General features: G+C 40.4%; 2 protein-coding genes across 2 annotated transcripts; one reads left to right on the plus strand and one right to left on the minus strand.

Annotated features, from left to right (window-relative positions):
• The first annotated feature begins 17,933 nt into the window (after window positions 1-17,933).
• On the plus strand, window positions 17,934-31,820 carry ush (Zinc finger protein ush). Its single transcript, XM_071596298.1, has 9 exons — window positions 17,934-18,270; window positions 19,022-19,225; window positions 19,904-20,101; window positions 22,326-22,694; window positions 24,076-24,281; window positions 24,507-25,124; window positions 26,370-27,047; window positions 28,985-29,653; window positions 30,360-31,820. The coding sequence occupies exons 1-9, from the start codon at window positions 17,934-17,936 to the stop codon at window positions 31,818-31,820; spliced, it is 4,740 nt and encodes a 1,579-aa protein (XP_071452399.1).
• Window positions 31,821-41,457: 9,637 nt separating this feature from the next.
• Phlpp (PH domain leucine-rich repeat protein phosphatase) lies at window positions 41,458-108,802 on the minus strand. The gene is made up of 20 exons (XM_071596311.1): window positions 108,515-108,802; window positions 106,743-106,955; window positions 105,111-105,264; window positions 99,581-99,727; window positions 98,263-98,441; window positions 83,533-84,377; window positions 69,643-69,658; window positions 68,075-68,287; window positions 59,835-59,988; window positions 58,526-58,586; window positions 58,189-58,374; window positions 57,809-58,024; window positions 56,483-56,648; window positions 55,994-56,124; window positions 54,387-54,566; window positions 53,729-53,941; window positions 48,040-48,304; window positions 44,013-44,164; window positions 43,153-43,327; window positions 41,458-43,039 (listed from the first exon to the last, which is right to left on the minus strand). The coding sequence occupies exons 1-20, from the start codon at window positions 108,800-108,802 to the stop codon at window positions 41,639-41,641; spliced, it is 5,355 nt and encodes a 1,784-aa protein (XP_071452412.1). The 3' UTR covers window positions 41,458-41,638.
• Window positions 108,803-144,179: the final 35,377 nt, after the last annotated feature.

Genomic DNA, 144,179 nt, shown 5'->3' on the forward strand with positions numbered 1-144,179 from the left:
ATCGGGAAATTTCATAAAGCATGCATATGTCAGACCCAGGTGCATATTATTTTCAACAAATTTTCTGCTTAATCAAATAAATGCTATAATTTTCATCGTTCAGAGAGTTAAATACGAGGCTGCAAACAGAGTGCGTGTTGCCTGATGATCATGAAACAAACATGTACAGTATAACCACCGTTTCAAATTTTATTTATGTTTGTGAAACATCATTAATGTAATGCCTTGCTTAAATTTGAACTCACAAATTCCTTCTTCCTATGGAAACAGTGTTTCCTTTTTTTAGTCAAAAAGTCAATTTCTTCCGACTTTTTACCATTCAAATGTTTTTACATTCGTGTATAGTTTTTGACGTCGATGAACGAGTGACTCAGGGATCATTCCCAAAGATTCAATTTCAAGACCCCGCTTATGACACACGTAATAAAAATAACCCATTTATTAATTTTTAGTCATCTAAAATAGCCAGTGGCTCATTTTTCTCTGTCCGAAGACCGTGGCTTTGAACGTATTTCCCACCGCTCGGGAGGTTCATAATTCCCAAGTGAATATCATAAACCAGCATCTCAGTTCTCTAAGATAAAATTTAACCTTTAGTTAAAAGCCTCTAAAAGTCGCCAGTATACTACCCCACTTGCGATCAGTGTTATAGAATATTGCCTTATTATGGTACATTGCTGACTGTGTCTTTCCATTTGCCGCGTCTCCTTTTTTTGTGCCTTGTAATCGTGATGGTCTTTGACATTAGCGACTTCTTTTGCCGACACTCCTGTGTTCCTCCACAAATCTACATCGTTTTCCCTCATCATTTTTCCGCGCATAGTTATTGTTTAGGTCCAAAGATCCGGGAAACCAGCTTCAGATCTTAACCTGGTTGGATTTCCTCCCGTCGGGAGTTCGAAATTCTGGCGGCAAACGGGAAAAATATATTCGCCAAAGTGGGCATGAATGGGACGAGAATGAAATAGAATCAAACCGGCTCGGCGCCTCCAAACGGCCAAGGCCTCACCTCATAACCCAAGCGGAATGTCCCCTTCATCACCCTCGCCTTCTCTCTCATCTCCCTCCCACCCCTTCCTCTCCTTCCCTTTCCACTCATCCTCCCTGTCCTCTCTCTCTTTCGTCCCTGCCCACCCCATGACATAAACTCTCCCTTGCCTTCTCTCCCGCGTCTTATCCGCCTCCACCGACCCTCGTTCGTCATCGCTCCTCCTCATTCCCTCGCGCCCTCTCTCCTTCCCTCACTCCAAGCGGTCGCGTTCTCGTCTCCTCTCCCTCCGCATCCCCGTAATCGTCCCCGGTCTTTCTCCCATGCCCACTTGCTCCCCCACCCCTACTCAATCCCCTCCCCCGAAATCTCCTCCTATTCTCGGCTCCATATCTAAATCCCTCCATCTAATTCCCCTTCCCTCCCTCTCTCTCTCTCTCATGGGCACTTTCTTTCGGTCCTCTGTCACTCTCATCATTCCTTAAAATAAAAAATGTCCCGGCTCTTTCCCTCCTAAACTTGCCGATATCTCTCCTTCCCACCCTCCCTTCCTTCCGCGAACCTTTTCCTCCCTCTCCCTCTCTCCCTTCTTATCCGAGCTCATCCTCCGTCTCCTCTCCTTCTCTCCCTCTTCCCGGAATCCCGGTGCTTCCTTATCTTTACATCCATTCCTTCCACCGAATTCCTCCTTTCTTCCTTATTGCCTCAGCGGTTTTGCGTTGTTATTTTTTATCATGATTGTTTTTTTTTTACCTCTCCCGCAAATCGATGATTTACCTCTCCCTTACGCTACCAATCCGTGGCCTTCTTGAGCATCGTATGAACCTTCAGAACGGGAATTGTTTAATGAAGGATTCGATTCAGCCGAAGAAGGAAGAGAGGAGTACGTGTGCCCTGACTCGTAAAATTGGACCTTGAATTCAACAAACACCAATCCACTTCTCTCCGCATTGTTTTTGATAATTTTTGTCGGTAAATGATGAAATGGACGATTTAATTTTAGTGCTGCATTGAAAAAATGGGCAATAAAATTATAAATGCATGACATTATATGAATGCAGATACGCTTTAGTACTTTTTTGATACATAATTCATTGCGGCTGCATTGCACATTAAAGTGAACGGTGAGCTGAGTTTGAGTGATACCAAATTCATTAACCTCCCTTTGTTCTTTCGTAGAGCGGAAAGAAACCGTGACGGTAATGTGATCTAGATATAATCAGCGGTTTCAAGTGTATTTTAAACAATATATTTATTGCGAGGAACTATATTGCCATTTATAAACATTTAGTTCCGTTTGTCGAAGCACTTCAGCGGATGCGGCGTCCTTAGAAAACAAGTTGCAGACCGCTCCATTTGGGAACATTTAATTTTAAAAGACATAAAAAAACTGCAGGTTTTTCTTAAGGCTTTCAAGATTAAATTGTGGTCGCAAACGTCTCTGCAGCAGTTGAAACCTGCGTCAGTTAATAGAAATGAATGTACAGCACTTACCGAAATTGTTCTTCATTACGCTTCACCGAACATGTGCTCCACAGGAGTCTGAGAATTCACTCTGTGTGCTTTTATCTCTTCATCTCGGTGATCGGTGTTAGGTAGATTGCTCGCAATGTTTTCCGTCCCACCGGGGAAACGAGTATGACAAGATATGGTCTAATGCTCAGTCTGCCCGAGAAACATTAATTCGCTCGGGGGAAATAAAGTCCGCGTTCGACTACTGTCTTTCCTTCCATCCTCCCAGAACCGTGGCTCTGCTCTCCGTCATTATCTCTCATCCTCTTTCCCACGTCACCTGGTTTCCTTTCCTTATCTCCTCATCATCGCTCCTCGCCGTCTCATCTCCCTCCCTCCATTCCTCTCGTCCATCGTCTCAACAGTCGCCCACCCGATCTCCTATTCGCCACACTACGCCTCTCCCCACCCTCGCTCCTTCCGTCGTCTTATTAATTGATCGCCTGTCCTCCTCCTCCTTCGCCCCCGCCTCCTCCCCGCTCCTCACGCTTTAATCGTCTCTGGCTTGTACAAAAATTGTTTGTCTTTTCCTCAGACAAAAATCCTTCCCTCCGCCCCCCCCCCCTTCCCCCCGAGTGATAAATGGCGCCTTTTCATATTTTCCTTTTTGCTGTCTCCCATCCCTTCCCTTCCCCTCCGTCCCTTCCCGCCAGCTCTATCGATTAATCTCGAGATAAAATTCTGCGCTTTTGGACGTTCCCTTACCTCCCTCTCCGCTCCCGAACCCCAACCCCTTGCCTCTCTCTCTCTATTCTTCTCAACCCCCCCACCTCTTTCTTGGGATCTCCTCCCACGGTCACGGAAGCGCATACGTCAAGGACCACTGAATTCGTTTCGCGAGGGAATACTTTCTTTCTGCTCCTTTCCATGTATGCAGGTATATGCACGGCTTTCTCATTCAACCATTTTTTTACCTCCACTTCTCTCTGCCCTCCAATTTTGTTTTCAGTTTTAGGTGTCGATCAGATTTTCCGTGCGCGCTACACTCATGCAAACGTTTGTCTGCTCGTGCGCGCTTATTTATTTGGGATAAGAATATTTACGCATGTGGGATGTGTGGACTGTGGTCAGAGGACGATAGCACTCCTTTTTACGTTCTCACGTCAGATTCTTCGCGGTCCCTTCTCAGACCGGCGCCATCTCCGCCGGCGTCGGGGGTGAAGCCCTCTCTGTCGCGGCGGATGCTGAGGGAAGGGAGGTGGGCATCGAACGTGGATGCGTCTTCTCCCCCCTATCCCACCCTTTTCCTTTCAGCTCGTCCCTCGCGGGTTTCATTTGGCTTGTGCTGGTCACAGCGTCCCCCTTGCATATCTCTCCGTTATCTAGGATCGCAATCTGGTTTCTGGGAGAGAGAACGATGGAAAGAATAAAGAACCGCTTGAACCCCATTCCTCATTTTCGGCCTGCGTGTTTACCGGACGTTTGAGTAAATTTTTGGGATATTACGCTCCAACGAGCGCGGGCGGGACGCATTTTGTGCGTTTCTCTTCCCTCCCTCTCCCGATTGAGAGGGGCCCCCCCTCCTTCCCTGCGGCGATGAATTTCTTATCGCGTCGCCTCCCGTCGTCGGATGTCTTTAATCGCTGGCAAGCGAAACGAGCCAGTAATTTCTCGTTGGATGATGCTCAGTTTTCTCGATGCCCGTAAAATTTGGGAGGGGAGTTCCATTTTTGCGGTGCTGAACGCTCAGTGGATTTCGTGTGAATGTGTAGAAGGAGACCGTTTGATTCGAAGGGCGTGTCCACGTAATTAAGCTTAAAATCCTAATGGCATGGGACACTTTTCTAAAATCTTCGAAGTTAAAACCTGAAGGGGTTCATTTCTCAAGTCACTTAGTCACTTTAGAATGTCTTTAAAATAGTGGTGATTTGGAATGCAATACAATATTTACTTGTATACTGAATCAATTGAATTACAATTACTTGTATACTGAATCACATCCTGTGAAATATAAGCGATTGCTTGGTTAAGTAACTGATGAAAGCAAATGATTCAAATAATAATGATGGTAGTAGTTCTGTTCCACTAAATTAAATATGAATAATTTGTATTTTTAAAATGAAAGAGGTAACAAAGTAATTCCACACACACTTTATAGAAATGCATGTGGAATAAGCAAGTTACTTCTTTCATTTTAAATCTGTTGTGAAAATTCCAAAAGGTTACGTCAGAGGTAACAAATTTCAAGTGATGCATACATTCAATGTAGTATGGTATCATTCGATGCAATTCAATTTAATTTTCCGGGCGATGCCCCTATTCTACACACCTTCACAAGCCCTCCTTTATATACCAGAGTTTAAAGTACATGTACGTACAATTGTTGCAGATATTATCGTAACTCCTGCACCAAGTATTACTCTTGTTTTGTAATCTGTAAAAAAGCACCATTTGTATCGATATCAATTTTATCGAAACCATTACCCCCATTCGTAAGCTCTGTCAAAGCAAACTACAGATGCTTATAACCCCGTGAACTGGAAACTGATCACATTCCGAATCTAAAACCTGGATTATCAATGAAAATGCTGGAAATGGCGGATTTGATAGTGCAAGTCAGGAGCCTATTTTAGCGTCATACTGTATATATTTTAATTCTCGTAACCCCTTGGAAACATGTCGGCGTATCCTTTGATAGACACTGTCGGAAAGTAACAAAGAGTGTTTAAAACGGCATATTGGAACAAGCAGCTCCAGGATTGAAGGTATGACAAAGACCTCCATAGATACGACGACCGGGATGAGGTAATCTAAGCCACAATAGGCAAGTCTGCACACCGTGGTAATCGCGTAGCCAATCGATACCTATCCGCATGCTATGCATTGCTTCACATTCAAGGCGCTGGAAACGAGACAAAAGATAAATCGCATGATATTTCACTCAAAGTCTGCCGCAAAAAAATACACAACTCCACTCTCCGTCGAGATTTTCCTTCACTGGGCACGTCTCCATCCAATCTGACATCGAGGTACGCTGTACCCCATCATCTGGCTCCATCAACCCTCAACAACTGACTTTATCTTCATTTTTGGCATTAATCCTCGCCCTTCAAACATGGCTCTTTTTGGGATAAATCACTGGGACTCCATACCAAATTTAGTTCTTACTCGGTTGTGTCTTCGAAATTCGGAGACGGATTAATCCATAAATATGTCTAAAGCATTGGACGGAAAATTGTTTTTACCGAGTCTAGGGTTAGGAAACTAATTTACTGTCCATGCACTCGAGAAATTTCTGACGTATTCCCTAACCACATATAAAATGTATTGCTTCCAGCTGGTGGATATCATATTTTCTACAGTTTCCAATCTTAAGTGTTGGTTTGAACGTTTGGAGAATAGATGTACCCATTTAAAATTGTATCATTAAATTATTTCAGTTCCAGTTCAGATCCTTCCACTGTATGCGGTTTCCTAGAAAGCTCTAGTTATCAGTACATTCACTCAGCTAATGATCAGTCGCATCGGAATTTATTAGAATAAAAAAGTTCAAATCTTTAAAATACATACACCAAAGTCACATAAACCAAACCACTGTAATCAACCCGAAAGTTGGTTTTGTAGGTGCGGGTAGAATCCCAGCAGCGTGTTAAATTCACAAATTAGGTAGAGGGATCATTTCATTTCTCTATGCCGGTTATATGGCTTCCCAGGACGAACGGGTACCAGAACAAAAGCCACATAAATAATAAAAAATAAGCATAAGAAATAGGTATCGTACCATACATGTCAAAAAATTGTTAAAAAGACACGTGCTCTTCTCTCATTTTGATGAAAGTTTTACAAAACGGGAAGATGGAGTCGCTGTAGACCTTGCAGAAAAGAGGGAAATCAGGAGGAAAGGAGTATTCTGGTAACGGTCGTTTGCCGTAAGTAATGCCGCCGTGGTGGTTCAAAGAAGCTTAGTGGTTGACGAAAGAAACTCGTTTGTAATGACGGAAATCCAATCACGGTATTTCAAACGCCATATAACACACAGGACATGATCATCTGTTTGAAGAGAGATAAAAAAACCTGAGAGGTAGAGGGAGTACGCTATCGTTTGTTTACAAATTGCAAGCGAATGGAAATTTAAAATTAATCATTCTTGCTAAAACAGTAATGCCTTGATTGAATCCAAGGAGATTTGAAACAATAGAGGTTTTTGACGGAATAGTTGAATAAATTGAAGAGTGGCATAAAATGTCAAAATCCTCAATGTCAATGTCTCTATTTCCTTTCCTTTTACCTACCTTAAGTAAATTGCTGGTCGGTGTCTTTAGCCGTCAGTTGGATGAAGAACATGTTGATTGGCGATGGAATGTGGGGGAAGGGATATGATGGTCGTACTGGACGGTTTGAAGAGAATTATGTGGAATTGAAGAACAGTTCAATGCGTTTGTTTTGGATGTCATTGTTTTTCGTGTAAGATGAGGTTTGGATATATGGTGGTGGTTTTCTGTGTCTACCAGACAGAAAAGTCAGGTAGCCTATCCATCACCTACCGTGATGGATAGGCTACCGTGAATAATAATATTGTTCCGTGCGCCGCGAATAGGTGCAGGTGTTCGTCACCGGGCGCTGCTCACCTTTTGATCCTCTGTGGGCTCCTGTCTCACCCCATCCCATTCCCTTTCCCCTTCCAGACCCCCGATGGCCATTATTCCGCCCCGGCGCGGCACCGCCGGTTGGCCGGGCATTTTGGCCCACGCCAGGGCCGGTTGGCTCAACGGATACGCTTGGCCTCCCCCCTGCAGAGATTCCCCTCACGGCAGCACCCCTCACTCCTCCCTCTCTCCGTCTTTCTCCCGACTCTCCTGCGGTATCGCACACTTTGAAGACCTGGGGAATTTTTATTGGCGCCGCGAAGGACGGGGCCATTACACTCTGTGCACACGGAACGAGGATTTGCGGAAATTTGAATAATGTAAGCGTAAAGAAACACTCGAGAAAAATCGGAAAAGACTTACCCTTGTGTGGGAAATGTTATAACGTGGTGAAAGGAAAGTCTGAAAGAATGTGGTGGTTTAGAGTACCTGTAGGTTAATTGAAAGAATGTCGGTTCGACTCTCGCCGTGAAATTGGACGTCCAGCTTCGGAGATATGGATGCTGGGTGAAAACAGTTCGTCGGGTGAGAATGACCTCGGCCAATGAAAATCTAAGAAGTTAAAAGTAACGGTGCATTTTATTTAATAGATACCCAAATACGTGAATGTGGAATTTTAAGTATCTTTTTACGACTGAAACAAAAGGATAAAGTTAGTGAAGGGATTTTAATGACACGAGGAGAAGAAAAATTCGAATAAAGAGTGCATTGAAGGAGATATACGCATGTATAGGACACATATACATCCAAGCATTGCAAACGGACACAAACTTGCATTATGAATAAACAAATGTAGAATTACTAAATTAATACGATTGAATATTAGATAGATCTTAAAAAGGAACACATGTCATTATTTGGTGACATAAATTGAATTCTAATACTTTGAAACTTTCCCACACAACCTCTACTTTACCCTTGCCACACTGACTTTGAAACTTTCCCACACAACCTCTACCTTACCCTTGCCACACTGATAAACAATTAATGACTGCATTAACATCCATCGCTCTAATAGAAATTATCTCACAAAGCATCAAGAAGCAACATTAATTAACAAAGAACGGCAGCACACTTAAAGAAACCTGTGAGGTTTTGATTGCACTGCGAGTATTGATACTTGAATGATTGGAATTGTATTTTGGAATTCTTTTTAAAAATAACAGGCTAAGCCCAGCTCAATACCCACTACTATTTCAAATAAATTATGATATGAAGATTGTTAGCAGTGGAGGATCGACTAGTAAGAATTCTGATGTTATCGAAGGACCTATTCCCGATAATGATGCGAATTTACCCGACATTAACGAGGCCATTTCAGCGCCTAGTGAGTCCATTTAGGCTGCAACACTACGAAATTCGGGAGAGTGAGCGAGTTTTGTGAGACGCTGGTCTACGCGCGATGGGAGGTGAGATGGAGTGAAAGAGCGACGTTTGAGGGGTTTGGTGGGAGCGCAAAACCCCATCGGTAGATGCGGACCTCGGGTGTGTGGAGTGGACGCAGAGTGGTCGCTTGGGTACCTCGCGGGTGGACGGACGTTCGGTGCCCGGGAGGAGGAAGACCTCTCCGTCGTTCGAGTGGAGAGGCCGCCGCAAAAGAGGACAACTGAGGATAAGAGGGACGAAATGTGTTCAGGGGTTTGGAGGAGGAGGAGGGATGGGAGGTTTGAATCGTCTTCGGCGGGCCCACGCGCCTCCCCTTCCATCCACACATCCCCCTCTCACCCCCCATCCCCTTTGTCGCTCAAAATCCTCCCCCGCCCCTGCGTCCGACAATCTCTCTCTCCCTTTAGCCACCTAACCAACCACCCTCCGCCACTACCCTTCCCCGCGCCGCCCAGCACACTTCTCTACCTCCTCCTCCACTCCCGTCCGGAAGAAAGGCCCCCTTCATCCTTATCTACAGCCATGCATCCGCTCTCCCGCACTCCTCTCCTTCCACACCCCACTCCCGCTTCTCTTTCCCCCCCCCTTCTCATCGCTACCTTCCCCCACTCTTTCCCTCCTCCCCTTATCTCTTCCTTTCCTCCCGACCGCCTCCCTAGTTCCAATCTAACGTGCATCTTAAGGCGTCTCCTCTTGAGTCTCTGAATTAATTTATGGCGGGTCTATATTTACGTCCTTTTGGGGTGAGGCCGGGGAGGAGGCGGTTGAGAGGTGGTCGGGTGAGGGGTGGGGCGGAACGTAGGGAGGGATGCAAGGGTGTGTGCGGGTGGGGAGGTATGGGAGAGGAGGCAAGGACGACTTAGGGAGGGGAGGGTGTTTGGTGAGGTTGCAGGGAGGAAGGTTTGCCGGATCATTTTGTGGTTGATATTGGACGATCCCTCTGGTGGCGCAGTCATTTCGTCTTTATTTCGCGGCGTGTTTAACCAATAACCAACCCCCTTTCCCCTCACACCCCCGCGTCCCGGTTCTCCCTCTCAATTTTCCCTCGCGCTACACTCTCCCCCTCCCATTCTCGTCTCCCGTGGGTCTTCGCGTCCCTGCCTTCGGTCTTTTCTCCGCGTCTTGCCCACTCCCAGTCTCTCTCCACTGCCACCTTATCTTGAGTACACTGCACTTATCACCTGAGGACATGCTTGTGGAAGTTAAATACTAGAAGTAACGCCGACGCATTGGTTTTACGCTTCCTCCTGCTTGGTAGAGTTCTATGGTAGGCGCAAGGGTATTTTTCCTGCAATTTAAAACGTATTAGCCAGTCGGAAAATTTTATGCATTGGACAATGGAGTCATCATCGTCATAGTTTTGGTGCATTCCGTAAGAAAGTAATAATCAAATGTTATTTTCAGTGTTTCGGAGAAACACTATCTCTGCAGTGCACGTTTAGCATTCGTAATTAAAATGCATCCCTGCAAGTAGGAAAGTGTTGGCGACCCTTCAGAAATCTTTGAAAAACATTGTTCTTTACAGGAATAATAATAAGAAAAGATTAATAAACTAAAATGCATAATTTCTATCGCAATAAATTTGACTTCTTTTGGAAAAATGCGCAACTCAACTCTTTGAATGTAATCCGAACATCGATCTAGATTATATGAAGTAATTTAAAGGTTTCTACTCGTCCAGTTTGTTTCTCTCATTAGTACTTAAAATAAGTTATTTTAATCAATCAATAATTTTGACGCGGCATATTATTGGCTCTATCATTTCGTCGTCATTTCGGACCCAAGAACTACGCGTAATACACCGTTCGTGAGGTCTTAATCTCAACCTCTGCGCTGTCAGAGAACTCTTCCCGCTTAAAGAGTTTGAAGTACTTGTATTTATAAATACCTTCAGATGAAATTATCCTTTCGTCGTGATAAATTGTTTTAGCTGGGGAGAGTGAGTGGTGGACATGAATCAGAACCCTATACTTAGGAGTGCTTCACCCAGTGACAGCCTCTAAATTATGTCTATTACATGGAACGTCTGCCGGAGAAGTGAAATGATATCTACACTTGAAGTTTATAAGCGGTCGAAGAGTAATTTACTGTGAATAGGCTTGGCCAAAAAGAGCAGTTTTTTTAAGTTGAAGCATGCAGATCCTTTCTACCTGTACCATGTAAAAACGTTTTATCGTTCTTTTCAATTTTATCTCTTCCTTCTGTGGGAACAAGTTGATTCCGAACGAAAATTTAGGGTTAGAGTGTTTATTTAAATATGCTAAGAGCTTTTATATTAAAGGGTCTAGAGATGGATAAGGTTCTGTGCGCATGAAATAGTGAATTTTGGGAAAGTGGAAAATCTGGTAAGAGATCAATTAAGAAAGCATTCCAAAGGTCATGAGAAATTCCCGAATGACCATCAGCTGTTACGCTTCGCTCCACTTATAAATATGACGTTGAGAGATTTAAAAAAAGGCAGAATGGCGCGTTGATTTTTTGCCTTAAGATCGAGTAATCATCTGTTTTCTATTTACAAGTTTCACTCAAATGTAATGAGGTCTATTGATCAATAAAGTCGATGAAATTACACCTATAGATTCACGAGTCAACTCTTGCTGGAAGAAGGGCTGGACTTTCCGCAATTGTGTCTTGTGAGCATCGGTGTTTTTTCATTTATGATGTTGCGAACCCTTTCCGTTTATAGATTGATATGTACCATATCGATTGAGTACCTCGGGAATGAATATCAATTGATTTTGATGTCTGATTACCTGTCGAGCGGACTCAGGGCACATTATTAGGTCATATTACTGTCGTCTAAACTCGCCAAACGTTTAACGTTTTATTTATCTGATGGATTATCCAAAATCAGCCATTCCCTCTCCATCCCCCCATCCGAGATTATGCGCTTTCTGCCAACGTCAGAAGAATCTTCAAGCTTCCCATCGGCAGATACCCTTCGTTGACCCTGCGTAGGAGAAAAAAAGAAACGTCAACCTCCCCCATGCTCCCTCACGAGAGTTGGAAAAGCCCTCCCCTCCCGACTCGCGCCCCTTCAATCTTCATAGCGATACGTCTCCAAGGAGATGTCTCAATTAGCAAGGGATTGCGTCAAAGGTCGATTGGCGCCTGCAGGATCTCTCGTATTTATATTCTGTCTTTTTTTTATTTCAATCCCCTTACAGTTGGGCCACGAGTGTTTTCCCCTCCTCTCTCCCTCATCTCCTCCACCCTCTGCCCCATCAAAACTTGCCGCGATCCGCCCGGCTCTTCCACTTCCATCCTCCTTTCCTGCTACTCCTTCGGAATCTCACCCCTCTCTCTCCGTCCGTTTTGATTCTCCCTTCACGTTTCCCTGCTCTCACCCGCTCCAAACCTTCCCAAGCGCGGGGAGCCAGGCCCCATCTTTTTGAATCTCCGTGTATATCCACCCGCTTATCCCGCGATTCGCTTTTAAGACATTGAGTCCCCTTTTGCTCCTCCAAAGAAGTTATCTCTGGTGCGAGGTGGAGGGGAGGGAGGGGTGGCGTAATGGGGGAGGGGCAGAAAAACAAATCTACTTCGATTCCCATCTCCAGACGACTCAAGAACTCCCCTCGCTCCCACTCCCCCTTTTCTCTTCCTCCACTTCGCAGTCGTCAACCTCCTGGACCCCCCTTCTCTCCCCCATCGCCTGCCTCTCCCTCCGACGCCAATGCCGAACATTTTCGTTCCCATCTCAAACATCAGGTGGGATGGGGGAGGGATGTTTGTGGTTGGGATAGGGGGTTGGAGGAGTGGGATTCCTGGGCAGAGTGAGATTTCACTCTCACTATCTCCTCTTCGTCCTCCTCTTGGTCCGACTTCAACTCGCCCACCCCCCGCCCCTCCTCGTCACTCACCTCCCTCCACCCCACCCATCACCCCGTCTTAATTCCTCGGTTCCCACCCAGTCCCCGCCGCTTAAACCCCCGGAGTGCGGGCATTTTTTCGTAAGTTCCTCACTCCATCCTCCTCAGTCCTCCTGTCTGTGTCTCCCTACCTCTCAAACGCTCTGAATATGCCACCCCCTGTCTCCTCGAAAGCCACTCTCTCATTTTATCTCTGTCTTCCCCCACTTAGCGTATTGGGAATGATGTGCGCACGTGAAATAATTCCCCCGAGGAGTACGGGGCAATTTTTATTGTAACCCATAAAACGTGATTTTTAATGCACTTTATTTCCGTGGATGATACCCCGCGCTCCGATTCCAGTGGATTTTTGTGTTTTCTTCGCATCAAATGACGATAAATTACGTGAGGGTCTCACGGTTTGCTATCGGTCGCAGGAGTTCGACTCCCATCCAGATTTTCATCGATCGGCTTTTTATTTAAATTTTAGCTGAAAATTAAGGGTGCCTTCACTCAGTTCATTCCTGTGGGTAAAATTTTTCAAAACATTTTTCCATGCTCGGTGAGCTGTTTCTCGATGGTAAATGACGGAGGGGATCGAGATGGCGTGGCGGCTATCGTACTGGATTCTCACCAAGAGGGCCCGGGTTCGAACGCCGGCGGCGTCAAATGTTTTTCAGTAGTATCTCGATCCATACTTTAGGTACTTTGTGGAGGGCACTTTGAATGAGTCGATGGGACGTCCGTTGGATGGGACGTTAAGCTGCGGACCCCTTGGCGCCTTTCGTAAAGAGCAGGCTAATGCCGACGCCGGGTTCCTCTCCACCCTTAATCCTTTCCTGTCCATCCCTAATGGCGCAAATGACCGTAGCTGTCGGTCGCCTCCCCTAAATACTACTACTACTAACAACGAACATTTTAGTGGCATTTGGCATATTTATGAGTATATGAACTAATGTTATGGCAAAATTATATATAGCATGAATCTCGGCTTCAGTCTTGCTTATGCATAAAAAAATTTGATCCGAGTTTCATTGAATTATGAGTAATGGATTTATAATCCATATAATAATAACTAAATCAATTTTGAGAGGTTTCAGTTTCTCAAATATACTCATTTCTCTCGTATCAGTTGGCATATAATTAGACTTAGGGAAAAAGCCGGAATGTTGTCCAAATTTTTTTCGTGTAAAAACTGAATTATCCGCTCATTTCTAATACCAGTTGGAATATCTAAGAAACACAGAATTTTAGTACAAATTGGCCAGATGTTGATTATAGCACCAGTCAAACAGATTTTACCTTAGCATAGATTTTACCAAAGATTCATTTAAGTCTTGGACCGGGTATGAAAGCTCATAAAAACCGGAAACGTCGCACGACCACTGACGTATCTGCAGCCTTCCTCAGGTTACTCCGTAATAATTATTCTCTCGCCCCATCTCACGTAGCCTTCTCCACGAATTCCGGCCGTTTGCCTCTTGCTCACCATTATCTCGCCCTTAACTCTCTCGTCCCCGGCTCCCGACCCCGTCGTCCCACACCCCGGCCGCACCGGCATCCCACCGGCCCCTTCCTTCATTTGAATCGCGAGACAAAGGAAGACTGCGATTTCAGATAGATTTCCGTCGCTCTATTTTTGTGGGCGCCAGACGTCTCGGGGGCCCTAAGCGCCGCGCGCGGTGTGGTGGATATATATCAGCGGTGGTGGGGAGGGGGCGAAGGGATGGGGTTGGGGGCGGGGCGAGTGAGCTAGTGAGCGTGTGTGTGTTCGTGGGTGGAACAAAAGAGAAACGATGACGAGTGGGGTATGTGGGTCGTCGCCTCCCAGCGACGCCCTTCCCTGCGCGACAGGACAACGGCGACGGTATCTGGGCACCACAACAGTTTCTTCCCCTTACTCTCCGTAGCCCTATGACCCCCCACCGAACCCTTAGTTCCTGTCACTCAATATACCTATAAACCTCTATCCGCTCTACTAGCCCCTCCCCCACTCAGTCTCAAATACTCCCGATACACGAAAATCTTGCCGAAGAGCCTCACTCTCCACTTTAAGGACTACTCTTGGGGTCGAACGCCAAGTAGGCTGACGGATGAGCGTTCTCTTGTCATTTGTATCAAATCGCGATTCCAAAATGATAGGCGGATTAATTAAGTATTACCTGGTTGTTCATACCTAAGGTTTAGCCGTACTAATGAATGAATAGCAGAAGGATCAATCAAAATAACGAATCCAATACTCACTAATCTCGAACACAAATTTACATTACTTTATTATAATTTCTCCCACAATAAATAGGTAGTATCAATAATAATGTTCGAAGGAAACTGATATTTTGCGATGTCATCCTTTTAGATTTGGTACTGTTTGATGTCATGCAAGTAATAATACTTATTCTTCCGTTCGGTTACAAAAATAGCTAGCAAAGAAGTTCTATTTCCAATATTAATGACATTTCTTTTGCAAGAGGTTCCAACAAGATTTCACCGGGTAGATTTTAAAAGATATTTATTTATTGATGATTGGCGGCTTTTATGCACGACAGCGCTATTGTTATTCATGTGAGTTCCTATAGATATTGCCTGCGCTCGAAAAGTCATCAAGTCTTAAACTCTCCCATAGGTCGAAAATATTTTTCCATGACGAATCCTTCATTTGATTTTATCCTTGTACAGTAGTAGTACAATGCAACAATTTCAGAGTGTAAAAATCATTCTCCTTGACTGGGATTCCAGTCAAAGCGAATGATTTTTACACTCTGAAATTGTTGCATTGAAATGCACGTTAGCGGATGACTCGGTTAAAAGTTGCTGTTGCGGCATCTCCCGCAGTTTCTTTGGAATTAGTAATAGTACACTTACTGTTTTTGTCTTTGGTGGGAGAGCCATATATTTTGAGCTTTGGATAGTGTTCAGCATTACCGCAGTGATGAAACTTTAGTAAATAAGTGCTCTAAAATATATATAAGCTTCTAAAACAGTCGTCCAAGGGTAAAAGGTTAATCCTGAGCATTTACTTCTTATAGTTAAGTAACCTTGCTTCATGATCAGCAGTATTAGGAGCATACGTTTGATTAGCTAAATACAGTTTTCCTTTCTGATAACGTAAATGCGTTGGCAATTTATGAATCAGTGACGAGAATCGATTTGTCTAAAAAATAATTGTACACCATGTGTTATTACCGTTTATGCTTGCCCTCAACTTCAATCGAAGGTTATGCGAATATGATGGTTCTTATTGATTATCGATTAAATCGCCTCGATGCATTCTAATGCAGTTATGGAAATAGAAATCTATTAAAGGCCCAATTTGATTTTGATAGGATAAGATCTGCCGTTGAAAATAACACATTTGTTAAAAGCATCCTAGGAATATTGTCTTCATGGTTGACAATTCCTATGATCAACCCTTGGAGTTATGCAAAAGTGAAGGTAATTGCCTACCTTATAGGAGTTGACATTTCTTTGAATGCCGTTGTCTTCTTTTGTCCACTGCTTTGCGCCAACGGAGTTAATTAATGACTCGCCTCTTTTCAAGGCATCGACTAATTTTTTCATGAATTGCTTTGGGATAAAAAGTAGCCTACCGTTGAAATAATGACTTTCTTCATCTAATTTTTCTTCCCTTACTACTCAACTTGCTATATGTTGCAATTGCTGCAATTACTCTCATTCCATTCATTTCCAACTTTCCCAAACTCTTTCCTATCCTTAATTTTAGTTCTAAACTGTGATTCTGAAATAAATAGATAAAAACCAACAGTACGGTCTTTGTTATGTGATTGTCAGACACTATAATATATATTTATATAATAATTTAGACTTTAAATCAGTGCGCAGTAATAAAACTCATTCTTTTCATTCAAAATGATCCGAATTAAGGAAGTGTCGGCGGCAATTTACCACTCCTAGGGTTGAGACTCCTGAGGAGCAATTGCATTTCTTTTCGTAACCCCACTCTTTTGAGGCACCCGCGTCCCTTTCTCTCCTCCACTTTTCCACCTGGCTTACTCGAGCGTTGAAGTCTCCTGGGCACATTCTTCTCCTCTGAACTACGGCCGCGCAATGATTATTTTATCAGTTTGATACTCGGGAGACCCGGATCGCAGAATTAATGTTGACTTTAGCATCTTTTTTCTACTTATGGCAAACTAATCCCCTACCAAGTGCAACCTGGAGGAGTCAATGCCTACACTACCACCAAACGGGTGTTGAGCCGTTTGAATTGACATATTTCATTCAGATACTTCCAAACGTAACTCCAAATCACTTCAATATGTCCTTTTTTTCCTTGTGTTTTCTATTTATTTATTTTCGGAAGTTTTCCTTCTCGTAATGTCTTATCTTGTTTCAATATAAGGAATTCACTGCTGAACTTTAAGGAATAATTGCCATTTACATCCATGTGTATACAATACGATAATCGCTGAGAGGATAATGTCCATGTTTTCCAGAGATAATAAAATATTTTGCGCTTGAAGAAATTGAGTTGGAAAGGACAATATTTAGTTGACAAAGGTACTGGTAGTATTTAGAGCTTTATTGATACATTTCTGGCCTATATTCTATTACAATTTGGTGCTCTTATTAACGTTTGACTTTTAATTTGCCGTTACTCTAGTTTAGGTATTTTTGGCGTTAAAATGGATTTTGGGGCTATCTTTATGATGTAATGTTATCTGAGAATTTCTGTATTTTTATTATGAAATGAGTTACTAGTGACTTTTATTTTCTAAGATATAAGCAAGAAGCATTCCTGTAACTACAAATTTATTTGAGCATTATGAAAGATGTTTCATTAGTCATTTCAATGTATCGAAATTCTGAATCCGCTAAAGAAGGGTTGTTTTGGAAAACGATTTCATGCAGCGAGGAGAGGTTTGATTGTAGACAGTTGTCATCATGTCATAAAAGCGGTATGTTGGCCAAAAAGTGATAAATTATAATTCCATATTATAATAATAACGATGAATTATATTAAAATTTTAAATTTTTATTTGTTCTTTATTAGTATGTTTATGACTTGGGTACGATTATGTTACATTGCCAAAAAGTTGCTCTCTGTACTTAAGCCAGTGAATGAAGTTCGATGGTTAATATGACATATGTTGGTACTACGAGATAAAATTGCATTCGAAAAATAAATAAATAGTATTGCATCATTTTCTGGTGGCATCGAGAGGCTCGTAAATTTAGCGGCCTGCTGGTACCCAGCGAATTCGACTTCCATGTAAGCGATGTCCTCCGTTCGATGAGATCACTCAATCGGTGACTTCGGACAAACGGCTAAAGCGAATTCTCTCTCCCCTCGCAGGTGAAGAGGAAGACTCTTGGGTGGACTCGGAGGGTGTCCAGGAGGTGGCGCCGGCGGCGTCGTCAGTGGAGAAGGACGCCGCCGCCCAAGCGATGTCGTCTTCCCATCCAACGGACAGGGACGGCGGGGGAGGGGTCACCGGGAGGCCGTCGCCCACCCGGCGGGGGGGTGAGGAGAAACGCAGGAGGTCGTCGTTGAAGGCAGAGGAGGAGGAGGGCGGCGAGGAGGGTGGGACCGAGGGACCTGGGGGGGAGGGACCAGAGGACGAAGGGCTACCCGAGGGGAGGCCCAGGGCGATGGGGGCGGAAGGTGACGAGGAAGCGGGCGGTGGGGAGTCACCGAGGAGGGCCCGCCGGAGGAGTTTGAGGAACAAGGCGGCGTTGGTCAAGGAGGAGGTGGAGTCGGAGAGGGAAGAGGAGTTGGCGGCCACCGAGGAGGAGGAGAAGGCGACGGAGGGATTTGTGCGGGAGGCGAAGGTAGAGGAAGAGGAGGAGTGTCGGAGGAGGGCGGCGCCGTCGAGGAGGAAGGAGGCGTCGGAAGGGGAGGAGGAGGAAGCCATCGTGGTGAAGGACGAAGATGAGGAGGAGGAGACGTCGACGCCGGGAGGTGGTGTTGTTCCAGCCGCCACCGCTGGTGAGTCCCCGGTCCCCTTTCCCCACCCGTCCCCCAACCGTATCGCATTTATTTCGCCCCTTTTTATCATCGCCGTCGTCGACTCACGCCTAAGTGATAATCGGACGGGACAAGTTTGCCCCCGGGGAGAGAGAGGAGGGGGAGTACGATAAGGGGCGTGAAAATAACGGCCTTTATGCGGTTTGAAGGGTGGAAAATTACTGGAATCCAGTCGATGGGAAAGCAGCTTTTGCTTGAAGGACTGGGTACGTGTCTCGTTTGGACTGCTGTCTTGGACGGGGATATTCGTGAAAATTTCACCCTTAAATAGAATAAAACAATATTCTATGCATCAAAATTGTATTTAATCACTTGGCGTCACTTCAGATCGATTTTTAATGACGATCTAGTCTCCGTAACAGTGAATATCTGTCCTTTTGAGGAAAATTCATTTTTATAATCTATTTCGCTGTCTCATTCGAATCGCACGTATACTATCATCTGCAGGGGAAATCGGTGGTGTCCTTTCGATTTATGCGGAGATTCATTTATTTACCCTCAGTTTTGAAACAGTTGTCTCCTCATCTCCCCTCCAAGAAGGTACTGGACAATATTTAATTTTTCGAAAACAGTGCCATTTACTGAAATTTTGACAAATGTTTTGCTCCCTTTTGGTGAATTATATGCTGCTTTTAGTTCGAGCTCCTTTCCCTCGGGAGCTCACTCCGGGCTCTCCTCCCTGAAGATCTAACCCTTCCATCTCCTCCTCTAGGTGTGTCGGAGGGCGGTGTCGCCTCCCGGGGTTCTCCGAGCAGCGGTCCCGCCATGGGTTCGCCCCCCGCCCACCCCCCGCGCCTCAGACTCAACCCCAGCCTGGCCACAGATCCCGCCAGCAGGGGACCGCTGCCCCTCACCACGCATATCCCGCTCTCGGAGTTTGAGTACATGCTGCCACCGGGACTTCAGGCGTCGACCGGTATGCAACTCTCACTTCATGCGTTCCTCAAGGAAGCTATTTTTCTTACCAGCTGTCGGATTGACGTTTCTTGGTTCGAAAATCTTCGCTTACAGTTACAGTAGAGAACAATAAGATAAAATGACCAGCGCTGTAGATAATTTACATTTATGTTCCTTCTGCGCATTGTTATAGGCCATTCTGTTAATTCTTACTAATTACCTTCTGTTTTCCGTTATTCGTCTATATATATTTGCATGCATTCTAATCAATCTACTCGAAATTTCACGTTCTGTAGACCACATTCCATGTTTTATTAATGCTTCACTCCATTAAAGGGTTAACCGTTGCTGAAAATATTTCGAGGCTTGTCCCACTAGATAAAAGGTTTGCGTAAACAATGTGTTCAAAATTTCAAAATCCAATTACCTAATTTCATGCAGTTCGATCTCGTTCGTTCATGTAATGGACGCTATTGAAAAATTACCTCCCATGCAAAATAATTCATTCACTTTTCGACAGTGATATCCTGAATATCCGTTTTTCTTAATGTTAACGTCATCGCGAATTCGATGATTCTTGTCTCGTTAAAATTGTGTTCGCTGCTCATTGTCATGACTCTGTGAAAATACGCCCTTAGTGTTTGTTGCCTCAACGTGTCTTCTTTCTCCCCCACCGACACCCTGTCGTGCGACTCAGCGGCCGCCGCAGCAGCAGCCGCGTTCGCCGCCGCCAGCCGCATCATCTGCTTTCCGCCGCCTCCGCACCCGGCCACTCCCCGGGCGCCGCCCACTACGCCCCCGCACGCCATCCCAGCGACCCTCGCCGACTCCTCGCCTGCCGCCATGGCCTCGAGGGCCAGCAACTTGAAACCCGAAGCCATGGAAGTCAGGCAAGGTGAGACATTTGCTAGCAGGAAAAGGTGCCATAACTTCCAAACTGCTTTCTATGGCCAGAGGAAGATAAAGTTGCCCATTTTTCATGGCTTTAATGCATTTTTTATCCTCACTCGTTCTCATAAATATTAACCGCTTTTTCACTTCACGTCATATCCTACTGTAACACTTTAAGTCGTTCAGTAATGTGGGTTAAGGCATGTTGGGCTTTTGCTGTATGCGTGAATGTAATGGTCGAGAAGATTCAGAAACTTTAACTTAGACCATTAGAATGTAATTTTGGGTAAAGTGAAGTATTTGAAAATAACAGGGAATAAGATTGTTTATTCATACATATTTGTGATCTCACCTAATAGACTATTATCTTTACTCAGTTAAGCATATCAAAAATATTTTAATGAATAAGAAATTAGACTAAAGAAATTAGTTTGCTTGAAATTGGGTGAAAACCAAGGTACTCAGCATAACGTTAGGGAAATGAAACAGTTCAACGTAATTTACTCACGAATGATTAATGTTAATTATTAGGAGACAAATTTGCATTTCTGCTTCTTCTTGTAGGTTTTAATCGTGTTTGTTTTCTATAACAATCACATATTTTCATTTCTTCCTCTGTATTTCTACTCTTCTTTTCCCATTTTCCCATTACCCCTGCATTTCTTTGTTTCTGTTGTTGTCCATCCTATCTCTGTCTGTTTCACTTTCTTCTCCCACGTGATGCTCACGCTCTTACTGCTTCACTTGAATGTAAATTTCTGTTTTGTTAGGCCCAAATGAGAATTTGCGTACCTACCATTAATTGAAGTTATGGAAGGACATGTAATAATTGATTTATTCTTTTCTTAATTTTGAAGAGTTATCTATTCTGGCCATTTTATAGCTTGTGTCTCGAGAGGCACTTGGGATTTGTTTGGATAATTTAGCGATTATATTGTGCCTAGAAAAACACTTCAATCCACAATGAAGATTTATTTAAGTGGCACCTATGCAATTTTCCAGCATTTTTAGTGATAAAAAAATGCTCACTTCGTTTGTTAAACACACACACACATATATATATATATATATATATATATATATATATATATATGAGACGACGGTCGTGCCGTCGAAGCGTCAAAACTACATATGTGAGTGTCCTTTCTTTGTGTTTCTATGTTTTAAAAATCTACATCTGTGTTTTTATATATTTGTGCGTCGCCGAAGAGCGTTCCATTTCGAAGATTATTATACATATACATATACATATACATATATATATATATATATATATATATATATATATATATATATATATATATATATATATATATATATATATATACATATATATCCACTCTTGATGCTGTTTTTTATCAGGTACTTGATTTTTTGTAAATGTCAGATCAGTTGCGGCAATAAATTAAATAGAAGAGGCATTGGCAAGTTATGAAGTAAAATAAATACTGTGAAGCTAAAATGTGTGGATGGATTAAACTTCCTCGGATTTAATAAGTAACTGGTCGAAGCACTTTTCTTGTGCTTCGATCGGTTATTCATTAAGTTCGACTTCCACCACATCATGCCCGAAGCTACTTAATTTGCTCTTCGGATTTGTTGACAGCATACATTGATCTCCTCAAGTGCGTTTAAATTCAGTGAGCAATGATATTTAATCTCAAAACGATGAGCCACATTTTATGAACGTGACGTGCTTGACGTCATCTAGTGGGCATTGGTTTGAAGTGAGCAACTCACATTTTCTTGTGATTAAGATTTGCATAAAAAAGATCAGGCATGGAAGGTTATGGAAAATTTTGAATGAAAGGGAACATTATGGTGCGCGCATCAATGAAATAATTCGACACGGTCCTCCGGTGAATTTTTTTATCCTTATGCTCACTATGAAATCGGGCAAGCATCTTTTTCTAGCTTAGTTTTGCCGTCCAAGTAATATGCCGAAAGGGCGCAGTAACCGAGTGTTCAAATAAGGTTTCGAAAGCCACCGTCCGGAACGTATGTTTTTCCGAGCAGATTGCGTGTTCTTGCTTCGAAAATAGTTTCGACATTGTGTAATATTCAAGTCTTCCTTGAGAGCATTATCGCGATTGAGTGGTGGAGCCGTGTTTCTCCATGAGCCGCGCTTACGCTAAGAGTCTGGCAGAAGGTCCGACCTTCGCGAGAGAGTGTGTCGCGACGACGACCCTCCGAAGTTCACCGCATCTCACGCCTTCGTCCCTTTGCAGTGCCCGTGTATGTCTGCGCGCCGTGCGGCATCAAGTTCAGCAGCGCGAGCACTCTGGAGGCCCACCAGACGTACTACTGCTCCCATCGCAACAGCGTGCTGGGCGGCGCGGTGGCGACCCCGGCGGCGGCCGCCGCGGCGGGGGGAGTAACGGGGGCTGCCGCCGCGATTCCCGGGCTGTCCCCCGCGGGGGCGGCGCCCGCGCCCGCCGCCGGCACCCCCGGACCCCCCACCACCCCGTCCTCCTCGTCCCGCCTCCCGCCCTCCTCCCCGTCCTCTTCCACCTCGTCGTCCTCCTCGCACGCAACAATGGCGCAAGCGGACGCCCAGCAGATAAGATCCGTGGCAACGCCCTCCGGACCCATCAGGGGTAAGCTCTTCGCCCTTATTCTTCTTCTTCCTCCTCATCCCCCTCTTCTCCCGCTGATATTCCTTCCCTCCCCTCAGAATGAAAAAGGAGAAAATTGAAGGGGAAAAGAGTGAAGAAACCCCCCCCCCCCTTCTCTGTTTCTTTGCTCGCGCGAGTGTGTGTGTGTGTTTTCGCGAAATAAAGATAAATGAGTGAAGGGAGGCTAAGGGGAGAGAAACAAAGAGGACTTCCTCGGCATTCCTTTCCCGATCGCCCCCGCCGCGTGGCTTGGTGTAGTGTGGATGGGGCGGTGGCGCTCCAGGGTGGAAATTCCCGTCGCCTTTAAATAGAGAGTCGCCTCAGATGTTGCTTCCTTTCTCTCCTGGAGTCACTCACAGATTCGGGCGATTATTTACATTCGTCCCTGGATCCTTCGTTCCCGCAGCTACCCCGGACTAATTCATTATTTTTTATCGTATTATGAATAAATTATTATTATTTCGATGATATATTTTCTTCGCCCATCTGGCAGTAAGTACAGGGTACGGATTTTCGGATTGAAAATTTATCAATCATTATCCTCATGTCCTTGCCTTTATCCTTTCTTGGCACCTTTGGCGAATGATTATAAGAAAGAAATTAATTTTTTTGTAAATTTTTATGAATAATGAATAAAGCAATTGCTTTATTACTAGCATTATTTGTCAAAATAGCTTAATTTATTCCTTTAAAAAGGTAGTTTATTGAGGTATGAGTCTGAGTGGAATGCTAGGAATGGGCAAAATTCATTAAAGAAAATCTTTGAATGCTGTTAATTGAAATGATTTCATTCTAATATTTGAGTGTTAATTAGTAAGTTATTTGTAAAACTCCAGACCTTAATTTTTTCTCTTGATCATATATGCCTCACAACTTCTACGTACACAGTTCAAATAAATTTCCTTTCCTTTTATTCTCCTTTCTTTACTTACGGTCTAGTCAGCGACGAGGTACAAAAATAACTATTTAATTATAATAAAGACATTTTCCAAGCCTAATATTTATAGGCTAATAAATGTGTGAATTATAATTCAAATCCAACATTGAAGTCAACGAGGATTTAAGATAATATAAGATGAACCTAAAATCTAAGATCGAAGTAAAAACGAAGTTTATATTATGTAATTTTCCACGAGCATAGCGACGCTTCTTGACGTTGTGTACGAGGTTGTTTGAAGATGTTTGTTGATTGTGGGCGTGTAATCCAGTGATGTTAATTTTTTTTATTTTGCCCTCACCTAGTCTTCATGCCATTCGCTAATTCACTGAGCTTGAAATAAAATATCCATTCAACTACAAGATGTATTACCTCAGGTGGCTTCGAAACAATGTGACAATATTTATTCTCTCATTCCCGCGGCAGGTCGTGGCGGAGGAAGCGAGTCTGAGGATGGTCGTCCCTACTCCACGGAGATGGCTGGCCCCGAAGACCGCCGATCTCCATCCTCAATCCCCGAAGACGGCTGCCCACCCACCAAAGTCCAGAGGACCAGCCGGCCTTTCTCCTGCCCCCACTGCTCCTACTCTGCGGACAAGAAGGTCAGCCTGAACCGCCATATGAGGATGCATGGGGGGGTCATAACTGTGTCCTCGTCCTCCTCCTCCTCCCCATCGCCCTCCTCCACCACACCCCCACCCCTCCACCCTCCTCCTCCCTCCTCCGCCCCCTCCCAGCCCCCGATGCCCAACGGGGGCGTCTCCACCCAGCTCCACCACCTCCTCCAGCAGGGGATAGTGGTGGTGCCTGGAGGGGGAAGTGGCGGACCCCGGGGGCCCGACACGCCCCCCGCCTCGTCCTCCTCTCCCACTGACCCATCCCTGCCCCCGCCGCCCCCGCCCCTCGCCATGGACCGCTACTGCCAAGACTGCGACATCCGCTTCTCGTCTATTAAGACGTATCGGGCGCACAAGCAGCACTACTGCAGCACGAGGCACGCCGGGGGAAAGCCCCAGGCATCCCCCGGGGGGAGCGGGGCGGATGGCGCGACCCCACCGGCCATGGTCCCACCTGCTGCCTCTACCCCGGAGGAGAGGAGACTGTCCGGGGACGTCGGCGACCTCCGCAGTCCCGGGATACCAGGTTCGGCAGCCCCCGCGCCTCCGGGCCCCTCGCCATCCAGTCATCTCCCGCAAGTCAAGCAGCACCTCCTGCAGCCGCCGTTCGTGGCTCTACCTACCAGTCCCGTCCTCCTGGTCCCGTACGCATTCCTACAAAGCGCTAGTCTCGTCGTGGCTGGGACGCCGACGCCCAAGGGTGCTTGCATCCTCTTACCCGACGGCTCCCTGAGGCCGGTGTCGCCGCCACCACCACTCCCAGGGTCCATGGTGACTCCTGCGCCGTCTCCGGCGAAGCGACGGACACCACCGGCACCTGACCCCGTGCCAACTCAGGCCCCAGTCACTCCACAGCCGGTAAGTAGGACAAAGTACTGATATTTACTGAGAGTTTGTCCCCATTCACTGTTTTCAAATTAAAATTGTATTTTTAACAAACATTCGGGAAACTGCATCTAAGAAATGTCATTTAAAAAATGGTCGTTTAAAAGTTATGTTATACTCTTACTGTGTTCATTCAAAATGACTGCCCACTGTGTAGGAATTAATTCAATTTCATCTACGGCTAGTCACTATTGGTGTCCTCAAATTCTAAATATGAATTGAAATTTGTGTACGTACTGCCAGAGAATGTTTTCAAGTTTTATCATTGGTTTCCTTACATATTTTAGTTTCTGCTAAATGTATACTCACCTACTCTAATGAGAATATTTAAAAAGGTCAAAGATTTTTCAGTTAAAAATATATACCTGACTTAACGCCTACTGGATTTCCTTGTTTGTCAACTGCGATGATTTTTTCCAACAAGAGTATGCGGAAAGTAATTGCGCTGGCAATGTGCACCAAAAGTCACAGGCTGCTGTCATTGATTGAGCAAACAATTTTGAACTGATCGCTGAACAGTTTGCTCATGAAAAAAATGTATTTCACTCTTATACCCTAGATTTTATTTACCGCAGCTATAAACATCAAATAAATAATTATTTTGATAACGTATTTTTCTTCGATGATTCTTTATTGATTTAAAAGCCATAAGATATCAATTGATTCCCTGAATTAAAAAAATGGTCATAATGAAAGTATCAGAAATCACTTATTGGTTAATAAGAACTATAGTTCGCCACCTCAGGAATTGCTGCAGCAAGTTTTTGTTATTTTGTATCGAAGGAATTTCCTCTAGTGTTTTTAAACTTAACATTGATAAAGCGTATAGACATACACTTATCATCAAATATATATATATATATCGGAAGGTCCCGGGTTCGGTTCCCGGGCAAGGCACTCTGGGCGCCTCTATATATGTGTGTGTATATATATATATATATATATATATATATATATATATATATATATATATATATATATATATATATATATATATATATATATATATATATATATATATATAATCATATATCAGAATAGATAATAATATAATATAAAATATTCAATCAGTGAGGCAAATATGAGTCTTTTTCTCGAGTTCACGTTAAGAAAGGAAAAACATTGGCACAATGGTTTACTCCCGTACTTTTCGTCTTCATGAGTCAAGCCAGCGCTTACGGCAGATTCGTGCTCATTCGGCCATTGATTTCTCCTCAGGTCACGCCGAAGCCAAAGGAGGAGAATTCTCAGGCCACAAAGCCGCCACCCGGCTCCAGCCCGGCACCCCTTGATCTTAGCTTCCGCCGCGACTCCAGTGAATCTCAGCCGTCGAGGACGGGCTCAGCGGCGTCGGCGCACAGTCAGCCTGCGAGGAGGTCATACCTCAAGCAGTCACCCCGGGAAGTGGAGGGTGTTGCGTCCTGGGAGGAGATGATGGCGGCCCAGGGAAGGAGGTCGTCGGAGTCTAAGGGCGGGCCACACTCCCCGCCGTCCCTCCAACCCGCGACGCCACACCCCACCACTCCCGTGGACCACGCCCACTCGCCTGCCTCCTCCACGTCGTCGTCGGCCGCTTCCTCCTCGCCCCCGTCTCCAGCCACGGGGACCGGAGGCCCCAAGGCGCGGCCCTCCCGCCCTAACGGCATGTCCTCCTCCAAGGGCCCCCAGGCCCCGCAGGCCCCGCCGCACCCCATGTTTCCGGCTACCCCGCCGCCGACACTCCCACCGCACATCCAGCAGCAGATCCAACAGTTGCAGCAGTTCGGGAGCGCCGCCGGCATGGAAGGCCTCGGGATGGCCAACTTCCTACTGGCGGCGTGCGCAGCCGCGGCTGCCGCGACGGCCGGCGGCGACGGAATGGCGAAGGCTGCGGCAGCGGCCAGCGCTGCGGCTCAGGTGAGACACGGCATTTGATATCCTGACCTCCCTTGGTTTCTTCCGCCTTGATTATCTCTACGAGCCCTCATATTCTAAGAGCTGACAGAGAATATGCACCCAAGCTTTTTCATATCATAATTAGCATGCTACGACTTAACGCTGTACTTTTTTCTCAGTCAGCTCCTTAAATTTTCCATGCCAAATTCTAACATCTTCAATTTTACTATCACATAATGCGTGGCCATACGTACGACGTCTCGTAATACTAAAATCAGGTTAATATTAGCATTAGTGCTGAATGCTATTGCTGTGTGAACAATCTTTTTGAAGCTATATAATAGTTATATTTCATGTTACCTCTTTATATTGGATTCGAGATATATCAATTCCAGACCATTAGGTTCGAGCAATCAAGTATTGTTTTATTGCAATTGAGAAATATCAGTAAATTATTATAGGGTATTTTCCGGTTTAGGTAGGTTTTGAATGGGCACAATGACCGGGTAAATATCTTGTCTCTCCTTACAAGACACAACCCAACATCGTACTCCTCAACAAGCTCCTCTTCATCTCCGAATACTTCCTTCCTCCCTTCATTCTGTCCAGCATCCCTATCATAATCCTTCTCGTTTGCCAAACATTCTCCCCTCTGCCAGTCTTTATCCGCCCACTGCCGATCAAAATGCTTTGCATCCATTTTTTCTGTCTCCCTATGATTTCTCCCAACAATCCCCTATTCTCCTCCACCATACCCAGTACTACCTCATTTTCTTTCCTTTCTGTTTACTTCACTTTCCCTTCTTCACACCCACATTTCAAAAGCTTCCAATCTACACCTATCATCGTGCTTCGATGGCCATGTCTCCGCGCCGTACATAACTACGCTCCGTATCCAAGTTTTAACGAGCCTTTTCTTAACATCCTTGCACCACGTCCACGTCGTCAATTCCCCTCTACTTGTGACAACTTCTGTGCCTCACGCAATTCTTCTCCTTATCTCTCTAGTACATTGATCATTTTGGCCCAAAACAATTTAGTGATGGGCAAGCACTTCTATCTGCTCCTCTTTTGGCCTTCGTATTTTAACGTTTGACTTAGCCCATATCTTTCTTGAAAACCGTATAACCTTTGTTTTATTTATATTGATCCAATATATTACGCACTGGTACATATGAGTAAAATCAAATAAAAATAAATCGAGGGTTTCCATTGGGATGAATAGCTGCTTATGCTTGGAATTGTAAAAACTGCTGTAATAAATGCTTATTTACTATTCTTCATGATGCATTTTATAATTAATGTATCCCACCGAATATTTTACTATTGTTTATTTTTCAATCCATTTTTCCTCTGATATCAGGGAAAAGCTGAAAATCCTTTGTTTCCAAATGTATTTTAATGCTTGAAAACCATTAAATCCACTCTTTGCTTTTTCTATTTCGTATATTTTACCCATCTTAATTATTTATTTGTTGGAAAGTGAGCCAGCAAAGCAGCTCACGCCCGCATGCTTAAGGGTAAATATTTTATTACTACTTCTCTTCAATTCTGTCAAACGTCTCTCAGTGCACTATTTCCATAACCATTTCATTTAAATAAAAAATGGGATTGTACCATAATAAACATGGAAGAGTTATGTATCATTTACTGCCATTCATTGACTCTTCATTAATTTCACTTAAATGCTGATTATGTTCGCCAAATTACCAGGGACTGTCGTCGTGCTTTCGTTGAATGCATTAAATAAAAAGGAATCTGGTTACAGCCGAACAGATAACTTATATTATTTGCTTTCTACATTTAATTGAAGAAATTGGTTGCCTTCAGTGGCGAGGTGCATAAATTATCTTCATAAGAGGGAAGGAAGACGAACTCAATACTTTTATGCTGGTATGATGAAACACTAGTGCTCTCTTCCCGTCCGTGTTTCACGTTTTCCGTTTCCTCATCCACAGGGAGGTCTTCCTTTCCTCCTCACCCCGGAGCTCGCCCTCCGGGTGTTCATGAGCAGCGCTGGCCTCCCGGAAGGATTGATGCCGAGGGCACCCCCGCACCTTCCGCCTCCCCAGCCTCCCATCCCGCCCCCCCAGCAGGCACCTCCACCTCCCCCCAACGCAACCCCCCAGGTCCTCGTCAAGCAGGGAGTCTCCAAGTGTATAGAATGCAACATAGTATTCTGCCGGCACGAGAACTACCTCGCCCACAAGAGACACTACTGCGCCGCTCGGTTGGTGGAAGGGAGCGAGGAAGGAACCCCCGCGTCCACCCCAGGGGGACCCGGCGGCGCGACGGGGGTCCCTGGCGCCCCGGGAGCCGAGGCGTCGGAGCACTCGACGCCCGAGCCCTCGTCGTCGGCGTCTCCGAGGGCGATGCCCTCATCTCCGTCGCTCCCGCCGCAGCAGCCGCATGGCATCGCCCCGCCGCCCCCTCCCACCAAGACCCTTCTGCAGTTCATCTGCGTGGCATGCGGCATCAAGTTTACGGCCTTCGACAACCTCCAGGCGCACCAGATGTACTACTGCCTCAAGAGGGATCAGGTGGCGGGGCCACAGAAGAACGCGATGGCGCCGGGGGACGTCCCCCCTCCCGTCGAGAGGGTGGTTAGGAAATGTCCCAAATGCAAGGTGAGGGAGAGGCGATTGGTGTCCGACCCCGGATGTTTCAACTGTTACGGTTTGCCACTGTTTGTCTCAAGAATGCTTTATCATTTATCAGCTCCAAGCTGAAGCGTAAATGAAAAAAATCGCAACTTATCTTCTCCCTGGACATGGTCATAAGGCTTTCTTGAGGCGAGTTTGGGTCTTAGAGTAAATTATAAGACGCAAAGCTTTGATAATAAACTCATATAGGAACCTGTTCAAAAGTTGTTCATTTCATTGAGTTTGTTTAATTTCAAACATGCCACGGTTTAACGGAACTCTTTTGAGTGAATCGTAATTTTAGAATTCACTAAAAAGAAATAAGTAAGTGTATACGTACGTACATGCACGTATATACGTAATTCGACCACATGCGTGCATACATGGACTCATGCCTAGGTGTAGCACTACTTAAAATAGTTAACACATTTCACATAACGCAATCGCGGAGTAACTCTGAGCTCCATAAATACTCCCGAAGAAAACTCGATTCAATATAGCAAACTTAAATAAATCCTTGCTCTTAAAGCCTTTCAATCAGTATTCACTAAAGCACTGCCTTTTAAAGGCGCTGCATTGGTTAAAGCTACGGAACACACAGTGACCGAAAGTAAAAAACTCCTTATTTTGTCCCTTCAGCACACTACCTTGTGAATGTATCATTTTAACGGAGTAATTCTGCGTTTCGCAGATCTCGGTGACGGAGGAAGCCCTCCTCTCCGGCCGGCACCAGTGCCCGGCCACCAACGGCGGCTCCTCGTCCGCCTTCCCGCCCGGTGGCACTACCGGTGGCTGGAAGTGCCCGTGCTGCGACGTCCTCAGTCCGACGGCCAGCGCCGCCCAGAGGCACGTGGAGACCCATGCCGGCGGCGCCGTTCGGGCCTTCCGCTGCACGTACTGCGGCTACCGGGGTAACACCCTCAGGGGCATGCGCACCCACATACGAGCCCACTTCGAGCAGAGGAACCGCGAGGCCCCCATGACACCTCACTCCCCAGAGCTGCAGGAGGAAAACTTTATCGCGTGCATCCTGGAGGACGATTCGGAGGTGCCGCCCATGGTGCCCGTCGGCATTGGGGTGCCACCGGTCCTCGCCGCGCCCAGGTCCGCCACGCCCGCCACCGACTCGGACGACGGACGAGTGGACCCAGGGGCCGTCGGCGGAGAGAGGATGCACTACTGCGAGGTGTGCGGCTACTCGTCCACATACAAGGGTAACGTGGTTCGACACCTTAAGCTGGTGCACAAGTGCACGCACCCCGGTGGTCCCACGGAGACCGGGGTCATGGGCCCCGGAGTGGCTATGGTGAAGAGCGAGGGCGGCGGAAACACCTCGTCGTCCTCTGCACACTCCCTCCACTCCCCCGCCGGGACGCCGTCGCCCACCGGTGACGTGATGGTGAACGGGTACGGGAGCGGTGGAGGAGGTGGCGGAGGTCACCGGACGGAGGACGACGACGAGGACATGGAGGTGAGGGCGGAGTCCCTTGTCAAGGTGGAGATCACGGAGGTGGAGGACGAGGAGGCGGTGGAAGGTGGGTTCGGGAAGCGAGAGCCCAAGGCGGAGGGCGGAAGCGAGGCGGAGGAGGAGAGGAGGGCAGAAGACGCTAACTCGAGGGACTCGTACGGCGGTCACGGGGGTAGAAGCCCACCCGCGAGGGTCATCAAGAGGGAGGTCCTGTCCTCGGGCGAGGAAGGCAGTTCCGGCGGAGGTCGGTGCTCGTCCAAGGCCCCGTCTGTCGAGGGGGACGTGAAGAAGGAAGCCGAGGATCTGACGGTGTCGAGGGGGGAAGGCGGAGAGGAGGAGGACGAAGTCAAAGTAGATGACGGGGAGGTGAGAGCGGCGGGGGATGAAGAGGCGGAGTCGGACGGGTCAATGACCGTCAACAACTCCAATAGTTACTCCCACGCCTCGACGCAGCAGGCCATTCGAAAAACGGACCCCAAGTACTGCAGATCCTGCGACATCACTTTCAACTACCTGCCCACGTTCATAGCCCATAAGAAGTTCTACTGCTCGAGTCACCACCCGCCGGCGCAGAGGGGTGGAGGTTCGCCAGGGGCGTCCATCGCGAGGGCCAGGAGCGTGGAGGGCGCGGGGCACGGGGCGTCGGGGAACGGCAGGGCGGAGGCGGCGACCCCCGTGCAGTGAGTCTGGGATTAGCGAGAGAAAGCAATGCCAATGACTCCATGACTCCTTTGGTGCGTGATAAAGAAAATGGGGAGAGTGCAAGGGGAGGCTTCGGTCAGTGATCGTGCTGAAGTGCAATAAAACGAAGGTGTAAGGCCTGGTGTGACTCGAGTCCCCCTACTCGTTCATATGAACTTTGATTGAAATGGTGCACTGCTCATTTTAGCACGCTATTAAATGATGAGGCCATAAGGACTAGATATTGACTTCCCCTGGTGGGTTAATTGCCATGTCCCATGAGGAAAAAAATTTGAAGGGACTCATCGGATTTTTTTGTTCAAATTCTACAGACACTCGAACCATTAGTGCAAATCTATGTCCTGGTGCCAACGTTAAAAGACAGCGTGATCATCTCTTTGAGTGACTGAACAAATTTCCCATGATAGGAAAAATCTTCCATTGTTATTATCATGAGTGTTCTGCTTTGCCAGGTTGTAGTCTTCAAGGAGGTATACAATTTCATTCCATGAGATGTTTATGAGTGTAATAGCCTGTGGTTACCCCTCAGTAACATTAAAAGAACATGTATTTTAGGTTTTTTTGTTTTTGATACATCTCCAGTGCAGTGGTTTTTATCAATGTGTTCACTAGTTTTCTAGGAATTTTGTTTTTTGGTTGAAGACCAAGTTATTATTTAAACATCAGGAATTGCATTTCTGTGGCTTCATGCATCACTATATTCTGTGGTCGTTTCTCAAAGAAGCTGTCATACTTTTTTAATTAGTCCACTTAACAGTGATTATGAGGACGAAATGGCAAGTTTTAACTTCGAAACTATTTTCCACTCTACGTAAAGTGGATTAATATCATGGCTATGATGGAGGTTACAAGTGCAGCAATCTCTCTTTTGTACAGTGGTTTCAAATAGTGAAAATTTTATGAAGATACATCTTATTTATGCATGTAGGTATACAAAACTCTATACTACTTTGGCTACCACAGCTAAATGGGCCAAATGAAATAATTTGTCACAACCTTCATCCTAGTAGAATTGGCCAGTGATAAAAATCTCATATTGAGGGTGCATTTATTTAAAACAGTTATCTTTCAGGCAATATTTTAACACTTTTTACTGCTAAAACATGGCTTGACTAATATAATTTTGATTTCGCAGGATTGTTTGCTGGTAGTATTGTAAAAATAATTGCAACTCCTTTCTTAATTGGATGTTCCCAAGTACCAGTTGTAATACAGTACTCATGCTACAATTTCATCACTTATAAAATAATGATGATGAACACTCGTAAGCTGAAACATACCAACAAATATGCTGGAGAAATACTAGTAACTATTTAATGTGCAATATAGAATTTAACTGGTTAGCTATCATTTGCGTCTATCTGCCTCGTATGGATCTTTTCATTTGTTTATTAGAAGTATAATTATGGCTCCAAATAAGAGTCATATAAAGTCTCCTTTTCTCCTCTTAACTATTCATTGTGGAAGCATGTCCATTCCATTTGTGAAATGGAATGTTTTAAGCAAAGAGTGGTGGAAAGGACATTTTGAAGAAGTGCAAGTAAGCATGTATAGGAATGTGAAATAGGAAGCATTTTAAGTGTTGTTCGAATTTCAGTCAAATCAGAATTTATTAATAAAAAAAGGTGGAAAAAATGAAAAAATAGTTTATTTGTACATGATCATGATCTGTTTATAGAGTCTATGTATGCTGAATGTACTGTAATATATGTATGTACCTACGCAGAGAGAGACCAATGTTATCAGTGTGATGTCTGAATATTAAACAATTAGACATTCTATTGAATATTAGATACTTTTATTGTGCCACTTACTCCAAAATCTTTTCTTTTCTATTTTTTTCTCACATATTCAATAGAAGATCTTGATTACCAGTGAAAATGAATTGTTTCAGTTTTTCCTCTTTTTAGCCCACATTTATGGTTCCCGTTATGAGACATAGTTATAAAATACAATATGTATACATGTATGTTTGTAAACTGTTGGTGCTATGAAATTTGTCTCGAGCTGATTATGCTTGAAAGGAAAACCATTATCCACTTAACCTTGAATGTCTTTTGCGGGCTATGAACTTATGACGTATAAGTGGAGACATCTTTGCTGAGGACAATAAATTATTTATTTGTATCCCAAGATTTCCTGGTAAAGATATTATTTTCAATGATTTACTTTCCTTATAATCCTTAAAATGGCAGTTATTAGAAATGGAAAGATTAAACCAGTGATATATAAATGGGGCAGTATTCAGTGAAAGCAGAACTGTAGTTTACATTAGCCCCTTTTTAATCATTTCCTGTATGGTGTTCTTGTATTAATGTCATAAGACATCTTCCAAATATATGAAATGAAACTCTAACATTGCACCATTGATCACTAAATACTGAGATTTAAAAAAAGCATTATGCACTGTTCAAAATAGCAGATACAATGACTGTAAAAAAATCTCATTCATCCCAGCTCAGTAACTTAAAAATGTTATTATATCATCCAATATCAAGTCAAAATTGTTTGCAGCCAACATTTTCATCTCTATTCCATGGTACACTTACAACATTTGAACACTTACAACTCCAATTTCTTATATCTGTGGAATTTAACAAAGATCAAGAATTAAAATGGTGAGGTCTCAGAATTGGTGTAACCATATATGAGCCACATAGTAATTAAATGTTGATTAGTGCTTCAAAACCATACTAAATCTAAGTGACATGCAAATAATTTCTCTAGGCTTGTGGTAACCTACTCTCCGCTGGCTAAATTGTAAAGACATCTCTTATGTTGAAAGAATTTGTTTGCAAGTAATGTCTACTCTAAAGTAAATAAAAATGATCGACCTGCTAGCAGAAGATCTCAGGAAGACGATTTTACAATAAGGTGAAGTTCGGCGAAATCGTAAAGAAATATTATGAAATGAAATCAGGAAAACATTATTTCCATAAGCTTGCTTGCATAATGAAATTGGAAAATTCAGCCTTCCCATCAGCCTTCATTAATTAGTAAATAATTTAGTCTCAATATAACTTATCGGCTTAAGTGGTTTCCTATAGCTTATTATATTTTTCGCAAGACATTGAATGTTTTTAATGCCCTAACGATTTGTTATTTGCAGACATATATTGTTGCGACAACTTTTCAATATAAAACATGCATTCAAAAATTAACTCATACTATATATCAATTCCTCATTAATTGGTAACAGGATATTTTTAGTATTTTGTATTCTATCCTCCAGCTTCAATGACCACGTTTTCGCGCCGTACATAGCTACGCTCCATATCAAAGTTTTTACGAGTCTTTTCTTAACATCCTTACTCAACGTCCCTGTCATCAACTCCTCCTTGTGAAAGCTTCTTTGCCTAGCGCAATTCTTCTCCTTACGTCCCTACTACTTTGACCGTGTTGGTCCAAAACACTTCCGAGATACGTAAACTGTTCTACCTGCTCTAGTTTTTGCCCTCCTATTTTAATGTTAAGCTTGCCCTTTTTCTTTCTAGAAAATCGCATAACCTTTGTTTTATTAATATTGATTCTCATCCCATACCTGTTTCACTGAATTTCCGATCCACTCAGCAATGCTTGCAACCCCTTGGCTGACTGACAAACTAAAGCTTGGTCATAAGCAAACCTAACTGATTGAATGAATTCCCCGCCCACTTTCATTCCTACCTCCAGTTCTTTCTATGCCTCTTTAATCATATCCTCTACATACAGGTTGAACAGCAACGGTGATAATGGGCAATCCTCCTTACATCTCTTCCTAACACTGCACACCCGGACTCCCCGTTCCCCACTCGCACGTGAGCAGTTAAGATATGTACAGGTTGCGAATTAGCCTCCTTTCTTCCAATCTATTCCTATTTTCTTCAATATACTCATTAGTTTTTCCCAATTCACTATCAAACGCTTTTTCAACATCTACGAAACAGGCAAATACTTCCTGGTTGTATTCTATATCCCTCTCGAATAATAATCTCATTACTGCAATGGCATCACGCGTACCTCTCCCCTTTCTAAACCCAAACTGGTCATTCCCTAAGTAATTATTTGCCTACTCTCTATCCTTTTGTTTATGATCCTGAGAACAACTTAAGCTGCGTGGGATATCAAACTTATTGTCCTGTAGTCCTCACGTGATGTAGCCTTTACCTTTTTCGGAATAGGAACTAAAACTGATCTCACAAACTCTTCCTGCCAGATTCCTTCCTCATAGATACTACGAATCAGCCCATATAGCCTCTTCCTCCCACGTTTTCCTAAACATTTCAATAGTTCCGCAGGAATGTTATCCACCCCCACGGCCTTATTTAGTTTCATATCCCTTAATGCCCTTTCTATCTCATCGGCTAGTATGCCCGGACATGAGCTATCTTCCTCTACGTCATGTTCCTTTCCTATGTCTAACTTTGTTGATCTAAGTTCTTTACTACACAGGTCTTCTATATATTCCTTCCATCTCTCTTGGATCTTTCCTACGTCAACTATTACCTTACCCGTCTTATCTCTAACTGCAATCTTTGATCTCCCTTTCTTACTTCCCGATAAAGATTTAACTTAGCTGTACAGCGCACCGATTTCACCCTTCCTGTTCCTGAGGAACAGATACTGCGTGGACTACCTTTCCTCTGGCTCCTAACCTTCGACCTATCTGGTATGGGTGACCTTACCAGGAGCAATTATCATTACTCCCGCCAGCACAGCTCTAGGGGTCATCGGAACGCACAAGCCCTTCCTCCACGTCAAGGTTGTAGTCCGGGGAGGGAAGTTCTATAGTACATATATTTATTTATTTATTGTGTTTGAAGAATCTATTGAGCGAAATTTTGACCACGTATTCCCTTTTCCACCTAGCCCCTAAGCATAGCATTGGAGACCTAGTCATATACCCAAGCCTAGGAGAAAGAAAACCCACCTCAGCAGGAATCTAACTCGTGACCTCTGGGTAAATGGACTAGGACGATACCCCGCCACTAATGGGGCCGACTATTCTAGCGTATAAATACGACAGCTCAACAGCATAATGTGGTGCTGCTTGTGATATTGGTAAATTACGAGTGCATAAGATTGTCATGCACAGTACAGGTAAGAATTAAAAGAAGAATTTCAAAAATCGCTCACGAAATCCATAGCCAAAATTCATTCATGAAATATCCCTTAAACTTACGAAATGTAAAATACGTAATAGGAATCGCAGTCTAAACGGATTGAGCAACTTTCGGAATTCACCTCGAGATGAAATCTCACGATCACAGCATAAAGATTATGTTGGCCATTTAGCCTTGCCATCGTACAAAATCAAGCACTTATCTTTTCGTGACCCCTTGAACTATTCAGAACAAAATATAAGTTAGTACATTCTAACTGGTGCCGAATCACTTTTAGTACGATACACACATATGTTCTTCTTTTTGACTCCGGTTGGAGCGCAGCGCTTGTACGGTTTCAAATCAGTAATGATAGTAGTTTTAGGGCAGGCGACCGACAGCTAAGGTCGTTTGCACCATTAGGAATGGATAGGAAAGGAAGGGTGGAGAGAAACGCGGCGTCGGCATTAGCCTGCTCCTGTCGGAAGGCGCCAAGGGGTCCACAGTTTGATGTCCCATACGACGGACGTCGTACTCACTCAAAGTGCCCTCCACCCCGGCCCTCCCAGTGGGAAGCCTGACCGTTAGCCACCGCACCATCTCACCAAGAGCCGCTAGTTCTTGAGCTACGTTATTGTGAGAGGAAAGAATAGTAGCTAGAGTAAAAATTAAGCACAGAGTGCCTCAACGGCGAACTGCTATTGGCTTTAAAGCATGGGCTATTTGACTCGGAAGCAATTCATACTCCGCTTTCCAGAAGCTCCACCTGCGGATCCAGTGCGGCTTTATCATTCTGTTGGAAGTCGCATCTACGTCGTGCAAACACAGTATATGCACATTTTAAACGCTGCAGATAGTGTGTCGCAAATATATTCAATCGCCATAAACGCGTACTCAAATCTGTCGCGGTTATTTTTGGAGGACTTCATAAATTGAGTTGGAGCTGAAATAGTATCATTCGTGATACGCCATTCTGCATGTATCAGTACTTCAGGTTGGATTGAAGATGGGATGGGAATGAAAGACGGTTGGAGGAATGGAGGCATAAGAGAATCCCAGTATCACCATGCACATCACCCTGCCCCTCAAGTTTGGACGTCAAGGTGCCTATAGTTGAATTTTCCGGTCCAATCGTCTCCACACCGTGCACACCGGGACTGTCTGTACTGCTATGTTCCGTCGAATGGCGAGCAAGGACCAGTTTAGTAAGTCCATCAACACACAAGATTTATCGAGACATCAATCTGGTGAGTACGTTTAAGTTCTTCGTCATGAAATTAATCATTTCAAGAACTTTGAATTTTAATGGCCATAATTTGCTCGATGAAGGTTTAACTGCATACTCCTAGCCATCCTTTCGCGACCCTCCAATGGCCCAAAACCCGCGCCTCGAAGAAAGGTTATGGAGGAGTAAAGACGATATGAAATAATAAACAGTGTACTGTTGTCTCGCGTTTACCTCCTCTTCCGTAACTATTTACGTGGAGTTTAACGACTTGAGAAACCGAACAAAAGTTTTTAAATTACTATTCCCGATATGGATAGCCTTGAAGTGAGCGTTCACCGGGAAACCCGTGGGCCGCTTAGAGATCCCTTTAAGGGCATCAATGTCTTCCCTTCGCAGAGAACTATGGCGTACCATTATCTCGGCCGTCTATCCATTAAAACCTAAGGACATCTGCTGCTAGTCTTTACATGGCTAATGGAGTTAACCCCTCTAGCAGGATGCGACTGAAAGGTAAAATCAGTCCCCGTAGAGAGGCTATTAGCCAGTCGATTTATCTCATTGATTGCGCACTTTAAGAATTAAAATGAAATTGTTTCTCCTTCAGCAATGAATAGAAATGTGAGAAATGTGAGTAAATTGATATCTGCATAGAAATTACACAACAGATGAGAGAAATGAGCGTAAATAGTAAGGGAGCCATTATGGAATTCCATCAGTCCCATCAAATCGACTAGATCCTCGCTTAAGAAGAGTTGATTTACGAATTTACCTGCGATATTGCAGCCTTTCTACAAAGAATATTTAATGACAATTTATCAGTCAGTAGCGCACGTAATCACTGGAAACTATGCCACATTAATGTATGCGAAATATAAATTATCACGACATCGGTAATTGGGACATTTCCATATTATAGTACATGATTGTAAGTCACTTTACTAGGTAACTTCATTTCAAAGTAAGTAAACGGTTTTTCTGAATGGGCAAAGTTTTTTAACGACTTGGCGAATAATTTGACAAGGAGTCTGAGTGAAACGCAACGGAAACTATTTATTTATGCATTCTATCTGATTTTGTGGTGACTCGAGAAAAATAGTTGACTCATTCATTTTATATTAAAAATCTCTCAACGATTACCTCATAATTAGTTTGCAAGTACAATAGCTCATATCATGGGGAATAGCAAATAAACAATATATTGAATGCGCGTTTTCGTTTAAGAACCGGAACAGATATTAACGGCTGAAGAAGGTAAATACTAAATTCTACTAGTTTCTTCTGTGGCCTCCAAGGAATTGTTATAGCTGTAATAGTTTTTCATTCCAAGTATTTGAACTTCAACTCATGAATTCTTCCTCATTCTTTGTATATTCTTCGTTGTTAATTCGTACATATGTCTTAATACTTGTTAATTCGTATACCTGTATACAGGCTGTATGTACGTCTAAAATTTCCTTGTTTGCCAATCCCTTTCAGTTTTCCGTTCAAAATTTAAATTCAATTTTCTTTTTACGAAATTAATGCTTACATGGTGAGCGATTTGATAGTTTTAACCGTATGTAGGTAGTTTTTAGAAATTTATTTTAAGAATTTATAGTTATCCATAGTGATGCTATCTATATCTCGTATCCTTCTCTCGATTTCTCTACTCCGTATCCCAAGTTTTCCCAATCACGGCTGTCAATGGCACGACTGCAGATCGTTGATTCTGCGGATGGGGAGACAATTCGCCAGTTAATAAAGACGAAATGGGTGGGATTAGAATTGTCAAATGACCTCCTTCGCGGTAAGGAGAGGGGTGTACGTACCTGTCAGCGTGCGGAATTTGAGTAGTGCCTATAAATCGGTCGGAAAGCCGGGCGCAGTATGACGTAGGCGAAGCGATTGCACTACTTGGACCACCACGAGAAAAGTGCCATGGGCGTAAAGTGGAAATGCTTTCTGGAAAATCGCAACCGATGAATTTCTATCTCCTAGCAAATACATAATGTAAAACATGAATGTCAAAATCCTGATCATATACTCAGGTCAACCAGGTAACAAATACGTTGGCAGTTTCGTTCTTTTGCCAAGATCACCTATCTCACGGAACAGTAAAAATTTACTTTCCCTTCATTATTACGCTTTTTATATTTCTCCACACTGAAAATCAAAACTTATACAAGCTCACTCATAGTTGCTATATAAAGATATCAAGCACCACCTGGAGAAATGGCTCCTTAGAGAAAAATGAGCATTTTTTCAATAATAAACTTGTCTCTGGAAGTGCACCTAGGTATATAACGGACGATCTATTTCCGAATCTACTTCAGAACTCTTAGTTGGAACATCCTGAAGGCCAATGTCCATGGGAGTTTTCAGCGTGTGGAAGAAAATGAAGTATAAATGAAAAATATCACACATTTCAAGGTAATACCATGTTGATGAGAATTGATTCGGGCAAATTGGGAAAATAATTAAGGACGCAGGCAGAAGAGTCGCTTAGCAAGATTCACAAAGGAGGAAATGGGTCTCGGGAATAGAGTAGAGGTGTTAGGCAAGTCAACACCTTACCCTATTAAGAGGATCTTCCCTGGAACTATTTCACGTGGATGTTAGGAGTGGAACATTTGGAAATAGCTTCTTGAAGGTAACCGATCAGTTTTTTCTCATTAAAAAAATATTGCAGTTTTCATTGAAATTCGAGTGGGAAGATTGGCACGTATTATACCAGGAAAATATATTCATACGAATCTGTTTGCCATGTTAATAAATGTAATTGGAACATTATTTTCTATATAATAATGATTTTGAACCAAATCTCTGATTGTAATTCCCACAGTGCTTCATGTGGATATGGGTTGAATCCTCTTCAACACCAGTTGGTACCACTAGATTTATCAAAGTCCATTTATTCCCCTGCGTTCCCATAAACTCGTCATGGAACGTAACAGTTTTAAAACCCACCTGTTCTCATTTTTGTTCCTCCATGCCTCATGTATTTATATTTGAATGACAATAATACCACTTGTTACTTTTATCTTGCGGTTTATAATGCTCTCATTTTTTATCAGTTGCCAATGGGATCACTTTCTATAAAAAAAATAAAAAATGTAACCCAATATTTTCGCTTATCATCGATATAGGTAAGCCTTATTAATAAAGTGGTATAATTAATACAAGAGCAATTTATTGCGTTTTGAATCCAAGGGATTATGTTAAAATTTCAAGGAATAAGACAACACAAATTTCAAAAAAATTATTAATATTTTAATTTACAAAAATTAATTTAAATAACTATGAGATTTGGAGCTTACATCAAAACATATATTTATACATTTTATTTTGTAATAATGAGAATTCCCTCATTATCATCAAAAGCTAAAATTAGTGTTAATTACTTTCCACTATCTCTCGTACAATAAATATTAATCTTTGATTTTTCAAAGATAGTTCAAAAAGTTTGATTTTTCAAAATAAAGTCATAAGCACAATTTCCATATAGTAGAAGACTATAGCTCAGTCGTTGCAACACCCCAGTATGCCTGCATGCGATTTTCTGTCTCTCCGTTGGTGCTTTCATTGTCTTTATCCCAAGACCTTTCCGTTTCGTTCATACTGTCACCTCTCACATCAGAGCCTGACCGATGCTTTTCCCGCACGGCTTCGAAATCGAACCCAACGTGCCCGGGAAGCAGGCGTTGTAAACTTCCAAAGTAGGCGGCATTCGGACCACCTTGAATGGGAGGCGAAGCCACTTCCACCGGAGCATGACCCCTTCCGCTCCCTCCCCACTTGGTACCGCTGCTGATGGAGCTCTTGCCCCAACCGCGTCCGCCTTTGCCTGTGCCTCGCGCACTCGAGAACCGCCTGGACAAGAAAGGCGCCGGCGGGGGAGGGGGCCGATACTGGGGAGGTCCAGACCCGTTGACGGTGCCGGAGGTGGTCCCATTTGAAGGAAAGCCTTCCGTCCAAGGAGCTCTTGACCTTCCCCTCACGATACCCCGTGACAATGTGTCGAGTTCCTTGTCGAAGAGTAGCTGGGTATTCTGCTCCAGCATGTACTCCCAGCACTTGAATCTCTCGTCCACGCCACCCACCTGACTTCCTTCCTCACTCGGGCTCTTCTCCCGTCCCCCTATGACGCTATAGTCATCCGACATCACTAAGGCTGGCATGGCACTAACTTTGTGAAGTCCCTTCTCCCTCATCAGAACAGATTCCGTCCCGACGCAAACGTCCCACGCCCCGGGTATCCTTCTGAGTTTCGAAACTTCCCCGTTCCTGGCCTGCTCTTCCCAGAAATTTTCTTTCATCGTGCACCTGCTGAAACCACTGTCGGAATTGTCTTGGCTAGACTTTTCCTCGAGGTCATTTTTGTCCTTCACCACTGTACTCGGTGCGTCGTCACTCTGTCCGCTGGGGGAAGAGCGTTCAGGTAAATTTTTACTGGGAACCTCATGCTCATCGATGCAAATTTCACTCGCCATGTGGATCTTCTTCTGACTGCATTCCTGGAATGATTCTTTACTACCCCCGCAGTTTTCATTCTGCTGGTTGCTTTTGCATTCTATCGATTTCACCTTGGATTCGCTTTGTACTTTGAAGTGATTAATACCATTGCTGACTGATACTGACTTCATACCATTTTCAGTCGTGCACCCTGCTCGCTCTTCTGGCATTCCTGTACACCATCGGCGGTGGCAAACATGAGGCAGGCACAAGTGACACTCCTCCCTCTCTCCCTCGTTGGCCCACGTACAGTGACAACAGCAGTGGCGTATGCATGGATGATGTGATCGTAACTCTTCCTTTAACTCCTTCATCAGAAGATCTGTTGTTCCATTTCGCTGAATGATCCTAAGGGACTTTCTCAGAGCATCTTGTGTAACATCTTTATCACTCTTCTTATCCTGTTAAGTGGATAAATTTATAGTTATACTATCTCCAATTATAAATTAAATGGAATTTTTAAAGTTATTAATTCACTTTGAAAAAATAAAACTAAAGGAATTAAATGACTAACCTGTGAACCAAAGAGATGCACTACAGCTATGCTTAAATTCCCTGTGTTACCATAGCCTTGGGCTAAATCCTGTAGCCTTTTAGCTGCAAGCATTTCATCAATCCCTCCTGAATTTGGTTTTAGCATCACTTGAGCTTCACATGCAGCTTCATTTTGTTGCACAGATGACCAAAATCTAAGTAATTGATCAAATGGCAATATATCAATAAAAAATTCAATATTTTAGGAAGTAAAATTACCAATGAATAATTTCTAATTTTAAGATTATATTGGAAAATTAAAGTTTAGGGGAGATATACACTCTTAAGACTGAGGATGTAAATTTGGTAGTTTTGTAAGTATTCTATTTTCAAATTCAACATTTTGTTTATTAGAATTTGCTGAACAGAGACTAAATAAACAGAAGAAAATATTTCCTCAAATTTTCAGGTAGCTTATTTAACCAAAACAATGAATGTACTGATTTCAGCTGGGAGCAAAAAGAGGAAAGTGTCCACAGCTTTTTAAATGAATGATGAATATGATATATCAATTAGCTCAGTATGGCAAAAAACAAGCTCCTATAAAAGCAAGATTTGGCACTAATTATATTCTGAAGGGTCCTAAAATTTATTCGTATGAACAGTCCATTAGAACTTTTGGAACATACCATGATTCGAACTCATCACTTCAAGCAATTGTATTTTTTTAAAAAATGTTTGCAAGTAATTTCTCATTTATATCATGAAAAAACCTAAATATTAATATTCATACATATTATAATAAATCTTGAATTTCCATGAGATAAGAAAATGATTTATCTATGAACTATATTACCGTGAAATTAGAACCATTTTTTTATGAGACTGATTTTAACTTACATTTTATTGGCTATTATGATACAGAGGTCTCTTTCTGATGTAAGATCAACTTCAGCGACATGAGGATCAGGCACCACTTGTGGAAAAGATGCACTCATACCTAGGGCATGTTGATCGTGGTTTTCATTTTTGCTTGGATATTTTTTTTCATCCTAAAGAATAATAGGAAAGAAAAATTCATTTTGCCAACACTTAAAATGTCTATGAATCTCTCAGCTCAAAATTATACTGGAAGCTGGACAAAATAAAATACTGAATTATATTTTTTTCTCTTAGCCATAATCTTTCACCCAAAAATAGAAACTGTTTGTACTCTCAATTGAAAGTGATGATGGTATTAATGAGCACTATAAGCAAAGCAGAATAAAAACAGTACTGCCCTAACTGCGGTGGAACTTAAATACATGACCTTCAAGGTGAAAGCAAGCTGACCAGACTGAATATTAGAAATTAGCAGTCAGGATCAGTTATAGTTTATTAACATGAACGAGTCATAATTTTAATTGCTATTAGCATTTTTAAAGACCAAAGGATCCTTATCATAAAGAAAAGTTTTGAAATAAAAAAATATAGTTTATTCATAAAATGGATGAAAAACTCATAATTCCTCGAATGCTTAAAAAGTTAAAGAAAAATTATCCAGAAAATAGGTGTACTTTAGATTTGTCTTTATTTATGTCATCATATTAACATTTAATATCTTGGGTGAAAAAAATAAAAGGAGAATGACCATTGCCATTCTTACTAACTGTTTCACAAGATATAGAGATTCTCAGACATACTGGTGTTACAACTACAACACTACAAGTCAAAAAGTAATCATAGGGAGGATTAATATAGACAGGGTGTACTATCAATCAGAGGAAATAATTGCAGGTGCACTGCTGTAAGGAAACATTTGACAGTAGTGGAAATTGGAATTTTGCAGTGGGAAAGGGAGAGGTTGGATTGAGAAAGGGGACTGAGGTTCAGGAGGAGCAAGGAATGACTGTGGGGAGAAAACAGTATATTTCTAATGAACACATGGTTCAAACACCACAGTATGCACATGCATTTATGGAAAATTCCCAGGGATTCAAAGATATTAGCTAGACTATATAATAGTTAGGCACAAATTTATGAACAGCATCATTAATTCACACAACTTCCTGGGATTGAATGAAAATTCAAATCATGAATTAGTACTACTGAAGTGTAACATCATATTCTAGAAGATAAAACAATGAAGACAGTTGAGGAAATTAAATGTAGAAGCATTAACTGAGATGAAAAGAAAGGAGAACCAGAAGGTTGTAGAGAAAATTACAAGTGAGGACAGGGAGATGTTTACAATAGAAAGATGGGAACACATCATTAAAGGATATTGAAAGCCACAAAAAGTATAGAAAAAGTAAATAGGGAAAGGAAAGGTCAAGCATCGATTGCAGATAAGATGATTAGAATGATGGAAAAGAGGAGGAAATGGAAGAACATTAGCTAGGAGGAAGTATAAAGAGATCATAAAAAACTGAGGCATGAAAAAAATAGGGAAAATTAGCATGGAGGAAGACATATTGTGAGGAAATGGACATTTTACAGGAAAAGTGTGAAATTGGTGTAATGTACAAGAAGGAGAAAGACCGGAACACTTTATCATATCAGTTTTAGTTTCTATTCCAAAAAAGGCAAAGGCTACATCATGTGAGGACTACAGAACAATTAGTTTGATTTCGCACGAAGCTAAAGTAGTTCTCAGGATCATCAAATTAGAGTATGGAGAGGATGGCAAAAAAAACTAAAGGGATGATCATTTTTGGTTTAGAAAGGGGAGAGGTAGACTTGCTGTCATTGCAATAATGAGATCTCCAATAGAGAGGAACATACATTGCAATCAGGGTGTATTTGTTGGTTTGGTAGATTTTGAAAAGACATTATTTTACTTAAAAAGTTGTGTTGAATTAATGATTGTATTGCAGAAAATAGGAGTAGATTGTAGGGATAGGCATCTTTCCAGCAATATGCCTCAGATTGCTCAGGTGCGAGTGGGAGAGGGTGAGGTGGGATGGGCAGAGTTAAGAAGAGTTCTGACAGGGGTGTCCATTCCCACCCAGGGAGGAAATGGTAAAAGAGGCATGAGACAACTGCAGGTGGGAGTGAAATTTGGTAAAGATTTCATGAAATCAGGTTTGCGGATGATAACAGTTTAGTCAGCCAGTTAGTCAAGGGGTCACAAGCATTGCTGAGTGCATTAGAACAATAGTGTTATATGTGTGGGATGAGAATCGATGTAAAAAAAATAAGGTTATGAAGTTTCCAAGAATGGGGGAAGTTAAGTTAAACATCAAAATAGGAGAGAAAACACTACAGCAGGTGGAGCAATTTTCCTATCTTGGAAGTTTTTTGGACCAAGGTGGTCAAAGTAGTCCGTACAAAAGAAAAAGAAGTTCATTAGGCAAAGAAGCTATCACAAAGAAAAGGGAGTTGATGATGGGGACATTGAGTAAGGATGTTAAGGAAAAAACTCATTAAAACTTTGATATGGAGCATGGTTTGAATGGTGAGGAAACATGTTCATTGAATCAAGATGACAGGTGTACAATGGAAGCTTTAGAAATGTAATGGTTTTGTATAAGGATGGAAAAGCATTGTTTTACAGAAAGGAAAGCACATGCAGTACTAGTCATGGTGGGAAAGAAGATAATATTGTTTAAAATACAAAGGCAACAGGGAAGATTGATAAAGAACATTTGGCGACAGGTGTTGAAGACTGAGATGGAGGGGATAATGTTGGGCAAGCAAAGAAGGGCTAGGAAAAGGATTGGTGTGTTGGATGGAATTAAGGGAGGTGGCAAGTATGCAGAATAGAAGAAGGTTTTATGGTAGTTTTGCATGTCATGTTGTGTTTTGTTAGGTTAGGCGAAAAATTTTATCATTGTTCAGACTGTCTCCATCTAAACCCTACCTTAAATGGTAAAATGACAGTTATAGTAACCTGATTTCTCAGAAAATCACGTATTTAGTTTGGGTGAATCTGTGACTTTCCATAGTCATCACCTTATTTTCAACTCAGGACCTTCATATGAACAAAAAACCTAAAATTTGATTAGCAGAATGCCTAAACCATTACTTCAGTATGACAATCACTTTACCTTGTGAGCTTGGACTAACAATGTCCGTTTTAGGAAACATAAGTTTTAAATTTAAACAAGACTATTAGATGCCTATTTTCTGAGCTGAGAATTATGAATTAAATGCTAAAAAAATAAAAGTATTAGGTAAATTTAAAGGCTAATCAACCTCAAATTTAAGTTAGAAATAAATTTCAAAATTTTCAAAGAAAAACTCCACGGTATTTTTGCCCAAAGATTTTATCTCTCGGTGATGTATAGGATACCAATGGACCCAAGGCAGCATCTCTAGTCCTCATTCACCAGAAATATGTGCAAAGTGTGTCTGTAGTCTAAAATATTATTTTGTTACAATGAAAAAGTGGACTTCAACATTTTCAAGGCTTAAATAAAGTCTTTTCGTGTGCATATGAAATAAATATCAAAGTTTTGTAGTTGGATAACAAAAATTAACTTAGCAGTAAAGTTAACTCTTTGCACATAATGCCTAACCCTGAAGATAGGGCACTTAGATGATGTCTAGTAACCTTAGCATTGTCACTTAGTCAGTGTAACTGTCATCTAGTATCTGGAAGAATGGAGGTGCTCATCCACTCTCAAATCATAAGATTGTAGTCACTAAGTATAGGCCACTTTATAAGTAGAAGCCACTTTTACCTCAGAAGACATTGACTGCTGAGGTAAATGAACTCGTAGCTTTTTTCTAAAATGGATAGTTTTGAACAGAATGTGAGTTCTACATATTCTTATATTTAACATGCCATCAATATGGACAGTAATACTTGTTTAAAATCAAAATTTAACATAACATACCATAAAATGTTATTTATACAGGCTTTCTAACATCAAGTTAGTCACAACCATCACTTCCAATTGCTCAACAGAGGATAAATACCTTGAAAATTGAAATTATATTTTACCTGCTCATTCTCATTGCCCAAGTCATCTTCCAAGGACCTAAATGGAGCAGTAAGTGGAAATATTGAACCATCCTTTCTGCATAGAACTGCTCCAACTCTCCCTACACTTGCCACTCTTAAAATGTACTGTTGATGTGGAACATCACCATTGGTCACCGTATTGTTACTTCCTGCTTTGCTAACTGTATTGCAAGATGCTGATTTGGCTGTGACGTGGCAAAGAATGGCACATGCCCCAAACTTTTGGCCTTTTTCCTTCAACTCCCTGTAAATATTTGTTCAAAAATAAAAAATGAGAAATTTGTAGAAAGCAAGGTGAGCCATTCAAAATTCAACAAGTCATAATCAATCATGTTTGCTTGGATGTCCTCATCCTAGCAAAATTATGCAAGGACTAATTATTAAAAAAACCTGCAGGAAATACAGTAAAAGTAACTTTAGCTGAGTCACCCTCTGCTTAATGTTCAAGTGTGAGAAATTGTAATTTCAAAATTATTCATCTCAACTGGGATTAAAAGCAAAAATTTCTCATTTTCTGGTAAGTGCAGTAGCCAGTTCAGCTACTGAGGCATTATTTTCAATGTGAATTTCTACATGAAAAAGTAGCCAGATGTTTTGACAAATTGGGTAACTGAGCTAATTCAGGATGTAATGAATTGGAATGAGCTGAATTAACAATTTCACTGGATTTTTTACTTTCAATTAGGTTATCAAGCCCCCTAAACAGATATATAGGTAGACATCTAGCCTAAAAATAACCTATGTTGACCCCTGAATGTCAAGGTGAATGCAAAAGAATCAAGCTGATCTTCACAGGATTGTAAAACATTTGTTTTGAAAACATGGACCAAAGTTGCCCACCACTCACTACTGCATATTATGAAATTAAAACTAACTGGAAAATTTTCATGTTTTTCATCTAAAAAAATAATGATCTAACATGTCCATCATTGTAAAGAATGTAGAATGCATTGAATTTTATATATATATATATATATATATATATATATATATATATATATATATATATATATATATATATATATATATATATATAAAAAGTTTAGAGGAATAAATTTTTGTAATCTTCAAATATAAATTAACAATTAAGCAATAAAAACATGCTTCTAAAAAGCATCCAAAATGGGTGTTTTATGGCACACGAGCATACATGAGGATTGATAGATCTTTCTATACTCCTGGAAAGCTTCTTTAAAATTGAGTGTCCTCACACTTTGAGCCAATAAGGATTAACAATATACCAATAGGTCAAGGGGTTCACTGGGTGGGGAACGACCAACACACACTACTATCCCCACCCTTTCCCTCAATGTAGTTTATTGTTGCAATAATCATGTAATGAATTAAAGGCCAATAGAAATGCTACCAATTTTTAAGTTTGACACTCACTGTTCCCCTCATAATTTGGCACCTATATATACTCACCTACCTAATTCACATGCTAGAGCCTGATCTGGCCTTAGCTTTGAACTTGGTAAGTCTTTTCCTCTTCTCATACCATATTATTTAATGTCTTACCCATTTTTAGCCAATCTTTTTTGTTTAATCAAGGCTGAGTATTGCCAATGTAAAATTATGGTCAATTAGCTTTGCTCACACCTGTTCTTTTACTTATGCATTTGAATCCATTGTCTAAAGTGCTTTGCATTTCCCATAATGGTATTTAATGACCTATGTATTGTGTTTCAATACATCTCTGATGAGTGTCATATATCCTTGATATTTTAAAGAACTAAGAACTTTCTGTTTCTTAGTTTAGTGAAGCTAATTGGATTAATATTCTTTATCATTTTTTCAAGTTGATTAGGTCTACTAACATGCATTTTGATTAATATCAAAAACTCATTTCATCAACGTAGAAATACATATTAAAATTATTTTGCATTACTGGAAAATAATACAAAATGAGATAACTTTTCCAAGAGATGTACATTGTATAGATATATCCTAGTCAATGTTACGATAGTGCCAAAATTATGATCAAACATGAAAAGTATTTATTATTGTGTACAGGCAATGGCTATAGAGTTACGATCACTTGCAGTTTATATGCACTGTAAGTACCATTGCCTGAGTTTGGCATAGAGAGAAGGAGTACATTGTAGGCTATGCAACTTCAGCCTATGCATATATTTTGTGGGTACATGACGACAGTGTCGTACAAAGACTTACTACAATATTAATGAATTATTTTCCCAAAGATATCATCAGAATTTCAGAATATTCCTGATGAAGTCCCAAGGAAAATGTGCCCCACAAGGTGAAATGTGCCAGTCATAAAATGATCAGTCGGAAACTTCAGTCATAAAATTATACCATGCAACCGTTGCAACAATCAAAGAGCTGGGTAATTCAAGACAAGGTATTTTCATAGAAGCACATGACCTTAATTCAAGGTTTCCTGAGAATGAAGTATACTTTTACTTGCTTTTAGGGGAAGCTATGTATAGGCTGACTGAATATCGACTCTGGCTTTGGAAAAATCTCAACTGACAATATCAGTGGCAATGGGAACTGCTAAAATTACAGTGGAATGTATTTGTGGAATGTATCCTCAATTTTCTCTCTTTATGACAGTAGTAATTTTGAATAATCATGAATCAAACCAGAGGAGGCACAAAATAAGTTTGATTTGGTCTTCCTGGAATCAAATAAAAAAATAAATAGTGCCTTCAAAGTAATTATATTTGGAAAATAAGATTTATAACAATATAAATGAGAAAGATGTGGAACAAAGGGGATGGGAAACTCATCTTACCGGCAGAAAGTGAAGTCCTGAGTACTATTCTGCATAAGTAACCATGTGATGCAATAAAAATAATTCCCCTATGCAACACTAGTTTAACGACGAATAGATGAAATGGCTAAAAATGTGAAAGATATATTGTGCGGCATCCTGAGAACAACAGACTTTGCATTACAGTTGGACAAATCAACCTTGCCAGGTGATAAATCTGTGTTCTGGCTTACATACGCCTTATTACAGATGAAAATCTATCTCAAGAGTTTTTGTATGCAAGGCAATTAATTAGAAACTGACATAGAGGGGGAGTCAATATTTCATGTCATAGAGCAGTTTTTCAGGGACAAAAAATTCCACTTTCTAACATACTTGCTGTTGCAACAGATGGAGTTCTGTCAATTATTTGTCCTCACCATGGTTGTGAGAAAATATGTACCAAATGTTTTTGCTATTCATTGTGTCATTCACTAACAACATCTAGTGGCTAAAATACTGAATGATTGCCTCCACAAGTCCTTAAACATTGTAATTACAGCAGTTAACAAAATCAAAACCCTTGCTCTTAATGATCGATTCTTTCAAGAGTTGTGTGATGAGAATGACGAAGATTTCAAATGTTTGTTACTACACACAGAAGTATGTTGCTATCAAAAGGCAACTGTTTAAAGTGTTTCTATAGGCTTTTAGACACTCTTGTGCAGTTTTTTGAGGAAAAAGATGCTTTTCTCTGTGACAACCTTAAAGAGACAAGGAGTGACCTTGCATTTTGGGAAATTATACTAACCTTATAAAGGCAAAATTTTTGGTGACTGTGTTTATTTCCAAGTTGATTTTATTTACTGGCAACATAGATCACCGCGAGCTTTATCACTCCCTTCACAACTTAAGGTAGAAGAGCAAGCTGGGAAGGGTCATGATGATTTGAGAGTCTTTTGTGACCTTTCAGCCACCTTACATAAAAATATGATGCAGCAATTTGAGGATCTTCTTTTGTTGGAAATTTTAGACTGAGTGATAAATCTGTTTTTAGTTATTGAGGAAGTTGAAGTATTAGAAAAAGAATTAAATAGACTACAAAATGATGTTGAATTGAAACCAAAGTTTAAGATAAATCATCAAGAGTTTTGGTTACAGAGGGAAATTTCCGATCGTTATCCTGCATTATGGGAGGTGGTTAAAAAATTCCTTCCATTTCCGACTTCACATTTGGTGGAACATGGCTTTAGTGCAGTCATTCAGCTTATTTCCAAGTAGAGAAACAGACTTCAGGTTTGTGAACACGGCGATTTAGGACTCCTGCTAAGTGACATTAAACCGGACGTTGGAAATCTGGTATCAGGTCATTAAGCCCATCCATCCCGTTCAAATTTCATTTGATGGAAATATGTTATTAAATTAGGCAATAAACTCTCCTTAAATGACTTGTAGACCATAAAAACTATAATCAACAGTCATTTAATTTTTTAACTAATTTTAACAAAACATGATTGGTTATTCTATTTTTATTAATTGAAAATGTTCATGCAATATAATTACTTAATTTAAATTCTCAAATTTCTAAAACAATTTAAAAAAAATTTGTTTTGATAATTTATTTTTATGCAAAAAGTATATTCTCACCTAAGTTCCTTTTATTGGGTACTAAGTCTTTTGCATAGATGTGATATGAAAACTATATATTATTGGATTCTAAAGAAACATTTGATTTAGTCATTGTTTATAATTTAATTATTTAAATATTCCTCATTTGGTTATTTTGTTTTATGATTTTGATTAATATTTTAAAGCTATCGATTGGGAGGTGTTGAGTATAGGTTTATGGATCCAAATGGGCAGTGGCTCGAAAAGGGTTGGGTAACACTGCTGTAGATGGTTAGAGGGTCACCTTGTAATTTAGATGAAGGGAGGGTATGCAACACTGTTGTTAATGATTTTGGAAAGGAATACAGAAGAGAGTTTAATGGAGTGCAGAATTAAAGACAATGTCATTTGACTTTGCCTACAATTCTTAGATTGGGAAGAAAATTTGGTAACAATTCCCAATTCCTAAATCGTCTCACCTATGCCTTTTGAGTTATTTGGTAAATGAGGAAGTTTAAAGAGCTATTATATTCATCATTGACAAAATGACCAGACCAAGACATCTAATCCCCCCTGAAATTAATGTTCTAAGTCAGCAATACTTGGTGATAAACATACAATTAGACTTTGGATGATGTGGGGCAACTGCCAAACCACGCCCTTGTGTCTGTGCAACTGGTGTGGCATGCACATTTCATATGATTTAGAAATACTACATACCTATGATAGTATCATCAATAAATTAAATATTATGACAAATTTGGTATGTCTCTATTTTCTGAGATTAAAAACAGTAAAAATGCCATCAGAAAATTTTGTTAAAATTATTTTTTGAAACCACATTCTGTATACATGAATTTTTGCGATAGGTTATCTATCAAGATAAACTATGGATCATAAAATTTTCTTTAGTAGTTTCTCACTTTAGATTTTTCTGAAAAATACGTCATCTACCCCAAGAGATAACTATTATTTGAATTCAGATGAAAGAGACCAAGAAATAACCACAATGAATGAGAGCATAAATTAATAACAAAGAGGAATATTTTCCATAAAGCTTTCCCTTTTCTAGAAGGCAATAAGTTATAGAATTTGGCCATTCATATTTCTGAATTTGATGTTGAAACTAATAATTACACAACAATTTTTCTGTTAGGGCTTAGTTTTAAGTGTAACTCAATTATTTCTTGTGTAATCCCCACCCATTTTAGAAGCACAAAGCGATTTTGAAATGAGAGAAAAATCTGAGAGAAGTCTGTATTTTCTGCATTTAGCCTATGGATAATAAATGATAGGCTGCTTCATCAACTTTTGCAAGAGAAAATCCACCAATTTTAAACTTGCCTGTGAGCAGAAAGTAGAGTATATTTCATATAGTCTGTGGCAGTCTCCTTAACAGTTCTCTCTTCTAGAAGAATTCTAGGAACCACAGATGCTAGCAGTGAAGCAGTTTCTGCCCCTCCCTCATTTCCCTCTTTGACACTTCCTCCATCAAACAGACCAAACAGGCCCTCCGTGTTGCAAAATGCTGGCAGTCGTATCTGGGTTGTGTAGAGCCTAATGAAATATTTTATTCATCAGATAATGTTTACAGAGGGCATATGGATGAATTCACATATAATAATTCATGCCTAATTTACTTGTCTATAGAGTTGAAAAGTAGTTTATTTGACAAATAAGGTCATCCACTAAAATTTAAATGAATCCTTTTATTAGATGCATGTGTTGGTGTAAGGTAATCCAAAGAATGTATCTGAATTTCAAAGTGAATTCTAATTCACTTTGAAAGTTGAATGATTGAATCTACATATATTGGTATGCTACAAACTAAGACAGATATTCCTGATATTGATATCAATGTGCCAGTGTTCGAATTCCTCACAGTAACAGGACAATGTTAAATTTAAGAGTTATTGAAAAGAAGAGCACATTTTTCACAAAATAATTTTTATCATTTAAAATTAATGTATTTTTGTTTTCCATTCAAACACTATTATTTCACCTGTCAAGGTTCCCTGGAGTCTCTGAGAACCCAACTTTCCATGGAGGCCCAATATGAGATCTTTCTTCATTGCCTTCATCAATTGTCTGATATGATTCTCCAGCTTCGTGATATGGAGTGGAAGGCAAAGAGGTTCGATTATTACCAGACACATCCACTAGACTCATCCTCCTTTGTGACCTAGCAATGAAAAGATATTAGGTGCAATCAGAAACTCTTCTCTCATCAGAATCAGATTAGGATCTTGGCCATCATCAATATTATAATACCAGAGTTAAAAGAAACGCTACTCAATCCTTCAATCATCATCAAAGCAATTTGCAATAAAAATAAAGTTGTTCTAATATCAAATTGGATTTTTCTTTGAACTTCCATTATAAGTTAAAGATTGAGATCCATGGAATTTTCATGATACAAATGTTTCCAGAGCCCAAAGTTAAAGTTTCGAAATGTCTTCTATTGTCAAAAATATTAAAATTTAACAGCCAGAAGTTTGAAAAAATTACCGTAATACACAATGGAAACTCCTAGAATTGTAATTTCAGTTGCTAAAGATTAGCAAAGAACAGAACGTTGAGCCTGGTGACTCAAGTATCAAAAATCCTTGCTTAGATGATTAGCCGAAGCATAGAAGGAAAATAGAAGGAAATCTCTCAGAAAACCAGCTTGGAAGCAATTCATCAAGACTTTCATGTGGAGCATGGCATTCTATGGTTCCGCGACTTGGAACATTGGAAAAGTGGACCAACGAAGAATAGAAGCATTTGAAACATGGTACTGGAGTAGAATGCTGAAGATTAAATGGCCAGACAAAGTAAGGAATACGGAAATATATAGAAGAGCAGAAGAGGATAGGACCATATGGAGAACTCTATTGCAAAGAAGAAATAGATGGATTGGACACACATTGCGGCACAATGGATTGATTAGGAATATAATAGAAGGACCAAGACCAAGAGACAAGTTCAAAGGACAAATTAGGAAGGACATAAAACAGAGAAGGTATCAAGGGTTGAGGCAATTGACATTGAATAGAGTAAAATGTAGGGCTGCAGTAAACCAATTGTAGGATTGAAATACTGATGATGATGATGAAAGAATAACTATAAACAATAATCCAAAATTCTCTTAATTGATTAATTATGAACTACAAAAACCTGCATGAAAAGGTTTTTCAAAATCTTGTATTACAATGAAATACCACTTAAAGAATATTTTAAAAGGCATGCAGGATGTTTTTTTGTTGGCATAGATTTGTGATATACCATATATAATTCATGGGATCGTAGATTTTCGCGGCGTTCAAATGAAAGACTCTCCATTCTCGGGATGTCACCCAGTAGGTTGTTTTTCTGACAACAGTTTCGCCCGTGTTTCAACGAGCATCTTCAGGTCGAAGTACTGAAGTTCAGGTCTTTGACCTGAAGACGCTCGTTGAAACACGGGCGAAACTGTTGTCAGAAAAACAACCTACGCGGTGACATCCCGAGAATAGAGAGTCTTTCATATATAATTCATTTTCATTGTTCAGTTTACTCATTATTTATCATCAACTGAATCATAAATGCTGTGTTTATTTAATTGTAAATTAGGGAATGTGATCATACCTGTATGAATTGAACTGACTTGGATCCACGTGAAGACGGGGATTCCCAGAGAGATCAAGAAATGATAACCGTTGTGGTACTAGATCTCCAAGGTTCACTCTTTCCAATTGGTTATGAGATAAATCAAGAACCTAAATTGTTTATTGCAAAATAATCGCTATTAGTGTGATCAATGAGATGTTTTTACAATGAAAAGTTAAATTTAAAAAGTAGGTACATACTCATTCCTATTTTTTTTCTCTGAGAGTTTGAACCTCTTGAAATTAGTCAAAAGCATGCATGATGTTTCAGCAATTTCAGCATTAAAATTATATGTTTTACAAGAATTTTGAGTTGATTTTTCACATTAATGCATAAATGAGATTCCCTCCATTTAATGGGGAGACAAATTTGCATAGCTAAAAAAACTTCATTGCAGAAAATTATTCTTTGTTTTTATGTGCAAATATTTTTTTTTAAATTGATACAAAAGGACTTTTAAGGACTTACTCTGAGGCTATTCAACTTGCTTAAACCTTTTGGAGGTTGCTGTAATTTATTGGAGTGAGCTCTTAGGGCTCTTAATTTTTTAAGTTGACCTATTGAATCTGGCAAAATACTTAGGGTGTTCCCTGATACCACCAATTCTTCCAAATCAGTCCACATCTCCACACACCTGAAACAGAAAAATATTATTTGACTATTGTAAAAGTTTCCAGCAAAGAAACTGGGTAATATGTATCAACATACATATTTATCCTGATATATTTCAAGATTTGACATAATTGGGGATCAGAGTCGAGTCATGACTATTTCAGATACACTTTTATTATTGCTGATATTAACATAAGTTTCTTTGGAAGATAAAGTATGAGCACAACAAAAAGCCAAAGGAAATGAAACTTTACAAGGAAGATCACTTATGAAATTGGAAGAGGGCATTCAAGAAGAGAGTGAGAAAATTGACTATTGCAGCAATGCAAAACGTTACTCATAATCATTCAAACGAGCTTCAAGCAGTAAGCCACCTACAAAAAATTATTGTGTTTTATGGCTCCTCAATAAATGTAATAAGTGCCACTTTTCTTTTATTAAAAACAACTATCAATCACTTAGATTAGGATAAACAAGTAGCAGAATACACATAGACCTAGGTGTTTCTTTCAAATACATATGCATGTTTTTTTCTTTGAACCATCATCATTCATAAATTAAGAATATAATTTTTTTAAACCTTTGTTTTCCCTTCCAGTAATGTATTCAATGGATAACATGTACCTCTTCTGAAACTTATTTCTCGTTGGAATTAGTTTTATCAGAGTCTTTTTATTCATTGGTAAAAGGAAAGTACATAGGAAAGGTTTCGTGCCAAAATCTAAATGTAAAAATATGCACTCTTAGAAACGAGTCAATTAAAGCATTTTCTGGGGTTTATTAATTGCATAGATTTAATTATTAGTCGTGACTTCTTTCATAGAATAACCAGTGTACATTTGGTAAACTTCTGGAAGATTGGAAGCACCTAACCCTTTCAATGTGTTAAACTTGCGATTAATCTTTCAATAAATTACTTTAAAAAACAAATTATTTCACAAATTATTAATTGTGTGATGTGATTTGTGTGATCCTTTTTATTCATAGCATATTATGTCACGCTCCAATGAAATCCACCTGAAATGGTATAAGAATTAGGCCCAAAAAGCCAATAAATTCAATACATTGATTACTAATCATTTGTATATGATCTAAGATAAGATCTAGATTGTAGGTGTGGGAGTTGATCTTTCTCATTTTGCCATCTCTCATTTCAATTCCAAATAGTTCAATGGATCTTACTTTTCTGGTACTGTTGTGAGAGAGTTGTAAGCCAAATGAAGAACAGTTAATGCTGTGAGCTCAGAAAGGGCTTCCCAAATTGCATCAGTCAAATTATTCCCAGTCAGACGTAATGACAGTAAGGGACTGCTCCATGGGAGGAGTCCATCAGATCCTAGGACAAGAGGTGGTAATCCACCTGTGAGTTTGTTGTTTGACAGATTAATGACTTGCAAGCTGAAATGGAAATTTCACACAAAATTAATGATTTTCAATAGCTTAAAATTGTGCATATTGGCCAATTAAGAAAAGAATTTCAACTTGAATGAAGTTCAAGCATTATAATATTTATCTACACGAATTAGCATATTCTATTGATCTCCATTAACCAATGAACAAACCTTGGTGAAGAAAGAAACCCTTCATGTAGGCAATTAATTTTGTTAGCATGCAGATGAAGCTCAGTTAGATTAGGAGCCACATGAAGCCGATGAGGAAGCGTTTCCAGATGATTATGAGATGCATCCAAAAAATTCAAATGTCTAAATCTCTCCCAGGGCCAATCTGGTAGACTTTGTAGGTCATTTCTGCAAAAAATATAGTCAAATTAATTCAAGTAATTTTAATAGCGAATGTTCAAATAATGATTATTCTTATCGTATTGTTAATAAATAGACAAATTTTAATTTTTTTAAATGAATTTTTCCAAACTTCTTTGCATGTAACTTATAGGCATACCTGGATACATGGAGGTGTTCCAAATTCAATGGGGTTGGTTCAACCATCAATGAAACCAATCCTGTGTAATAAATGAAATATATAACTATTTGGAGAATATAAACAAACAAAATTACAAAAATCTCAATTTTACAACATCACCTGAGTTATTTGACATACATAAAATCTTCAGTAAATTCGTCTTTATTTAAGGTTTTTTAATGGCTCAAACTTTATTCAACTAATCATATTTATCAAATGAAAAATCATAAATCTACCAGAAACATAGTATTTAAATGTATATGGACACATACCAAAGAAACTTCGGGAGATGCCGCAACAGTAACTTTTAATGGAGTCATCCACTAATGTGAATTTCAATGCAACAATTTCAGCGTGTAAAAATCATTTGCCTTGACTGGGTTTCAAACCCAGATCCCTCAATGTCTGCTCGAGTGCTTTAGCCAGTTAAGCTATATTTCACAGTTTAAGAGGACACCTTGATAGCTTAACTGGCTAAAGCACTCGACGGGGCATTGAAATTGTTGCATTGAAGTATATGGACACTTTCTCAGTTCAGTGTAACAAATCATAAGAGATTCCTTTTCAGGAGGAAAATTATTCCTTGTGAATGGCTACATCTGTTAAAAATATGAATATCTTGAATAATTGAAATTTTACCTTCAAATACTCCAAATATTTGTAGGAACTACATCAAAAGATTTTGAGGACCAAGAAAAGTGCATTTTCCAGTTTGTACTAGCCCCATTGTAATATCAATTTTAAAGGATTCCATTTACCTATTATCCCTCATGATTTTTGGGTACAAATTTTAATTAAGAATTCCAGTAAATCTCTTCAAAATCCAGATGGTGCTAATCCACAAAGTGTATTACATTCAATATATGAGTTAAGGGTCGACAGATTTGAACAAATTATTTGTTTTTTCAATTAAAACAAAATCAGAAACTCTTTGAAAAAATGTTTTCTCTCGAGTAAGTAAACAGAAAAAGAGAAGAAGAAAAGTCTTTCAATTTTTCCACTCCTCTTTTTTTAATCTGCCAAAATTCCACCCTATTTTTGAACATTGTTGGCATTTTTTCATAAAGTATACTGCTCTACCTCTTCGGCATCCTGTTTGCTCTGAACTAACTCAAAATTAAAAGATATACTTGTATATTCTTCCTGGTCAAACAAAATTTCTATCACTCACTTATGTTCATACAGTGCCAATGCTATCACTAGATTCTGAGGTTAAGCTTGTTCTTAATAATTAAAAAAAATGGAGAGACTTGAACAGTTATATTTACATACACTAACTCATACTTACTATTATGTGATGCAATAAGAGTTGTGAGTTTGTGACCAGGTAGAGATAGGTGGACAAGTGAATTTCTCGCACATTGTACCACAGATAAATGCCGGAGAGCTCTAACATCCAGCCGTTCTATGTCATTGTCACTGAGATCCAGTTCCCGAAGATTCTGCAGGGAGAAATGTATAGCTTAGTGGATTTAGGCTATTTTGAAATACCTCACAATACAAATTTTTGCAATGAAAGAATTTGATTAATTTTTATATAGATATATTTGTTGTTCCAAAATGCCTTTGGTAATTTAAGAAATTCTAAGTTTAGAACTGAAAAGGAAAAATATGTCCTGAGTTATATCAAATGCACTTAAGCCTTTGCTAACATCTCTCTTTCCACACATCCCACCTTTTCAAAAATGTCTACCCTCTCCATGCATTTTCTCACACTTCAAACTCTTCTCTCCTAACAATGTTAATGGTTTGATTATATGAGTATTGATTAATATGATAATGTCATAGTTGCCTTCTTTGATCTTCTTTATAGTAGCCTTGCATTTATTGGAGTGCAAAATAATGGATTTTAATGGTAACTATTATATTTTTACAGCACAGTGGTCATTCCAATGGTTGATTTGATAGGTTAGGGTCAGTAGCATAGCCAGAACAATAGAATTTGGTAAGAAAAATGATGTTTTGTAACCCATAAAAAATGAAATGACTGAAGTTTACAGAGACAGAACTACAAAGAATTTTAGCATCAGAAAAGTTAATTCAAGTCTCTTGATTGAGATTCGTAATTTCTTGGGCTTTTTTTCTGCTCAGAATAAATACTGTATCGTATACATACAAAAACATACTTAGGAGTTCATTAATTATTAGCCTACATTTAAGATTTCTTGAAGGTCAATTTTACCAGACTGGTAAAATTGACCTCTCTCACTAGTTCTATATTTAAAGGTCAATTTTATGAGTGTTGCCTCTGGGCACCCTGAGATTTGCTCAAGTTACGCAAGCTCATGGGTGCCAGGTCTCCCAGGGAAACCATACAACTTTGAATATGGAAATTAACTGGCCTCTTTGTCCTGATTTTGTAGCTGTAAAATATGCTTAGTATGAGTGATATGAGCGCAATCCTCACCTATAAAATCAACTCTCAAGTTACTTTTAATGGTTTGGTCATGTTTTCAATAAAAATTGGAGTCATTTCTACGTGGTATCAAGTTATCTTTAACTATATCAAACCAATTGCTGATCTCTTCCCTTGTTTCACTTGATCCATTGTTGCTGTACTCATTTTTTCAGTCTATTGGGATTAAGAAGTCAGTATCCTGGCCCTTAGATAGAATATAACTCCTCTTTCTCCTCAAACTCTGGCATTCAGGCAAGGCAAAATAAAACTTTTCTTGTTTTCAAACTATAAATGCATCCCTAGAAAAAATATGGCAAGACAACTGCAAGTGAACTTGTGTAGGCAGGGGCCAACTATTATGCAATCATCACAGAACCATTCCTAGTTTTCTGCCCCACAAAAACAATCCAACAATTGAAAAGTGGATAACCATAATAATGCAATAATCTGGGATTCCATGCAGAATCTGAGGCAGGCCAACTCCACACTGAAGGAACAAGTTCAAAGTAAAATTTTAATCATGGGCAGCTACTAGCCTTGAATGATAATAGTCTTCCAGTCTAGTTAACAAAATATAAAATAAATTAGCCTTCTAGGTGTGTTAGGTATGTATGCCAAGTTGCACAAAGAATGAAGCCACATCTCACAGATCAGGAATTGTAGTAATAACTCTTCAGATATCATTTTTGGTAACTAAGGTGATGATTAAAATAGCAATATCATGGCTTTCAGCAAGGCCATATGCTTCATTCCTACTTGGTCCTACAATTCTGGGCTGCACAGTGAAGGAGCATGTCATCATATCCAGTGCCTTATATTGATAGGGCACTCCACTGCAATGTAATATATTGAACCATATGTGATCCTGTGGGTAATGGACTGATAATGAAACATTTATACATAGCACCAATCTCACAGTAAGGCAATATGTGCAAATGGAGGATTTAGAAAATAATGTAGAAGACAGAAAATTCAACTATTTATAATGAAATCCTTGATTCACCATACAAAAGAGAGTAAAACATCACATTGCAAACACTGAAACTGTTTAAGCTCTAGACAGTATTCTGAAAGCGATATGAATCTCAGTATTTCCATTTTGAGAGGGTTTTTTGTGTGACCATATCCCACTTGGGTGATGGAATGATGATGATGGTAACCACTAATGAAAAGCCATGGTTTTGTGAAAAATACGTATGTACTTATCTGGTAACATAGGTTGGTATTGGCACTTTGTTTTGTACGTCCAGGCTTAAGTCACATAGCTGGAAAGGTAATTCTGGGGTCAAGGTAATCCCTGCTTGAACAATAAGTGAAGAACATTCATATGTACCATATTGTTAATCAGTTAGTGCATGCATTAAAAAATTGAACCTATGATGACTCACATACAATATAAGCTAATAGATTGTAAGTTTGATCGGTGGTGAGAAAGGATTCTATGGTCTGGTAATAGAATTATAAACTTTTTGGTTGATGAATAATAACCACTAGTCTACTATTGAGCTTTGAGGATATCCTCATCAGATCTAGAATAACCAGTTTACACAATTTACTATGAAATCCATGAATAATGGGTTGCACACAGAGCAATGCACTGTAAGAGCTCAACTGATCCATGAGATTAAAAGGCTTTTAAATGGCAATGAAACATGCATAACAATTGAGGAATATACACTAAAATATGAAGTCACAAAGTCCAACTAGCATAGGGAGAGGAAATAAAACTGAGAGTTATATTCTATCTAAAGGCCAGGATACTGACTACTTAATCCCAATAGACTGAAAAAATGAGTAAAGCAACAATGGATCAAGTGAAACAAGGGAAGAGATCCGCAATTGGTTTGATATAGTTAAAGATAACTTGATACCACGTAGAAATGACTCCAATTTTTATTGAAAACATGACCAAACCATTAAAAGTAACTTGAGAGTTGATTTTATAGGTGAGGATTGCGCTCATCTCACTCATACTAAGCATATTTTACAGCTACAAAATCAGGACAAAGAGGCCAGTTAATTTCCATATTCAAAGTTGTATGGTTTCCCTGGGAGACCTGGCACCCATGAGCTTGCGTAACTTGAGCAAATCTCAGGGTGCCCAGAGGCAACACTCATAAAATTGACCTTTAAATATAGAACTAGTGGGAGAGGTCAATTTTACCAGTCTGGTAAAATTGACCTTCAAGAAATCTTAAATGTAGGCTAATAATTAATGAACTCCTAAGTATATTTTTGTATGTATACGATACATTATTTATTCTGGGCAGAAAAAAGCCCAAGAAATTATGAATCTCAATCAAGAGTTTGGCATGGCAATTTGTGCCTGGCATCAGTCTTCCAGTAGGCATTAATTCTTTGCTAATTTATCAACACAGGCAGATTTGAACATTTCACCCTTGCATATGAGCGTTGTATCCATACATACCCTATATTGCATACCCTTGCATCGTTTACCCTCATATGACAAGTTGCATAGCTCTTTATTGAAAAATGATACTCACCACTTACACATCAAGCCCTAATTTTTCATCCTTCTGGAGTCATGTGTATCCAATAAAATCCCAGTGTCCTAGTGAAGGGATATATGTATTGGATGGGGGATATTCCTCAGGGTGAATCTCACCTACACTACCCATCTCAGATTGGTTGCAGAGCTAGGCTATAATGTGCCTGTGGCCAAAGCTGTTCAGACATTAGCCAATACTTGGATTGCTCCTTCATCACTATGTGAGATATGGTAGTTTCAGAAGAGTCCCCAAATTTAGGAATGGAGTGATTTACATGGGTGCACTGATACCAAAACAGATCATTCTCTTAATTTTGGTTCCCAATTACCTGGCCCTATTCCAGTACTCAAATTCTGAGCTGTGATGGCAGGGTAGTTCTCTCATCAATGAATGAATAACAATTCACAATAATAGTCAAGTCTCTTTCATTTGTTTTACAGAATTACCATGAAATAAGTCATCATAATGTCAATGTTGAAAGTATATAAAGACACAACTGAAATTCTAATGACATATTTCTTGATAGCCTCTTCTTTGCCGACCCATCCTCACCTTTACTAAATCACAATATAGATATTATGACTGTTCATCTTCTCTGTCACTTTTAGGAGGTTTGTTGGATCACTTTGTTGATTCAAATACTTGAAAAGCTATATGAGAATGTTTAGGGGATCAACAAAAGCTGTTGTCTACTAATGTATCTCATCTCACAAAAAATCATTCACCTTCATTCTTAGTGGTGAGCAATCCAAATTTATGAGTCAATTCTAATTATATCATGTGAATCAATTTACTGAATTAATGGTAATCCTGAAACAATAAGGAATTATTGATTCAAATGATGTTACTGGTTTAAAACTGAATTTAATCAGTTATTCATGTAAAATATATATTAAATCTGATTACCCATTTAGTAACTTTTCAGAAATTATTGAGAGATTTTGCTAATCGAGGAAATTGGACAGGAATATCAAAATGGTTAATTAACATGAAAACTAAATGGATAAAAGTAAATTGGAATTTTGATGAATGAAAGCTAAAGAATAAAAAGATTGATTCAATAAATATTTCAATTGATTTTCAATCTAAATCAAATGAGTGAATTTTCATTTTTCCAATACTGAAGTCTAAGTAAAAATATTGGTTATTCCCTAACAATAATGTTTGCTTTGAATTCATGCGTTCATAAATACATTGCAAAATTAGAACAAACCTAACAAGTGACCAGTGATTTTGACCAAGAACATTCATTTTTTCAAGCACATGACACCTTTATTGTGAAAGCAAAGGGGGAGGAATTTATGATTTTTGGCCCTGCAAAATTTTTCTACATACAAAACTGCTTGATTCTGGCATTTATACCATCCTACTCCCTTTTTCTCACATAAGTTATCTTCATAAATGAAAATTGGTTAGGCCATTAAAATGCACCATCAAGTACGGCTTTCTATGTCCTGAAACTGGACTTAATAATGAAGGTATGTTCTTATCAAGATTAAGATATTCTCAGCATATTACATTTATAATGAAGTCTCCTTGATGAATTTTGCATTGTTGAACACAGCTTTATCTAACAAAAAAGGAAATGGCAAACAAGTGTGAAAATTTTCCAACAAATAGTCTGATCACCCATGCATCAAAGTTAATAGAAATAATAATCATTTGAATAATGGATGAGAAAGCAGAAGAACATTGAATAGAGGATTAGTTAAGGTTTAAAAGATATAAAGAAACATTAAAAGCTTGTATTCTTCTCAGGCTCATCATAGATAATGTGACGCCAAAATGTCAACTTAACTATTCAGAATTCAATATTCTGGAGAAAGATTTTTACAGCATGGACTGCAATATGATGCTGAGTGCCATAAATAAGATTGAAATGGACTAAGATAACTGGAAGTTAATACATGTCCGAAAGAGAAGGCAGGCATAAGTTATAAATTTCAGTGACAACAGAGAAGAGGCAAATCTAAAGAAAGGACCAAGGCTGGTTGACCATTATTTCCATTGATATTTGATCTGCACATTGAGAAGAATATTAATGGGATCAAGGAAAAGATAAGAGGAGGCATATGGGTGCATGGAGATCGGATAAGTACCATCCAGTTATCAGGCAACATAGATACACTAGCAGAGACGATAGAAAACATGAAAAGGATACTAGCTAGTATGAATAAGTGGGTGAAATGTACAACTTTAACAAAAATATACATAAAATTAAGGCCTAATGGTCTACAGTTGAAGTAAAGAAGACTTCGATTAAGACAAGAGAAAGACAAGCTGGACCAGGTCTTGCTCTTCACCCAAAAAGATCGACAGTAATAGAAGAAGTAATCATTCATTCATGTAGGACCTGAGCAATAGGAATAGCAAATAAGTCTTGCATTTAGGAACAACAACAAATGACAAATAGTACCTGCAAATAAGAAAGACTATTAAATGAAACTTATATGGTAAGTATATTTCTTTATGGATGTGAGATTAGGACAAAAGGGGGAACAGAGGAAAGAAGAATGGAGGCGATGAAGTTGCAATGCTAATTAAGAATGATGGAAATAAAGTGGATTGAGAGAGTAGCAAAGGAGGAGTATTTTGAGGAGAAATAAAGAGGGAAGCCTTTGTAGGACAATTACAAGAAGAAGAATGAAACTAATGGGAAACATCCCAAAGCACGATAACTTATTGAAGACCATATTTGAAGGAAACTTAAAGAGCAGACGAATTAAAGAGGAAGGCCAAGGATGCACTTTGAGAAGCAGGTGAGGGAGAAGTCGAGGCTAGGACCTATGAGAGAATGAAGAGATTGGCAGGGCACAGGATGATTTAAAGAGCTGCCACAAACCAATCTTCGGACTGATAAGCCGTGATAATGATATTGGGCATCGCGCGTCCTCTTTGCCCTTGCGGCACCCAATCAACTTCCCCTCTCCAAGCCGCCTTTACCGCCAGCGACAACTATTCGAGATAGAAGGCAAAGGAGTAGGCATTTACTTCCTGCATCTTCAAAATGATTCCGGAAATAGTGAAATGATGCCTCCCGATGGATTCACGCTGATGCACGAAATTGACATTGTAATCGCGAGTTATTTCCAAGGAGAAGGAAGTCGTCAGTGGTTTGGGCGGGGGGAGGCGAGGGTGAACAGCGGTGGGAGAGGGAGCAAAGTGAAATTCGACACAAATGGCGAGTCATCCGTGATTCCTCTGCGTGCACGCGTCTAGTGGGCTCTCGCGGCACAACGCGAGCCTTAGGAGGACCTCGGCCCCAAGATTCCGAGTCATCCCCCCTCCGGCGGATTCACTCCCTCTCGGTCGAGCGCACCCCGGAATTGAACACCTTCCTCGAATTGTATCATCCATTCAAAATTGTTCATCTTTAAATGTTTGATTGATTCTTGCTGTGCAAAATCTCGTGTGAATTTCATCGCTTCATCGTCTGTCATGTCCATCACATTGAGCGATTTTCTTTCTCGTCTTTCATTTGCTTCCGCGTTTCTTTTTTATCTTCTCTGAGGAAGAACCCTCCAATTTCAGTTCATTGAATATCCCAGATATAGACATTGTAAGCGTCCATTTGTGGGCAGAGAGTACGCAAAATTTACTGCGTTAGAGGATACAATAAAAGCAATTCATATTGAATAGAAATACAGGATGTGTTCAGAAATCGCTCTCTGCAACGATTTTTTCTTAAGACACCGTAACCGCTGGGCCTGTGAATAGCGAGGGGGCCAGCGAATACAGATTCGACAACCACTCCGAACAGAATTGTCATAGGGCAAAACGTTGTCTTGATCTATTAGCGTTTTTAGGGTGGAAATAAATTCATAAGAGCTCTAAAAATAATAAATAAATATGCACGAGTGTTTGTGTATATATATATATATATATATATGCATATATATACACATAAATATATATACATATATAGGTGAGATATATATACATATATAGGTGAGATATATATATATATATATATATATATATATATATATATATATATATATATAGATGTAAAGTAGGATGTGTTTTGCTAGGGGTCACAAATTATTTAATTAGTAATTATGTCATCCAAAAACCTACCTTAACCGGTAGATTACCTAATAATAATAATATATATAATATATATATAGGTGATATATACATGCCTATATATATTATGCTACACCTGCTACAACCGACGGTGGTGGCCTAACCGCCGAAACGTAAAATAACTCCGTGAAATATATGTGTATGTATGGATGAAATTAATCTGAAAAAAAATATTACATGCGAGGACGCTTATTTCTATAGAAAAGCGATGAAATGACTTCAGGGGTAAGAGTACCCGGTATCTCAATATTAGCAGCTAGACCATTTCTAGGGGCCAAATCAATACATACAACTTGTATGCTCGAATATTTAGGGGACTAAGTTCAAGTTGGGGGGTGGTTATCGGGAAATCACCTCCGGCCTACGTATCAGGGATCTGTGGAAAGGGAGGGCTGTGGAACAAGACGCTATGATACCCTATATACCAAGAACCTTGGCGATGGCCTACTACCACCCAGAGTCCTGTCAGGGTCTTGTCCTTTGCTCACGGTTTCATGACTTGCTTATTTTTAAAACTACGTGGCGTGGGCTGACCTCGTAATTTCCCAGCACGACGTCTCCGTCCAGCAGGTTGTTCCGGAGATCGATCTTCTCAAGGAGGCTGGGCGAGAGCTGGCTGACTTCGTGGTCCTCAGGCCTTTTGGTCTCCTCCCAGCAGCGGCGCCGCACCCCCGACTTCCGCTTCACGTCCACCTCCTCCACGCCCTCCTCCTCCTCGCCCTCCTCTGCACCCTCGCCGCGGAAGTCCTGAAATTCGGTCCCAGTCAAACGTCGATGGAAAAAGGTTTCCCCAAAAGCACGGGGGTAGTAGAGAAATAGGTTCATTTCCAGGGGTGCGGCGATAGCCCGTAAAAATGAACCCTTGTCAATTAGTTTAATCGCGAAGAAAAATCGTTCGGGACGCTGGAATTGTATGCAATACAAAATCATATCAGTCAGATAAAATATGATTGGAGATGGTAATGTTTTTCCCGGATCGGCTTTTGTAGTAATAAGATTTTGCGGAAATGGATCCAGAGTTATTTCTATTAAACATGATTGGAATGATTGGGAATGAGGCGTTGCGGAAGGGTGATTTGAAATGAAATATATAGGTCGACGGAATATTGAATTAATATTTCCGAGAGCGGACAAAGCATAAAACGGAAGTCCTTGACAAGGAGAGGGAAGGATAAAGGGTGCCTAATGAGAAAATAATTTTTTGTGAAACTGAAAATGTAAGGTGCAATGAAAAGGAAAAGTTGGTCGAGAACAGGATTACTTGGAATAATTGCTGAAATCTAGTCTTAGGAATTGGGGTGAAGTCATATTAGGTGTTCCACTTGGTCAGGAATTCGTCAGACGACGTTTCGATGGCTGACTTTATAATCGAAACGCTGGAAGCTGGCGTGGTGGACCACCAGTGAGGCTTCATGAACATCACACGTCAGATAAACATCAAATTCTCATTCCTAGGGTTGATAAACTTTGATAATGACGTTAAAGTTAAAAACTTAGGAGCATTAATTGTGGGATGCATACCGTTCTGTGACACGTTGAACATATTCTGCGTCCACGAATGTAGTTCATCGGAATAATCATTTCGTCCTTCATCGATAAAGTTACATACGAATCGAGATTTGAATGATGTCTTCATAAAACCATAAAGACAGCCGAAAATTATATAGTTAGTCCTGTTGAAATTATATATGTAGTGCCATCAAAAAGCATGTTGCTTAGACATAATTACATTCAGTTTGTCAGAGGTAATTTATCTAAAAATAAAAATTGTGTGACTTTTTTCCCTAATTTATTCGCAATCGTTCTTAAATCCTTAAGTCTCCTTTCTTTTTTAATCTCGACAAGAAAATTAAATTGAGGAATGCGTATCAGTATTCTGAAAAATGTGAAAGTGCAATAAAATGAATTATTTGGTCGGAACCGGTGCATTTTGGCGGGGAAATATTTTCTTGGTAGAACGACCACCGAAGGTTGTAGTTGCCCGATGATTGACTATCGTGCTTATCAGCTATTCCTAAGTACAACCTCGGAAATTCATTTATAAGTTACAATCATACCCTTCTACCGGAAATTCATTGGTACAACAAGTGTCACCGTCTTACAGCGTCTTCAGGTAAGCTGTACAGTGAAACACGACGTACAGATAAGTTTTATGTAGAATGTGTGTGCATGTGCGATTGTTCTGTCTCAACGGATAGGTACGAGTATTCTGAACTTACACGAACTGAGTAGTGGATTTCATTCTATTAATACAAGGGGCTTGTACTTGGGGCATTTGAAAGTAAAATTTATGCATAATTTTCAATCCCATCAAATGATATGATTATTTTCACCTAATATTTGTTAAATTCAATCGGAATTTTGCTCCTTATCATTGTATTACATGCCAAGACACCCCAAGTTTGACAGTTAGGTTCTTAGACTAATTCTAGAAAAATTACTTGCAGTTAGGTATTTGGTATTGTTAATATTTATTTAAGAATACATTCATTTTATCACGTGATTAAAAAAATACAAATAATAGCGTTTAAAAGGGAGAAAGCTAGTTGGAATAAAAATGTGTACATGCGTGGCATTGTATAAACGACCTCATTATTTCAAATCAAGCCGATTAATTTAATCAAATGTGAGTGAATGCTGCTCAACTGCGATTTTATGACCTGAAAATATAGTTTTCTCCATGCCTATCATTTGAATTTCAAATTCATACGTTATTAGTAGACGCACATTGAAGGGGTGGAGAATTCTTGGGGTATGATTAAGAGTGGCAGGGGATTTGAGAGAAAGGTAAAATTCACGTCCCGAAAAACAAAATGCAGCCAACTCACTTAGGTAAAATGAAGAGGGATAATAGATTGACTTTTAAGGGAGGAGGCTGAATAAAGTGCAAAAGGAAGATAGAAATTGTGAACCAAATTTTGAATGACTACTCTTTCATAAAAAAAATCTGAGGCAAAAATGCCAAACTTTCGTCGACTCGCTGGTTCCATGCATCTACATTTCCGTGAAGCGAAGGGCGAATCAAATGTCTGAAAGCGGGAAAGCTCTCTCTTGGTTTGTAATAAGTTTACCAACAAACTCTTAGAAAATGGCTAGTAGTTTTCGTGAGTTAGCTCTGTTCAATATGGATCAATATGCTGCTTTATGTTCTACTTAAGGCGCAACTGTGTTTTCAGGTTTACCAAGAAAGGCTCTGGGCAAAGAGTTAGAACAATTGACGGCGCTTTGATCAAGATTTTACCCTGGACTTCCGAGACCTTCCGCTCCCACTTCGGCTGTCGGTGAGTTTTCCACCCGCGCCATCGGCACCCAGGCTCCGTATGCGGTTCTTGCCCAGGAGGAGACAGCGCAGGCGCCGAGGTAGGGCAGAGGGCATAGCGGTCAAGCTGTTGCCCTCGGCACTCAGCCACTCCAACCTTAGAAGAGAAATATCTTATTTAGATTGAGACCAAATTACCTTTCGACAAACATTCATGATGATTCGTTCACTGTTTGGAGATCAGCAGTGCTTACTATTCATATACGTAGCTGATAATTTGGTTATTTTCAGAATTTTAAACAATCAAAAGTAAATATGATTAATATTTTACATTTGTTGATTGAATTCATGATGAATCATAAAAAATGCTGATCTGGTCTTCTCAGTCAGGATTGTCGCGGGTTAAACTAGATTCGATAATTTAGCGATCCCAGCAATAGCAATGCGGCAAATGAACATTTTCCTTCGTTTTTCTTTTTATGTAGCCATTTGTAGTTGGAAATATCTGCCAGTAGATACGTAGCACCTTGAATTAATCAAAATAAGGCCGAAAAAATGTTTATTGAATTTGATGATATTAACATGATGAACACCATGAGAAGAGCCAGTCCTAATTCTTTAGTTAGCTTGCCTTTTGGTACGTTAAATGAAGAAGTTCCCAAAGGGTTTTGAATTAGATATCTCTCAAACACCGATTCACCGGAGTTAGCATAAAATGCATACCACAAAAAAAGATACGATATTCGAATACTGTACATTCTCATAGGCCTGGCCACTGCTTTTTGGTCTTAATTAGGGAGTGGGTAAAACTATAACGCAAATATCCCGGTTTATATCTACTTTGGCCAGAAATAATGCCAATTGAGTGTGATACTTAAGCCATTATTTTATTGAAGTGAGCAAAATAAACTCGGAAAATACTGAAAGTGGCTTAAAAGACAGCATGAAATTGAATTAAAGTCCAAAATCGACTTGATGTTTATACCTCTATGACGAAGTAATTCGTAATTCGGACAAGACTTGTGAAGATTCTTATTCAGCAAAAATAAAGTTTCGGCCATTTAGATATTTTTTTACTGTTTACTCTTTCATTTACTGAATATCAATCAATCGATATTTTCATTTTCTGTTGGGCTATTCAAAGTAAAATATCTTATACCTTACTCAGTTTTTTCGTTCTTTCTAATAGTCATGTCTCTCTGCACGATGTGCAAACACGATTCCCATAAGGGTGAGGCTTAACGCAAAAACACGCCACCTCTGGGAATCTAGCCCAGATCGTCGAAGTGAGAAACCAGTTCAGAATTTTCAGTCATTCATCAAGGAGAAATCGATCAAATAACGGTACAAATGGGGTTTTCTAAATCAGTAAAAGAAATCCATAAAACTATTTCGTCTCGAATTCTATACCTATATCATCGATTACCGTTCTCTTACCCATACCCAGAAATAAGAAACTTCGCCCATCTGACCAGCACCTGAAGCATACGTATTATGTCAATCGTCCATAGACAAATAATGCTACTGTGATTCCCTATTGTTCAATGCAGTTTCAAAAATCTAACTTGTAAAAATATGAATACCGTATAAAGGGTATTTCAGTTCGATAAATCAATTGTCATATAATGCTTCCATCGTATTGTCATGAACTGATGTGCGCATATTATAAATGGAGAGAGAGGATTCTTAAATTATACCTGCATGTCGCTTGCGAGAAAAGGGAATTGTTGCTGTACCGTTTGGTAGCTCGTGTCCATCAAAAACCTACCTTAACCGGTAGATTACCGATAGTATTAATAATGATCGCATGCGAACAAGGAAAATAAGAAAAAGATATATTATAGACAGGTATATATGTTATACTATAATGAGATCCTAATAAGATGAAAGGGATCTAATAAACCAAGTAGAAATAAGTGGAACAGCTAACAATATCCATTCTCTCGTAGAAAAGGAATAAGATGACTAGGTCCAATGGAAAATTATATTCTCCGGAAAAATACCAATAATTGATTTTTCAAACTGTTTATTTCATTTTGCTTACCTTCTCTGCCATGACGGAAAATAAATAATTACAAATATATATTAAAAGTTGCTTCGTTTTTCGGGGGTAGCGTTATCCTCATCACATTTCACTCAAAGTACACGTTTAGTTTTCATAATCTAAAACATTAAATAAATTTTCCCCCTCATTAAATCATCTAAAATCCGTCATTCTTGTTTTAATTTCATACAGTTTACTTTTCATTCCATTGATCTAGTGGACATTTGGTGAGACAGCCAGGTGTTAAGGGGATTATTAAAGATTTACGATTAAGTCGAAGGACATTTTTAATCCATTAATGATCCTCTCATGCGTTTTGGTTGTTTTTTTTAAATTAAAGATTATTGAAAAACTACTAGTACTCCAAGTCTGAATTTTGTTTATTTAGTTTGACTTGCTTGCATAATATTTGTAAGGAAATGAATGGTAATTTGAGACTTCCGTTATGCATAAACGTTATCCGACATTATATTCTGATGCGTATCTTTGTTCATGAAGTTAAGTTAACCTTATTTCTAATACAGTTGCCGTAAAATGTTGACACTCGCCCAAACACGTTGACACCCTCACTCTTTCTTAAATCACTTGGCTTGATTAGTCTTTTTCCCCCGAGTGGAGGACAAAATTCTCCAAGCTTCCAGACGGCAAGTTGTTCTGGAATGGACACTTGGCCCAATTTTACGGTAAATATTGACTATTTAGACAGTTGTGCTTTGCCTTTGGAGAAAAACTTATCCCACCTTTTAGGACGACAGTCTAGCGAGAAGGCAATGGATTCACGTACTACGTTTTTTTCATTGGATTCTGGATAAATTTATTCAATTATCATGTGGGATATTCCTAGATTTAATGTCATCGCTGACACTACATATCCTTTCCTATCGGAAATGTGCAAAACTTAATGTTTTGTAGTGGTTTGGTTCAGCAAAATAACTCCTCTTTGCTATTTTATTTCTTACGGCCCTTTGCATGGATTTTTATTTTTTCCTCTATCGCATAATTATACATTGCTCCACGGATGCTCTTTTTAAAGATAAGTGAATTCTTTAGTTCTCTTGGACAGCATTTGGCAAATTGAATACCCTGAGCTCTCAATCAAATCATTCATTTCCTACTCATTTGCTTTGCCATAGAAGCGACGCTCATCCATTCTCCTAGCATGAACAAATCGGGAAAGCGTCCTTTTCGTTATGACCAGAAGACACACGATTTAAATACACTTACAATAATATGTTCTGAAAGGTGGATTCTTTTTTCTGCATTTCATTATCATCACTATGTCGTTCGGCATTTTAAAATAAGTGATTGTAATGCGTGAGCATGTGAGCTTGTTCTTACGACGGCAAGTTTATCGTTTTGGTTACTCTTTGATGGATGAACATTATTACTCAAGGATCCTTGAAAAGGAAATGAAGTAACATTAGGGCGTCCGAAAAATACGATACATCAGTCATAGAAACGGATAATATGTCTTTTATCATTGTTTATTTCTTATCCCAACCACACCATTTAGGAAAGGGAAGAGCCCTGTGACTTTTCACCGTGCTACCCAAATCCTCGTAGTGTCTGCTGTTTCCCAGTGATTTCTGGTACCCAGAGCTTACTAAGAGTGCAGTTTTCTAAGAAATCCAACGATGGCAAATAATTGAAGTCTTTGGCATCTTCTTAAAACTCACACGAGAAGTAAATGGAAGACTAAATGTGTGTCACCACGCGTTCACGAAAGTCGACGAAAAACATTTCATACTAGTAAATACCAACTCTGATTATACGCGAATATCAGAAGAGATTCTCATCATGGATTGATTGTTACAAAGTAAAATTGACCGTGTTATTTAATGGACTTTTTAGCGGAGTGATTGGTATGTGAATGTTAAAAAAAACTATCAGTGGAGTCTATCATCATTATCTAATCATCAACGTATTTATTCATAATAATTATAGTGATATAGGTATGAAAAATTTTCTCAGGTTCAGAGTGTTTGAGAAAATTAAATATTCTCATTTTTAACACTGATGGGCAGAGGGTAATTTGTAAGCATGCGGGGTTGGTCCCCACGCTCTGATTGCTGAAGTCCCTTTGCCTCTGACGCGTCGATTTGCCTTACATTATACGATAACATTTCAGCTACATCTTTTCAAACTACCTCTTGACCAGCCTTCCACTGGTATCGAGGACAAAATAGGCGAGGGCCTTTATTTGCTTTGTCACTTCCGAGGTTCTATCTTCAACATATGTACCGAGCATGAAAAAACTTTCGAATAATTCGATGGAACTCCCATACTTTATTCGCAGATTCAAGAATATTAGTCTTCATTGGTTGGAAAATAGATCCTCTCCAAATTTTCAGTTTCGAATGCAAACGGGGTATCCTAGCCACGTGGGAAGTTATGCTCCTCCGCTCCATGTGCTCGCCGTCACTCCTTCCTATCGTCAATCTACCCCTTCCCCTTTTCTCCGTCCCTCGTATGTCTCTCTCTTTGCAACCGCGCCTCTTCTTCCCTCCCCCCTCCCCCTCATCACGTCTCTAGACGTGACACGGACCAATTGGCGCGAGATGCTGACACCGAAACTGGAATTCTGATAAATAACGATATCAAACCAGGACAATCGCAGCGAACATGAAGGTTTTTGTTTGTGTCGTGAAATTAGAAGTATTTACTGCAATCAGCAATGCCAATGCCTACGCATTCAAGTGACTGATAAGGAATAAATCTTGACCAAACTGTAGTGTTAGAAATTATTGAGGATTAATGTAATAATTGCTGCCATAATATCAATGCTGCTCCGATAGACTTCTTTTCTCAACTCCTATATCATTGTTGTCGAATGTTCAATCCTAATTCATTCAAGTTCGGAACTTTTTCAATTTTAACTGATTTCTTAACATTCTGCCCTCGCGATTTGGTTGCAGATTCAATTAAGTATAAAAAAATTGACTCCCTCAAATGGCAGCAATAAAACGAGAATCGCGGTTATACATTCTCTGTAAACTCAAATGAGGAGTATTAGGCAATACCCATTCTAGCTTAGTATAATTTTTCCCATTGTAGTTTAAACACTTCACCGTATAATGAATGCATAGCTTCGATAAATACGCAAGGATGTTCTAAACTGTGGCCAACCATTTATAAATTGGCTTGAACAATTAAGAAGTAAATATTTTATTAATTTCGTTTCCATATTAGAATTAAATGTGCCAACATTGTCAATAGCAAGCAATTGAGCAGAAAAAAGGAAAACGGATGGAGAGGAATGGGCCATTATTTATATTTTTAAATATTTTAAAACATGCATTCAATACTGGCTAAATGGAGCCTCAGTGAAACTTAATATCATTGAGAAATGAGAATTTTGTAATTAACTCGACGACAATCTTAGCTTGAAGAAAGTAATTTTGAGTTTTTCCACACTTTACAAAAAAGAAAATGCATTTAAGAGTAATCAATCACTGCGAAAATTATTTTATTTATATTTGAATATAATTGCTGACTGTAATATTAAATATATCCTTAATTCTTTTGTTCCTACAATCTTATCACTATATTTCTCTATAATCTTTTAATCATAATATTATCATGAATTCTACCGATTAATAAGTCTGTAAAAAATTGCAACTTCAAAATACATATGCATTTTTTCATTCGACATTAAAATGAAACAAATTTACTCAATTAAAATATACGTCTGGTGGACTGAAAATACGCAAAACTACAACTAAGCAAAGAGAGGCTCCATTAATGCCCAACCAAATTTTCTTAAACCCTTTCATCTCCCTCCGATTTTAAGCTGTTCAATTGACCAAATGAGAATGCTCCTTTATCACAGTGAAGTCGGCGTTTCGAAAATTACCGATTAATGTGGTTAATTTATTTCTTTAAATGTGTCAGATAGATATGATAACGAAATGGATTTAAAATGGTGCAATCGAATATTTTCCTGAAACTAAAATGTGTTCCTAACAGCTCAAAAGTGTCAGGGCGTGTTTTGCATACACGGAGTAAAAGATTACATTGACTTTAGTGTCAAGCGCAGAGATTTTTGAAGAGGATCGGTTACTTGAGATGAAGGTCGGGGAGTTTTTGTTTTCGTATGTTGAAAGGTTGTGAGTGTTAGGATTCTTACTCTCTTTAAAAGAGTCTGAGGCCCGCTGGTCGAGTTTAAGGGTCAAACATTCTACCCGAAAACGTCAATACCGAACTAATGATATCTATTTCGTCCATAAAATACGTGAGTCAGGAGGAAAATAATTCTAAAAGTAATTTACAGGAGTGAAGCTATCAAGTCTCAGCCGGATGAATGGAAAACTGCAGTCATCCTGCGACTGAATAATGAAAACTCAGTTCAAAGGAGCTGCCTAAACCTCTTTTATTTGAAATCATCCACAATTTCATCTTCCGCTTGCATATGGTGAGACTACATGCCCTAGATTTTATAAGATAGAGATACCTTTCAACCTCTATTGATATCTTGGGCCATATTACCCTTTCAGCCTGTGTAGAAACTAGAAACTGTTGAAGCGGTGAGGACGTCCCCGAGAAAGCATGAGTTGAGTCGTGGTTTTAAGCTCCGCGTTGTGGTCTACCGGGAAAGAACATTCAGCGCACAAGTAGTGGAAATAATTAAAGGGAGAATTCTTCCGTTGAGCAGTAATAAGTGCAGCTGGTAGAATAACAACCGCAAGATGTACTCCGATTTAGCATGTGCCAAGTTTTACCGTTTACGGTTGTCGGTATTTTTCACTGTGGAGGGTAAATGAGAGGAAAGAGGGCGTAGTTACTAACTTAAATGGATACTTGGAATTTTCCCGAAAAAAGTCATAATAAAATAGTGATACTGCCCCGTTAATATTTTCCATTAAAAATGAGTCAATAAACAGAATTTATACACTTTGAGAATTATTAAAATAAAACCAATCATCACATCCATTTTGTGTTAAAGTGCTCACCGTTATTCCTATCAAAGATATCGTAAATTCAAGAAAATGATAACTGTAGGTGTTTGAGTCTACATAAATATTTAAAGGTGAAGCTAAGCTAAAATAATTTTATTCAACTATGTAATGTCTAGCCTGAAAAGATCTTATCTATAAAAAATTGACGTTAAAAAAATTATTAAAAAATTCGAAACATCATTGTATTTTTAGTTATTCCCCAATGTCATAATTGTTTATCTTAATTCTCAAGGTAGAAATCTTGGAAACTAAGATAAACTTTTACCAAATTTTCGGTTTTTGGCCATATAAACTTAGTTCATGCCTCTATCAAATTAGTTTCTACAATTATATATTAAAACACTTCAGTAAAAAATATCACCCAGTTAAAAAATCGGTGAATAGTGGAAAATAAGTCTTTGAGATATGCTGTAATCACTTTGAATGAAACGTTGCCATTCCCTCATTATCATCCAATCGCAGGAAAAGTAGTAATCTGCATTTTATTCATTAATAAGCCGCGTAGTTAATATTTACCTACGAGGGCTACAATCAAACAGTATCAACGCAGCGAAAACTTCTGTTGGAATATGAGATGTGTTTTCAGAAGGCGAAGCATTTAAAATTTGTACTGGACTAATCTGTAGTAAGATCAGTAATATTTTTAGATAACGGTATGCAGCTTTGAATTTAGAATTTGGATGTTTAGTTTTTTCGCATCTTTTAACCTTGATTATTTCTGACTCCCAAAATAACAGTTGGAGCCGAAATGTAAAGCCACCTTATAAATACTATATGACATACAAATGAAAACTATGGTTTTCAAACACATGATGAGAAATATAAGTCTGGCTTTACTAATTATATTGACAGTTGTGTTTTTCCAGCTTCAGGCTCATCAGTAAATTAGGTTTTTACAGGATATGTCGACATGAGGATGACATAAATCAATGAGAATTACCATTATGGTTTAAAATATTTCTTGGCGAAAATATTCGATTAATTATTATTTAGGAGAGTTTGTAAATAATTCAGAGCCATAAACAACGAAAAATCAGTATCTTCCGAATACCATTATCATTTTGGAATAGAATGTATTATGATATTAAAGCATTGCGCGAACTACCTCTAACACCGAGAGCCCTTTTTCGTAGTAGCTATGGCAACAGTTGTAAATAGCCTCCTGTATAGGAGTTTTGTTCTCACCCCAACTATCGATTATGGGTGAATATGAAAATAAAGAGATATTTCAGTGTTTACATACAGGCGGTCTCAAGCAAATTTGTGGGTGAATCAGCTATCTGCGAATTTTACATGCTTATTGACTCTGATTATGGTCGCAAGCTGGCAAACATTTCGGTGACTAATGCAAATTCCAAATTTCAGGTTCGGTTTTCGGTGCGATTTAGGAACTGGCCCCCCTACCCTGATGTGTGAATATTCACACGCCGTATAGGGCTTAGTACTGGGTGAACTCAACCGTCACCTACCAAAACCGACCTTCGGGTTGATTACTGTGTTTATAACTTGTGAGCCTTTGCAAACTAAAGCTTGAAGGGATGGTTGGTGCCATGGTAATTTGGCCGGTATAAAATATGAATGCGTGTGTATTTTAGTAATGATAAAACTAACAATCAAATACTTAAATACATTACCTTGGCATTCCACGCTGCTAACAGGAGTCATATTCCCCATTCGGATATTATATTCCTGGTAGTATTACTGAAGGAACACGACGAAGAGCACTCACAAAACGTTTCAAACCACGAGCATCGAACACTTTTCAACAAGCACCATCAACAGAACTTCCAATCCGATCCAAAGTTATGCGCACAATGTAATAAAGGATCACCACCGCACTCTCTCCATCGCGCTTTGAGCTTGCCCGTTAGAACTCCACAGAATGAACGCTCTGCGAAGAAAAAATATCCACTCTGGTTTCCCTTCACCCGCTAATGGGAACGACGGTCCGTGTCAGACGTTGAAATCCCCTGACTCGCAGCCCTCGGTCCCGATGACTGGAGGGACGTGTGGGTTCCTCCTCCACTTCCACTCTTCTCTCCTCCTCCGCGCCTCCTTCCAGAGGGTCGGGTGGACGGCGGCGGCGCCGGTGGCGGCGGGGTGACGGTCGGCCACGGGATCCCTCGGGTCTACGTAACCGCGACGGCTGAGCCTTCCTTCTCTTCCCTCCGGTTCGGCCCGAGTGTGGGGCGTGACTAGCGATGCGTCATCGGGGCGCTCGGAAGGACCCCCCTCGCTCGAAATGGGGTTGCATCTCGCGGCGGTGCGTGCGCGCGAGAGCGGGGGGCGATGTCCGAATCTTAGCCAAGGAAGAGGGAAGGGGACGAGAGAGGAAGGCGGAATATGTGCCGGCGGGGTAGGAGGAGCGAGAAAGCCGTGGGGGTGTAAGGTGGAGAGGGAGAGGTGGGCCGCCGGGAAGGAGCGGAGGGTGACCGGAGGCCTCGGCGGAGCGGCGGCTCTCCGTGGGGAAAGTGGTGGTCACTGGAGGCGTAAAGATCCTTCCGGAAGATAGCGACCTCCGCATCCACTGCCGTTTCCACCAAGTAACTTCTTATTTTTTTACCCCTCCTCCAGACCGTTCCTTCCTCAACCGCCCACCTCTCACGCCCTCCCTCTCTCGGGGTATTTTCCAACTCCTCTTCACAATCCGCTTCCGTGGGCGACGGCTCGCCGACCCGATTGCCGGAGAGACCTCGACGCCGCTTTTTGATAGCAGTGAGTCGAGGTACGAAACAACGGCCTCATATCCCCCGTTCTCCCCTCCACGACCAATGGAGAGAGAGAGGACCGGGTGCTATATCCAAACCGATGAGAGAAAGACAACGGCTGCGACGCATTTCCCTTCGCCTCGCCGACGGTGGGAGGGGGGATTGATGGTGTGGTGGAGAGGGGAGGTCCGGAGATTGATGGGGAGGAGAGAGTGGGTCGAGGGTGGAAGGAAAGCCGTTTTAATCGGTAGGGAAGTAGGGGGCGGGGGTGGTAGGGTTGGAAGGGGGGCGGGGTATGGAGGGAGGTTGGGCAGGTGCCACCACTTTGGCCACGCGCCTTCCATTTTGTTTCCTTTTTATGCCCCTTCCACTTGCGAGTGGCGGATGGAGTGAGTCAGAGAAATAACGTGAGAGGAGGGATGGCAAAAGAAAAGAAATGGTGCTCTCCCGCTGAATTATTCCGCAAAATGAGGCGTTCCGCTCTTTCGGAGAAAGAAATAATCTCGGAGGGAGACGAGGGTACCCACCTCACCTCGATGAATACCAAAGGGCAAAATATTCATATTTTTTTATTTCTTTAAATGGATCATTAGACAGATCATTTCCTCGCGTATCGAGTTTTTGATTTTTTGTCTTTGGAAAGTTTTTCCCTCGGTTGAAAACCTACTTTAACTGATTATCGAAGACCTTTGATGTGCACATTGATTCAGGTTCGAAAGAGATACGTTTTGCGGTACCGTTTACGTTTTTCAAACAAACTCATTCGTTCCCCTTGGCCGACCGCTCGGTCGCAGAGATTGCATAGCAGTCAAAGCTCGGGATGAGGCAGGACGTTTATTATTTCTCAAACGTGCGAGTTCCTGCACTAGCTTCATTACGTAAACATTGATAGCAATCGAGGAGAGAGAGAGAGTTCCTAAGCTGTCTAGAGGAGGAAAAAATCACAGCCTCTATCTTCAGTCCTTAATTAATATTTTTAATGGGATGAATCGCAGACTCCATCTGTGCCAGAGACATTTAGAATAATTAAAGGAATATTCCTAATAATTTCTGCGGCTCCCTGCGATTCTTCCGGCGCTCCTATCTTATGCATTTTAAAAATTAAATATAGCGTTGGTGTATCCTTATCACCGCACGTACGCTCACCATTTCTGGTACGCTTAACCACAAGGCTTGATAACATTATTCAAGAATGCATGCAGTTCTCAAGTTTCGTAACGGCGATTTCAATTCCTCTACTGAAATTTCATTCTATATTTAAGAATTTGCGTCTCTCGCCCAGCCAAGTCTTCGCCCTGATCTAAGTGTAATCAGTCAGTGTATCTTATCCAGTAGGGTCGTGTGCAGTGGAAAACGTTATCCGGTGGGCTGGAGTACATCGATATCCACTCAAGTAGTAGTGGTAGTCTTAGGGGAGGCGACCGACTGGTAAGGTCATTTGTGCCATTAGGAATGGACAGGGAAGGATAAAGGGTGGAGAGAAACCCGGCGTCGGTATCAGCCTACCCTTAATGAAAGACGCCGAGGGGTCCACAGTTTAACGTCCCATCCGACGGACGGCATTCTCACTCAAAGTGCTCTCCACGGAGCACCTCAAATAGGATTTTGGGATACCACTAGTAAATATCTGCCGCACCCGAGATTCGAACCCGGGTCCCGTGAGTAGGAAGCAAGTACGTTAGCCACCGGACCATCCCGATCCCCTACACTCAAAAATGTATCCACGTCGACTTTTATTTGCTAAGGTATTAATTAATTTGGAAGATATAACGGTCGTAGTTTGGCGATACCCCAAGGTCAGCGGATGAAAACTTGCGAAACGAAATTATTTTCCGATTCGTTGATTATGAAGAACTGTATATTCCTTTGGGTTTTATTTCAGATCAAATCGAGGTCGAGGACGGAAAACTTTATACAAGTATAAAAACTTCGATTTTATTCTGTTTTTTCCTCAAAAGACTGTATTAACTAGATAATCAGAAAAGGCCTTGAGGAAAAATGTCGAAGGGGATGGAACTTCCATACACGTCATGGGCAATTACGCTTAGGTTTTACGATGGACGGGGGAAATGCACGTGCGCTCAGATAAAGAGAAATAAATCCACTCTCTAGCAGACTGAGTTGCGTGATTTTCCTCTTCATTCGTACGTAAGTGTATAAGAACATGCATGGGCAATGGCCGAACATCATCATACTGCTTTCGTTTAAATCTTCCTCTCGGGGAATGCATCTCGTCCCCGAAAGAAAAGCGGTATCTCGAGGACCAATTTTCTGCTATCAAGAAGTAGGTGAAAATCACTTATCAGAGACTTGAAAGCTTAACCAATGAGAAAGGAAAGAGCTTTTATAGAATAGACAGAGATCAAAACGTATTGCTAACCTTAAATAATGAAGGCATTTATTTCTTCAGCAGTACGGAAACGACATCGTATGGGCTCGCTTGCGATATATAACTGAAAAGCTAGTATACAAAGCGATGATTGAGCCACTAAACTAAAACGCCAGTATACAAAGAGATGATTGAACCACTCGTCTGTCAATGTCATGACAAAAAATGGCGCGGAAACTAAGAAGTTTCTACATTAGATAGTAGTCGTAATAAAATATCCTTTAAAATTAGGTAGTATTGATTATCTAATAAAATGCCGAGCTAAAAGCCACTAAGACTGTTTGGAGTCATACTCGTATTCAATGGCTGTCTTCCAGGGCAACGGTAGTAATCTTATTTCCCAAAAATCCTTGTATAGGGTAAAAGTATTATGCAAGATACCCCTCATTACGCATAATTTAGATACAGTAATGGACCGGGCGGCATTCTGTGGCATGCCGTAGCACATTACACGCTTAACTTCATATAGTTCCGTATGGTTGTGAGGCCAGTAGCGCAAGGTAGACCGTAAGTTCCCTTCGTCGAAAAAGGAACATGTCCAGGCGCAGTACCTGTCACTTTCGACGCTTGCGTTTCACCATCGGTCATTGTCCCTGAAATTAAATGGATGCAAAGGGTTTTTGGAGAGATCACTCACGAGTGAAGCTTTCCGATGTCTTCCGGCAGCTCCTCCAGAAGGTTGTCGGACAGGTCGAGCCGGACGAGCGGCACTGTGGCCCCACCGACGGCGGTCCTTGCCTTCTGCTGGGCGAGGCCCTGCCTCCTGCCCCGCGGGTGGTGGTAGTATCTCCTGGGGGTGGGAGGGGGCGAAGGTGGTGGACCCCCCGCTCCCCTTAGCAGCCTCAGAAGCGCCTTAGGAACCGACGACAGGCCGTTGCCTGACAGCCGGAGGGACCTGACCCCGGACAGTAGAACCCTGAGGTCCTCCTCCTCTTCGCTCGGTTCTTCCGACCCGATGGACAGCCCGCCCACACAGACACCGTCCCCCGGCCTCACCACCAAAAGGCTCCCTCCGGAGACCTCCGGATGGGCAGGGGAGGACAGTGTGGCTCCACTCCCGTCGGCCCTGCCCCTGGAATTGGGCTTCCTACCTTCTCCTCCTTCCGGAGCCTCCTCCTCCGGTGTCACTTCTTCATCGGCGGGCGATCCTCCATCCTGTGGGACGCCGATGCATCCGAGTCTGTTCCCGCTGAGATCAATTGCCTTCGGGCCCCCCGAGCCCTTCCCGCTGCCTCCGCCCCCTCCCGCGTCTCCCCTCCCTCCGGCAGGCTGCAGTACCGGCGAGTCCGGAATGGATTGAAGTGGAGGCGCGGCGGCCCGTAGGAGTAGCCTGGCAGACGGCAGACGTCCGTCCAGGTGGCCCCGCGAGAGGTCCAAGACCTCAGGGCGGGCGTCGTCTTCGCTGCTGGAGGGAAGGGAGCGAGTCGCCTCCGGTCCGCAGTCGTCCGATTCCGGGTCCTGCTGCGGAGAGTTATCGGTGGCCTTCAGAGAGTGGATAGATGGATAAACGTCTTGGTTAGAGCAAGGAAAATGTTCAGCTTCACTCTTCTTTAGTCATTACATTTTGTCATCATTCTCACAGGATTCGGGTTTTTAAGTGGCCGACATTTCGAAAATACGTCGCAAATAGTGGAGTAGCAGGGCAAATTTTAGTTAACTGTGTTGTTTTAGAAATATATGGTGATAAATATCCCTTAATGTTTAATTAATATGAATTTATTCAATATTTTATCAGTTAATACCATTTTTAAAATTGAAAGATGGTCATAATATATTACGTTTGTCGTCATAGTCTCCAAATTTATTATTGGCCGCGGGTCGGAGGTTGATACTTCCTTAACGTTTTTCATAACTATGCCACAAAAGACTTATTGCGGATCAGATGCATTTCCCTATATTTTACTTTATCTGTCTTAAACTAACTGACCAAACAGTAAATTATTCAGCCGACCGACTTCATCGTTTTGGAGATGAAATGAAAAGATGAATGAGATGTATTTACAGATGAATGAGATGTATTTTGCACCTGTATTTCTCATGCTAAAAATATGATAAATATTGGTGCACAATAAACGTCTAAAATGTTTCAACCAACTCGTAAAATAAAGTCTCACAAGTTTGAACCCGCAGTTATTGAATGCCGTTTGAAAATGTTCAAAGCTTTTCTGTATGCTAAAGTTACTTTTAAAAAGTTAAAATCATTTTCCGATGAGTAAAAATCCGATTTTTGGCCTCGAAATGACCCAAATTTCAGCATAACTAGTGCAGTATTTTCTTTACCGCAATGGAAAGCCTCTGCAAATGCTAAAAGAAATGATTATAGAGTCGTGGACGAGTTCAATTACACAACAAAGAATTCGCACCACATTTTTTGTCAGCAGCAGATGTAATTCAGCTCCCCACCGTTACGTAAGTCATTGTGGATGTTGAACGAAGTTGTGCGGAGTCATTCATCCGCATCTTATACAAAGAAGGCTTTGTTGAAGTGGGCTGAACCTGACCTTCAATGTGTAAGGAAACATCGCCCACCTTTATCGTTTTTTTATGGAGTTGACTCATTGCATTTTTCGCATAATATCTTGACGGAAAAGCACTCTTTACTGGAGCTAGACGAAAGTTTTGGTGATAGTAATATTTATATTAAGGAGATCTCTTAGTTACCGCTTCGTACCTCGTCACCAAAAGGTTTTAATCCGAATTCTGGAGAAATGTAATATAGGCTATATTAATGTATCGTACCATTGCAATTCATAACTAATATCTAATCACCAGCATAAGATTAACGGATAGGTCCTACATAGTCGTAACATCTAATAACTAGACTTCAAAGAGTTATATTAAGATATTTTAGTAACTTAATGAGCTATTACTTCAAACCTGGAAGTCAGTTCCGTAATATAATATATTCTCTATAATGGCTTAGTGTACGAAGCTTGTTTGGGGAAATGGGGTTTGGGACGAGGGTGCATCTCTAAGACGTTGCGTTAATCAAATGCTGCTTTATGAAAGAATGGTCATGTGATGACTGATGTTGTAAGATGATGTGACCATGATATTTCACAGTCTAACTTGCCTGAGTGAAGTCTTTGCAAGATATCGATAATGATATGGACCGTTGAAGTACCGCATGGAACCAGACTCATTACCAGAAAAATAATTTTTAACTGACTATTTCATAAACTACCTTCACCTACCAAACCGACCTTTGTGATAGTTGATTACTGAGTTTATGTTTTTTTATAGTCCTAAAACACTAAAATTTTAAGCTATTAATGCTAAACCATATTCAGCCCGAAAAACTTTGAAATCAATGGCATCTTAATGTTGAGAAAATTTGCTCCTCTATCCATGAAAACTTCACCTTTACTCGCTTCGCAGAACATTATGTTAGGGGATATCAAAGAACGTGTTAAAATAAAGGTTTATTTGCTTCCCACAGATCGTATCTTTTGACAGAACTACTGTAACTACGAAAACTCTGAAAAAAGCTATATGTAATCGTCAACTGTGCGAAAAAAATGATCGGAGGTATGCACATGAATTCATCCAAATACGAAATTCATCTTCGTGCTAAGGATTTATTCCGATCAGTTCCGCACCGTCGGCTCCAGGCGTACAAAAAAATTGACGCGGCTCACTTAGACCTATCAGAGAAAAAATGCGTCACCGTTTTTGTTAACCTTAAAAATTCGCGAAGATAAATCAGTGGATACAAGAAAAATTCCGTCTCACTTGACGGGCAATCGACTCGAGAGTATGTCATTACATTCACGTAAAGGATAGAGAAATAATCGCACCACCACCCGGACCAATGCTGGCGCTGGACGAGATGTAATGTGTGCCGTGTGGGACAGAGAGGAGAGGAGTCGTTCACCCCGTCCATTCCGAGGGTAAACACGGATCGCGTACCCTTGTTAGCATCCGGTCCGCACGGCCGCGGAGATACTCATCTGGCGGATCGGCGCTCGGCCGTGAGCTCAACGCCGTCCTACCCCTCCTTCCCCTCATCGCCCCTCCCACGCACGACAGCCGCCACCACTGCCCCCGCTCCGAACTGTGTCAGAAGACAAAACGAACGCTCGCCGGCGGATAACAGCGATCCGCCGCGCTGCATTGGCTAAGTGGAACATCCGTACGGAACGGACAGCCGCGATGATGATGATGTTGATGACAAAGGGGACGATCGCCTCAACCCCTTTCTTAACTGCGGGAATCAAACCTTGTTTTTTCGCGCACAATTTTTTTGTTCTCGTTCCCGCGTATCGGCTTCCCATCGCCTCTTCCACGTGATTTTCGGCGATGAGATGGTGTGGTGAGATGGGCGAGCGAAGAGGGGGGTGTCTGAGGCGGCGTCGGTTTCTTATTGGTCGAAGGCGTGCGGGAACTTTTCGTTTGCAACTGGGTCATTTTTCCTCCGTGCATACACTTGATCAATGTTGATGAAACGGAACCATTAGCAATCGAATCTTAAGCGAATCAGTAAAGTTCGAGCGTTCTTAAGGTAAAAAAACCTCTTTCACGAAGTTAATGAATGTCGCTTTGTTTCAAACTACAAATCAATCTCGCTGACGGTGGTCATCGGAATCTGAAACACGCACGTGAAGCACACAAAAATATTTGCATGCACACATGTGAGTAAATGATTCACTGCTATTTTAGCTTGTGACGACCCCAGCCGCCTTCATCAATCTCAGAACTTGCAATGATGAAGGCGGCTCGAACTATTGTGAATTATTAAAAAAACCGTGATATTCCTTTTATCATGCTTATATCTTTTTGTGCGTGCCATGCCGTCTATTTTTCTTATTGATATATATATATATATATATATATATATATATATATATATATATATATATATATGTTTTCGTAGACGTAACACGGAAGTACCAAATAGTACAATACACAGTAACACACAATATAGAAACACAAAAAAAGAAGAACACTCACACGTTATTTCTTGATATTTCGACGGAAACAATCCGTCTTCATCTGAAGATATAGAAATATATATATATATATATATATATATATATATATATATATATATATATATATATATATATATATATATATATTTAAGGTTCTCCTTCATAATTGTAGGTCGTCTACTGCGATTCATACTCGTACTCGATCAAGGTTTGTCCTTATACCAACTGAATTATGCGATTTCCCTTAGGCCATGTCTTTACCTTTCCGATGGAAACATTTAAATCACTATGACTTCCCCCCAAGAATCATCATGTTTGTTGAGCCACTTGTTGTGAGTTTATTCTAAGCACTAATTAGGAACAACATGAGTTAATCTAAGGCGAATGGTTTTTACACTCTGAAATTATTACATTGAAATGCACATTAGCGGATGACTCCGTTAAAAGTTACTGTTACGGCATCTCCCGCAGTTTCTTTGGAAAAAATCATTCATTGTTTTAACTACAGGTTCACTATTTTATAAAGCAATGAATTTAGTAGTTTATCACTGTGCGTCCATAGTTAAGATAGATGTTTGAGGTCTGATTAGTTTTTCCATAACTAGCTTCAAATTTTCTCCCAGACTACGGTAAGAGTAGATCTAAAGGAATTTACAATTCCCAAATTACTTGGTTGAGTGAATCATTATAATTCCGACGCTCATCTATATGACTGTGGAAGACGATGATCATGGAAAGCTTTGACCATAATGCATTTGGTTATTATGTCAGGAATTCTTTCATAATACATTCATATATATACACACATATATATATATATATATATGAATATATACATATATAAATGAATGTATATATATGTATAAATAAATATAATATAAATAAATATAATATAAATAAATAAATATAATATAAATAAATATAATATAAATAAATAAATATAATATAAATAAATAAATATAATATAAATGAATATATATATATAAATAAATATATATATATATAAACGAATGTATATATATGTATAAATAAATAAATATAATATAAATGAATATATATATATATATATGAATATATAAAAAATATCTTCGAAATGGAACGCTCTTCGGCGACGAACAAATATTTTTTAAAACACAGATGTAGATTTTTAGAATATAGAGACACAAAGAAAGGACACTCACAATTTGTTATTTGACGTTTCGACAGCTCGGCTGTCGTCTTCAGAATCTACATCTGTGTTTTTATATATTTATATGAATATATATATATATATATATATATATATATATATATATATATATTTATTTATTTATTTATTTATTCATTTATAGTCATAATGGGTGTGAGATACAAATTTTTGAAAATTGTTACCAGAATAGGTTGAAAAAATAGTGTTATCGTTTTAGGGTTAAATTCAAAGGAACGCCACAAAACATCTTGTTAATATTAACTCTAAACGAACGAGTAGAATATTAAATCAGTGGTTGCCTTCCTTATGGGAACGCAAGCGCGATGTTTCGTGAGAATGCATAGTAATAGATGTTATTGTGAGGCGTGTGGTTACTGAGGTCACATTTACAATTGAGAATAACCCAGAGTAACCAGGGCACGTGGTGAATTGTGGAAGAAAAAGTTACTGTGAAGTGAATTGCGGAATAAAGAGGTATGGGAATGGGAGGGAACTTTAGCCTACCTATTTGTGGGTAGAGTGACTAAAGAGTGACTTGAAAGCGGCATTAGTCGCGTTTTAATGAGTGCCCCCAATTTATTTCTAACACTAAAATCGCTTCCCACTGTTATTAACTTCCTACTTTCTGCATGCCCTAGCTTTATATACGTTTTTTCAGTGTTTTATGGCTAAAATTAGTTAAATTTCCTCGATAAAAATGGTACTTCGATTATTTTTATTAGTTATATTCTACTTTTTTAAAAGGTTTTAGACGGACAAATATAATAAATTGGTACACCGATACATTTATTTACCACTCCTAACACAATACAACCTGGCATCCAACACTAAAATAAACCCTTCTTCAATGTCGCATACTTCCTTTCCCCTTAATTCCGTCCAAAATACCTATCCTTATCCTACTCCTTCAAAATCAGTCTTCAACATCCCACCATCCAGCAACATGCTCTGCATCCATTTTTCCTCACTCCTTTGAACTTTTCCCAGCAGTCCCATTTCATTTCCTACCAAACTTACCACTTTCTCGTTTGTTTTCCTTTCTGCTCATTAAACCTTTTCCATCCTTCTCCACATCAACATTTCAGAAACTCTAAACTACGCTTATTATCTTGCTTCAATGACCCTGGTTCAGCGTCGCACGGAACGAAACTCCATATCAACAGTTTTACTAAGCTTTCTCTAACATCCACACACTACGTCCATATCATCAACTCCTTTTTCCTTGTAAAAGCTGCATACCCTAACGTAATTCTTCTTTCAATGCCCTTACCACTTATACCAATTCGATCCAAAATACTTCTGAGATACGCAAAATGTTCCACCTGCTCTAGTTTCTAAACTCGTATTTTAACATTTCAATTAACCTTTCTCTTGCTCGAAATTCGCATAACGTTTGTTTTGCTTACATTTATAGATATACCATCTTGTAACTTGGACATTCTGATCCGCTCAGCAATGCTTGTAACCACTTGGCTAACTGACTAAACAAAGCCCAATCATCCGCCCCCAAACTGATTTTATGAATTGCCCTATGAATTTTATTCCTATCTCCTTGTTCTTCTCATGCTTCTTTTACCATTTCCTCCACATGTACGTTTAAAATCATGGGTGATAACGGCCACCCCTATTTTACCCCTCTTCCTAACTGCCCATCTCGTCTCTCTATCAGCCACTTACACCTGAGCAGTTTGAGACAGGAACAGACCGCGGATAAGTCCCATATCCCTTCTAATCCATTCTTCTATAAAACGTAAATTAATTTTCCTCAATGCATCTATTAAGCGTCTCCTTGAAATAAAGGAAACAAAAACAACATCCAGGTCGTACTACATATTCTCTCTATTAGTTACCTCATTACTGCAATATCATGACGCACTCTTCCCCCTTTCTGAACCCAAACTGATCATCCCCTGAGTTATGATTTGCCCTCCTTTTCATAATATTATTGAAATTTCAAAGTATCGTTCTAGTTACGTATGAAACCAAACTTACAGTTCGATATTCCTCACGGTTGCTTTTCCATTTCTTTGGATGGAACTAACACTGATCTGACAAAATATTCCAGCTGAATTCTTCCCTCACAAATGAATTAGCCCATAACAACTAAACCTCCTACGTTTTACTGAACTCTTAAGTAGCTCCGCACGAATGTTATCTACTCCAATGGACTCATCTGAGTCCACATCCCTCAATGGCCTTTCGATGTCGAATTTACGTATGCTTTAACCTCAGGTATCCCTATCTACGCCATATTGTCTTCCTATGACATGAAAAATTGCTGGCCTATTGTCTTTACCTAAGAGAATATCTATGTGTTCTTTCTATCTGTCTTGAATCTCTCCTGGTTCAACAATTAATTTTCCTGAATTACCTTTGATCGTTTGCACTGATTTTTCCTTCTTATTTCCTGACAATGCCTTCACCTTTCTGTAACGCGCACCAATTTCACTCTTCCTTTGTAAACTTTCCATATCCTCGCACTGCGTCTTCCACCACACTTATTTCGCCTTAATAATTACCCACCCCAGTTTTTTATTCGACTCTTTGTACTTTCTTCCAACTAAGTTCGTGTTTAAATTCTTCCATTTCCTTCTTTCGTCTAGATTCTTAATTATCTCATCTGTAATCCATGGGTTCCTTGTTCTTTTCTTATTCCCTGTTCCTATATTTACGTTTGCAGTTTTCGAAATATTTGTTAAATATGTTCTATTACTTGTTCTGATTTTCCGTTTGCCTACTCTCATTCGTAATTTTCTTTACAGTCTTTGGGTACTCCTTTCGTTTCGTCCCGGTTAATGCTTCTCCTTTTTATTTCCTCAACCATTTCTCTTCCTTGTTTTATCTCTTTGCATCGGACTTTGCCCTTCATTAGTACTAAATATTGATTGAGTCCTTAATCACTCCAGGTTGAATTTATAACGCTGTTCCTAAATCTCTGCCTAACCATAATGTAATCTGACTGATATCTTACTGATATCCCGGATCTTTTCCACGTATACCTGTATACTGCGGTCATTCCTCGTTACTATACTACAGGAACGAGTATTACCTTACTACCATTTCTTATTTCCCCGACTGTCTTATTCTTATCCACAATCACAATGAATTGTTTCCTCCCAGAGACACCCGCTATTATGTCCCCTAACGTATACCCTCAACTTATTTCTCCCTATGTTTGCTAGGTGGCATGCAGACTGATCAATTAGCAAGTTCGTTTGTTGAACTTTTACTAGGGCTAATACTATTATAACACTCTGCTACTAAATGTTTGTACTGCACTTCTTGCAAATTTTTGTTTCAATCCTATTGCCACCTATCTCTGACTCTCTTCCCCTCCACTGTGTATTATTTTATAACTCTCGCTCCTGTTTTTCCTACTATTCTTCCAAATTACTTCGCACAGCCCTAATATATCTATATTTTCTCCCAATATCTCACGCTTTATATTTTCTGTTTTCCCTGTCCTCAAAATGGCCTTAACATTCCTAGTCCCAAACTGGTTCCGTCCCCTTCTGTGTCTTTCATGCTGATGCTGTTGGTTGTGTTTTGCAAGGATTTCGCAAGATGCGACTATCGCAGAATGCTTGCCTTTCCTATTGCTCGGCACGTAGTTGTTCCATTGTCGCCAGGGTTAATTTTTATTACCTAGTCCATCCTAATATCTTGGAATAATAAATTAAGATGGTTTCCCATTTCCATCCTCAATATTGTTTGTCATGTGACACCATCATACAAATTGCCGCCCCACTGGGGGCACCTTTACTGTCTCACTGAGGAACACACGCTGCGCGGATTACCTTACGTCTGGCTCCTACCCTTCGAACTATCTTATATGGATGACCCTGCCAGGAGCACTTATCTCTTCTACTGCCAGCACAACTCTGGAGGTCATCAGAACGCACAAGCCCTTCTACCACTTCAAGGTTGTAGGGAAGGTTTATCAGAAATTAATTCTTTTCACATAGGTGGAATGAACTTATCTGAAAGTCAGTAGAGATAAACAAGAATTTTATAATAACATTATCAGTAAAATAATTGTATTTATTAGACATAACTGAGCTATGACATCAAATGTGGTTCGCGCTCACTCAACCCAAAAGCCTGCTTATTACGAGTATTCAAATCGAGTCCTTAAGTTTCAGTCTTCTCGAGGTGAAAACTTGTCACTAGCAAAGGCATGTTTTTCTTCAGTGTTCTAAGTATTATTAGCACAAAGAAAAATATTTTCCGTCCATGGATTTAGCGTATTTAGCCACCACTTATCAAAATTGGGAAGTGCTGAGCGTATTTTGTCTCACTAGGAAATACAGTACTCGAAGATATGAATTAAAAGACATTTTATAGACACGATCAAAGGAATTTAAAACAGTGAGTAAAAACAAAAATATTTTCCGGGATACATGGTTATGAGATAAACCAATTGCAATTAATATTCTGGTGTTTACATAATGGCCAGTTTACACAGGATGCGTACTATGAAGTTCCTGCTTATTACTAAGGTGTGGTACGGCTAGAGAAGACAAAATAGGGATGCGAGTCCTAGAGCTTAGCAGCCCATCCAATTTGACACTCTAATTGATTTCGAATATATCATTGCAGTAATATATCTGGATCAGGCTTATAGTATGAAGGAGTGTCCACTACTATGTTCAAAGAACCTGAGATTTAAAAAAAGGAAGTAGTTCGTTAAAACGTTCTGATAGAGCATGGCTCTCTATCAGTTAGAGATATGGAACATAGGGAAAGTGAACCAGCACACAATAGAAGTCTTTGAAACAGGAGGAGTATGCCAAAGGTTAAATGGGAATACAGAGGGAGGAACGAGGAGGTATGTAGAAGAGCAGGAGAGGAAAGAGGTGCACTCTACTTTAACTTGTTGACCTAACCTTCGAACTGATTATTGTGGTTTGGTTATCAGGGGTTGAGGGAAAATACAGCGGTTAGAGAATAATGGAGAGCTGCAGTAAACCGAACTTAGAATTGAAATAATGATGATGATTCTCAAATATTCATTCGAAGGTTTCACATTCTACATATCCTTAGCAGATGAAACGATTTGGAATAAAATACCTTTTTTGGAATGGATTCCCATATGTTAAGAGCAATCTTATTTATGATTGTGTGGTGTCTAAGAATATTTCAACGCTTCCACTCTCATTTTAAATTTATGTTGAAAAAGAGCGGCTTTAGAAAGATGGGTGATGCGTCCTCTTGTGCTCGGACAGATTTTGCCCTCCCGAGCGGAGGGAGCATAGTTGGAGCGAGACGTCACTCCACAGCGTGAAACATAAGATACTTCCCCACCTCTTTCTGGTCTCCTCAGGCCCTTCTCACCTCCAGTGAATCCTCCTCCCAGCTCAATCCCTCGTCGTCACTCCCCGGCGTAGGAGACGGAGAGGAGGCGGTGGAAGGGGGCGAGGGTGGCAGGGAAAAGGTCACCTGACATCTCCGGCGTCCGCTCTTGGCGGGACACCCGACGCGGGGGGTGGCGTCCCCGCTGAATCCGCCGTCGATGACACTCACAGAGCCGCCGCTCCCGCGGAAATCTTCCGGGCTCTCGAAGGAAGACGGGAGGGAAGGGGGGGAGGGGACTATCCTGGCGTCGCTCTCTCGTCGATCGCAACGGCGCACTCCCCTCTCGTCGGATTCCGCCGCGCGGCCGCTGCCCCCTCCCCTGCTTTCGTCGCCCCCCGCCGCTCTCAAACGCATTTCACGCCCTCTATCGAATTTTAGGATCCGTTGAGTCTCCCGCTCGCCCCCTCCCCATTCTCTTCCCCTTCAACTCCTCCCTCCCCGCGTGATTGCCTCGCCCTTTCCCCCCTTACCAAGTCTCCCGGGGAGGCACACCGAAATTAGTTTGTTACCGGAAGGGCAGAGGGGAGTCCACAGGAAGTGGAAAGAGATGGGGGAGGGTGTCTATTCGGTGAAGTGGCAAGTGGCGTTCTGCCGAATGAGAGCTGAGGGGAATAAAAAAAGAGTAACCGCCTCCGCTTCGAACCGGTCGTGTTTACTTTATTGGCCTAGAGTACGAGTCAAGGAGATTGTGCCCGGTTTTTTTTCATTATCACGGGGTCAAGTCTTCCGGAAGCGACTACCGAATACGAGGACATAAAATGTTGAATGCAATTTCCATCATTATCATTATTCTTGGTATTATAAGGTTTAAGGAAGTTTTAGGATGACGCAATATATATCGGTACAATTTATTATTTCTATCATTAGGATCTTAGTATCCCTATAGCCATGGCTATTTGAACAATGTGCTTATCGAAGTTTATTCTCGAATGTTTAACTCAATTTACAATCGCGGGATCTTAAGATAATGTCACAAAGAGAATTAACTGTCTCTTGTTGAAAAAATTTAGGCTATCAACAAAATTCTCGTTTCACCATGGTATATATTATATGCCATGCATTATATGCATTAATATTTGAACCTTGATCGAGGGGTGGATAAATTATTGTTTTAGTCTTGGCCATGGATAGATTGAATGACATATTTTATTACCAGGGTCATGTTAAGCCTCCTTTTTTTAAAGTATAGCGATTCTTGGGTACTTTGAAAATTGAGTCAATTTAACGATATTTCATTCGCAACTCTTATTTTTGTTTGAATTTTATGGAAGAAGAATCAATCAAAACTCACTTCTAAATTCGATTACATGAGCACATTTTAATCACGAAAACGAACGATGTAAACCATAAAAAAATAATTGATAAAGCCTTTGCGTATCACAGAGATCCGAAACGTTCTTCATTTTTTATGCGTAATCTGTTATCTGGAAAGATACACTAAAAATGTTCCCCAAGGCATTTAAAATAGCCACTAATTTTCTCAACGTTATAAATACCTCGACACACTGGATTCAGAGCACAAAATCGAGGATACAAGGTTCTGAAAAACCTGGCCTCCTGCTGTAAGCGGCGGAGGTCACGTCCAAGGTGCGGTAACAAAAACACCGGTTATTCGTAAGATCGATTCGCACACTTCCACAGGGAGTGGGAAAACATGTCTGCAATGGCATCAAAATACTATGGTCACTCAGTGTATTCCCTTCCTGACACAAGATCTTAGCACTTATCCTTCTATTCTGCAGAGCTTCTTCCCAAGAGCACCTATTCCGACGGGCACAAGGACCTTTAGCGAGACTCCGCTCGACACTGACAATGGCCGTGTCATATCTCACTGCTCAAGTCGCGGGGTCGACGACAAGTCTTCCTGCTCCTTCCTTAACCTCTCTCATCCCACTCTGCCCCCGCCCTCCTATCCCCTCCCTGCAGTTTGCTCCGGTTGCGAACACGCTCGGTTAATCTCCTCCTCATCCTCCGCGCCCGAAAAAAAATTGAGAGATCCCTCTACTCAGTGATGCGAAAACAAGATCACACTCGTGTGCCAAAATTGATCTTCTTTATCGGAAATTCTTGCTTGGGATGATTGCAATCTTTTTATTTCTGATTCTTTTTCGCGATTATTTTGTTTTGAACAATGTTTTCCATGCCCAATTAAAAATATATATTAGAGATAAATGGAAATAATGTTGAACTCATACCAAAATCGACCTTCGACTCAAATTATGTCACCACTACTGGTGCTGAACTATTTTAGCATTGCACCTTAAACGTGCATAAAACTTAAGCTGCCAAGCCACATCGACGTGTGCTAAGGTATCCAAACCTGTGGCAAGTGTGTCTGAAGTAGCAAGAAAATTACTGCAAACGAATTAAACCACACCATCACAGTTTTGTGATACGAATCAGTTAAAAACAGTTCATAGAGGCCTTCATTCAAATGTATTCACTTTATACTACTAATATTTATAAATATTCTTTCTCTTTATGAGAATCAAATATGGTCTTTTTGTCTAAAATAACTTTCAATTTTGATCACATGCATGTAAGCTTACAAAGTCACTGGTTTTATTATGAACATATTTTACTCTTTGATGACACTAAAATATTGTTCTACGTAGCCACACCCAATAATTAGTCATGTAAATTTAAGGGAACCAGGTAAACACAGTAAAATCGCGTATACACTCCATATTTTCTCTTCTCAACGGTCTCGTGGGCAAGAAGGTAGAGCCAAACCACAGCGCCGTGCAGAGATAATAGATGTTTATCCCAGAGTAACGAAGCCAGATGGCGTGCCCAAAGGATAAACACTAAACGATTGCGACCTTCTTCCGTGAGCCTCTTCCTATCTTTAATATCACCGCTGGAGACTTCAACGTTGGTGAAGAAAGATGCTGTACTGAAAAACTTTCTGAATGACATTTGAGACTTATTTCGTCGCTTAAATTCACTAAAATAACCACGAATCCATTCAAAATTGCTCAGCGAGACTAATTCATTCTTTTCCGAAAAGGCAGCGGTGCGAGAACCTTTTTGAGTAACCTCTTCTTATCCGGTTAGAGACGGGCAGGCACTGTTGGTGGAGGGAGCGCGGGTCGAGGGGGAAGTCGGGCGGCTTGAAAGGTTAGCTGTGGTGCATGATCTTGAAGTCAGTTTTCGGAGGAAGTGGGCTACTTCAACTATTACGAGAATTGGTTGGCCGTGCTGTTGTCAACTCTATAAAATGATTCATAATGTGATGATTTTATGTACTCTTAGTTGAAAGCTATTATTAGGCTCGGGATTTGAATAAGCATGCTTGTTTAAAAAAAGTCGTTGCATATCTACTACCTGAACCAGGTTATTAGCACGGAAGGCATTTGTTGGTTAACCTGATTGCCACGGGTTCGAATGACACATTGGTATGAGCATTATCATATTATGAAATTTTCTCAATCAAATTTCGGAACTAAATGGAATATTTTAACGGACCGGCTTAAAAATCTCTTCTTATTACCATATATTTTTTATCCATCTGATTGGTACACGTTTTTCCTCATGAGAAATAATATTTCAAAGACAGGTAATATCTATAATGTGCTGTGCAAATTTTATATATAGCAACAAACGGAACTTAAAAATTAATGCAATAAGTTGTAAATAACCACTTGAATGTGACAGGTAATCATGATTTCACCGATAAATTTTTCGCCTTCATATTTTGTCTCGTGAAATACTGTCAGAAAAGTCTCACCAATTTCGTTTCCAATACCTAACATATGCTGGATCCGTGGAATGACTGCTTCAATTTCCGTGTTGTTTACATGAAAATTATTCCTGGTTCCTAAAGGAAACATTTTTCTGCTCTATTAACGTAAGTCAATATAGGTCACAGGAAAAAATATTATGCACTCACCCCTGCAAGCCACTTCCACCAAACTCTTCTGTCACGCGGTTCATCGAATCCCAAAAATACTGGTCTCTGAGGGGAAGAAGGGGTTGGCGCCACCCTCAACATTATGCGGCCCCCTTTGGAAACTCCTCCTACCACGTGACCGCCGCTGAGATCCAATGTTTCTCCTTCTACGCCGCTGCCTTTAAAGATAAAAAACTTTCATGATCGTCCCGTTCACCTTTAACTATGAGGTCGTTTGACAGAATTTTCAGCTATTGAGCCGTATCTATTATTACTTGATATCCTGACACACATCGATGGGGTTTGAAGCCATGATTTCGCGTACAGATCAGCGTATTAATTTGCTTATAAATTCTAATATGATAAATAAAAAATGTTTAATTGTTATTTAGGGTTTCAACTGCGTCACGACAATGTGTTTCGACATGTTGTTTGCTTCATTAAATGAAGAACACAACGTATCTTTCCACCGTTCTTTATTTACGTACAACTAGTTTCAACGCTTAAGCGTCATCATCAGGTACAACGCTTAAGCGTTGAAACTAGTTGTATGTAAATAAAGAACAGTGGAAAGATACATTGTGTTCTTCATTTAATGGACATGAACTTCCACAAAGTTGAGCCGGGAACAATTGTATATGTTGTTTACTTTATTGCCTGAGGACGTTTGCGTTTTAAAGCAGCAATGATCTGGTTTTTTGGGCCCTCAGACATCTATTCTCAGTGCGCATTCGGCAACAGTTACACATGTTTCAGTGAAAATTCCTCTTCGCACTTATGAATAATATTTTATAGTATTTTTCAGTTTTCATGTTTTGAATTTCATTTGCCATTTTGCATAACTCGTTTGAAACTTGAGAGGACATGAAGTATTCGTCACCGATTAATATCATCACAAAATCCACATAAAGAAGTAAAAATAATATTGTGTACACCTTCAATCTCAAAAATGAATTAAGAAGCATTTGGCTGGCCATATCTATACCATTGCACTAGAGAAGAGCGTCTTCATGAATGCGCATATACGTACGATAATTTCTAATAGAAACATCGTCACTAAAAATACTTAATCTATTAAGCTTGGTCAGCCTAAACGTTAATAAATAACCAAAAAAATTAATGATACAGTTTTATGCACAGGCTGCATGAGTATTGAATATCTGAAATTTAATTTGATAACATTTTAATTTTAATTGATCATCCGCTATTTCTATGATGAGGATTTTGAGTTGTAGTCATAAATTTACCTCTGGAAAGAATGCCCGAAAGAGTTTATCATTTATAGAGCAAATACTTAAAAGTACGTCACTTTACTAACCTGCATCCTGCGGAGGAAATATGAACAGGGTAGTCCCTAATATAGCGACCGGTCGTGGCTTCCACTGCGGGAAGGCGTGGCCCTTGAGGACTAACACAGTTCCACATCGGGTAATACCTTCCAGGGTAGGTATCGGAACCGACGGACCTGCAAAACGAAAGAATAGTGAGAGAAAACTGGCAGAAAAAATATGTTTTTACTCGGGAATCGTCCCTGACCCCGAGTTTATGAACTATACATAAAGCTGGAACAAATGATTTGCTATTACGTAATAGGCAATACAAGCTCTGTGTTTATACGCAGGAACAGAGTAATTTAATCGAAATAGTAATTTAATCGAAATTGTAATAACATCAGAGCATATATAATTGCGCGGTCAAAAAACCCTGGATTATCTTGACTTGATATAATTCCAAATTATTTCCTAGCTTTTTGACGCCCTTGAGATCTCTCCTTAGAATGTGAGCTGATACGTGTGAGGACAAATTTTTTGGACGTATTTTAGGCATTGAATGAAATTTCAGTGATGCGTACCCTAAAAGCTGTATAGCAGTTGCACGTGAGCACTATAGGACGATACATATTATTTCACATGCAGCAAAGGTAGTTTTAAGGCTCCAAAACAGTGCAAAAAACTATACTATAGTGAATAACAGTTTGACTGCAGAATGGGGAGAAGAACGCATGACACCATTGCATTTATGGAAACATTATTAGAAAGGGACATCGAATATAATCAGGATGTATTTGTATATTTCGTGGTTTTGAAATGGTGTTCTATCGACAAAGTTGGAATTTCGCAATATAGGACCTGGAGTGATTTATTCGAAACTTGTACATGAATCAGACACCATAGTGAAGGATAGAAGAGAGAATATCGGGATAGGCAGTGATAGGTCGGAGTGACAGACAGGGTTGCTCGTTGTAGACGGTGCTTTTAACGTACATGCTAAAGAAACGTGAAGGGTGGCATGGGAAAGGCTGGAGCTATAAGTGAAAGTCGACTATGAGATGATTAAGCCAGCTTTCCTGATGCTCAAGCATTAGTTAGTAAGACTAACAAGGGATTGGAGTTAGTATTGAGTGTTTTACAGGATCAATACGATAGGAATTGGATGAAGGTTAATCAAATTAAAATCTAAATAATGGCATTGCCGGGGAGGATAAACACTAAGTTAACCACAACATTGGGAGGAAATAAACTAGAGCAGGTGACGCAGTTTGTGTGTTTGGGCAGTATTTTAGAAGAAAATTAAATCAAAAATGGAAATTTTAGGAGGAGAATCACCTAGGTAAAGGAAGCATTTAGAAGAAAAGGAGAATTGGTGGTAGGTACACTTAGTAAAGGATGTGAAGTATAGAATAGTGAAGACTGTAATAATGAGTATGGGTGTGAAACCAGGTTTTATACGATAAGAGGATAACCACGTGTAGGAGGCTTTTGAGATATGGTTGTGGCTATTTAATTGTGATGGATAAAATAAGTTTGACAGAGAGGATTATACATTTTCAAGTTTTAAATAGGGTGGGAGAAGAGAGGAAGTTTGCTTGGGGAAATCCGTTGAAGGCGAAAAGTGAGTGGAGGAAATATTTAAAGGTACGTAATAGGATGTTAAAGGCCGTGATGAATGGGACAGCGTTGGGAAAGAGGGGTAGAGGAAAGGAGAGGGTAGGCTTTTCAGGAAGCATAAAGGCAAGCAGAATCTACGAAGAAAAAATAATTTAGGGCAAGGAATGAAGGAAAGAGGAAGCTTTTGTAATTTTTACAAGGCAAGAGTCGTTTAAGACTGATCAAAACCTACTCTTAATAGTTATAATACCTTGAATGACAACTCTATTAGGGTTTTTATTCATAAATATCTGCTTTTAATACTGTTTAGGACAATTTCACATAAAAATTAATCTGATGATAAAATAAATTTTACAAAATTTATTTCATATATCCAAAAACTAACGTTAAATATCAGCATTAAAACACATCCCACTCACACGGCCTACCACAGGCCAGAAGTTTTAGAAATCAGAAATAAATACTTTCATCCGTCAATTATTCCAGAGGAGAGGCCACGAAGAGTAAATTATCTGGATAAACGGCTAACACACCTGGCCGGAAATCGTGAGATCATTTTTTTTCTCGAATCCCGGGTAGGCCAAATTATTTTTTGGCATGATAAATGCTCACAATCTCCTTAATTAAAAGTTTGGCGACTAAATTCTACCCTTTACTTTTAGCAGAGGTTTCCATGCTATCGAATATAAAGCACATTTTATTCAACTGACCCAATATTTTTTGCAAAATATTTTGAGAAATTTTCGTATTAACGTTATCCTATCACCTTCATGTTATGCGTGAATTTGAAAAAAATAACAATATCGTAAAAAGTAGGTCTCAACAAAATTTCCCAAAGAAATATACATTGCCGTTCAATGTGTCGGAGTAATAATGGTAGAAAAAAATATATGATGTATTCTTAAAGTGAAAGATATTACGTACCTCTCCCTCCCTATCTCTCTCTCTATCTCTTTCGCACTCTCCTTCTTGCTGAGAAGAATTGAATGAGACAATTATATAAATTAATTAATTGCAATGATATTCATTGTGTTCACAATACCTACACACTATGATTACGATGCATGCACTGTGACATCCGCTTTTTACATTGGAAAATCATGACGCTGCTGGAAAATGAGTCTCTTCAAAAGATTTCATTTCCCAAGCATTCTCTTTGCTTGCAATATCCTCTTTTTCCGCTTGTGTTCATAACGTATTTTTGGAAAGATGCTCGATTACGGAAACAACAGTAGATATCAATTGAAGTCATCATCACGTTAGGTTGACCTTCTGGCTACTTCCGGAAAAAATTGTACGATGACAGGAAATGTGATTCCGTGACGTTTCTCGCAGCGATCCCGCGCGCGAGCGCACCAAGGTCGGAGCGATAATCCATTGTCAACGCGGCTGTATAGGTCGCTGGTATTTTTGTCGTCGCAATTCGCCGCTGACCGAATTGACTTTGGTTGGCACGAGGAACATTCGATGGAAACCGTTGTCTGGGCATTTCCCAATTCCCTCTCCTAGTGGCGGGATGAATACTGCCTCTGAACCGCGAATCAATTTCCTTTTTTTATTTCCCCGCCACTCCCCCGTAAGCAATTTCCCTTTGGTGATTGAATAATAAATTGTTAGCCCGGTAATCACATCCAGATACGACAACAGAGATAGAAATGATTTCGTCCCATCTTCGTCACTTTAATGGGAAGAGAATGCCATGTCGCTAACCTAAGTGATTATTTTCGCAGTCAGTGAAATCTTTTTGAAGCATTCAATTAGCGTATTCATACATAGATGAGCGGTATGATAATTAAAAAGTGCAATTATTTTTCTTAGGTTTAACTGTTTTCACTTAAGAGATTTTTGCCCACACCATAAGCGTCATCAGAGGTCAGAACATTAATAGCATATGGCTAATTGAAGGATATGAAATCCAAGTTGGCTATTCAAATATGCTTATTAAATGTTGTATTTAAAGATAAGAGGGCGATTCGAAAAGTAAGGTCTCCTATTTTTTTCCTGAAAAATGAAATTTATTCTCAACTTTGCGTGCATCCTTGGAAAGGCTGGGCATTTAGCTATTTTTCTACATAATCGCCTTGACGAGCAATCACTTTTTGCATCCTTGTAAGCAGCTTTTTAATACCGACGTCGTACCTTTCTCCCACCGCGTCGCGAAGCCAACTGACGACTGCTTCTCCGATATAAAATCATCGCCATTCAGTGGAAGTGTACGGTGAGAGGTGTATGGGAATCAAAAACGTGCGGAAGTGGCGCAGGTAGTTTTTTGATGGCCGGAAAACGTCCACGATGAGCAGCGGTCGGGGCGGCCGAGTTTACCGGAATCAACGGTGGCTCCAATCGACGAGATGGTGCGCAATAACCGGAGAATTACCCTTCATGAGATAAAGGAAGGCCTTAATGAAGTGAGTGGCTACTTCTTCGGGCAGAATATTGTGTTGAAGGTCCTCGGTTACAACAATGTGTCTCACCAAAGGAGTGTGTTTGCATCATGACAATGCACGTCCACATGTGTCACATCAAACGGCCATCCTACTCAATGAATTCGACTGGAATATCATCGACCACCCTCCTTACAGCCCGGACGTTGCTTCCAGCGACTGCCACTTGTTTCCCGCTCTCAAAAAATACCTTGGAGGGCAGAAATCCAGTCAGACGAGGTAGTGTAAGAAGCAGTCGTCAGTTGACTTCGTGAAGTGGCGGGAGAAAGGTACGACGCCGGCATTAAAAAGCTGGTTACAAGGATGCAAAAAGTGATTGATCGTCAAGTCAACTATGTAGAAAAATAGCTAAATTCTCAGTCTTTCCTACAATGTACACAAGGGTGAGATAAATTTGATTTTTCATGAAAAAAAATAGGAGACCTTACTTTTCGAATCGCCCTCGTATTTCTGAATTCAGTAGTTGTCATTTCATTATTACCAGAAGGAAGCTTATTAATGCCTGTAATTAGCTAAAGTTAGCGGTAGAACTCATATCATTGCGATGCTTAGTTGAAATTATAACATTTCATCATTGACTCCGATAAAGAAATGGCATAAAACAATTAAATTTTACGACTGATAAGATTTTGTCATAGTTTAGCCTCTCATTAGGTTTATTTTTGTGATTGTTGTACATGGATCCACAACTCGAAAGGAAAGTTGAATTAAGGTGTCAGTAAAAGGGCGGACGTCTGAGGTTCCATAAAGCATAATGTCATTTAATTCGGGAACACTGAGTGAATTTTTGCTCTTTATAAATATATACGTACAAGATTCTCTATGGCAAATTTCATAACACTCCAAGACAAACATGGCGTTCCTGAAGAGGAAAAATGTTTAATTAGGGGATTTTTTAAATATTAACATAAGTGTTACACTCATTCTAATGTTAATATTTCAAGGGCTCTGAGAAAAGTTGGCGAAAATGTTATCATTTGCGTTTCCTCTATATGAGCTGTCAATTGCATAAGTACTGGAGGAGTTCCAACATTTTTAGCCCCATATATAACACAGGCTTGCTAAGTAGCACTGAAGATTTTAGGCCTCTATGGAATCAAGACCATACCCATGTCGCAGTAAGACAGTACAACTAAGATAAGTTTTTTTAAAACTCTCATATGTCTCTTTACGGAAATATTATGTTAGTAATTCCGTGTCAATATTATAAACAGGAAAAATAAAATGAAGTCTGGATAGTTTGAATAAAAAATAATTTGAGCATTGTAATTAAATTTTGAAATAATTGATCATATTTGTTCTTCCTTTCCTTTCGTACTTCTGCTATTATTTTTCCGGAGTGTTATTTCATCCAAGTAATTTTTCCCCCGTTTTGATCGAAAATGTTTTGACCGAATGTTATTCTTGGTGGGAATGGTAGTTTTTTTTCATTAATAAGAGAGTTCACATTGAGCAAAGGAATTCAAGTCATTATGAGTTTCCATCGAAATCTGGAGGTCGATATTCGCTTACTTACCGACGTGGAATCTGATGAGGTGTCGTAGCTCCGGGTCGATCCCCAGCCTTGAACGCCTCGACATTTCACAATATCCCAGCTGCCGGAGGAATCCATCTTGAATGAGCAGCGGGTTCTCAGTGGCCGTCAATCGTCTACTTGTGCCACCTCCATACTGTAAAATAATGCAAGTATTTTCATTAAAATTAGGCCACCTATCTGCAAACTGATTAGTCCTGGAGTCAAATCTAGGTTTTAGAACTGGGCCCTGATCTTATCTAAACGTTTGGAGAGGAGGAAATTCTGCCGACTATTTCGTATCTGTTTACTGGAAGATCATTTGACTCCAGCATCCCATCTTATGTTATATGGGCGCTTGTCTTCCTCGTAAACTTATGTAGCGCAAGAATATGCATGGGTTCTTTAGTTAAATATTAGAATGTTAACGATCATTCCAATTGTTTTTCAATACCATAAATACGAGTTTTACAACATCTGTCATCCTATCGCAGGTGCGCACGAAAATACAGATGGAAATACTACAGGTATAACTATTCTCAGCTAACGTTTATGTAATTAGGAAATTAGTGATTATATTTATAATAAATTTGCATTTATTGTTTATATTGCATTTTGAGTAAATGTATTCGTATGAGATTATTTGAAATTTATGGTGCGGTATTCAGTTCGTATATTATTCAAGATTACTGCAACAATGCCATAATCTACGAATATAAATAGAAGTTTAATTTAGTTAGCCTAATTTTCCTCATAAAAGCCGGAGCGACACCTGCGTTATTAGTCATTCACAGTCAATATGTGGAACAATGGTCGTATTTTGTTCGTTATTTGAATGCTTGCAATGAAAAGAGGGTGCATAGTATACACAGAAATGGAAATGAACCAACACTATTTTATAAATTAACGTTCGCGTCCAATAACTTACGTTTGGCATCAATTATTAGTAGCAACTTCTATATGGTCTCTTTCTAAGACCGATTGCTCCACGTTTGCTCATGCAACAATATCAACCCCTAATTCATATTTTCTATATGCTTTTCACAGTTCCTTTTATATTGAAAAAATACTCTTCATTCCGTCAGTACTAACTCTTGCACAGATATTAGTTTTTCTATGGGCTCGCACCAATTTAATCATTACAATTATATTAAAATCTTTGAAAGATTTTAATATAATTATAATGAATAAATAAGTCTGCTTCATTACGTAAGTATTCCTTCGCGTATACTCAATGGCGTTTACTACAGTTTGCTGGTACTAAAGTGTGCCATTTAGAGCACTTCCATTCCATCATCTCGATGTGCACGGTGTACCCGCGAAGCTATTTGAACCGTATCGTACTTAGAGGAAGCTACCAATGAAACATGAGCGGAAGGGGAATGTTGACGATCACTGGGCACGGCATACCCGTTCGCCTCCGATCGCTGATGGGTTGGAAACACGTCTAACGACACTTAAGTCGGTGGGATAACTCCCCCACGTGCTATCATCCGGGCGTGATTTAAAAAGAAGTACTCCCGAATTAAAACCAGATCCACCAACTTCCTTGGCTTGCGTCTCACTTGGCTACATCTAAATACATACCAGGCGATTGCGTCTCACATGAATTAAGCTACAATGACATCGTCTCACCTGCACCCAGACGGTGTAACAGTCTGGTAGGTGTAGGTCACGGCAGATGTCCGCGGCGGTGGCCGACGGGGTCAGGTGCACCAGGGTGCCCAGCTGCTCTCCCTCTCCCTCCGACACCACCTCCCCGTCCCACGGATCCCTCGGCCGCCCCTCGCCCCCGCCGCCCGCCGCCTCCGGGAACACCCGGACCCAGCCAGACTTGACCTCTTCATCCTGCAACGAAGAAGCGATGGTAAGAGATCATTTTCAGCGTGTCTCCGCGACAGGATCCTTCATGGTCCAAGACCAGATGGAATTTTTCAACCGTGACTAACACTTCAAATGAGGTCTCGGTGCATTTCCCATCGATCGACTTTCTTCCTCTCTGAATTCTTATGCTACAACGCAATGAAGGGCAACCTATCGTCCGTGAGGCCCACTACATGTCAAGGGAAAGACTAACGGAGAGGGATATTGGAAATATTTTTCCGCTGTGAGCACGTAAGATATTTGATTTATTTGGAGAGATAATTGTCAAGTTTTATCTGACTACAATTAATAGGGGGAAAGTTTTGTTAATAATATAGTCATTGCACATTCTAAGGAGAGTAAATTTTTTCTAAGTGGGGTGAATAATTTCAAAACGTTTCCTTACTAAGGTTATTTTGAAATATCTGATCAAGCGTGAAGTGTGTTAGGTAAATATGTTTCTAAGCATGTACGAGTAAACGTATTATTTTTCAAAAACGTAAAACTCGTAAACGTCTGAAACACAAATAGAGGAATATCTTAGTTATGAACTTGAGATACACGCCCATCAAAAATTCAATGTTCTATCTTTGAGAGGATATCAGCAAATTACAGACACCTGTAACCATGTATATTCTCTCGGAAAACAAGTTCTCTGGAAACCACCTCAACGAGACTTTGAAATACAAGTAAAGTACACCTGTAATTGAAGGGAAACCACCATTGGAAATGGCTTGGAATGGGTAGTAGCTTGTGGGATTGAGGGTAAACAAATATGCGCACGTATATTACGACAGGGGACCTTAAGGTTTAAAAATAAGTAATGTTCTTATTTAGTTAAATCATTCATGAATTGATAATTCTTGCTTTTTGAAGGCTCCAGATACATGTAAATGCCTGTGCGTTCTTGTTTTCGGATATCCCTCACCAAAAAAAATAAAAAACACAGCACATATCACGCTTTTATAATGGTTAATTTATCGTGATGTACCAGAGTTGATCTTTGGCTGACTGGAGATCAAGATGCTTTCTCTTAAGTTCACTGACCATTTCATAACGTTGACCTCGTGGACTAATTATATTAGCTTTTATTATGATTGCCTCTATAAAATTTCACTTTGAAAGAAGCGATGAACTTAAAGATTTCATTTCTGAATGGCATGCGGCTTTCAGTTATTCAACCACAGCCACGCATCTAACTCGCCCCAGATTGCATGAGCGATGCACCATTTAATATTCACTCTAATTATTAAGCACGGTAGAATAAAAGTACACTCGCTAAAGGAAGTCATAAGTATGCCAGCTTCTTGGGGGAATTATTCCCCGCCCCGTCCGAAGCGTAAAATAGTACATTCGCATTGTTTACCCTCGGGGATGAACGACCGACGACCGCCACGAGCAAAGTGCCCCTTCTCCCCCATAATCCCCCTCCTCACTTCACCGCCTCCAACACTTTCCCCAGCGAGGAGGCGGCGCCGAAGGGACAATGATGAATGAAATGAATCACTTAAGATACACACATTTTACCGGGCGACCGTACTGACCTTGGCGCGTCCCTTGCCGTCCTCCCTCCCATCCTTCCTGCGCGTCGGAGTCGCAATCCCTCGCGTGGACGCCAAGCGTCGGAAGGCTCCGTGACGTCGCCGGAAGTGTCCTCCGCCGGAGTCCTCCGGGTCCGCCGCACCCCCCTCCACCACCCGGCTGGAGACGGGGGTCCGATGGGTGGGATTCGGGATGGCTCCCCATATCTCCTCCACGACCTCCTCCTCCACTTCCTCCCACGCCTCCACCCCGACCACCTCCGCCCCCAAGCTCACTCGGGTCACCTTCATCTGGGAACCATGGCACGGCGTCACGCGCGGAGCCTCACACACCTCGGCACGCGGCGGGGAGGGCGTGGCGCTCCGCCGCTCCCTCTGGGGTGGCGGGCGTGCAGCCAGACGCCGGGAGGGTGCTGCGGGCCACCACTCCCTCCGGAGCGTGCGGAGGAAGAGCCGGGTCCGGGCGAAACCGGGAGCTCCTTCTGAAATTGATAAATAGACGTGCGGCCATTTAATGGAATGGAATACCACATGCGTCCACCCAATGTAAGAGATTTTCCTTTGGAAGGCGGGTAGGAAGGAAGTCCCGAAAGAGAAATGGTGACAAGGAGACAGGAATAATGGGACACATCCTGAGACGCAACAGTTTTGCAAAATACGTAATGGAAGCGACCACGAGAGGGAAGAAGGTATAGAAAGGTAGGGGATGAAGTACCAGATGGTGAAGGAAGGCGTCATAGCGAGTAATTATGAAGATATGACCCTACAGCCAAGAGCACTTGCCCTATGGGTTGGTACAGAACAGTATATACGTGTACCAAATGGGGCTGCCACACACATTTTGAACAGCATTGGGATGTTTTCCAAATGATCGTTCCGATAAGGAAATGCGATGGGGTAACTCGAGTAATTTTTAGCAGATAAAGGGGCCAAAGGTTTTGAAGCAATCAAAATACATTAATAGTATAGAATTCAAACAATGCAGTCATTAGGAATGGAATATTTTGAAAAATCAAACCGTAACATATATATATATATATATGTATATATATATATATATATATATATATATATATATATATATATATATATATATATATATATATATATATAGCATATATGTATTACAATTTTTCATCGACAAAATTGAAAGTCCTAATTCGTTAAATATCTAAGTTTATTTTAACCTAGGTTAGTAAAACCTATTCTCATTGAGAATATGCGAAATTTGTTTATTGATCGGGGACCTAATTCAAAAGATATTTAGTTATAAAATACATCCAACGACATTTATCTTGCCAGTGTCAAAGGAGTTTCCCATTACTATATCATGGCATTGCACACAAGTAATTCAGATGAAATAGAACTGTGTATGTCACAATAAGTGATATATGTGATCACATATTGATTGATGAGATCATACATTACTTCCCTCCATACATGTGATCACAATATGCGATCTCTCTATGAGACCCTTTCAAGAATCGCAATCCCTATTGCATTCACTTGTTCCAGGCCTTACTTTGTGAAAATTCATGACCCTTTAACAAGTAAACTTTGTATTTGCTCACAAATACTTAATTGTACTACTACCGGTTTCGGCATACATAATAGGCAACACCTGATGATGTAACCTTTGCATCGAAACCGGTTATAGAGCGCTGAATTTTTTGTGAAAAAATACAGTTAACTTATTCAGTGACTGCGATCTTTGTTATTATTCATAGCTGACATTGACAGCAAACTCGGCATGGTATTTGTTTTCTGCCTCACTAACTGCCTTTTTTCAATGTTGGCTCTTGATTTAGTTAAAATATATTTCATTTTTGCGTCCTTATTTCATATTTTACAAATCAGGAGTTCACTTAAGCACCGAGAACATTGTTATGCACTATTGAGGACATCACCATTCGCGATATGAAATATGGTCTATCTATTCAAATAAATCCAACGCAATAAACCAAAATTAAAACAAAACAATGAGGTGTTCGGAGAGAAAATAAATTAAATAATTGCAATGCATTTGCAAGCTAATGTCGCAATTAAACCTTAAAACGTAATATGCAATATTGAATTTTCGAGTGTCATATTGGTTAATATTGACATATTACACAATTCAAGAGTTGAATCTATCTCATTGTCGATCGAAGATACTTACATTTATTTTTTTAAATAATTCAAGTTCCCTGAATAAGTCAGTATTTTTAAATAGCATCCAACACCGCGACGGGGAATCAGATCTTACGTTATCCCGAAAGTACTCGTATAACAGACAAGTAACCAATAATGCTTTATAAGTTGAAAGATTTTTAAGAATATACCCACAAGTCAGGAGAATCCTTCCTAGGAATTCTCTGCTAATCAACTTTTTATTTTATTTATTTATTTATTAAGGTACCCTGTAGGCCACCGCTAGGGTGTATGGCAGGGAGTGAATACATACCAGACTAATTTATACCCAAAAATGACCCTACCGCGGTCGGACAATGTTATTTTGATCCCTTATCGTTCGTGGAAAAAACGATATCTTAAATCTACCTGTTCTAATCTTAATCTCTCTAATTTTACTGGTATGATCTCTTCTACCGTAATACGATGGGGATAATTATCCATTTTCAACATCACTGCTAAAGAGACATCCTAACAATTTATGCAAGAGCTTCAATCTGTAATTTAACCTTCACTACGTGAGTGATTCCCAGCCTAGCTGCTCTAATATATGGGATACGCTGCTGAGTTTAGCATAACAATGTTTTACAAATCTAGTTCCTCTACGCTGCACGCGATCCAATTCGGCAATTAATCCAACTTATTGAGGATCCCATATACTTGCGGCATAATCTAAATGAGGCCTAATTTCTACTGTATTTGAGCTAACTTTTATCTATGACTACTCTTTGTGCCCGACCATTCAAAAAGTAGTCATAGATAGAGTTAGCTCATACGCAGTAGAAGTTACTTCAGGTGCTCCCCAGGGAAGTGTTATTAGATCTATTTTTTTCCTACGTTACGTCAACAACATTGACTCCGTAGTCACTAGTGAGATACGTTTATTTGCCTATGATGCCGTGGTTTACCGTGATTTTTAAACGGGAATCATCGAGCCAAAATTTCTCTCGACCGATGGACTCCGTACAAGAATAAACGACCGCACTCTAATGTAACGTGGCGTTCATAACGTCATGGTCTGCTTAGAATGTGATGACCGAAGATGGACAAATCAGATCGGATGAATTTGAAGCTCGTAGGAATTGAAACCAGTGGCCATTTTCGACATTCGTGCAAGACATCGGAGGCGGTGGGCATGATGGATGCGTGAGATGTGGGGAGGAGGGAAGGGGGTTGGCTATCAACAGGCTATTCACGTAATGACAGTGGTTTGTGACCGCGCCGGTTTTTTTCTCAAGGCAAGGTCGCACACAAAAGAAAGGTGTATACTCTTCATTTTCGATTTTAAACGGGATGCTTTATCTGACCGACGATTTTTTTTAAGGGAGCGTGGAGTAAGTGTCTCGGACAGATACTCTTTTTATTTCGCTGGAATGAAAATCAAATAATATGTTTCGCTCGGAGAATGCACAAAAAGCTCGAGCCATTCCTCGAAACCCACGAGTTACTCCAGGGGAAAAAATACTTCCATAAACGGAATTCGGTCGCGGGTATATAATTAAGTTAACAAGGCCATATATTTGATAACGGGTTTCCTACTTCAGCGATTTATATTTGGTAACGTTTTATTCACACTATAGCACAAAATGCGTTCTAGTCTTCGACATAAGACAATGGAGGTTTCTTTTTTTCATTTCAGCCACGGGAAGGAATTTTATATCATACTCATGGCTATTCTATGATTAGAGCAAACAAATTCATGTCACGTTCCTTGTCGATTCCTATGAGGTGAAATTGAGAAATGGACGTTTTTGGTCGTGTTCCAAAATTCAGTCATATTCCAAATAATATTCCTGTGTACATGATTTAGAATAAAGTTGTATGATATTTCCTACCGAAATTATTTTTTTCCTTAACACTGATGGCACTTGAAAGGTATACTGAGGATTAATGATGCCTGCATTTTTTCTTTATACCGTGGTAACGTTGTGCGTGTTAAACTATTTAAATTGAAATTTTACTCTAGTCAGTACACTAGATGTTTACGCAATAAAAATATGGCTCAGACCATTTTGGTATGTTATCATGTGTATAATTATTTAAGGTGGACATGAAAAAGTAGCTAAAACATCAAAATTATTGCCAATTATAATTTACCTTGATTTGCGCGATCCAGTGGCGACGATTTGCACTCCGTGTTCAAGGAAAATATACGCCGAACGTTGAAAGTTCACACTCAAGAGTAATTTATCTATCGCGGCCTTGGCAAACAATATCCATATGGTTTCACTCTCTTGGTCACTTCCTGAAAGAACTGAATCCTTCACACACACATTTGCACATTCCTGGAAACCGCCGAAGGAGTTCCACTCTGATCAGCGACGACTACTTCATGTATTCGGTGAAAATCCACCTGAAGCTGAATTGGTCGGTGGAGCAGCCTAATTACGTCGAAGGTAAAAAAGTGTGGTAATACTTCCCGTCACTAATCTCTGCGGAAGACTGGAATGAGGCCAATTGACACTTCCCACGGTTTCGAGATTCAAAATATCACCCGGGGGCTGACGGAAAAAGAAACGTTCCGCTCCCCCCTTTCTATCCATTCGTCACTACGGACGAAAGCAGTCAACTTTCAGGGCTTCATACCCCGCGAGAGACGAAGGGGAGCACGTTGGGGAGAGAACACTGCCCTGGGAGGGTGAGTTCGCGTGCCCGAAGACCGGCTTAAAGCCGTAAATAGTTTTTCTTTTCCACCCTCCGACTCATTCGAGGCAATGATAGAGAATCCTGCGGTCCGCTCAGTCGGAAAAATACATGCCCTCGTTATGATTTTTACGAATGGTCGTCGATGGAGAAGCGAACAAAAATTTTTTCCCTCCTTCCCGAGATATAACCGAGTGGAACGACGAAAAGAAAAAAAAAGAACTGGGGACGCGTCGACGCACTCCACAAAGGGAAAACACTCCGATGATACAGGGCTTTCCTTTTTTTCTAATTCCACTACTCACCTCCTCCTTTCACTCAGGGGGAAGCCCCTTCTTTCGCTGTCGGGGCTGGCGTCGATCCTTGCGAACGCGGATGTTTTACCAGCACGTGCTCCCCGACGCGAACACACTTGCGTCGCCAGGGCATCCCTCGCGCCGTTCCCCTACCGTCCGTGGGGATGAGAGGGGGGTATTATCACGCCCGTATTAGTTGGCTCGCATCACGCTGAGCGCGAGACCGGACGATAAAAAAGGAATCTTCTCTTACTTTCCCTCCTTCCTACCCTCTCGCTCAAACCCCTGGCCGGACACGAAACTTAACATTCCCACGGCGGCGTGACCTCAACCCCCCATCGCTCTTCCGTCCCCTCTCACGCCCTCTGCCACAATGGACACTCATAGGAGCGAACCCACTCCGACACACACACACATACACGACACACACGCATATGCTGACTCCCGCCCCTCTTTCTCTCTCGCTCCTCCACCCTCCACTGCCTCCTTTTTTCCCGGCACAGGTGCACCAATCTGAAAAAAAACCTCCCTCCCCCAACACGCCGCACTCTGCTGTCCGACAAATGGCGTCTGAAATGGTAATGAAAAAAAAGGAAGGTCGGTAGGCGGGGCGGCGGACGCCGGATGCCAATTATGCGTATGCATCACCCATCCAACCACCGGACTCGGCACACACAGAAAACACCGTCTCCCATTCCATACTCTTGCGCACGCTGCCCTCCCTTTCACACTTGAGGGTGCCGTAGCGGAACGGCTCTGAAGAGTGCCTACTTGTCTCCCGGGAACGGAGTTAGAGGGAGAGAGAAAAAAAGAAAGAAAAGAAGATTAAGTCCCGAATGGACGCGAACGGAACGACTTAGTTTATCTCACCCTGGGCCTGAAGGTGGTTCTTGAAGAGCCTGTAATGAACCTTCCGAGAGGCTTCGTCGCCTTAAAAAGATTGCAGCGGCTGGGGCGAAATGTCTGCGCTGGGAGCCTCGCCCTGAGGCGATTGGGGGGGTGGTAGGATCCACGTCCAGCGAGAGTACTCTCATTGAAATCTCCCAATACGGGGTGCAAAAGATTTCCTCTCCATGTTGACGAAACGTATAGCTGAATCTGTGTTAGAAGGGGAATGAAATAGAACGGATTCCCACGTCGATCGGAGGATCACAGGCGGTGTTCTCTCTAGGTCTCGCGAGTCAGAGAGGCTACTTAATATCACCTTAGAGGTCAACGGGAGGGTATTCGTCAGGGAGACGAGGATAAGAGTCCCGTCTTCGAGCGGGGGTGCGATCATCTGTGCCGTACTCCTTCCCGATCTTTGGCAATCGCCTGCAGTGTAGCCGCAATCATTCCGTCTCCGCGATTCAGCGTAAAAAGGGCACTCCCGCGAAGGGTGATTCTCGGGAAGTGGTTTGCGACTGAGAAGACTGGACACTCCCTGTCCCTTCCCCGGGTATCCCCCACCGCTGGGGGCGACACAACAACCCTCACGGACGAGGAGGGAGACCAATCACCGGCCGCCGAAGACAAGGGGCGTTCCACTCGGCCGAGTGAACGGGAGTCATCCGCTGTCGGAGTCGAGCCGCACCGCCGTCCCGGAAGAAAGGGAGAGGTGCAAGCAGTCTGTCTCTCCGGGAGAGAGTGGATGGCGAGGAAAGAGGAGGGTGGATGAGGGAGGAGAAAAAAAGAGAAGCGTAGTGGATAAGCGGAGGAGGCGGTAGAGTGTCGGAGGAGGCGTGGAGTGGACTGACTCTTTCTCCTCATGGGCCTATTCCCCTCTCTCTCCTCCTCCTTCTCTCTCTCGCATATTCCCGCGCCCTACTCCACCACCATCAGTCTCATCCCTCCACCTCTTCCCCAAACCACACAACTGCCCCCTCACGCAGTCTTTCGCCCCCGGCAGCTCTCCAAACCAATCCCCCCTGTTCTCCCATTCCCATGGTGTACTTCCTGTGGCCCTCGTCTCCCCCTTCTCTCCCTTCCACCTCCTTTCCCATTCAACCCCTCTCTCACCCACCCACTCTCCCTCCACCTCACACTACCTCCATCCGTCCATCGTCCTATCACCTCCTGCCTTCTCTCTTCTTCTCGTATTCTGCCTTGTTCCCTCTCATTTATCTCCGTCTTTCTTCTCACTCATTCCATTGTGAGATGGCATCGAGGATATAAACAAAGACTCGAGATTTATCAATAATTCGAAACATGCATTTCAATTTCGACATCCGCCGTCCCACAAAATTCACAGATGTGCATCGATACTTTCCGATCTCGAGAGCCCAATCGAAATGCCTTCGCCCTTCGATATATCGAAATAAAGATCACAAGATAGGCCTATCGAAGAAAGGAAGGAAATATTTGATATCAAGTTTCAACGTCAAAGCTTCAATAACGAGCAAGCACATTCCTCATCTCTTCATCCTTGCTTTACCCACATTATCCAAAGCGTCCGTGTTGCTTCCTCCGGAATCCCAAATTCAACATATCTGAATTAAAAATAAAACCCACTCTGTAATATTTCACGCTTTTCGCCAGGTTTGTTTTATTTTTCGCTAATGTCCGGATTTCTCATTGTAACTGTACCTAACATGAATTTCAATAATTTCGATTACGCTTTCGTTCGAGTCAAAGGGCAATTTAATCCGCCCGATCGTTCTTAGTTTAGAGCATCAAGAATTTCCCATTTCGTTTCGAACATATGCACACGTCGCCTCACGAATGATTCGATTCTTTTTCGCCGGGCTTCAAGTCGTTTTTTGGCGAACTTTATTTATCCTCTTCAGCGAATCCCTGACAAAGGTGAACTGCTTAGCGTTGGCATGGAAATAGCTCAGCCCTTTTTTTACGTTTTGGCAGGAAAGAGAATTAGAGAAAAGGTCTTTGGCGGTTTAGATCCTGGTTTTAGATTTTTGAAACGATAATTTTGAAAATACGGTTTTCACAAATTGTATCTCAATGTTGACCATCTCTCCATGAAACAGTTAGGGTGGAGGTTTTAAAAATTATTTGCAATAAATGAAAATGTTATAAACTTCGATGCCCGCTATTCAGCGATAATCACCAATAATTGGTTAGTAATTTTCAATAACCTGATTGCAAAAAGGATCTGATGGTAGGAGTACACGGGTTAGCATATATCCAATGCGTCTTCGTCGGACATAATGGAAACTTGAAATTTTGTTTCAATTTTTCGTCGATTTCCGACATTCAAACGGTTTGAATGAGGGATTTGGCTGATTGCTCCATTCGCTATGAACACAATGGGCTTCCATTAACAGATAGTTGAATATACTATATAATAATTGTCAACTTCACTATGGCTATGAGGGTTTCTGGTTTACCCGTAATTTTCTAGAACCCTGGCATGAAAGAGTGGGAAGGGAAAGCGATTGCATTTTGGGATGAAGAGGAGTCAATTTGAACCCACTTCGGAAAAAGTGTCCAAAGAGTCCATAGCAGTGAATTCAATGACTCAACCCAAATTTAAAATACGTGTAACCAGAAGGTAATTCATACTAGTTCTAAGAAATGCTCAAAGAATTCCAGTGTCTTTCTCCTCATCCGTAGATATTTTCATTTTATGTAAGACATTGAAATATTTTTCTTTCAACTTCTCTTTCTCACTCCTTACCTGCTATCAGAAATAGTGAAACTTTCACTAAGGCTAAATAAAAAGGAGAGAAATGATTTGTTGGCGGGGAAAATAATAATAAATAAATTTAAAAAATTATAATTTGTTCCAACGCTGATGCGATATATATTTCCGTACCTGTCTTTATTAAGATTTCCTCTTTCTTGTCCCTAATTGGAGCATCTCTTATTTATCTCAATAGTTTCAGCCTCAACTTTGTGGTAGTTCATTTTAATAAATGAAAAAGAAAAACTTTGTTCCAATCCACCACTTTTAAAAGTGAGCTTCTTCTTTCTTTTTAGCGTCTATTGTTTCAAAAATCCCTCCTTCGCCTCCATTAAGTTCAAGCTCACTTAAAGGCACTCCCCCACACTATGTATTTGAACACCATTCCACATATAGCCCCTCAGAGACTCCCTATCACCCCCTCCATATCCTAGAGTAGTTTCTCTCTTCTAAGCCACCTGTCGAGGCGATTACAAGCTCCCACTCGAGCCATGTGGTGCGCGTCGGGTGAGGTTAAATCCTCAAAAAGGTATGGGGAACAGAATGGTGGGCAAGGGAGCTCATCCTCAAGGCCCGACTCCCAGAAATGTGTACGTCCTGTAGGACAGGAGAAGGACGGGGAGTGTTTCATCCTTCACGCCTTATTCGAATGTAAATCCTGAAAATATTCCGTTTTTATATTTCCCTTTTCCTCGTCCAGTTAATTACTCCATCGCCCTTTATTACCTTCCTACTGAAAACCCTGCCGAAAATATTTTGAAAACGGCCCTCACGGGGATCTGACAACTTAACACTCACCCTTATTATTAGGACTCTTGGGTGGAATTGAACAATTGTCGAGGATCAAATATCGTAGCTCGCATTCTGCTGGAACGCGGTTTCGCGCGAGACCTCTCAGCAACCACCACACTTGCAACGCAAAGTACCTCCTTGATGTTAAAGACACGCATACTTACTATGCAGGGTTTATCTTTTTTCTCATTTTTCCATCTATTCTACACTCTCCACATCCCGAGTCCCTCAAACCTCCTCGATCGTCGTCATGTCTTAAGCCGAGGGCTCACAATAGGTGGACGCTCCCGACCGGGGATCGAGGCATTGGCATTTGGAGTGCGTCGCCGGCGGGAGGGAGAGGGAAGAGGGGCAGTGGGAGGGGAGAGGGGTTCGACGTCGGCGCCAAAGGCTGGTCGCGCGTGGCGAGTGGACAGTGGGCCTCGAAATCAGCGTCTGGATTCTCAAACGGGGGTGGTGCTATGGGTGTCCTTGTGAAGCATATGTTGAGCATAAACCTAAGGATTTCATGGTGCCGGAGTCGAAAATAAGACATTTTTCCTTGGGTCACTGCCTGTTCTCTATTCCCTCAAGGTGCATTCTGGACCACGAACGTAGGTTTTCTAAAAACGATCAGCTTGAATATATGCTCTGCAGAATTTGGGATGCTAATACCATCTAAAGCAGCGCTTCTCAAAATGGTGGTCCATCAATCAGCGAGTGACCAGTCACCGGACAGTCGAGAGCTAAAGAAAATATGCTTTGAGTTTTTATGGTTTGCTCCGAACTAGATGAAGTATCTTGATATAATAGTTTCAATAAAAATACAAGTACATACATGCATTGTACGTAAACACTTTTCCAACTAAAATCCTTGCGATTACCGAATTCAACAATCGTATTTCATTCCATCATACCTCAAGTAAATATATTTCCTGCACCCTGAATCATAAAGTATGAGAATACCTAAGTTGAATTCTCTGTTACCACATTTAGCCTCTTTTTTTAGCAAATGGTGGAGTTCATTTGTTTGAGAAGTGTTTTTAAGCAGCTTTGTGGTGGAGACGTTAGAAGAAGAATTGCGCCAGAGAAAGAGGAATGTGTAAAACGAAGAGAATTGATGACGGGTAAATATTAGTAAAGGCTTTAATATGAAGCATATTGCCTTGTGGATGTGAGGCTGAGTTTTGAGGTAATGTGGTGAGCGTATATTGGATGTTTTCGAGATATAGGTGTGGATGAAAATGGAGAATATAATTTGAACGAAGAGAAAGAAAAACATATAGGCATTAAATAGGGTGAGAGAAGAAAGGGAGTTACTGGGGGAATTACAAAGAAAAATAATGGAGGAAATATTGAAAGGCAGCGATATTTTGAAGGCTGTGATAGAAGGGATAGCGTTTACTAATCGGAACACAGAAAGAAATAGAATATTTTAGACAGCTCCGTTTTCCTTAGAAGAAACTGTAGTACTGATATAAATATATTATATATATATATATATATATATATATATATATATATATACATACAGGATATACATACTGTATATATATATATACATTTTTGGTGCCTCGTATTTAGCTCAGATGAAATTATGCATGCGTCAAACACATAACTAATTTTTATTCTTTTTTCATCATTTTATTCTGAAGACGATGGAATGATGGAGAATCAATATTTGATCATAATAATTTGGCTTCATTCGGGTGAGAATGAGACTTTGGCAGTCTCTCCTTCCATCTAACCCATTTTTCGATAACACTGAAGTTATTTATTTATATTCAATGAAACCAAAGAATTTAACAAAAGTATTCTTCTCCAGTACTTATTACTCTTATTGTTCGAAAATAAAAATATCCGATTATTTCCATCTTACTCAGCAAAGCCATCACGAGGATTTGTAAAAAGGAATGCTAGAACATCAGCTATTAGGGTAGAGGGGAAAAGGGGTTCCTTGTATCGGTATATGCAACAGTCGATTTCATCATCATTGAACAAGTACGATTTTTATTTAGATAGAAGGTTACATAGTTCAGGTAAACTCCGTCCTTTCGATGCCTCTCAAACTTGCGATTTCAATTAATAGTGTGACTGGTCGTTCACTTTATAAATATGCTTTATAAAAAGGGTAGCATATCTTTTTATCTTGTTAAATTCAGAAAATAAGTCATTCTGCGAAGGGACCCAAACGCTTGACGTGCTTTATAGGTGAGATGTAACCGACGTAAATTCATGCCTCTCCTTTGATTTTTCTCTCAAATATTACCTTAATATTCATTTGATGAAGTCAGATTTCTTTGATTTATCTCCTCGGATGCTCCTAACGTGTTTTCTCTAAGTGAGATCGGATTCATAAGCATTTAATATAATGATGCAAAAATTCCAGAGTGTACAAATCATTCGCTTTGACCTGAATTCAACCCTGGATCTCGTCGAGGGATCCGGGTTCGAATTCTGGTCAAGGCGAATGATTTTTACGCTCTGAAATTTTTGCATTGAAATGCATATTAGCGGATGACTCCGTCAAAAAGTTACTGTAACGGCAGTTTCTTGGAATTTAAAATAATATTCCAAAACTCAAGCGGTATTGATTTAAAATAAATACAGTGCCAATGGACGATTCCCCACATCGAAATTGGCTCTTCTCCTTATTGTTGTATATTGTGCTAATCATATTGTTTATTCCCAAGAGAAGGAATCGGAATCGAGTTTGGTCCGCGGGAAGAGTCCGCCTCGCCTCGATGCTTCCCGCCCGACACGATGGAATTCCTTCTCGGCGGAAGCGTGTAAATTATGCAAATTAACGGGCCCGCATTGCGAAAGAGTTCCCGGGCTGACACATTAATCTGTCGGGATACGGGAAGGCCGTCGTTATTTTTTCGCTCCAATTTTTTATATTTTTCATTCCGAATCGCCGCCGATTACGATCGGAATCGTCCTTGCGAAAGGGATTTCCTTCTTTCGTCTGGCCGACGCTCGCCACCGGCCAAACGCGGCAAGAAGATTTCTTCTGAACGAATCAATATCACAATCAAAGTGAGCGCAGCGTCATAATCCCGGCGCGGACGTTCTGAATCCACGACTTTTTTCACTCAAGAGGGTTAAGATACGCCCTGAGGGTTGCGACAGAGGTGGAAAAGAGGCTTTTTGTAAAAATTAAGGGAAACAGAATTTCAGATAAGCAATATAAACGCATACCCTTTCACGTCGTTCCATTACGGGGTCCCAATCATACACCAACCAGCCCGAAGGTTGGTTTGATAGGTAAGGGTAATGCTCACCTCATAATACCCAGCCTCTCCGGCGTGTGAATTTCGAAAAAAAGGGGAATGGAGCCAACTTATATCTTTGTACCACCCGTGGTTTCCAAGGTAAATCTGTTCCTCAAAAATTACACTGCTTGGTTGAGAGATAGTTCAGTTGATAGAGCGCTGGGCAAAAGTCGCAAGGGATATCCATGTCTTGTATAAAAAGTATCGGGAAAAGTTTAGGAGAAATAAATTAATTTCAGATATTGCTATATGCCTCAAAATTCTTCAAATTATATCCCTTGAGCGTCTACACACTTTCGCCAGCGACTTTTCCATGATTCGAAGGCTCCCTGGTAGGCGGATTCCGGAAGGTCCTTAAGGGTACTGGTTCAAACTTCTTTGACGGCACCTAGGGTCCCATAGTGGTATCCTTTGAGGGAGGAGTACACTTTTGGGAATAGGAGAATAGACTGTTGGTGCCTTGGAGTGACTGTAAGGGGGTCGGGGAATCTTCGCGATGGCGTTGCAGAAGGTCTTCGTAAGCAGACACTCGACTCTGTTTTGTGTCGTTCGTCAAGACCTTCTGGACGAGTTTAGCACAGATCTTTCACATCGCTAAATTTGCAGTTATAATGGTGTGCACCGTCAACTTATCAATTCTAATACGATCTGCGATCATGCGCTCACTTAACCGACAGTCTGAATTCAGCAGTTCATGGACACGACAGGAAAAAAGTGTTACCGATACTATGAATACGAACCTTGCAGGCCATAGTATTAGGAATGCACTGATTTTGGGTTTTATCGGTAAACCAACAAAATATTTCTTTTTACTGATTTATTCTATATCGCGCTCTCCGTCCGTACTCATTTTTCGTCTGTCATATTCGTATATTGTTTCCTACACGCTCATCTGTTTCTGCGACATCTAGCGTTCCCCATCTCGAGAGCTCCTTCGACCACTCACGTTCACTCAGTCAAACCTTTCCCCTCAAACCATTTACTCGCATATCTTTTTGGTGACTCAACTCTCATCTCTCCCTGTAATCTCGCAGAATGACCGAAGGAACAGCATTATTCAATCACTGGCTGATAAATCTCTTGGTTGACTCTGGTCTTAACTGTCGTATACATTAACATGAAGTAAGATGTTTCGGCCTTTCCTGTAGGAAAAAATCTTTAAAAAACAAGCTCTTCCGATTTTTGCCATATGTTTTTTTAGAAGAAATCAACCCTATTTTTTATACTTAGTTTATTTGGAGGTATATTATATTTTTTACTTAACTAGCAGTGTTTTAATCTCTTGAAAAATTAGTGAATCACTTTGTTTCCTTTTTCTTTCTGATTTGATTAGCAGAAAAAATTGTCCATCTGGGGCTGTGGATAGACAAAGATAATAATATAATTGTACGAGAAATAGTTAATGAATTGCTCCACTGGTGTAGTATGCACAGTACGGTTAGAACATCTATAAGGCAGCATTCCAATGCATGATTTGAGATATTGGCCGAGTGACGACTGTCTTTTATCTTTCGTTGTGGGTAAAATATCCAGAATTGATTTCCAGCCACGTCCCAACCTCCTACTACCCGCCAATAATTCCATTTCTTTATAGTTCCTTGACTTTCATCACGAGGTTCTCGTAGTTCACCCTGGGTCTTTCCTCCGTAATCCCATCCTTCCATGTTTCCTTCAGTTTGGGTCTCCAGAAAACTCCGGATGTGGTCAATAACTTTCCCTCTTGTTTTGTTAGGGCCTTATATCGGGTTCCCACTTAACTCACTGTTCGGAGAACTCCTTCACTTTTCACTCTTCATATCACTTTTATTTTTATCAACGATTCAAATTTTAATATTATATCTCTTGCACAGCTTAGATTTTAAAACTAATAATAAGAAACCTCTGGAGACTTTGCTGTAGTTTTATTTTATCTCTAGTACTCTATAGCGGTGAATAAATGTGACAGTTAAGTAAAAATAATGAAATAGCTATAATGATGATTGGTTCACAATTTTAAGTCCCCTTCGTTCTTTAGTAAAGTAAACTCTATTAACGCTTGGTAAAATACCAATATATTACAAATAATGTAATGTAATAATGTTACATTAATAAACTAATTAATTATTTATTCGTTGATTTTCCATCAAGCATTAGTAAAAATAAATATGAAAATAGTTTCATGAACAAATATCAATAATTATGCTATATCCGGAGTTTTCAATCTCTGATCGTGTTTTATCTTGCATTAAATTTGTTTCGGTGCTCATTACTAGGGGGGGGGGGATCGTTTGCTCCTTTACTAACTTACTTTGACTAAATATTTGAGTCTAAAAATATATCTCTTTGCGTTCGTTTTTGAATGTGATAAACCAAGAAATCCACTGCTTTTCTGAACGAAATATTAACTTTTCCATGACCTCATTAATATACATGCGTCTCTAATACTTCCTAATGCATAAAACGACGGGGAGAGACTTAATGACGCGGGCCGCAATCTGGAGTATCCTCGAGGTAATTCACGGGAAGCACATTTGAGTTCAATAACATCTACTGAAGCTGCAGTTATGACGATGCGAAACTTGACTGAAGCTCTAAAACCACTTCGGAAATAATTACGACGATAAATTATATTTACGGTCATTTTATGACCTATTGGAATGACGAAAGATGGGAGGACAGAGGGAATGTTTTACGATAAAATGTGGCTACAACCTGATAAAACTTATCTGTCATGCCAATCCAAATCATAGCAAAATTAAAATAAAATATGCACAACTATTTTGGTAAATTGTGAGGAGTAATTGCATGCGAATTTCTTTCGGGAGGATACCAGCGCAATGTCTACATCCTATTCAGTTTTATCCCGAACGTACTAACTTTGAGTATATTTTTTTTCTATTTTCGTTTCATTCTGGCTTTACAGTCTGCCCAAAACAAGAGCTTGTATTACATATGTCCATGCTGAGCAACAATTTGAACTAGAGAAACTTATATTCAACTTTCAAACGCATAGAGGATATTGACTCAATATCTCAATCTCTCAATAATGAGTGCCAATAACTGGAATCAAATATGCCCATATAAATGCCTAATGTTCAATATGAGGTCGATATGACAAATTAACTCTCGTCCGTTTTCAAGAAAAAATGATGCAACAAATGCAATGGTAGGTGTGTAACCAAGGATTATGTAATTTAGATTTAATATCCGACGCAGCAATTTTTGCAGAAACTACTGCGCTCTTTGTTTGGGACTTAGGTAATTACCAATCAGGTACGCCATAATTTGAATCAAGCAATGCATGCTTTCAAGAATACAAGATTTCTTAAAATAAACTGGAGAAGTCAAAGCTCTCCTAGTGAATAGTATGCCATAGCAGATACTGGGAGAACTTTAGCAAATCTCAATTCCCTCAGGTAATCAGTCATGACCGAGGTTATGATTTTTGAATGAACAACGAGCTATTTTGTCCCCTTAAGTGATTTAAAAATAATGACGGAAATATCTTTCGATTCTCATCGATATGGGGTCCGAAAAAGTTTGAGGGAAGTCTTTTATTTTCTCTAGCACATCAACAACAGATTAAAACATGATAAACTGCGAAGGGCGCGTTTCTTTAAATCTAAATTTGATGGATCCTCAACGCATCCTCGACGCGACAGAGAGTACACATTCTCCCGATGCCCAAATAATTCGGATTCTCTGATTTACACGAGCGCTATTTGGTGCATTTTTATAGCGTTTATTTCATCCTTAGAGCTGTATAATTACCAGGATATCCTTCATTCGAAGGAAACGGACCAACAGGAAGGAAGTTAGCCCTCACTGTCGATGTTTTCGTTGACGTTAATTAGGGAGGCAAGAAATCGAAAAGATGGTAGAGTCAAATCACGGCTTTAATCACGATTGAAGATAAAACAACCAAGAAATTTGTCATGGACCATTAACGACGTATTTTGAGAATATCAAAAGTAACTTTGAGGAAAACACTTATGTAATAGAAACAGTTTTAGTGCTCTTCGATTTAACCATTATTTACTTTCTTATAATTACAATTTTCCTCTTCAATTTTACTCTTATCTTCATCCATTCATGTTTAGCATAAAAAATGTAATGCGGAGTTCCAAGAATGCGTCCATAATGTAAGGTACTTAATCGTAAGATTATTATTTGTCTCAGACGAAGGACTGATATGTTAATTGATAAATATATCCCGCTGTATTTAGTAAACGAATGATTTTGCACAAATAACATCACTACTGTTGTCGTTATCTCAAAGAGGGAAACAATTTCAAGGGCAACGATGCATGCGTCTAAAAATGAAGTATTTACTATTCGTCGGGAGCAATAAATGAAGAAAAGAAAAAATGCTATATTCTGACCAAAATATTATTCAATTTACCAGCAAGAAAACGTGTTCATAATGGGTGATTTAAGATAGGTACTGACTTGATAGTGTTTTAAAATGAGTGGTGCACATTTTGATAGTTGTGATAGATATGAAAATTTACTCCTACTTCTGTTAGGGCTGCTTAAAAAAATTATTTTTTTAAGCAGAAATGCCACTAAAGCCTAAATATTAAATTCAGGTACGTAGTTATTGTCTTTGCATAGCTGAAGGAGGCCCTTGATTTGGTTAATACTGTTCAGGTATATTGATAAAAAACATATATGGATTTCCACTAAATAATTTCTTTTATGATTACCTCTCATTTTCCAGCATGTAGGCAAAACTTCCACAGTCATGGACGAACTAACAGCCGTGTTCTTATTTCTTTCACTATGTCACGTTAAAGGGATGGCTCAAACATGTTAGATGGCTTTTTCAAGCGTAGCTAATCTATCGAAAACGTTAGCAACTCTGTTACCTACATTAAAGAAGAAGCACCTCCATTTCTTCTCGCCCGCCATCTCTCCCACCGCAAATTGATGTACCGTGACGGAGCGCACATCTCTGGAAGTAAAGGTGGGGTAATGGGAGTAATTCTCCAGATCGGCACGCTGAACTGGAAACCACATTACGCTTTCCCAAAGCAGAGCCTTAATATTCTGTCCATTAAAATTGGCGGCGGAGGAGGAGTAGTTAGCTACCTTGTATCAAAATACCATAAGCTTGTAATTACGGAAGCAAGCGAATGAATTTTATCGATGTTTTAGTCATTAGTAATAGTACTGAGTCAGTCTTCTGTTGAAGAAGGGATCGCCTTAATGCTCTGAAACGTTCGCAAGGTATTTTTTTCATCATTTACTTCGCTAACATTTACTGCTCTAAATGAAATCACTGCTGTGACCATTTTTTCCTAAGAATTTCCCAGGTGCTCAGGTAAATTATTCCGTTATATATCCTCAGACTTTATCAATTTGTATGGTTTATACCATATACAGAGAATATCATTATTTTTGTTTCTTTGTGATTGTTAACCCTCCCGATGGACTACAACCTTGGCTTGGTGTAATGGTTTATGTGTTCTGATGACCACTAGAGCTGTGCTGGCGGGAGCAATGATATTTGCTCACTCATCCCAGATATGTCGAAGGTTAAGAGGCAGACGAAAGGTCGTCCACGCAGTGCCTATTTCTCATTGAGGTGACTGCAATGACGCCTGTTCCTAGTGGGATGGCCATTTTAGTGATAGTGTTACGATAAAAACACTATTGAGGCAGCGGAAAACACATTGGAGATAACAGGAAACCACCTTAATTATTTATCCCACTAGCTTGTGATGAACACAGGCCTGAAAATTAGTCCTGGTGACAGCGGGACTCGTCCCTGTGCCAAGAAAGTGCTAAAGCAGGCAAGGACCGTGTCAACTGCCCGTCATCTCGCAAAATCCTTGCAGGACGGAATCGACAGCATTGACTGAAAAAAAGAGAAGAAATCAGAGCTAGTTAGAATGTAGTAAAGAAATAGTTTAATCGTAACTACTGTTTGGTTTAAACAATATATATAAGATGTTGGTATACGTAGAATTGCCCGGGGATGCAGAGAGATATCTACAGAGCTCACTACATTATGGTTAGGCGCAAATTTAAAAACATCGCAATAAATTCGCGCACTTTCCCAAGAGTGGATAAAATTAAAGAATTCCGGCGCATCATAATCCAGAAAAAACAGAATTCAGTGAAGATATAGAGGATTGTAGAATTTCATATATTTCATTTAAGTTAGGAACAGTTATTGATTTAAATTAAATATGTAATACGAATAACATGGAGAGAAAGAAAGGTGGAGGGTGCGAGAAACTTCAAGTATTAGAAACTGAATGGATGAGTTGGTACCCAATGTCCACTGATTTAGTGAAGTTTCGTTTCACGTATTTTCATTTAAAGGTTTAATATTAGTACCTTTTGACACTTGCTTTGCAACTGATCGGAGCATTTCTAGTCAAATTCCAGCTCCAAATCTCATGGATGCGATTTTTTTATTACTAGAACTTCGCGTGAAATCGAATGGTGGGTCAGGGAAAAGAAGTAATGCGTTCAGGTCCTTTCAGCGCTGAATATGTGACTTTCACACGCCTCTGGGCATAGAATGAGGTAATTCTACCATCACCTATCCATATCAACCTTCGCGCTGATTACGGTAGTTGTAGTAGTTATTAGGGGAGGCGACCAACAGTGAAGGTCATTTGTGCAATGAGGGATATGAGGGTAATTTGGTTGGGTTAGAATGTTCAAGGAATGAGGAAGCATCTTGGAGAGAAATCCTCTTCATGAAAGGCGTCATGGGGACAATTTAATGTCCCATCCGATAGACGGTGTACCTCACTTGAAATGCTCTCCACATAGCACCAAAATTAGGGATCGGGATGCGTCTGCAAAATCCTTTCCACCACCAGGTTTCGAACCTGGGTCATAGGGATGGGACGGGATGGGATGCCATTACTCTAGTCACCGTGCTAACCAGATACCCCGCGATTACAGCTCTCATCTTTTGAAATTTTCTTTTGATACTACTATTACGTTCTACACCAACTAATAATTACATAATTACTTAAAAAATCAATAACCCAAAATATGTCATTTTGTTTACTCTGAAAAGCGACCCTTTTGCAAATAGGTGGTATAAATTTTACGATGTCGTCAATCGAAGACCATTTTTCATGCATCGTGGATGCATGTACATGTACTTTTCGAAATTTCATGGTCACCCACTAATGAGAAGGATGCACTAAAACCAAACTTATCCTTTCTAAACAGATTCCCACACTCATTATGGTATCAAAAAGAGTGAAAACACGGCAAAAGTAAAAAAATAAGCTCATTAAACATGTATTTGTCATCCACTCAATTTGTTCGAGTACAGCACAACCACACTTACTTCTTGATTCTACATGATGAAAATTGTCAAGTGCTTAACCATTACATATCTGTTTCCTGACTTTTGATGATCACAGTGAATGAAAACAGTTTTGCTGGATCATGCGTGAGTTGACTCCGAGTAAAACTGTTGTGCTTCCTCACGCAGTGAGAACATCCCTTAGCAAGGGGTAGTAAGTAAACGCTCGGTGAACGGCGGCTGAGAGATTTGATATCTCGTTTTTACGTGGAAAGTCTTGCGTCCTTTGTTTGTACCCTAACCCCCCCCCCATACCTCCTCTCTTCCCCCCCTCTCCTCCCTCTTTCGGATTCTCCTCACGACTGTCAGCTCCCGGAATATCGAATCGTCCGCTTTCGTCGATATTTGTCACGCTCCTTTTCCCCGCCCGCCCCCCTTCCCTCTCTGAAAGAGTGATAGTCAGGTTGCGCGGGGGGACAAAACCCCCTTTCTCCTCCTACGCCTCTCTCACCCCCCCCCCCCTACGCATTCTCTCGTCAGCGAAGAAGAGTATCTTGTGGGTCTCAAATTGTAGCTCGAGGTATCCTATCGGAAAAGATAAAATATTGTTTTCACGCAGCTTTAGGCTTACAAATGATGTTTATCCATTTATTAACCTTTTCTTTCATCATGACTAGAGTTAAATGTAAATTTTCTTGAGTTTTACATAGATATTGATTATTTCTGTAATCATTATGCACACCTTACGCTGACTGCTGCGGTTTAAAAAACCGGTGGACGAATCATGGCTCTTCTGTGGTGACTTTTAAACTCCATTGGGAGTATACCAGTTAAATAAATTGTGGAATACGATCTTAAGTGTAGGTGCTCATTTCCACGTAGTCGCATTCTACGTTTCCGAGTTATGGATGAATATTCGCGATTTTTCTTGATAGCTGGTTTTCTAATTTATCTCATAACACCTAAACTAATTCTGCCGCCAACGAAATTAAACTTGGACGTCAGAGGAATGTTTTTTTTTCTTGTTTGAATTTGAAAATTGGATATTGTGTGACAGGTAATTTTAAAGGCGGGCGTAACTATTTACTTTCTCGTCACAAATCACAATTATCATCAGGGACGCAAATGCATTGTGTTCCGAGAACTCAGTTAACGGTTTTCAATATCTTCACGAGACGGAAAGATAAAAAAAATGGTGTGTTGAAGGGTGACCATGCTCGGAATGCGATCGGCCTCGCCATCAGCCGTGATTTTTGTCTCACGCCTACTTCAACAGGGGAGAGAACGGGTGTGAAGTCTAGATGGCGAGTAGGGTGGGCGGAGGACGATAAGGGGATAAGGAGTTCGACTGGAGACTGTATGCCTAATGTTGTTGGGAGCAGAAGCATGTAGCGTTTTACCTTATTTATTCTCGGAACATTCGGAATCAAAAGAAATACGAAAAAAGAAACAGCTTCCTTCCAGCGATATAAAAGTTAAGGGTCTTCAGCTGTACATCACCCTAGGTTATACGGAAATATGGATAATGAAATATGCACTTCTTGAGTATATTTCGAGCATGAGAAGTAAAATAATTTATTGACGGCGACATATGATGAGACAGTGTGAAAACTCTCCTACCCGCATTGGCTTCCAAGTGGTCGGAGTCCTGAGCGTCGGGGTGCAAATACGTCTAATATGTCTCTCGCCACCAATTGAGCGCGGATTACGATTTTATGAGAACCACATTGATATCGAAAAACAAAGACGGGAGGGAGGAATGAATCTTCGGAGGCTAATTAATGGATCGCTGTGCACGGAGCCCATCATTTTTTTCAGTTCTTTCCCATTGTTTAACATCTGATGAAGTCAGTAGCTCGATTTTTTCAACTTGTGTAAAACTATTTTAAAATCTAAGAATTAAGGTATATTTAGTGGTAAATTGAGTTGATTAAGTTTATTGAATAGTTCGGTATCCAAAATACGGAAAAAGAGAGGGATATAAAAATTGTAATTGAGTGGGAATGAAGGAGATGAAAAAGAAAGGGAAATTTGCCCTTGAATGAAGGAGTTCAATGTAGTACATACGAGTATATGCGACGGGATTGCTAGAGAGCTCTTTGCTCACAGAGCAAAGACGAATGGTCCGATTTCTGGGAACTCGATGGGCCGATTTCCCGCCATTGATTTATGTTAAAAAGCATAGGTGAGTGTACATTAACCCAGGGGTCCCCAAACTCCCTTGACCAATAACCCCTCCTAGAACTCCTCAACTGTCTCATACAATATATTGTATCATAATTATAATGTAACAAGCAAAAAACGATGCATAGTGATTTTATATTATTTATGATGAATTGGCTGTTATTATCGAATATTTATATGCCCGTTAAGAAAAGACTCGCTAAAACGTTAATATGGAGCGTGGTTTTTTTTGGCTTAGTCTAGATCTAGCTTTTGGAATGTAGCTATGGAGAAGGATGGAGGAGATGAATTGACAGAAAAGAGAACAAACGATGAAGTACTAGGCAAGGGGAGGAGAAGAGGGGATTGTTGGGAGAAATCATAAGGAGGTAGGAAAGATAGATGTAGTATAACTTGATTGGCGATGGGATGTTGAAGACTGTGATAGAGAGGAGAACGTTTGGCAAGCTAGAAAAGTTCTAAAGCCTAGTAATATAATCTTAAATGGTAGAGTACGATTTATAAATATCATATAAAAATAGGAATTTACATTAACAGACGCACACACACCCACATATACGCATATGTGTGTAAATTCCTAACTCCTGCGAACTACCGGAACAATAATTAAGATTGACTGATGATCTCACGGTGTGGCATACGTTATAGAACGTCACGGAGGGGATAGAAGAAGAATGCATTTGAGAAAATGGAAGAAGATGCACTTGAATCAAAGAAAAGCAATGTGCATTTTTAGACCACACATTCGTAATGCCAGTCGTACACATAATTCCAAAAAGCAGTAGTTGACTTAGTAATCAGCTTATTCAAAGTGGCGGTCATTTGCATCGAAGTCAATTTTTTTACTTAATATGAAAGATTACTTAACTTTTAGTTAGTAAAGGTAAAATTCACTGGCCGACGTAGACTGTTGTAGTATACAAGACAACCTACAGGACGAATATCTCTGGAAATAGAATGAAGCTTGAAATTGTACTTATCCGGATTTCAATACCATATCTACGTGTAAATTTTATGTCCTCTCTGGGAATAAAAGTCGGCCCCGAATATTTCTTCGGGTGATTTGTGGCGCTTCAAAATTCGAATTTAACGCGATGGTGTACGGCGACTGTCCAATGGAACGAGAATGGGGAGGGATACTAAAAGAAAAGCGCATGAGAGGGAGGGAGCTCGCGAGGACGTGACTTTTCCTCTTTCGTCGGACATTTGTCTCCCCGGTCACAGCCGCAGCCGCCTCTCCCCACACTCACCCACAACCCGTCTCCTCCAGAGAGACCCCCTCCTTACCAGCTATCTCCCCACAGGCCCAAGGCGCGGGCGAAAGCGGCGAGCCTCACAGGGCGATCGCCGAGGTGGTGGACCCAGCGTGGCCAAATGGGGAAGGAGGGAATAGGTGTGGACCCTCTCTCTGAATACGCCGTGTCGAGGAGTCCACACCCATCAATCCCCTCTACTCCCCTCGCGACCCCCGTGGACACGACGGTTCTCTCTCTCTCTCTCTCTCTCTCTCCTCACCCCCCCCCCCCCCACACCCAGGGTATGTTGGAGTGAATAGTGTGGGGGTCATTGCCAACGTCTTACGCTTCGAGAATGGGAAGCAAGACTTAATACGCATGCACGCCGCCTCTTTTTCGACGTGTGGGAGATCGCGGGGAAATGATAGGCTCTGCTTCGGGAAACGGGCGCCCGGGGAACGATTGCGTTTTTCGATAAAACATATGCAATACAGAATGAAGTAAAAGGGTTTGATTATGAAGTCGAGCCATCATGTCATAAGGCAATTCTCTATATGCTTTTATAGCCTGGTACCAGATGGATTTAATGCTATTTCTAGCTGAGAATAAGGTGCCGACGTGTATATAAATGGATGTTCATGTAACATGGGCATATACTACTCTGTCCAATAAATACGTAAACTGAAGCCATAAAAACTTTATTTTACAAAATTTAGTCTACATTGATTTTGTCCCCTTCAAAGTACTCTTCATTCGTTGCTATGCTGTTATTACTTCATTTACTGTTGAAAGCACCCTTGGAAGTCCTCGGCAGTTAGTCTTTTTAGTTTTCTCGTCGTTTCTTGCTTTATTGTGTCCACATCTACCCAGTGATGTCCCCAAATCACATTTTTGCAGTTTGGGAATAGAAAAAAGTCGCAGGGGGTGAGATCTGGCGAATAAGGAGGATGATCAAGGATGGTGATTGAATATTTGGCCAGTTACTGGTGAACAATCAATGCTGAATGTGCAGGTGCACTGTCATGGCGAAGGATCCATCCATCATGTTCAGTTCAAATAGTGTGCACAGTTGACAGTTCATCAGCTATCATTCGGACAGTTTTCCGACGATCGGTAAGGACAAGAGACCGCACACGATCAATGTTGTTGTCAATACATATGGTGGAAGGTCGTCCCCGGCCTTGCAACATCCGTGGCATCTTGTCGGCTATCTTTAAAACGCCAACATATCAGTATTTTCTTGATAACTTGATGCTGATTTGTTGCTCCGTGATTTGCCTTTTCCCAATTTGGCAATTTCCCTTTTTGACAAACAGTAAAAACATGGTCAACAGAAACAAACTAACATACCTGACACCATACGCACAGCTCGACGATCCACCAAGTGCATGCGGCTCATTGGGTCTGAGGCAAATAGCGCCGCTAGTGGGTGGTGCTGTAGTCCGCGTCATGGCCGCCAGATTGCACCATTTCGCGCATTTATTGAACGTTTAATGCAATTTTGCAATAAGTTTACTATTTGAGTGTATTAGTCCACGCTTTACTCTAAAGATATGGGTTACTAAAGAAAGTTGAACCATAGATTTTAATGGTAGGACATTATTCAAAGGATAGACTTCCGCAGTAGGTGTAAGGAAGCCCAAACTAAACAGAATTTCAAAAGGGCTCTTCTTTGAAGTACTAATAAGAATTTAGTCCATCCTTTCTGCACCAACTCCAAATGTTTATCATAAAGCATAGGTGGCTATCAAACAGTACAGAAGAAATACTTTTGGGTTATTCTTTTTAAAGTTTCTTTTTGCATGGGGACTGTATTTAAATAGCTAAAATATTGCTTTCTTAAGTAATAATTATTATTTATTTATTATTAGGTAATCTACCGGTTAAGGTAGGTTTTTGGATGGACATAATTACTAATTAAATAATTTGTGACCCCTAGTAAAACACAACATCCTACTCTACATCAGGTCCCTCTTCAGCTCTGAGTACATTCTTCCTCCCTTCATCCCGTCCAACATCCCTATCCTGTTCCTTCCCTTTCCTTGTTTGCTTAACATTCTCCCCTCTATCACAGTCTTCAACATCCCACTGCCGGTCAACACCCCCTTCATCCACCTTTCCTGCCTCCATAGGATTGCTCCCAAAAAAAACCCCTCTCTTCGCCCACCATACCAAGTACTTCCTCATTTGCTTTCTTCTCTGTCCATTTCACCTTCTCCATTCTTCTCCACACCCACATTTCAAAAGCCTCCAGTCTACGTCTATCCTCCTGCTTCAATGGCCACGTTTCCGCGCCGTACATAGCTACGCTCCATATCAAAGTTTTTACGAGTCTTTTCTTAACATCCTTACTCAGCGTCCCCGTCATCAACTCCCTCCTCCTTGTGAAAGCCTCTTTGCCCAGCGCAATTCTTCTCCTTACGTCCCTACTCCTTTGAACGTGTTGGTCCAAAACACTACCGAGATACGTTAACTGTTCTACCTGCTCTAGTTTTTGCCCTCCTATTTTAATGTTAAGCTTGGGCTTTTTCTTTCTAGAAAATCGCATAACCTTTGTTTTATTAATATTGATTCTCATCCCATACCTGTCGCACTGAATTTCCAATTCACTAAGCAATGCTTGCAGCCCCTTGGCTGACTGGCAAACTAAAGCTTGGTCATCAGCAAACCTAACTGATTTTACGAATTCCCCGCCCACTTTCATTCCTACCTCGAGTTCTTCCCATGCCTCTTTGATCATTTCCTCTGCATACAGGTTGAACAGCAACGGTGATAATGGGCAACCCTGCCTTACACCTCTTCCTAACACTGCCCAACTGGACTCCCCGTTCCCCACTCGCACCTGAGCAGTCTGAGACATGTACAGGTTGCGGATTAGCCTCCTTTCCCTCCAATCTATTCCTATTTTCTGCAGAATACTCATTAGTTTTTCCCAATTCACTCTATCAAACGCTTTTTCGAAATCTACGAAACAGGCAAATACCTCCTGGTTGTGTTCTATACTCCAGTAATCCCCACTATGCTTCCATCTCACCTCGCATGGACCTAAAATATCTATTTTTCCCCTTTCCATCTCTCGCTTAACATTCTCCAATTTCCCTGTCCTCATCATTGTCCTAACATTCCACGTTCCTATTTTAACTAAATTGGTCTTCTTCTCCTGCGTCTTCTGTCCTGCTGCTGCTGGTTTTCCCTTGCAAGGGTTTCGTGGGATGACGACCGCGGAAGCCTTGCCTCCCCCGCTGCTGGGCACGACACACGGCCGATTGGGCGTGTGTCGTGCCAGGACTCAAAATCTCTGTATAGTCCATCATGTTAATCTTGGGAATGATAATTGAGGTGGTTTCCCGTTGCCTTCCTCAATAGTGTTTTTAACGTGACACCATCACTTACTGGCCGCCCCACTGGGGTCAGACGCCATTGCAGCCGCCTCACTGAGGAACAGACGCTGCGTGGACTACCTTTCGTCTGGCTCCTAGCCTTTGACCTATCTGGCATGGGTGACCCTACCAGGAGCAATAATTATTACTCCCGCCAGCACAGCTCTAGGGGTCATCGGAACGCACAAGCCCTTCCACCACGTCAAGGTTGTAGTCCGGGGAGGGTAAGTAATAATATGTACGAGTAAATGATGAATACTAGGTTCGAGGTTTAAATCTGCCAATAAATTTCGTTTTCTCTTAATTCAGTCCAACAAATCACAGCTGGCCCATGGGTGCTCACCCTTATTTCCTTTTTTATTGATCGCCTTGTTTTAGCACATTGGAGGCCATATTTGATTTATTCTTCAAAATCCTCATAAGCCTTAACAGTATTCTCATGGTAGGTATGGAATTCTCAAAAAAAAATAATTTAATTTTTCAAAGTCAATAACTTCATAGTCACTCTTCGTAGCTCAAGTAGTCACTGATCCTGTCCATAAACAGGAATATCATATATATGAGATCATTAACAAATTATGATCACTTAAACTACAGTAAATATTGGAACTTTTACACTTATTATCTGTTACATTGGTAAATAAGTGTTCAATTAAGGTGTCAGTTAAGTTAATCGACATTCTAGTTGGAAGATTACAATTGGAAAGGGGAAAGACAGAAGCTATTGAGTAGATTAAGAGTTTCTTTCCTTATTGAGAGGAGGTTAACAAGCCCACATCAAAATCGCACAATATTAGAGATTTCTTCTCCATATTCAAATTTAAGTAATATTCTAAGTCACTTATAAATTCTGGGATATTGTGTTTGAGTTATTCAACTCACAAATTCCCAATCAATGCCGCCTTTACCAATTTCTACACACAATATATTTTGAAGATTACAAGGTCTGTTCAAAAAAGATGAGACTGTTTGAATGAATACTTCATTTTATTAGTTACCCTCAAATAATGCTTATCGCCTTCAAAATACAGCCGTTGGCTGACAATTCAACGCTCCCAACGTTTTTTACAGCTTTCGGATACCGCTTGGAACGCTTCTTTCGGGATAGCCTTAAAAGTCTGCGGTACAATTTTGTTGGATGTCTTCAATAATTTTAAATCGGCGTCCTTTCAAGGTATATTTCAACTTTGGGAATAGGAAAAAATCCCCTGAAGCAAGGGTTCGGAGAGTAGAGTGGCTAGGGGGTCACTGGTGGGCTGTTTTTTAGCCAAAAACTCTGCAAAAGTCAATAATGTGTGCGCCGGTGCGTTGTCGTGATGAAAGCACCAAGACTTGTTTATCCAAAACTGTGCTCTTTTCCGCAATATAGCGTGTCTTAATCCTCTCATACCCTCTATATAGCGCTGTCCATTCACTGTTTGTCCTATAGGCACATATTCATAATGAATAATCCCCATCCATTCGAAGAAAACGATCAACATCACCTTCACGCTCGATCGCGATATCCGAGCTCTTTTGTGTCGTGAGGAAGATGGCCCCATCTAGTGTGAAGACTGGGCTTTGGTTTCTATATCATTACCATAAACCCAGGATTTGACGACTGTGACGGTTGTTTTTATGAAGTTTCGGTCGTCGTTTGAGCGATCGAGCAGTTCCTGGCTGATGTCAATGCGTTTTTGCCTATGTTTATCCATTAGCACTCGCGGCACAAAAGCGACGGACGCGACAGGCTGCATGCCCGAAATGTCTGTCAAAATGGAGAAACACGATCTCCCAACATTAATGTTAATTTCATTGGTAAAATACGACGACAAAGGCTCTCAGCAGTATTCCGGAAACCGACTTCCAGCGGGCTTTTGATGAGTGGCAGACGTGCCGAACTAAATATATCGATGCAGGAGGAATGTATTATGAAGATTATTCAGTATTTTGAATTTTGATTTTTGGAACCAGTCCCGATACTTATTGTACGGACCCTGTACGTTTATCAGAACAATTTTCAAACAAAATAGATCACTTAACAGGCACAAACCTTGTTGCTAATACCCCAACAATTATAACAAAATATAATATTCACGTGTTCACAGACCCTGTAAGATCGTCAGCATAGGTTTATCCATCAGTCGATTGTTTTTTAGAGGATGGTTCCACTTGTATCAATAAATAAAGTCCACTTATAAATTTTTTTACGGTGCGGGTAAATTACGGCAAACTCATCTTCTTCTGTGATACACGCATTATGAGTCATTCAAGTTTATTTTAGTTTCTGACATGTGTATCAAGATCAAAACCAAACTATTAAATTTTCGGATTTTGCAAAGTCAAATTATTAACTCTGTATTTTGGTCTGAGTGCAACAATGATAGAATTTAAGATTTCTTTTTATCCATCAACAGAATTCACTTTGATTAGAATACTAGCATATTTAATTGTAGTAAGTTTCTTTACCCCATCACGACTCTTGGCGGGACTAATAGCATTTTTAATAATTATCTCAATCATTTCACCATGTTGCATAACTTCCTTTAAATTAACGGTTGGTTTTGGAATATTGGCAAAAGTAACATTCGTACATCTAATATTTTGATTCATTCTAGACTATTTAGGCACTAAATTTTCAAAGGATCGTATTCCAATGGTTGGTTGCGAATTTATAATTGTTTCTTCAATTCTTTTATAAAATAAGCCAACGTTTCCATCTTATCCCCGAGGCATTGTTTGCTAAAATTTCAGAATAGAGCTGGAATTTTGAGCTATTCTTCTAGCATTTTAATGCGGGCGGTAATGATTTTGAAGGCTGCATCACACTTCTCACAGAACTACCCGACTACTTTACCTAGATCGAAAATTTTACTGCAGCCGTTAGCACTAATTTTCGCCCATTTAAGATAATGTTGATATATTCACATGTATCATAAATAATTCACTGATTCTTCAAGGTTTGGGCAATGTCCAACATTGACTTCATCCTCTATCCACAAATTGAAGTCATTCTCCACCCTGAGTTTTTGTTTCTATCCTCATATAGGTTTGGGTGAGTAGATGATCTAAACTTTAGGGCTATTATTTTGACAAAGCATGCTTCTAAAAAACTTAATAAAATCATATTTTATAGAATAGAATGCAAACTAGAGATATTATATGACGAAAACTCACGATTGAGGACCGGTAACAGCCATTAAGGTTTGTTTTTGTACCGGTAGAGGAAGAAATGGAAATATAACAAATATTTCCGTAGCGAAGTTTTCTTAAAATCATCAAATATATACTTCATGGCCTTCACAGCATTGGAGAAAGTATCAGTAAAGCCAACTAAAACGAAATCTCAATCGTTTTGAAAAACATGAGAGTTTTTACAAGGGCAAAAGAGTTCAATCGAGGAACAAAGTGTGGTATGCGAAGGCCAAACAGCTGTGATAACCTAATCATTCTCGAATGAAATGGAGAAAAGATACAAGTAATGCAGCCATGTGAATTTTCAAATATCCTTAATTTCCAATGATGCATCTTAAAGGAAATATATGAAAATAAAAAATCGGTGACGAAATTCGTATGCAAGGAGAAAATAAGATGTTGTAATTCGCAGCGCTAACGCCATAGGGGTAGAAGAAGAAAGGGATTTGAGAAGGAAACTACTTTACTCGGAGAATTTGATGGACATGTGTAACATGAAGAGGAACACAAACAAACCAAGTTACCTACGGCCACAATAATACACAAATTTGCATTGAAAAACAAATAAAAAGGTTTTCGCGACTGATTAAAATAATGACAAAAGAAAAGTGGTCCTTATCAAAAAATAGGAAAATGCACTAACACACAAAATCTGTCCAGAAATGAAAAATCTCTTAATATTATATGCTCGTTACGTACGGTATGTAAATATTATACTTTCGCATGGATTCGTGGAATGGAAAATGGCAGCAGCAAAGATAAAATTGGGCGAAGTTGAAATTTGGTTATCTGGGAGAATTATGAAGTTCAATTGGACAACTTGAGAGGCTGTGAGAGTTCTGCGACGACTGAGAAGAATGAAGCTTTCGGAAAACAATGAAACTGCGAATCGATTAATTCTTTAATTGTATTCCGAGGCATAATGTCTCAATGAAGACGATACTGGAATGCAAATACAGTTAGAATTACTACTGACGAAGACTCAAGATGCGATGCGTGAACAATTATTTGGAGACGTGAGAGCGAAGAGATGTGGGGAGGTGGAGATAGATAGATTATGGAGTCCAGTGGCGTGCTGCGTTAAATTAATCCCAGAATTGATGGCTACTGTTAATGATTACACGCCCTCCCTCCATGTGCCACTGTTTGATGATAATTAAATTCGTATCAAAGCGGGCTGCTGTGAACCCAGTGCCGGATGACACAAGCCGCCTATAATTTGTTTTCAACATTGTTCATGAAACTTGTTGAATCACAAAACGTGTATTAAGTGAGCAGGGGTACACAGTTCCGGCAAAGAGTTTCAAATATCTACGGTCGGACGGCTGTTTGAATTTTAATTTCGATTAGGAAAACGGAGAAAGAAGGTAGCATGTCGGGTGAAATTAAGTGCAAATGAATTCAGTCGAGTTGCGTGAAAACTCATGGTTCAAATGCTATTGTTTTGTTACGAAATGTCGCGGTTCAATACTTTCTACGGATGGCAATTAGTCACGAATTTGTGAACAAGGAAAAATGCTGTACATCTCGGGAGAAAAACGAGGGAGTCTTAATGTAAAAGGAAATGAATTTTACGTCTTGGAATTGTACAACACGTCTCTCTTTTCACATTCCTCGCTGTTGACTTAATCTTCAATATTTCAGGAAGCGCGGGGGCGTTTTTATGCATATAAAACAGGATTTGACGACAGTGGCATGCATGTATAGGATTTATGCTCAATCGCTTGGTTGAATGAACCATTTTTTTTTAGCTCAGTGGGCACATTCATTCTATGGCGACGAATCACACGACATGAAGTTTTTATTCAACCTTTGCACGGTATTTCAATCTCGTAAAATTGAGATACGACGTTAAAATAACTTGCGCCTACGTCCTTCGACTACGAAGCAATGTTATCCGTAATCTATTGACCCACCAACTTGCCCCTTAGAATCTGTAAACTGTTTTCCTCAAGTGGAGTAGGCAGCATTTTGATTCAATATTTTCATATACAACAGATACCTCAACACTCTCAGCCAGATGCTCACAAAAAGCCTGTATAATAAGCAGACAAGCAAAGTATAGGAGCGGAAAATTTATGGCTTACCTAATTTTTATTATTCCATTCCCGGTTGTATCTCAATTCAAAGAGCCCGCTCTAAACCATCTAATCTTCAGACGCGCAGTCGGAAATCGTTTCTTCTTAAGTCGTAGAGATGAAAAAATTGCAAGTTTCAGCAAACGCCTATTCTTCATGCACATCCACTCCCTCTGGCTTCCCTAATCGCATTTTAGAGATTGAATCTAGATGCTGGAATCATAAAGAAAATATTTTCAAATGAAAAAAAAACACATTTTGGTATTGAGATTTCGATACCACGTTCTCCAGAGCATGACGTCGAAATGCCAGTGAGGTCATCCTGCGTTCTTCGATCCTGTTTTTCCCCAGTGCTACTCGAGATTTCCCAGGAGCTTCTTCCGCGACATCCTGCTGTTATAACTCATTAATAAGAGCCGGCCGGCGTATTTCGAGGAATGTAGCCGACGGATTTCTAGCCGTGCTCAGTGGTGCTTACGGGACTCCAGAAATTAGGGCTGATCTCCAAATATTTTAAGATTTTAGGGTAAGGGGAAAAATCCTATCTTGATTATCTATGACGAAGGACTATTATTAACAGTAGTCTTCCGGTTAAGATAAGTTAATAATGTACCCTTGAGATGAAAACTGCCAGCATTTTTAGCCCTACCTATCATGACACTAAATATTCATAACGCCATGCCGTTGAAATGAAGGAAAAATGAGTTCCAGCGTTTCAAATTATATTCCATCATATTTTTTTGAATTCTCATGCTTTCTACCACCCTTCATTTCGCCAAACAGTCCCAATCTTTTCATCCCTCTTTCTCTTGTTCTTAATGTTCTCCTCTCTATCAGTCTTCAATATTCCATTGCCATTACATATGCCCCTCACTCTTCGAATTTTTACCAAAATTATATTTCATCTAAATCGACGCACCTCATTGGGACAACATCGTGCTCAAAATTGTTTATTCATTACTGCGAAAAAAGTTACATGGTATATTAGCCTAATTGATATAATCACTGATTGTTTTAAACTCCATACCATGGGCTTCAATTTTTATTCTAAAATAAAAAATCATTTTATAGATTTAATAGTGCTATCCCAGCAAGTTACACCTCCCCGAAAAGCTATTAAAAATGAGTTGCGATGCTTCTTCTTGGAAGGGGCGATTTAGGAGTGGTGTTTATTCTTTAGTTAGGGAATGATCTTATAATTTTGCACCGTCACCACTAAAGATTAAATAAGCATTATGAGTCGATGGGAAACGTCGTAGCTTTAACTCAATTCCTAAGTCTTCACTCTTCATGTCATCAATGTACTTCCTGTTAAATTTTTACGATTATTTTCATGTTACTTAACCGTGGTCTTTATTTATAGGTGTCTCCTTCACTTCTTCGGCAAGATGTCGTGTGCAGAAGTGTGCGCAATGAGTCAATCCCTTATTTTTCTTGCCTTTTCTTTGAGGGTATATTTTCTTCCTCCACTTTTTAAAGCACTTGTACGTTTACTCGGACAGCCCACGTGACCTTGATCGTTATCCACCTGTACCATATTTTCTTCATTAAAATATTAATTTGTCCCTCAGCCGTACGTTTCTCGCCTCTTGCTTAAAATATCGCTGAAGATACTGCTTTCCAAGTGGTAACCTCCTGCTTTTCAAGCCCAATTTAAAATTTGAGTCGCATCTCGTGTTTCTCCTTCAATTCTGACGGAAAAGTAATGAGGTTTTTAAAATAATGATAATTGCTGCTCGTTAGATTGTACTTTCATTTAGACGTCGGCCAATGTTTAGGTGGAAAGTTTCAAAAATGGAGAGAAGGAGCAATCTGAATTTCGAGAGACAGCTAGCAGCTCTTGTTTCGCATGTAGGGACACTTCCGCCGGTTCTCCGCGCGGCTGAGAGCGGCGACGCATGCCGAGAGGGTAAAAGAAAGTCGTCGGAGGGAAAAAATATTTCCAGCTACAAACGCGCAGCTTATTTACAAGTGGATGCCATGATGTTGAGATTCCACTGAGGTTGGTTCACCGTTTTGCATTCCTTTTGTCCCGCCTCTCTGTTGATGTGCATCCATCCTCGGCAAGCATCGGGGGAAAATATGACTCTTACTTTGGCACGGGTTGCCAAAGAGCGTGGCGCTCGAATGAAAATTTCAGGGAGGATTATTCCCTAGAGGAATTTTCGAAGGATAGATATTTTCATCGCCATCCTCCATCCAGCAGGCTCCTCTTTCCACCAGCGAATTCTGTGGAAGTTTGCCCTCGATCTCCTCACAATAAATATAGCGCCTCAAGTGTTCAGCCTGGTCGTAAAATAATGAATGATTTAAGGAAATGGACGTCTTCCCAGCTGAGTGCATTGCTCAAGCTTTGCCTACACAAAGGAGTAATTGTACGCGTTGACATGACATTTACGGAAAAATTCACCAGATTGTACTTGCTAGCGCTAAAGAAATAGTGCTTTCTCTGTACAGCCGTCTACTTGGGTTTCTGGGTTTGCTTCCCCAGGAGCGTTGGTTTGCTTGTAGAACTGCACTTACTACAAGTGATGTAAATTGAAAAATAAAATAACTGGAAGAATCGCGAAGGCCGCCAATATTTATGAGATTTAAATTCTATATAAAGATATAAATTCACTTAAAATTTTGCATGTATCAGAATAAATTAGAATACTGTGATAAAGTTGTCTAATACTTTTTCACGAGAAGAGAAGTGAGCTATACTGGAAGTCGATCTTTATTTACTTGTTAACATCTGGTTAATAATAATTGTTTGGAGTATTCACATTTAAGTAAAAATAAATATCTTCAGTTATTTTCATTAAAAAATGAAATGTAAAAATCATTGGCAAAAAAAACTCACTTATAACGAAAATATATAAACTCACTTATGCAAAAGGTACTTCACGCGAGAAAAACAGAACACATTTTCAGAAAAACGCCATGTTTTCATTAAGGCGAGGATTGCAGCATAATATAATTTCGAAGTTTTTTATAAATACTGGACACTTTCCGCTCTCCAACACGCGTATCTTACGGAAAATTCTATTTGGGGCAAAAATAATTTTTAACGTTAACAATGCATTAATATTTTGTGTCATGAGTATTTCCTTAATTATTAGGCCAAAAACCTTAAAACAGGGAAATATAAATTGAAATATTTCAGGGCGTTCGGAAACACTGTGGGGGATAATTATCTCCGCGACCCAACCACGAGGATGTGGAACGCGAATGACTCCCAGTTTAGGGAAGGTTTTCATCTTCACGTCAAGCGCCTTTAAAGGGTCGGTTGAAGGGGAAAGGAGCTCTTAGAGGATGTCTCATTGGAGCGACTCATTTGTGCCGAGGGAGAGTGAGCGAGGCGAAGGGTGAGGGAAGGAGGTATTCGTTAGCGTACGGCTTGAAATTCCCCATTGTCTTGCGAAAAGCCTCCCAAGCGAGAAAATCTGCGGTGAAATCATCCTTTTTTGTCCCGCGCACATCCGTTTCTAAGACACCTAGATTGGTCTACAATTGGAGAATGACCTTTTTTTTACTAAAATCATGACGATGAAAATATTTACGTTCTTCACCTTTTAATGATGTTCGATCGAGGCACTGAGGA

This window comes from Hetaerina americana, unplaced genomic scaffold (genome assembly GCF_022747635.1).
Source record: "Hetaerina americana unplaced genomic scaffold, ioHetAmer1.1.p SCAF_1, whole genome shotgun sequence".
NCBI classification, from domain to species: Eukaryota; Metazoa; Arthropoda; class Insecta; order Odonata; family Calopterygidae; genus Hetaerina; species Hetaerina americana.

Bases quoted from the DNA above. Each gene is read 5' to 3' on its own strand.
- Phlpp (XM_071596311.1), bottom strand. From the start codon at position 108,802: ATGAAGGTGACCCGAGTGAGCTTGGGGGCGGAGGTGGTCGGGGTGGAG. The intron at 58,375-58,525 runs GTATGCCTATAA...TATTTTTTGCAG, and splicing joins GAACACCTCCATGTATCCAG to AAATGACCTACAAAGTCTAC. The intron at 54,567-55,993 runs GTATGATCACAT...TTTCATTGCTAG, and splicing joins AGTCAGTTCAATTCATACAG to GTCACAAAGGAGGATGAGTC.
- ush (XM_071596298.1), top strand. From the start codon at position 17,934: ATGGGGGCGGAAGGTGACGAGGAAGCGGGCGGTGGGGAGTCACCGAGG. The intron at 19,226-19,903 runs GTATGCAACTCT...CGTGCGACTCAG, and splicing joins GGGACTTCAGGCGTCGACCG to CGGCCGCCGCAGCAGCAGCC. The intron at 20,102-22,325 runs GTGAGACATTTG...GTCCCTTTGCAG, and splicing joins AGCCATGGAAGTCAGGCAAG to TGCCCGTGTATGTCTGCGCG.